The 130,674-nt window shown below is 40.1% G+C and overlaps 1 protein-coding gene and 1 long non-coding RNA gene across 4 annotated transcripts; one reads left to right on the forward strand and one right to left on the reverse strand.

Annotated features, from left to right (window-relative positions):
* The first annotated feature begins 10,983 nt into the window (after positions 1-10,983).
* epha3 (eph receptor A3) lies at positions 10,984-96,912 on the forward strand. Of its 3 annotated transcripts, XM_086122940.1 has the most exons (18): positions 10,984-11,148; positions 17,370-17,434; positions 26,330-26,990; positions 57,936-58,091; positions 59,769-60,128; positions 68,197-68,321; positions 73,840-74,002; positions 74,174-74,279; positions 75,022-75,086; positions 76,567-76,692; positions 78,794-78,979; positions 82,436-82,497; positions 84,498-84,707; positions 86,329-86,478; positions 86,591-86,784; positions 91,113-91,268; positions 93,902-94,023; positions 95,659-96,912. In XM_086122940.1, the coding sequence occupies exons 1-17, from the start codon at positions 11,055-11,057 to the stop codon at positions 93,981-93,983; spliced, it is 2,961 nt and encodes a 986-aa protein (XP_085979066.1). In that variant the 5' UTR covers positions 10,984-11,054; the 3' UTR covers positions 93,984-94,023; positions 95,659-96,912. The 3 variants fall into 3 exon arrangements, with proteins under 3 accessions (XP_085979066.1, XP_085979063.1, XP_085979065.1); XM_086122937.1 differs by lacking the exon at positions 93,902-94,023; XM_086122939.1 differs by lacking the exon at positions 93,902-94,023 and having other exon boundaries at positions 74,177-74,279.
* Positions 87,904-89,138, reverse strand: LOC147197993 (uncharacterized). Its single transcript, XR_015102178.1, has 2 exons — positions 88,898-89,138; positions 87,904-88,753 (listed from the first exon to the last, which is right to left on the reverse strand). It is a non-coding gene; the product is annotated as an uncharacterized LOC147197993 (long non-coding RNA).
* Positions 96,913-130,674: the final 33,762 nt, after the last annotated feature.

Raw genomic sequence — 130,674 nt, forward strand, 5'->3', positions numbered from 1 at the left:
TTTGTTTTTTTAATCAACGACTTTCCTCTAGTTAAATTACATACTGTATCATGTGTTCTTATAATATTCCTCGTTCTCGTTACATTTTATGCTTCACTTCATTTAATAGAATCTATGCACTCCAGCAATATTTTATGGTTCAAACACTTTTTATTGCACATTTAAACTTACTTAATAATCATTTTTCCCTAAATCATTATATATCACACACATTTTCAAAAAAGCGTTTTCCAGCAGACCAGATCCTAAATCGGTGTGGCACACCCATGACCTTGGCTTTTAACAGACATGCCAAACTATTCATAGTTACACAGGCGAGACCAGAGGGAAAGGTTTACAACTGAAGAAAAAGTATATTACCATCAAATGTTTATTTTAGTTCCTGCTCTGTTCCCGATATCCGTTTCTTAAGCAATCATCAGTATTACTTTTAAGGGGGAGGGTTGTTTTAACATGTTCTCACTTGTTTCACATCATCCGTCTGCACACATTAATCTTCGCGTAGTGTGTTTGCATCACATTCATACATTGCTCATTCATAAATAAATCAACTCAATACCCCTACTGAGAACTCAGTGTAGGTCCGCAGAGCACAATTACATGGGTAGGTGTTGAAATAATCAAATTAATAAAAAGCGCTGGGTATTTGCTCCTGAGTTTGGCGTTACTTGATGCCTCAGCTGCCTTTTCTTTGCATGACTGCTCAGCCGTATGTTGCTCAGGTAACAGCCATGATTAATGAATAAGGGACTGCCCATTAATAGCTTTGTCAGAGAGCAGGCAACAAGTGTGTGTTTGTGTGTGTTTTTCTACAACACAAAAATCCCAATCCATTTGCCATACTGAGTTTGCGAGCAGATTTTAATAAGCGTGTGAACGTGAGCATGCGGCAATAATAGTCTGTCACGCAAGGAAATATATTATAGTGTGAAGGTGCAATGTAATTGTAAGTGTAGGTGTAATGAACGTCTGCATCTGATGATAAAAAAGGGAAAGCAGCAGTATGGACAACATTGCTGTTCCCATGAGACTCATTTGGGAAGATTCTCACACACATGCACACAAAGACACTACTGTAGGGCCTACTCAACGTAATCTGTATAATTAAGGTGATTTTCTCCTGGATATTTTCCTTCAAAGTGTCAGCAGCAGTGAAGCAGTAGAGCCGAAAGAACTACAAAGAGCAAAAGCTCAGCTTTAAACATATATCTCGGCATGCACGCCGATCTTATCACACTGACTTAATGCCCAAATCATTTGCTGGGTATTTGCTCCTAATGTGTCCATATGCAATTATCCAATAATATTAAATTTGACTTTGACTGGTTGGGCGTAGCTTTGAAGTCAAATTGAATTAGGAGGCAGAAACGGAGAGGAGAGAGCCGACTGCGACTGCTCGTTTGCCTTGCTTGTGCAGCTCCACGAGACAAAACCAAACCATCAAAAAGACCAAATGTTTTTTTCCTCCTCTCCAATTAAACATTCTTGTGGTTTACTTTTTTGTTTAGTCACTCTCCACAAAATAAGCGTGTGGAAAGTTACTAAACTCTTATGACGGTTATGTTTGGGAGTATTGATGCCTTGCCACCTTATAGAGCCCCTTAAGTAATGGCAACATTCCCCCGAAAAAAGTGTAAAGGGACAATTTTCAGCATGTTTATGACATTACTTCTTCCTACTCCCTTGAACATCGTTCATTGTTCATTGTGTTGAACAATGACTGATTTCTCTTTCCTTTGTACTATTTTACTTAGCTTACTTTCTGTCAAATTATTACTGTATATGTTTTATGTTGAATAAACAAACGAAACGAAACATGGTAATTATTAAGCTACCGTATTTTCCGAAGTATAAGTCACAGTTTTTTTCTGAGTTTGGCCAGGGGTGCGATTTATACTCTGGAGCGATTTATGTGTGAAATGGTTAACGCATTGTACACATCACATGTCATTTTCACATTAAACCGCAAGAGGGTGCTCTCGGCCTGTGTTGATACTTTCTACGTTGGCGGTAACTGAGAAAAACAACTGACGATGACTGACGTAAGCGACATAGAAGAGGAAGTACTGCGTTTTCTACCTCCGGAGTTGGCGGAGTTGTTTAAAAGTGACACCAAGGATGAAGATTTCATTGGATTTCGTGATTTGGAGTGACGCTGATGGTTTGGTAAATTTGTTAGCATGTTCTTTGTGCTATAGTTGTCTAAATAACTCTTAATATGTGACATGAACATACCAGGCACATTCACAGTTCGTTTTTTAAGCTTCATGTAACGTTAGCATATCGTACATTTATTCAGCCTGTTGTTCTCTAGTTTTATTTTTATTTGAAATTGCCTTTCAAGATGACATGTATGTTTTTGGTGTTGGATTTCATCAAATAAATTTCCCCCAAAAATGCGATTTATACTCCAGTGTGATTTATACCTATGTTTTTTTCCTTCTTAATTATGCATTTTTTGGCTGGTGCGATTTATAATCCGGAGTGATGTAAAATCCGAAAAATACGGTACTCTCTTGTTCATGAAGAGTGAACACTTCAGTATTAAACAGATGCAATTCAATTCTTCTCATCACACAACAGTTCCATCCCCGACCAAAATGACAAAACTAGAAAAAGTCCTCGAAATTATTTTTTTAACACAAGATTTGTCACACTTAGCCAGAATTGATGACTTAATTCAGGGGTGTCAAACTCAGGTCCTGGAGGGCCGCTGTCCTGCCTGTTTTCCAAGTCTCCCTGTTGCAACACACCTGATTCAAATGAACAGGTTCAATGTCAGGCTTCCACAAAGCTTGCTGATGATCTGATCATTTGAATCAGGTGTGTTGCAACAGGGAGACTTGGAAAACATGCAGGACAGTGGCCCTCCAGGACCTGAATTTGACACCTATGGCCTAATTGCTAGGAATCAGGGAGGCGAGGTTGATCTGCACCCTAAAAGTATTTAATCCAAGAACATAAAACAAAGAAAATAAGGCATTCCAAACTAAATTAAAGAAAGCCCAAACAAATCTGAGTCATAGTACCAAAACATACACTAGGAAAAACACTCAGCGTGACTTGACTTGGACAAACAAACAATGAACCGACATGGACTGAAAAAGCAGTCAGCTAATTACAAGCCAACTGACAGGACAATGAAAAGACCTGACAATGGTCAATGACAATACACAAGTGGGTAAGAGAGCTGACTGGAACCCGCAAAGGACGGCGGCTGGCGAGAACAGGTGGACACAAAATCCGAACGAGAGACAAATCATAAGAAAACACACAGCATGAAATAAAAATTGAACATTCAAAACAAAACAAGAGTCCAAATACAGTTCAAAAACAAGATTTATGCCAACATTCTTTGAGATTTGACACTCCTAGTAACCAGTTATGTAATCCCGCGACATATGGTGAGGAGGCCAACTGGTAAGCACTTCGGCCTCACAGTGCAGAGGTGCCGGGTTCGATTCGTTTTCACATTCTTCCCTTGCCTGCGTGGGTTTCCTTCGGGTTCTCCGTTTTTTTTCCTCCCACATTCTAAAAACATCCATGACAGGTTAATGGGACACTCTAAATTATCCCTAGGCGTGAGTGTGAGTGCGAATGGCTGTTTGTGTGTGTGTGCCCTGCGATTGGCTGGCAACCGGTTCAGGGTGTCCCCCCGCCTAGTGCCCAAAGACGGCTGAGATCGGCTCCAGCATGCCCCGTGACCCTTGTGAGGATACGCAGATTAGAAAATGGATGGATGGATGGATGGACAATAAATGGTCAACCAAATGATACCCTTTCAGGGAAATGTGTTCTGCACTTCCCGTTGAAATTAAACTGTAAACTTTAAAAGAGTAACTGTTACACACAAGGAAGATTGTTAACCTTTCCCGTGATTTCAAATATTCCTCAAACAGCAAACCAACTTTCCCAGAAGAGTGCCTTCATATTGTTATTCTCACCAACCAACCACTTGCCACCGCTCCAGATGATTGACATGACGGTAACTGGATGTAGGAAGGCAGTGAATTGTTTGTCATGGGACCAAGGCCTGGCACTGTGTGTTGTGGCAGGTTCGTCCTCAAGCAGAATATGCCACATGAAGCATAAACCCATTAATCAATTCTACAACCAGAGGGGCTTTTGGTTCATTTGTGCAAATGGCAGTAAATTAAACATTCTCTTCCGAGATAAGAAAATTTACCTCATATGACTCAGAAATTCCCATGCCCTGCAGTAAAAGTTCTATTCAGAAGTAGCTACATCAATAACAGGCACCAACTTTCAATGCTTTGACACGTCATTATACTTTGGAACGTCTCATGGGAAATAAGTTATATTGTCTGTAATACACATGACAGCTTCCAAATGTATCTAAGTGGGGTTATTTTTTCTTCCTGCTTCAATGAAAAATCCAACATAGCCGTCTATGTTTTTGTGAGATGAGGATTACACAAATATTGACACATTTAATATCCTGAAGATTCGTATTCGCCTGAAGATCCATAATGATGCCGTGTATCGGGCCATGTCTTTCAATTAATTTTTAAGATTCTCCAAATGAATGGCTGTTTTCACTGAATGGCGAGGTAATCGGCAAATGTAATCTCGACTTGCAGTGGACTTCTGCAAGCAAATGAAAGGACAGAGTATGGGCAATCGTAAAAAGCCTTGAAAAGCACCACTCGTGAGATGTTTAGTATGGTGGGATTGTGTTCCACGCCAGCGGCCTGCTCGGCTCTCCTCCCTCAGTAGACTGGGAGTATGAAGGAATGCGCTGCCCAACAACCACAGGGAAGAAGGTACTGACAGCAAGCAGGAAACCCAGCCAGCCAGTCTTTGTTTGTTGGTGTGTTACTGTGTAACACTGTCAGGCCTTGGCAGCTTCAAAGCTGTTTGAAGCTCTCCCTATTGCCGCAGAAGATACATCGGTATTTACATTGCGGCTCCGAATCAATATTTGTTTCCATTTCATATGGGACCGTTTTAGTGGCAGAGGTTCAAGAATGGTCAGTATTTATCGAGAAAGGGTGGGGAAAATGGAATTCACCAGACCGAATGAAATGACAAATCATTGTGGTTGCCATTTTACTTCAGACTGGTGTGAGTCATCTCTTCAGTGAAAGTGAACATTAGGACTTATAAGTACACGCAGATAGTTGTCCAAGAAAATTTAGTCATCATCTTCCTTCTAGCCAGTTTATGCTTTACATATTGTTCTGGGTCGTGCTCCAGCTTATTGGAGGTAAAGGGGTGGAACGACAAAGATTTTTTTATAGTCAACACTAATGCGACGAAAGCCTTCAATGAGCCGGCCGGGCTTCATATTGTGCTACTTAGCATTGCCTTTTGTAGGACAGGACACCATAGCCAGGCAAAAATGCGAATTTCACTCGCTCTTCTTGTATTGCATTCGAGGAGATATATATATATATATATATATATATATATATATATATATATATATACAGTATATATATATATATTATTGCATTTACCCTTTACTTCTTTGTAGTTTTGACGTTTACTTGAATATATTCCATGTAACCCATGCACCCAATCTCATTATTGATCAAATATTTCCACTTACTTGTAGCATCGTACAAGACTAAATGGTAAGACACAAATTACACAGAATAATGACATAACAGTACATTTGACAATAAATTTTATCCAATCCAATCCAATAACATTAACATTTTGGAAGCAAAGATCCAACCTCACCACCAATCCGGTGGTCCCGCTGATATAAATATTTATAATTGAAATATCCGAACATTTGGATTTGGAACCAGAACATCTGAGTGTGAGGCCGAGGTGCTAACCACCTGAAGTGATATGCTGCCACACATCTTCCAGTAATGCTAAAATGAGTAATTTTCACAAATTAGGGCAAACGTGAGCCTTTAGGTTATCCAAGATGACTTTGGGTGGAGGCAAGGTAATGTTCACCCCAAACTGGACGCCAGACAATTGTCAGAATGAAACAAAACAGAAATACTGTAACTGGGGAAGAAAAAAACGAACAAGAAAGACATGTCTATATTAGAGTACAATAAATCACCACCTCTAAGGGCTTCAGCATGTGCTGTCCTTCTCGACCATCATTCCTAATGACTCAGTATCCTCCTCCACCTGTTTATCAGGAGGTCCCTGCTAAAGGAACAACTTAGAAAGACAAAAAAAATCCTCACAAAGAACTGCACAGACAGTGAAACATTCAAACATATTTCAGTGATGATGCAACAAAGTTCCAAAATCTTTGACATTATCACCAAAAGCAAAATACCCCATGCCTTATATAATCACGATAAATCCGTGGTTACATGTATTATAAAAAAGACTTTTGTTACTTTTCCCATTACTGGTTTGCAGGTTGTGGCTGAAAACTCCACATCAACATGCCTGTCCCTGTGAGGCAAAGGAAACCTTTTTTTTTGGTAATCCCATGGAGATATTAAAACATAGTTTGGACTAAACAGTTAGTTGACGTTGCACTCCTGAGCATAGACCAGTCAGCGTTGCCTTGTCCTAGCACATGATTTAGCTTAGCACAAGCTCAGCAGGCATGGAGCGACCCCGTGACATGACCCCATGTCGGTGAGTTTTAATCCAAAAACCAAACCCCAGTTGAGTTGAATTGGATGAAAGCAAAAGGGCATTTCTTTATTAATGTCATTTAAAGTTTAAGAAGTTAATTACCAGGATGCTGAAGTCGAAGATGATATCCGATATACAGATTCAAATTTGCTATACAATGAAAAAACAATGTGGCAAGAAACCTCTTCACGTTGATCCTTATTATTTCAATTGGCAGGCCAGAACTCATAATTACCTTTATGGAGCCCAGTATACTGCACTACTATTTCGATATTAAAAATAAATATTACAACCCAACAGCTCATATAAGTGGTTCATATGACCTGCAAGTATGGTAGGCTGAGCCTCCTGTTGAGGGCAGGAGATATATGAACAAGATAGAGAGAGAGAGAAGAACAATGCTAAATGGAAAACACTCGATTTGAAGGAAGCTTCACTCACTATTCCGAAGTGGAAATGAACAGTGTCCCATCTGTCTTAATTACGTGACTCAAAATCGGTCTTGACATGCTGATGAAAACAGGGATTGAACTGTAGACGCATCCAAGCCCACTGTTAGCAGAGTCACACCATCAGGAGAGGCAAACCAGGGCATTTCTGAAAAAGAAATGAAATGTGAGGAGCCCCTATAATAGCACACATATGCACGGACAGAAAATGGCATATACAAAAGACCGTGTAAGAAGAACAAAAATATGAAATTAAAAATCTGACAAAAACTTCTACATCCCATTTATATACAAGGCATTCCAGCCCATGCCAGAAATGTCAAGAATTTAGTTGACATACACATGCAATCATCATAACTTCAACGAGTACCTCTTGTGTGAAAAATCCCAATCACAAGATAATGTGGAGCATGTTTGTAACGATTTAAACCAAGTTCCTGTCAGTTGCTGCCTTTGTGACCACTCATGAGTTCCAGCTAAAGAAATAAGGCCATTTAAATTCAGACGCTGTTTCCAAGAATCTGGGCGAGTAACTGTGTTGTTAGTTGCTGTCTCCTCTAACTTTGTCCATACGTCAAATGCCTTTGCAGCCGTCAACCCCCCACCACAACAGCTGGTGTCCCTGCACGGACCCTGACGTTACACTGTCCGTGCAGGCTTTTGCTGCGGATCAAGTCGAGTGGTGTCGGGGGCCCCTAATGGCCCTCGCAGAAACATGCACACAGTAGGATATCATATCCCTCAGTGCCAAAAGATTTCGCCTGCACGGTTGTGTAGATTGGATGTATCCTCTTCAAACCACCATCGTTTGGTCCTATCCTCTACATTTGATTTACAATACAGTATATTATAACCGTAGAAATGCTTAAATATCCCCGTCAGTCCCAAAGGTCTTTCTATAGAGTGCCTTTTTGAAACACAAGAACATTTTGTTAGGCCAAAGGAAGACTTAAAACGAAGACAAATTGCACGATACCGCAACATCGAAAATTTACAGGGATTTTCCTGAATCATTTTGGTATGTTTTGTTTATTGCTTCAAGTCCAAATCACTCAAGGTCAATGCTTAGTGTACTCATTTTACACCCAATCAAGCTTAATTCTGAACATTTGAACTTCAAAAAGAAAGCTGTCAAATACAGGAGTTTTCATGTACTGTAGAAGAGAAGGTGGGTACTTTTTCTTTTAGCTTCATATGTTCATTGATAAACCAGTTTAATTTTGGATTGTTGTTGATTATTTGCTAATCTTTCCACCTAGCCACTCTAAATATTTCTTAAGTAACTCTTACTTTCCTTGTCTTTACTTGTACTTTTAATGGCAATGATTATTGTGCTTTTATTTATTTTATTTATTTATTTTTTGCTCCTAGTTAGATTGGAGTGCATGATGTATGCACCGCCATCTGTTTTGTCACACATTTAGTATTTACTCATGAAACCAGCGTGTTAAGCCATTTTCACAAAAATGTATTTTCCTTTTCCATGTTTTTTTTTTCTCTGTGGTTTGTTCCACTGTCGACAAGTAACTTTGGTCACTGAAAGTGTCAGGCAATAAAACACACTTTTGGGAAAACTCCAGCCAGACTGAAAACTTCAGACCTTGACTTTAGGACTGAGGGAAAAATTGGGGATTTTCATAGTGAGTGGAATGCCTGTACACACACACACAAACACACGCACACACACATACACACACACTGCATTAAAGTGGGTTTTATGTGTATACTCTTGCTGATGCTCTTGTAGAAGGACTCAGAGATAATTTGAAACCTGACAAATTTAATAAAAACTCTTTAGAAATACAGTAAATTAACAAATGAACACCAGAACCGTTTTTTGGTCTCATAGATTTGTTAAAAAACAAACAAAAAAAAGAAACAACAACAACGACTAAAAAACAATGACAACATATAAACCCAGACTGGAACAACATTTTCGTTAACTTCATATTTTGTTTTGAGGCGATCACAGCAACTCAATCACACTTATGCACTTGCATTCTCCCACTTTTTCAGACTTCTCCAAACTGTATGTTTCGCCTCCTTCCACAGATGTTTAGTAGGCTTTAGATCAAGGCTTATCGAAGGCCACTTTTGGTTGTTTTAAGATATTGATGGGCGCATGGGCTTTTTGACACTGGGCAGCACATTTAGCTCCAGGATTCCTTGATGGTCTAGACATTTTATTGTACCATGCACAGATTCAAGATCCTCTGTATCAGATGCAACAAAGCAGCCCCAGAATGTATCCAAGCCTCCTCCACGTATTCACTGGACTTTCAGTCTTATTTTCTTTGTATGCTTAATTTTGTCGCCGGTAAATGAAGAGCTTGTGTGACTTGCAAAAAAAGATCAGCTGTTGTCTCATTTGTCCAAAGGACATTCTTACAGTTGCCTTCGACAAATTCCACTCTTGTTAATTACAAGCAACTTCATTGACCATTGTTGGGTTTTCTTCAGTGCAAGGGTTTCAATTTAGAGTGTTCCATTAACCAGCAATGCATGTTTTTGGAATGTGGGAGAAAATCACAGTATCCGGTGAAAACCCACATAGGCACGGGGAGACCATGGAAACTCCACACAGGAAAGGCCAGAGCCGGAATACCATCACTTTGTCAAGTTTAAAAAACAAACAAACAAACAAACCAAAAAAAAAACAGTCATCCTTGGTGGATGCAAAGAAGTCTTAGGCCCTCAACGGCACTCCCTGCACCGAAGGAGGAGCCGCAGGATCAGAGACACCGGTGCCTGCCCGTGAATGTTAGCCGCCCAAAGAGAGGTGAAAGTCTGTCAATATGATAGTGTTAGCAGAGCTTCCTGGTCCAATGTTTCACTGTAAAAATCCCCTCCCCTTTCTTACATTTTAAGCCACCTTTTCAGTGTGCATCTACACAACTTTTTTTTCCATTTATCATGGATGCCATTCGACCAAAATGGCCATTAGACCCCGTATTGCATCACTATTGCCCAAGCATACAATGCCATGTGTGAAAAGGCTCAGACTTGGCACAATTATTTGTGCCAAGTCTGTGAACCAAAATACACAATGTTTTTTCTTCAACAAAGTGTGTTTTAACTTATTTTTATATACAATATTTATTTTTCGCAACACACAGACAAATGCAAGGTGAATACAACTTATTTATAGGGATGGAACCAATTAATTGCATTTCCTTTCATTTCAATGGGAACCATTACATCGATTCACAAACCATTTGGTTCGTGAACAGAGTCAAGAAACGAGTTACATTTTTGAATCGGGGTGCCACACTGTATTGTAGTTCCGAGCCCTGGAGGGGTGGCTGGAACTTCCTCAGCTTTTTTGGGTTTCTGTTGAACTCTGTGAAAAGAAATTTAGAAACGTGCATTACTGCCATTTGTGGGACTTGTGGAATAGGACCAGTGCTTGAGCGGCAGCAGTCAAGACAATCCAATTAATTTGTGCAGAGTAAATTAGAAATGAACAAAAAAACAACACTTGTAAAATTGTGGTGCACCATAGGGAGGCTAAACCTCGAAAACAGGAATAGCGTTGAAGGACAATGGTTAATTCTGTCTGTCCATAAATTTTCCTTTGCTTTCACTGCATACCGTATCATCATATGGAGTGGTGTAAATGTATTTTTTTCCTTCTGTTTGTTTCAGAAACTGTCAAATTCATCCTTTGCAATAAAATGCCAACAATTGTATTTATTACAGTTTAATGGTTTCATGAATGCAAACTGCAATTTTAATTACCTTAATTTGTAAGTCAAACACAGATTTGCCAATTTTTTTTATTCAGTCAACACTTGTGCATGTTGCAGTCACCTGATCTAGACTGACCGGTACGTTGAAATTGACCAGTATCTGCTGCTCTCTCTCTCTCCCTCTCTTTTTCTACTGCGTTCTCTTGCCGACTCTGTAGGACCCTGCGGAAAAGCGTCGGCATGGGTTTGTAGAGTGGGAGAGAGCCGCGCGTGTACTCGAAGCTCTCAGACCAGTCAGTGGCTTCATGGAGTTATGCACCTCTGATGCACCGCCATGGATTGCAATTCGCGATCGCAGTTTTTCATGTTACCTCTTTTACTGTCTCTCGTGCTTCCAGCTTTCACCATCGTTTACCCTCCAAATGAAGGTAAGCAAAAAGTCTGCCTTCTTTTTCTTTGTCCATGTGCTCTTTAGTGTGCGTGCGTGCGTGCGTGCTTCACTTCTTTGCTTGGTGTTTTGCGCTGGTGTCCCGATTTGTCCAAATGGTTGTCATTCCAACCAAAAACACAACAATGTAATAGGTGATGTACTTACTGTCTGTCATATGAAATGTTTAGTATAAATCCATCTGTATTTCTCGCTGAACGCTGTGCACACTGAAACGTGACAATAGACACAAACACGACAAACAAGAGTTCCGTAATTTCAGATTATCGCTCCAATAAGGATTAAGTGCTTGAATGGGGGAGAATGTACGGATTGCCGACCAGACACGTCGCCAAGACATCGCAGTTATACCGCGGCGGTGGAGAAAAAAAAACTCAAAAGAAACTACATGGTTCGCTGATCTGTTCTGTTCAACCAGCCACGTAAAATTTGCAGTCTGGGCGCTCCTATTTTTAAGAAGTCAACAATATGAAAGCCACATTGGTATAAATACTCGCAAATCGCTGTCCTTTTTGTTTTGACACACATCGCTCAAATTATCTGCCATTTATGTTTGGTGCTTTTGTAACGCGCGTCTGAAGTTTGTAGCCTATAAATCCCAAAGCGTTCTAACTCATCACACGAAAACAAATAACGGTACATATGACTCGAAATGAGTCATTCCTATTTCCCCTCCCATCTTTGCCACTAGTCCACAGTATGTGGGGGCTGTGTAAAAGGCGACAGAAGGAGAAGTATGCGGTCCACTGGACGTAGTCACCTGTTTAAACACTGGATATTGCTCTGCAAACAAGTGAAAGTCGCACATGTTCTCCTTTGTATACTAACTTTTTTAAAAAAGGTTGTTGGGTTTCATCGTTAACGCATGCACTTATTATTTGGAACTGTATTTTGCAGAGAGATCAAAACAACAAGCAGACGAGTGCGCGCTTGCTGGATAAATTGCGAGTGTTGCCGTGCATAAATTAACGTGCAACCGTTTCATATTGTCAATTCTACAATGATTACATTTAATATATTTACTTCGAGCAACCACAATAATCTTACTTTATGTCTGTGTACGCACTTTTAAAAAATATATATTGGAAATATATTGGAACCCATTTGGTTGGGAAAGATAGTGACAGGTGTGAGGCCGTCAATGTAATCTCTGAATGTGGTTTCGAACACCGCAAAACATGTTTTAAAAATGGACCTGAAGAGTTTTGATCATCAGGCTAAACTGACTTACTTGGAGTTTTAAAAAAAGTTTGACATATAATTAATGGTGTCCCTTATTCACGTGGGACATCAACAATCAGGAAAAAAAAAACAGACCTAAACCTTGTGTGATGAGTTTGCATCGCGACTGAGACAGCAAATCTTGTCACCGCGAGAATCGTTTACACCCTTAATTTTATTGCCAGTACACAGAATTAAGCGAAGGAGTTGAACTCTTGTTAACTTTTTTGGAGGTGCAAAAACTTTTACTTTGATTTACTATTTAGGCCTGAATGTTTTTATCTTAGTTTTAAAATAAAACTAACATACAGTGTGAGTTTACCAAACAAACCAAAAAAAGTTTAAATAAATAAATAATTACATCTGGGGGGGGGGGGGGGGGTCGGGGAACTCTCAAAATGATGTTTTATAGATTTTTTTTTATGCCACAAGATCGAGTTGAATTAAAATCACTCCACGAAGAACACATTCTAAAGCAAATTTCTCCATTAGTGTATTCTTGTACGTATATTCAACGTGTGCGTGTGTGTGCTTGTGTGTGCGCGTGTGTTGCTGTGCGGGCGTGTGAGTGCGCCCGTGCGAGCGTGCATGTTTTCAAATGAGCTGAAAATAATTAATGGAGGAATCGAAAAGAGGGAGTACCCTGTTTCACGATTGTCACATTCTCTATTTTTGTTTGTTTATCACTCAACATTGCAAGTACTGAGTGTGCGCGTGTGTTGTGTGTGTGTGTGTTTATGTGTTGTGTGTGTGTGTGTTTGTACGGCTTTTAAGTTGCAGAAAAAAGTTTGCAGTGACTTTATTAAAAAATTGCAACAGCCAGTTTAACCTACGTTTTTTTCAGTCATGTAATGATTGTATCATTATGAAGATTGATTGAAGGCAATGTGAATTTGCAACTGTCCCATGCTTAATGTGTTGAACTTCTCATTTTAATGTCAACAAATACTTTTACATGACTTTGTAAATTTGAGCTTGCCATCGTTATGCATTTAACCTATTTATACATTAGAATTGTGATACCTAATTATGTCCTCAAATATTGATTAAATTTGATCTTCTTTAATAATATCACATGATCCACACTTTTAAAACATAATCTGTAATGCAGGTCTTGTTTTATTCCTGATTAAAATGTATTGTAATTGAGGGTAATTTAGAGGATATCACCTTGAATTGCCTGAACGTCAAGAAACTATGACCCCGCCCCCCCCCCCCCCCCCCCACCCCCACATACACGCACCCTCCTCCCTTGAACATTGAGTTTTACTGTTGAGTCCGAGTGTATCGGCTGGTGTGAATTTGGCCCTTGCTGCTGGATGTCGCGAGGCCTGAGACCAGCTATTTTTAGGCGGCCGATGGGCAGCTTTGGTCCCGCAAGTTCATCATTTATCAGCTATGGTACCTTTTTTTTTTTGGAGGGATGCTAAAAAACAGACACCTTCAAAAATATCCATTCACCTAAAACGCGCAATCTCACGTGTTACAACCAATCACGAGTGACGCTGACACGAAACCGTGTTGAACATTGGACGTGCTGTAGATAACAGACAGGTCCTTTTGTGGGTAACCACAGTTATGTAGTGCATGTGCTCCATATATTTCTATTTCATTATTATTGTGAACGTATAGGTGTATGACAAGTATAGGGGCTTGGGACGATAAAAGAAAAAGAAAGAAAGAAGAATGGGGCCAGAGGGGTTGGGCACGCGGCAGTAACATCAGACAGAGCAACTCTGCATTTGAATTATTCATAATGGGAGGTGAACATTTCATCCTTTAACACAGACACAAGTCGCCTTGCTTTGCCTGCACCGCAGCCTGCCAACCTGCACATGCACGCCGCCATAGCAAGACAAAGCTCTTTGCGGGAGCCTATAGCGCATCTATTCGAGCATCTGTCGATTCTATTCTATTCTATATTATTACTCAGGTCTTTTGAGCTGAGTCCACCAATAGTTCCTGTTATTATTTTGTTATTTTGTGCCACATAATGAGAGGAAATTCCATGACGAATACATCAATGCTAAGATCATTAACTTGACAATGCACCCATAGCGAAGTGCATATTACAAATATTTCACTAGGCGTCAACAAGTGGTGTCCATGATTGCTGTTTTTCTGACTTACTGTAGAAGAAAAAATTAAAACAAAGGGGGGAAAAAAAGATATTTTTGATTGCTAAAATAGCTGTTTGACCAACACACGGGTCATTTTATGATCACAGCCAAGGCGTGTACGATATATCAATACCTGTTTCAACCTCTGAAAATTTTCACATCCAGTCTGTCTCAGTTTTCTAAAAATGCTCCCGTTTCCCGATTTGAGGCACTCCCTCACACGGATGGGTATGGGCTAGCTGCGTAATGCTAACATGCTAACATGCTAAGTGTGCCTACATGAATGAGGGGCCTGCCTCTGTCTGCTCGTGGGCACGTCCGGGTCTTTGTTTGTCTTTTTAGAATGTTTAGTATGTTTTGTACTGTATGTGGACTATATGCATATACTATAAACAAACATGTTTTCAAGAGGGCATACTTTGATGAGTATTTTGATGTGAATGTGTGTATTTTTATGGAACTGTGCTCCAATTGAGTGTTTATATTCGAACCACTATTGGTGCTGAATTCTCGGCCGGGTGCAGCTGGATGGAGCGTTTTTTTTTTTCCTCTCCGCATGCGATATAAGAGCTGTTTAATTTTCTGCTCTCAAATTCCCCCCGCTTGGCTCAATTTGAGTGGTGGGTTCGCCTCATTGAGAAATGTAAATTGGAAGCGATGGCCCTGGATGCTGAGCTGCTATTATCTGACATGAACAGATAGCTTCATTAGACTCCAATAAGAATGCGTCTGCTGCCACTCAACTGGCGGAGCGGCCCAAAGAGGCGACAGTTCAGGTGGATCCAAATTCAGTTTTGTACACCACGAGATACATGGAGCTTTCTTCTAGTGTGAAACCACAAGGTGAACTCATCGAGAGTGGAGAGTCGTCGTTCATAATACTGCTTGTGTGGGCTAAATCTTGTTTGACAAACCAGAGTGTGGACTGTGACAAAACTGTACCATCTTCAGCATCAGTATATTCTGCATTTGCATACAGAAGGTTGGTATCGTTTGGGTCTGGCTTCACTTACTGATACATTTGTGCACAGATAGCATTTGCTTGTGTGTGATGAAATAAATTGAGATCGTCTCATTGTAATGTAATATGAAACTGTAGGTAAGCAAATTCAATGTTACATTCAAATTGGACAATTTTCCTGTAACGTGAGAAACTTGTTCACGTGCCAATGTGAGCTCCATGAATTTGGACAAAAACCTACAAGACACCGACAAAAAATCGTCAAATTTGGCAGCAACTTCACCAACACGGTATAGACGTGGTGGGCTGAAAATATAGCTTGGAGCAAAAATAATTCACATTTTGCCATATTTTTGAAAGGCTTGCAGTTAGGGAATAATGGTAAGATATTCATAAGAAAATGTTTAGTCTGTATTTAAATCTCATTAGGGACATTTCCGTTCACTTTTATGTTTGGACTTACTGAGGGCAATCCAAGATTTTACTTGCTCATACATTATTTCCTTGCTTTATTTCCCATATCGTTATCAATTATTTTCTTTTATTTAAGAAAAAACTCAGAGAGGAGGCCAATGTGAATCCCGCAACAGTGCAGAATAGTCTCATAACTTTTTTTTGGGGGGGGGGACATCAGAAAGGAACTAATAAATGTATCTCATATATACAAGGTTCAACTAAATAGTTATTTGTGGATGTCGCTAAGATCCCAGGCGCAGTGTGTGGATATTCCTGACACAGTATGCACGGCTTTTTCCTGCATCTCAGCAATCCTGAGATGGAAATTACATGGCACGCTACGTTGACAGCTTGTGTATAGTACGTGTGTCAGGTTTGTCGGGATGCCTCTTGCCAACACATTTTAAAATGCAGACCCCTGAAACGGCATTTAGATCAGATGGTCTCCTTTATTCAAGTCATGTCTGAGAAACTTGAAAAAAAAACACACACAGACAGAGTCAATGCAAATTTCTTTCCTTGGCTCACTTGAACATATTTCCATTTGTGTAAATACAAATTAGAAATAAAATGCTTGCTACATAATCATTGCAAATGAAAATTGGTCTGCAGTCAAGTTTGATCCCCCCCACTTTGCCAATAGTGCTGACAGAACGGAGTGTTTTCCAGCCAAGAAACTGCTCGTCACATCTCACCGTCAACCTGGGATGAATAATCAGAACCCAAATTCTGGAACTGTAACTCAGCCACACTAGTTTTCTCACATATGTTTTGTAGTGTCCTTCTGGGAAAAGAATACTGAATGCCGACTTTTTCACTTTGGGAAAATGTGTCTTTTTGTTTTGTTTTGAAAACAGAATCTTGCTGAATTCAAGCACCTCTGTCCTTCCTAAGCATTCTTTTCTTCAATTGGTGTGGGTGGGGATGCCAGTTCATTTAAATTTCCACCACATTTATGTTATTCAAGATTGAGCTTTCCGTATATTGTGCATCTGAACATGAATTAGGAAGACGGTGTCTCTTGACCTGTTTTCTCAATCGAATCTTTTCCGAAACTAACGATTGCAGAGTAACTCCAAATTGCTGCCCCCCCCCCCAAATGTATAAAATGGTGTTGGGGGTTGACAACGGGCACAATGGGGTCAGAAACTCACATGAGCATAAATGACCCTTTTTTTTTCCCCCCATTGGCGCATGTTTTCTTTTCTGATATCTGTGCCTAGCAACTTCTGCTTGTATGCTTGCGTGACACTAGGAACTCTGCCTTTACTGTTGCCAAGCACAGAATATGTGTATTGTGTCGCAGCTGAGTAAACAGTGGCATGATCAGCGCTAGAGTGCTTGAGGTCGGGGATCTGTCCTGCGGGATTAGATAAGGGCTAATTGGGGCTAACAAGGACTAGACACTCATATGTTCTTTGTTTTCTCTCTTCACCCCGACAGTGAACCTGTTAGATTCTAAAGCAAGCCAAGGAGAGTTAGGATGGATTTCCTACCCGTCACACGGGGTGAGTATCCTCTGTCTCCAGTGAACTTAGACATGTGATCCTCCTGACATTGACGAGCTACTGTTATTTCCACTATTACGATATTTCGTGTGGGATATGTCGGCATGCAGACTAGGATTCTTTTCTTGATGTCCACAGGCTCTCTCTCTCTCTCTCTCTCTCTCTCTCTCTCTCTCTCTCTCTCTCTCTCTCTCTCTCTCTTTGTTGTGTCAGACGAATAAGACAAGTGTAGATTAACCCACTTTTGTTTCGACGTTTTGGTCCATTCTTCATCTCACAGGTTGAAGGGTATAAACATTCAGCACTCGCCATATGGTCGAGATGCTTAAGAGAATATGTTTGTATTGGTGTTTATTGTAATAATGTGTGTGTGTATGTGTGTATGTGTGTGTGTGTGTGTGTGCGTGCGTGTGTGTGTTCATTAAAAGAAAGATTATGGTATTAAGAGATTTTGGATTGTTTGGACAAAAGCATCTTTGCTGGAATTTGCAATATGCTTAACCTCTTTCTGGCACGATATGCATTCAAAACTGACCTGGTATTTTACCACCCTTTATTTATTTATTTATTTATTTTAATGAAAACACTGCAATTGAAGTGTTATATTGAATACACCAATATTTGATATTAGAGGATATTCCACAATGACTTCTGGTAGGGGACCTATTTTTGTTGCGGTGTGGTTTAAAAAAAATCAACCTCAGTTAAATTTAAAATCATTAGTGTCATAATAGAATATAGTCATATACCTACATAGTATTCAGAATTAAAAGAAAAGGTACCATTAAAATATTTTCCCTGTTAATAATAAAATAATGCCCTTCAACACATTTTCTATGTGAAAAAAATATTTCAGAATGTGATAAATGTTACTGAATCTTGCTTAGCCGATAAGGTGTTGACAGAAAGGCTTGGATTGTAAGAAACAAAACTGATATACTGTAGCTTTGCTAGGATACTAAACAATAATCAGTGCATGCATCCACAGAAAAGTTTTTTTTTTTTTCCAAACCACAGCAAAAATGTTGGTATTGCATTATGCAAATTTCACACAAAGTGTGCTTTTAAAAATGAATTTGCACCACTATTTTTGGGGTTTAAAAAAAAAAACATTTGCAGGCTCATCTGTCAGCCTCTCTCCACTACAAAGCCTCGGCACTGGGTTCTCGCTCAGTTTATTTGTCTAACTGGTTAGACTACTGTGCCTCAGGGTTGGCCCGCGCACTCGCATAATCACGCGCACACACACACACATGCGCACGCGCACACACACACACACACACACACACACACACGCACACACACACACTTAGGAGCACATTTTCTTATTTTTCCTTGATTAAGTGTTTTTGGCTGTGACTTAAAATAATTCTCATTTGCTCAGAGGAGCTGCCAGAAGTTTTTCCTCAGTCACATATGGGACTGGCACCCTGTAAAAGGCTCTAATTTGATTATTTTTTTAAAGTTTATATTGAAAATATATTAATTGTCTGAACAGTGAAAAAGCTTGAAAGGTGTCGGCCAAAACGAGGTATGTAACACTGGTTTAAGTGAGAAAAGTAAAGAACATTACACAATTATATGCATGCAAAAATAAAACATATATTTTAGAATAGGATTAAAATTGTTACGTCAGAAATTTTGAAAATAATCTTAAATAACAACCAAAAATATTTGAGGTCATATTGCAACATGCATGATGTCCACAATTTTTGTTTTACCTCAATTCACTGAAGATCAAAGATTTGCTCCTGTGTTTTGCTTTTTTTGGATTGTATGTAGAGCAGAAGTTTTGTGGACGCATCTCGCGGCACTCTGCATGTTTTAAGGCAGAGCAACGTGCGAGAGGGTACAATTGTTGCTGTTTGACATTTGAGCATCTGTAGGACCGTGTTCTTCAATGTCATGCCAGCTGGAGATGATGTGAAACTAAAGTACTACGTTAATTTTAATATATTCGATGATGGTAATAGTTTGGCCCTGACTTTGGTAGTTTATGTTAAAAATAATTTGTCCTATTCTTGGACAACTATCGGAAGTGAAAACATTTCGAAGAGTGAACGGTTAGAATATTGATTGTTTTTATCCATCCATCCATCCATCCATCCATTTTCCAATCCGCTTATCCTCACTAGGGTGCTGGAGCCTATCCCAGCCATCTTCGAGCAGTAGGCAGGGGACACCCTGAATCGGTTGCCAGTCAATCGTAGGGCACACACAGACGAACAACCATTTGCGCTCACACTCACACCTCGGGACAATTTAGAGCAGGGGTGGGCAATTATTTTCCCGGGGGGGCCAAATGAGAAGCAGAAAATATTGTGGAGGGCCGGGCCAAAAGTTAGAAATAGAAATAGAAAATAAAGAAGATAGCACAATGTCTTTGTTTACCAGTAATAATGTAACATTCTCCTCCACCATCACACTCAGCACCGGTTCTCCTCAAGGATGTGTACTGAGCCCCCTGTTGTTCACGCTCTACACATTTGACTGCTCTCCAACTCTTATTAGCGGTCCAGTTTGCGGAAAGTTTTTAACATGATAACAATCAAACCATTCTAGGAAATGTTCATTTACTCGAGCCACAAGCAATTCACTCTGAGCATGGAAATTGCCAGAATCGGACTGAGTAAGAATCGCTTCCTTGTTTTTCAAAGTCTCGTAGATTTGAGTCTTTCGTACTTTGTTACCCGCTTCGTTTAATCAGATATATATCACTTTCCCTTCCATGGTCATTACTCTCTCCCTCTTTCTTCGTCTTCCCCTCCCTCCCTGTGCTCTGCAACTTGAAGTAACTGCACCACCTGGTGTTGAAATACCTGTCATTACAAGTCCAAACGAAATGAATGCAATCAAACCTTAATTGTGCACCAATCTTCGGCGGGCCGGATTAAAAAGACCAACGGGCCGTAGTTTGCACACCCCTGATTTAGAGTGTTCAATCAGTCTGCCATGCATGTTTCTGGTATGTGGGAGGAAACCGGAGTACCCGCAGAAAACCCACGCAGGCCGGGGAGAACATGCAAACTCCACACAGGGAGGCCGGAGGTGGAATTGAACCCGGTACTTCTGCACTGTGAGGTAGACGCGCTAACCACTGGAACACCGGGCTGCCTTAATTTTTTTAAAATTCTTATGTTGTTAAATTTTGAACGTGTTTGGTTTTCGTCAGTGGTGCAGCTTTGCATGCTGGTAAATGAGCTAGCACAGGTTAGTTAGCCTGGCAATCACCGTAATTGTATGATATTAAAAAAGACAACACCGCAAAAATGGTACTGTAAAGTGCTAATGTGCTCAACAACAAAGAATTATTGACTATAATGGATACTATGTGTCCATTATATATGTATATATAATGTCAGCGACGTTATGTGAAAATTCTACTTAAATACCGTAATGTCATATTTGTACTCTGTTACATTGCAAGACTCACTGGGAGTGAGAAGTATTAGAAAATAAATAATGTGGGCAGGGGTACCACTGCTGCAATGTCCTTATTGAATGTGAGTTTTATCGAAAAGGCAAGGATTGATCGATATGAGGGACAAAAAAGATAAGAGAAGAGACAGAGAAAGTCAGGATGAAAGACAGACAGGGAGGGAAAGAATGCTGATGATGAAGTCCTCAAGGTGAATCATCTGTAATTACTCACGTCATCTAGTGACTTGCTCCGATAAGCAGCCTGCCCTGGGACACTGCTGCGCACAAATGATTTCTCATAATGTGGCACCGAGCCCTGACACACACGCACACTCCTTCACATTGGCGGTGAGGCAGTGGCTATTGGTCCACTGAGACACAACATGCTCCGGTCAGAGCAAATTAAAGAGTTCAGCCTCCCAGGATGTTCACAGTGTAGACAGGCTGAAGTGATGAGGGTCTGTGTGTTAGTATATGCCAATGTGTGTGATCCAGATATACTCTTATCTGTTTGGGAGGCAGGCTGATGGCGGAGCGGTGTCCTGGGATCTTAGCCGTCCACAAGACTAAAGAGAGTTACAGATTACATTCTTGAGTGCTCTGAAAGCATTCTTCAGCAACAAACCAACACCCCAGACACTCTCTGGACATGCAAATAGAATTAATGGGTACACACAGTGTGAAGTCTGTGTTTTGTGGAAAGCAGCGGAGAATACAACTACGTTGTGGCCAACAACTTTGCATATCCCGTGATCATAAACCTGAGCAAAAGTTGAAGTTTATGAATGGAATTGAAATTCATGCCATTAAACTGCAAACGGCGAACATGCTGGTACACATGGTTGACTTTTGTGCACCCAGCGTGAGATAAATTCCCACTTTGAGTGAAGGCTAGATTGAATTGTATGTCTCTTGATGTGCGATTGAAAACAATCCTGGATGTATTCTGTATTAAGTTCGCAGTCAAGCTGGGTTGGGCTGGAGATTCCCCGTGACATGGAACAGGATAAGTGGACGGATCAGACACATTTTACTTGAAAAATATGACTTTAAAAAAAATACTTAAATAAAGGGTAGCCGTTACAAAGTATATAACATCAACATTTTCTCTACTTCTACTTTTCTACTTTTACTGCTTCAGCCCAACAAAATCAGCACTTGGAAAGTTGTTCAGTTCAGATGAAAATGATTAAAAGATTTCATGAAAAATAAAACAGTGTTCTCTTACGATATGATGTTCCATTTCAACCCACACTATTTCATTTTTTTCCCCAATGCTCATGCGGCAAAGATGAACCACATTCGCCGATGCACTTTTAAGTCATCTGTTAAAGGCCGGGTAAACAGTAAAACAAATGATGACAATGAACACCACCAAACAATCGGACGCACACTCGGATCACGTGTCACTTCACCGGGCTCCGCTCCTAAAAGGCACTTGCATGGACACAGACATTTGTTTGCAATTTGTAATGTTTGCATTCAAATATGTTTTCAAAATTGATTCAAATGTGTTGGGGAGATAAAACTATTAAAAAAAAATAATTGATTCTCTACAATGCGGATTTCACCTATTGCAGGAAAAAAATTATAAACGGTCTCATCAAAGTTTTCCTCAATATTTTGCCTCCTTTGCAAGCCATTTGGTATATTGGCATCAGTAAAAAGGAGTGTCGAGTCAATCTGACTGCTAATTACAAGACATCCTTGTAATTGTTTCTGTAGCTCCACAAGACTGCCTAAAACGGTCTTTTCCCATCACATCATAGAAGTCTCATACGGTAATAATCACAATTTGTACACAATCTTGCCTGAACGGACACTAGCATGGCTTTATTTACACCACCTCATCTGTGTTGCGAACATGACACACATTCACATCTTTCCTCATTTAAAATTCACCCCAAATCAGATTGGCAGCAAAGTCAAATAGAGGAAGCATGCAATGTGTGCTCCTTTTGGAAAACATAAGCTGAAGAAATGTCCTTTGACTGATATGCAGCAGTTGTCGTGTCTGTGACCCCCGTGTCCCCTACAGAGGCTAGAGTTTAAGATGGCTCCACACTTGTTGTGGACAGCCCTGTCCTACCGTGGAGGACAAAAAAAAAACATTCCATGATCAAACCATTAACTGCTCAGGAATCACCATTAGTCCAAAGCATGCTTTATACAAGCATTCTTTTATTTATAGGGTGAAGTTTAAAGTATAGGCTTCACATACAAATATGCTGACAAACATCACAAGGTTTATCGTCACTACCCAATTTCATCAATGATTCTTGTTGAATTCATTCAGGATGCTTAATGTCCATCTTGTTTCCTCAAGTCTTGGCCTAAAAGCATTGTTACCCTATAGTGGCCCCCATACTGGCCCGTTAACTCGCATTGACCTTTCTTTGAAGCGGGTGAACTGGTGAACTGCTGAGACGTGCCTGTTGCCGTACTTGTAATTTCTTTTAACAGCTCATGTTACTGCACTCTCGTTTTACTGTCCCTTAAGTTGCTTCACCTACAGCAAAGATCAGAGAAATCTAGGCCAAGATCACACCAAACAGTGGCCCAGCTGTGACCATGGGGGGCAGGGGGCAGAGGTCACAAGGACCGGCGTAGGGTCCTCATGTTGTTGTATGTCAATTAGAAGCCAAAGGGAGGGGGAGTTTCACACACCAGGTGATAAACAAAAGACGTGTCCGCTTGTTGCTTTTAATTATTGAGACAAGTTTGGGAAGAGAGCATCTCCGTATCCACGGTTGGAGATTCCTCAGCTGTTGGATGAGCTTCTTATTGACCTTCTAAACCTTCATTTTTACCAATTCAGTTGATGAACAGGTAATACCTACGTACATGTCATTTAGCTGTAAATGAGAAGACTCTGGACACCGAATTAAATAATCTTTATGTGTTTTACAGCCATTTAAACACTAAATTAGCAATAGTGTTCTCCTACATCACTTCTTAAATAGTGTGGCGCGGTGCGATACTTGACACGTGACCTCAGGGATTCCTGATAGCGTACCCATTTCTTATAATGAATGAAGAAAAAAATAGACATGGCAAGCAATTTAGTTTTTATTTGTCTGTTTTGATTTAATTGTGTTAGGGTGATATAGGCACAAGTCCTACACGCTTGGCTTTGTATCAGCTGCCCATTTACGTGTAAATCGGTTTTATAGATATTTTCCAGGAATTGACAAATCATGCTTAAACTAAACTGGAAATTATCTCAATGAGCAGAAAGTCTTTAAATGAGACTGAGAGGGCATCTGTCACGATGGAAGCAGCACCAAGCAAAATGAAATAAACTTTCTCATCCATAAACAACAACAGTAACAGCCCAACTCGGGAACGATCTCCAAGCGGTGTTGGGCTACGAACGGTTCCCAGTCAACGGCCGACAACTGTGTCTGCAGGTACCCGGGTCGCTACGGCTTTAGTAGCCGCTTTGGGACCCAGTTGGAGGTTGCTCAACAGCAACAACATTAACAAAGGCAGGGAATGGCGCCACAAAACATCAATGATCCAAACCCACTGAATTACAAATGGGGCACAAAATAGACTTAATTAGTTACCATACAGAAAAGACACCTCTGGGAACAACACTGCGGGAGGCTGGTAACTGATTGGCTGAAACAGAACGAGCGAGGCGGGACAGATGAGGCAGTAAAACTAATAACACCGATACTTGGATGTAAACATTCACGCTTCCATTTTCTGCGCCACTCACCTTCATTAGTTAAAAAACAAAAAACAAAACGGAAAAAGAAAGACCTCTGATTGAAAAAAAATAAATCCACATGACCAAAAACTAGCTGTAGTCCCACGTATCCATTTACGACGTCTTATCCTCTTCATAGTCACAAATGAGTTGAAGCCTGTCCGAGCTGACTTCGGGCGAGTGTCTGACGACATCTCAAAAAATACTGTTTTACTTAAAGTTTTGCTGAAGTTAAAAAAAACAACAACAACAATGAAATGTTTGCTTTATTTAGCCAGATCACTCAAGTATGCCTCCTTCTGCCTGTTTTTGTTCGACCTATAGAGCACTTAGACTACACTGATGAATGAGGTGATGCTGTGAAAATGCGACAGTGGAGGATAAACACCAGTGGAATTTCAAGGGCCATTATTTGTAGCTTGTGGTGCTCTCTCCTTCATCCATCGCTCTGCTCTTTGGTGCAATCTCTACTTGAGCTTGCGTCCCCTCACCAGCTCTCCAGACTTTCACTTGAGGTCTTTTACTAAGAGATGAAAAGAAAGTGGCTATACTTCAGCATGAGAGGTCCTTGAATACTCGAAAGATATGATTGGCACACACGGTGGCAACAAACGGAAGCATTCAAACCTTGCCATACCGTGTCCATGCGTGGACCTCAGCATGCCACATGAACTATATGTGAATGCGTGAAGGGTTTAAGTTTAAGTAACACTTGTCCAAAAGTGGTAGTTTTGTCTCCACTTATCAAGTGTGTCTCTCTCTTTGTTTCTCAAAAGTACTGCCCATCCAGGCTCCCATCCATTCTTTACTCCGCCAGAAGAGAACAAAGCCCCCCTTTAGACCCAATCATTCCAATGACTGTCCATGTAACCACAATGAACCCAGTGTTTCAGGTGTTTTCTCGTTCGTCGTCTCTCTGATTCACTTTTGGTTTTCCTGAACTGTGAAGCCAAAGCGTATGATCAATGAGTCTTCCCACTGTGCTGAATTCAAAAGGAATGACCCCGCTTTCTTGTCTCCTTTCCTCTCTCATCGCTTTCTTCCAGTGGAGGGAAAATGTAAGATAGCCATGAACGTTCCTGGTATACACTGAAATCTCTCCATACTTTCTAGCTTCTTTATTTTCGTAGTAGTTACCGCACGTTTCTATTAGTGGCATTACTGTTACGTAGATAGCCAAAAACTGCAGTCCTCACTTGTAGATCACCTGTTAGTAAAAGGGGCGGAAAAAAAACATTACAAGATTTTTTTTAAAAATGATGATCCCATAACTTAAATTTTAATCATGTTTTTTTCATCTCTAGAACAATTAACCAATTTGTTTACAATTCACTGTTCTATAATAGATCTGGTAGTGGTATTTTTCCGCCCTTAAGTGTTTAGATTTCAGCATGGATGTGTCTGAATCTAAATAACGTAACTGTGAATCTTTCAGAATGGCAATAACGTTCTTTTTTCTCTCTATTATCCTTCCCTATTTTTCCTTATTTCTACTTCTCTGATGCTTTCCTTCTTTCTTCTTCTGCTCACCCCAAATACTTTTCTGGCACTTTCTCATTCTTTAACTTCTGCCTGCTTCTCTTTCCTGATCTTTTACTTCAATGGTTTCTATCTTTAAATACTTTCTTCTCCGTACTTTCTCTTTCCCTCCTGCAAATTTTCCCCTGCATTTACCTCTGCGACTTTTCTATCTTTTGCTTCTCTTCGTCTTTCCCTACTTTTGTCCCTTGTCCCTTTCCATCCATTTCCTTTTTTTACAGTGGGAGGAAATCAGTGGGGTGGATGAGCATTATACACCCATCCGGACTTTCCAGGTGTGCAACGTAATGGAGTACAGCCAGAACAACTGGCTTCGCACCAACTGGATCCCTCGTCAGTCAGCCCAGAAGATCTACGTTGAACTGAAGTTCACACTGAGGGACTGCAACTCCATCCCATTAGTTCTGGGCACATGCAAGGAGACCTTCAACCTTCTCTACTTGGAAACCGATGACGACCAAGGTAGTCACTTCCGAGAACACCAATTCTCCAAGATTGACACCATAGCTGCGGATGAAAGTTTCACTCAAATGGACCTTGGCGACCGCATCCTCAAACTCAACACTGAAGTGCGTGAAGTGGGCCCCCTGACCAAGAAGGGCTTCTACCTGGCATTCCAGGACGTGGGTGCCTGCGTCGCTTTAGTCTCTGTGAGGGTTTACTTTAAAAAGTGCCCAAACACAGTGAAGAATCTGGCCTCCTTCCCTGACACGGTGCCAGTGGACTCCCAGTCACTGGTTGAGGTGAAAGGTTTATGCGTCAATAACTCAAAAGAGGAGGAACCTCCGCGAATGTACTGTAGCACAGAGGGCGAGTGGCTCGTGCCCATTGGAAAGTGTCTGTGCAACGCAGGCTATGAAGAAAGGAGCAGCACCTGCCAAAGTAAGACATTTTTTTCCCTCTTGCGCTCATTCATCATTTGCTGTTTTATTGTGTCTTTCACTTTACCATGTACCATTTATTTTCTTTTATGCATTCTTGAACCGGCCTCCCTGAATCACACATTGCCTTTTGTCATTGAAATATTGGATGTCTTAAAATGCACATTTACCAAACATACTTTCGCACCCCATATCTGTCAACCCAGAACCTTTATAACATAAAATGTCCAATCTTTGTTTTAAGTTGATGCGTGTGTGTTCTGTGTGTGTAGTTCAAAAGAACCAAAGAAAACCATAGTGGGGGTGGATGAATCAGCAGTCACACATTTATTTTTCCATTCATGCATAATGTGTTATCCAGGTCTTGGCTGTGGTGTTCAGCACACGGTAGTTTGAGAGTAAGCCGCTCTGTGTCACATCATTAACTTGGGGGGGATCAGAACCAGAAGAGCAAGAATGGAAGTGATAACATAGAAGAAAGAAGAGGGTTGGAGAACGGATGCTAAAATACAAAATAACTGTGGTGGTGGTTGTGGGTGTTGGAGGAGACATGAGTGAGTCGGCATTAAATCAAGTCTGGAGATACTCAATTTCACCCTGAATGTGTATTGATACCCTGGAGGTGGTTTCCAGCTATCCTGGTCTAATTTTGGTCTATGGTCTGCTTACGACATTATCAAGCATGATATGCAGAAGACTGATGTGAGTTGTCAGTCGGTTGCAGGAGCAAAAGTACGCAATGAGTGGATGGGCTGATTTTCTTCTACTTGACCTCAAATTGAGTTTTTACCGATGTGAGAAAAAAGAATAAGTTCTCCACAGTACTTGTATTTTTTTTTTTACTTGTTCTTGCATTTTATTTTACGTGTCGTTTTCAAATATACTGTGTTGTTAAATATCCATCCATCCATTATCCGAACTGCTTATCCTCACAGTTGTCTTGGAGCCTCTCCCAACTGTCTTCAGGCAGTAGGCGGGTTACACCTTGAACACGTTGCCAGCCAGTTGCAGGGGGACACATAGACAAACAACTCTTCACGCTCACATTCACACCAAGGGACAATTTAGAGTGTGCTATTAATCCGCAATGCATGTTTTTGGAATGTGGGAGAAAACCAGAGTACCCAGAGAAAACCCACGCAGGCACAGGCAGAAAATAAAAATCCCACACCGGAAGGCCGGAGCCATAATCGAACCCTGCACCTCCATGGTACTGTGAGGCGGACATGCTAACCAGTTCAACACCATGTCGCCCACTGTTTGATATATTGGTTTGAATTATCCATCAATTTTAGATGGCCATTTGGCTTCATTATGGCCTCAGGTGAGATAGAGCCACTTGTAATAGGGGTAAGAACTCATCAATCAATTCGGGGGCACACAGAAAAAAAAATATCAAAAAACATTCACCTTCATTCACGCGGATGTGAGAGGAAGCTGAAGTGATTCTAAAAACCCACTTCAGCTTGGGGAAATGCTTGAGATTCAAGACTAGAGTCTCTTTACTATGAAGGAGATGTGCCAACCATGATTTCATTTATTTCTTAATTTATTTTGAATGCATTATTGGAAATCTGTCTATGATTTTTGATTGTGATATTGCCAATGGGACCAAGCGACTAAGTGGGTTCAGAGGATTTGTGATGTAACCGTGATGATTTTGCATCAAGTGATTATTCGGCACTACAAAACTTTAACATTTAAAATACAGAATTCAGGTACACGGGTTCAAAAAACAATGAATTCTGAAAAACATCGTCATAAACCACATGACCTAGGTTACCTACAGAAAGTTTCTGTTTCATAATGTTCCAACTAGCTCCCACAATGCATGCATTTCTTATTATTCCGAGTCAAATGCATAATTTAAAAATCAGATACAGCATACTGTGACACCCTGAAACAAAATTGGAGCGTCATTGCAATCGATAGCAATCATTTTCCAGAGCTAACACAGAGTCTTTGAACAGAACTCAAACATCATGCTGCCCCCATTCTTCGCCATTGCCTCTTTTCTCACTATCCCGTATATAAACATGACAACCTCTGCTTTTTCTAAAATTGTTATGGAAACTCTAAGATTACACATATCAGTGGTTTCTGGCAACTTCCTGTTTAATTCATGCTCTTCTGGTTTATGCATGTGTTTACATTTTTTTTTTTTCAAATCAAAGCCAAAAGTGCTTGCAGACACAGCATGTGCTATAAAACCCCAAGCTGTCTTCAATGTGGCTGGCAGCAGTGGTTTATGTCATTCTATATGTTCTGCTCCGGAATATGAAAATATGTTCCAAGCGGACATTTCTTCCCTCGCTGTCCACAATGACTGTAATGTTCTTCTTGTGCAATATAGGAGACCAATATCTACATTTTTATTTTTATTATCATATGTGGTTGCAAATGCTGCCATGTTGATGCACTTTCCAGACCTCGGCTCAATGTGAATTAAAGATCAAAGAGAGTGTCATGGGTTAAAACCCCTGCTGGTGGGGCCAAGGGAACATCTTTTCTGGGATGGTGGACTTCTGGTAGACTCACTGTCCTCATGCTTTGTTATTATGCAGGCATCCTGTCCTAACAAAACGTCAAATGATAGAGGAAACAAATGAATACTTGTTTTGCACTGATAAACGAGGATTATCATGAGTTTTGGGTGTTCTGATAATGCTTAGAAACAGACATTGACCAGACGAAGACATCCACCTCTGACCGAGGTCATGACCTGCGATGGCTGAAATATCGTTAGAATCATTCGAAAAGCATGTCCGCGATAATGACGCAAATAGCTGTCATGTCAAATATCCATAGTACGACATTGATGTCGTGTTAAGAATGCTTCAACTTTTATTGTGTCTATGCGAATGCATAATGTTAGCAAACAGCACCTTGTAGCCAACGGCAAGCCCTTTAGCCAATCAACCTTTTTTCCCTTCCTAACGCCATGTGAATTGTGCGAATGTTTGGATGTACTGGACAATCTCTTATTGAATTCAAAGTGCTCTAATGGACTCTAATAAGGTCTTATGTTACTTTGGAGTGGGACAGCTGCATCAACAGGCCCCTGCATCCCCCACATGCAGCCACCACGGGCCCCAGAGCATAGCTCGCTGCCCAGGCCGTCTGTGTTAACAGACGGATGAGTGTATGCAGTTAGGTCACCTTACAGACCGATAGCAGGGAAGCTGAACATTTATTTACAATGCAGTACACGGCTAAAATGGATAAATAATGGCATGTGTGACCCATATCGTCTCCACAGACAGTATCAGTGGCAGTATCAAAAACAAAGGCACGGACACCCAAAAACAAGAAGCAACTGAGGGTAACTGCTCTTCAGTACTGGCAACGCATCTGATTAGGGTGATGATTGACCAGGCACGATTTTTTTAAATCCAAGTCCAGTAATTATAATTAGTTGACACTTATATTTGCATCACTTTTTCTAACTTTGAGAAATTGATATTTTCTGTCAAATGTGTCATTTTTAATGAGTAAATGGCATCGTTTTCTGGAGCTTCTTAAATCAAAGCTGAAAGTCCATAATTTACTAAAACATCTTGATTAGAATATTTTAAATCCACCGTGATGTTTTATAAAGTTATAATTCTAATCAATGTCATCGCTAAATTACTTCTGCAACTATTTACTGTTATGTACATAAAAGTTAATCTCAGATCACAGTAATCAGGTCATTCCTGAGTTGAAGAGAATTTTGCCATGGAATGTGATCAGCTAGCCGTTGGTGTTTTTGTGTGTTAGTGATTCAAACTGCTCTTTGTTGAATATTTCATGTTTTGTTTTTCATCACGGCCGTTGCATTAATGCAGGATCTTCCATTAACCGACACCTCTGGCGTGATGAGAGAGGGGCCAAGAGAGAACATTAGAGCAGTTTTCTGTTTATACAGACACAAAGTGTGTTTAAAGGGCCTCTACAGAGTACACTACGTTATAATCGGGTATGTGTGTCTGTGTGTGTAGTGTCCCATCCATACTGTGAACTGTTTATATAAACAAGGTTGTTGTTTTTTTCAGTGGTACCATCAAAAGTAAGCATGTCTGTTGTTCGAAATGGAACACCACGGGCAATTTGTAATGATCCGAAGGTGTGTGCCGAGTGGCACCGAATGGACGCTGAATGCTGTGAGCGCATTTGGATATTTCATCATCTGTGTCGCAGCGGACGGCGTGAGGTCTTAGTGTGTGAGCGGTTGTGACCATGGTGGCCGAGATTACTCTATGCTTTGAGAGTAGCCTTTGTGCAGAGAATGTGGGGCCAGATCTAATCAAGCTAAGTCAGTCTTTCATCTGTCATTAGAACAAACTGCAGCAGGTGAAGCGACTCCTGTCTACCATCAGTGTGAAATTCCTCCGACCTTAATTTGATCCTAAAACAGCAAACGGATGTCTGTAAGGAGAGTATGTATGTGTGTGTGTGTGTGTGTGTATAAATGTGTTTGTGTGCGTATGTGTGTGCCCCTGTATGTGGATTTTGCAAATGCAGGCAGCTGTCCAGTCGCATTTTGATGAGAGGCCAAAGTTTACCTTCTCACTTGATGTATCAAGACACCCAATCCCTTAACCGGCCAGCCCTGTTGTTAATGCTTTAAACGATAACACATTTATACAGTAAATTAAAAAAAAAAAAAGGATTTTCCCCGAAACGCAATTTTCTTGTCGCATCTGTTTGACTAGTGTAAAATTATTATTTTTGGTAAATATTGTGCCACCAAATATAAATGACCACAATCACCTTGATTAATGTATCCCCCCACCTCCATCCACCCCACTTTGTAATTCTAAGGAAAACCAAGACTTCTCAGTCTTCACATTGTGCTGTTTTGTGAAGCATAAGTGATTTGCTCATGTTGAAGTGGCATTATGGAACGTGCTCCATATCTACAGTCAGTAATTTTATTCCACTAGGTTATTGCAATAATATTGCTGTCTTTATGAATTCAATGTTGAGAATTGCTGAGAGCAATGATGTAATACAATTGAATTGATTAAATTAAGCCAAATATGATGCACATTTGGGGGCATGTGAGTAGCAATGACATCAGAGCAATCTACATTAAACTTGATAAAATGGATTTTGTGTTCAGGACTGAGATCCAAAATAATGGGAGCAAAATTACGTGTTGACTCTGACAGAGAGGTGGTTGCTGGTAGTGAGCCCGTTGGCACACTATTCACTACGATTGCAATGTTGAAGGAAGATCTGAAATGTTTATTCACGCCAATGTAAAAGTGACATACTGTCTGCGATGTAAATAAAATGATATGTTGTAACAATTTTCGCTTCTCGCATTTCAAAAATGGGAAACTATTTTGACCCAATGGATATGTTCTTTTTCTTACGCTGAAAAAAAAAATGGGTGTGTTTGTTTGTTTGTTTTTTTAACACTGAAAAAAAATGGTATGCTGAATTTACTTAATTTTATTTGGTCAAGGGATTGCCCCTCCCTTTTGTTGTGTTACCTTTTGGGCGTCTCCCTAATCAGTACACCTGTCTCCCCTACTCACCTGTCAATCTTCATCTCGTCAGCCACTAGCAGCATAAAAGCCAGTTTGAAGGGCCACCCGTTGCCAGTGTGTCAGCAATCTTTCCTGCCGTACACACTTCTGCTGGGCCAATCATCTGCATACAGATACATTTTTTGAATAATTGTACAGTCCTGTTTTTTTTCCTGTGTCTCCTCATAATGCTTCTGCATAGATGCTAAATCATATACTGTTGTACATTTTAAAAATCATTTTGTTTGACCCAGATTATTCCATTTGCATATAGTACTTCCAAAATATGCAACCTGAAATCATTGGCATTTTTGCACTTTTGCCAGAAACAACCCTGCATGTGCCCAGTTAGCAGATAAGCTTTTGTTTATGTAATAATCATAATAATATGAAAAATAATAAGAAGAAGAACAAATGGAAACATATTTCTGCGATTTTCCCAAACAGCTTCCTCGTGAGACATTTTCGGCTGGGTTCTATAAAATCACATTTATTGGCTCCACTTTGCTCCCCCAGAAACTCTGGCTTTGTTTGTGTTGACCGTTATATAACCACTGGCCTCTCGAGAACATGTCATCTCTGCTTACCCATGAGTGTGCATCTGTATAATATACTGTACGTCTCTGTGTTGTAAGCCTTTATATTTTTATCTTCCCCGAGTAAACTGAGCGATTGTTCTCCATTCCAGCAGCACTCAGCTACACATGATAGTTTTACCCAAGATAATGTCTTTTACTGTTTGCTGACCAGATTCAGGCTATATTGCTCTTTGTGGTTGAGTGTGGAGTTATTTAATACTACGCAGAGACATCCAGCAGAATGGACGCATATTTTAAATACAGCCATTTATATCAAATTGCATTGTCCGGTGTATGGATGCAATTTTCTTTTTTTGTTTGTTTTTGGTATATGAAGTGTTATACTGTATATGGCTAAGTGTTGTAGGCTAGTGTTCCATTGCATCCATCCTCTCCTCCCCTGTCACTTTAGTTTAGCGTGAAGGTTTTCTCTGCTCTAGTCTTTTGGCTGGGTGCACCCTGGAATCTAGCCATTTAAAAGCGAAGAAAGAAAAAGAGAAGACGAGGCAAGAAAAAAAAGGACATGGTTTGGATTTAGGGCTCCAGTTAGAGTGGTCTCGTGTGGTGGTCTTAGGAACTTATTACTAATCATTATTATTCTTTTTTTTAACTCAAACACATTGGGCCTGTGAGAAGTAGCTATGGAATAGATTGTGGGTTATTTTTCACAAACGCAAAGCAAAATATGGTAACGTAAATTCTTACTAACACATCATAGCCACTCCAAAAGATGAGAACCCATCCTGTAGCGTTTGACTTTTTGGGGCACCCTCCATAGCCTTGATGTGTACACAAAGCTAATTAAAAAGCTTAGTGAGGGGCCTGCAGTAATCATACCACTCCACTACACAGCAGCCTGGAGGAAAGTCTGATTGGGGAAGGGGAGCAAAAAAAAAAAGAAGGGAGTGTGGAAAAAGTGAAAAGAGAGAGGCAAGAGGATGAGCGTGTAGTTAATTAGAGGCAGCATTAATTCAACGACTAGAATTGACAATGCAAGGCAACTCAGCAATAATTCTGACCGCTGGAGCATATACTGATCCCTGCGTGCGTGCGTGTGTGTGTGTGTGTGTGTATGCATGCCTGCGTGTTTGTGTGTGGAAAAGAAAGAGAGAGCCAGACAGTTAAAATAAAACACACACTCACATGGTCATCCTTTGCAAAGTTACACATTGCAGGGTTATAAGTGTTCTTATAATCCTGCATGTGAAATGCACCCAGGCAATGTTTAACGTTCGGCTATATCGTCACCGTTGTTTCCCACAGAGCAGCGAGAATATTTGTCTGTGAGTAATGTTGTATACTTTCTTTGTGTGTGTGTTGCTGCTCCGTGTTAAAGTAACAAGAGTGTAACAGTTCACATATACTGCAAAGTCTGTGCTACATTCTGTGAGGCTGTCTCTGGCATTTCACATAATACAGTGATCCCTCGCTATTTCGCGGTTCGTTTATCGCGGCTTCAGTGCATCGCGGATTTTTTCAAACGCATTCATAAGTTTTATTTATTCATTTGTTTTTAAGTCCACAAAAAGTCAGCAAAAGGTCCGTGAGAAGCAGCGACAGTCAGCAAAGCAACAGCGAGTCACATAGAGCAACATATACAGTACGACATGTATATGTTTACTGTATTTTGTTATTCATAAACTAACCTAACTTATACATCCTCTTGTTTTATGTTGAGACGGAAGAAATTTCATCTCTGCTGTATTTTATACATACAGCACATTTGACAAAGTTGTGTCCAATCCAATGTTTAAATCTATTAGTATACACCATTAAGTCATGTTAATTACTTCAAAATTTACTTCTACATGCATGTATCCCATTAAATTTGGGCTTATAAATATTATGTACATGTACTTTATGGAGGGGGGGCCGCTATTTCGCGGATTTTCGTTTATCACGGGTGGTTTTGGTCCTCATTAACCGCGATAAACGAGGGATTACCGTACTGCATGATCACATTAAGTAGCAGACTTTGAAATTGTATTATTTGGTTTGGTTTGATTCTTTTGTTTTATGTGTCAGTTTTACGGCTCACTTCAATTGAAAACACACACTCAGGAATAGTGTATTCCTAATAGGTTTATGTGTGTTTTAATAAGATTTAATGTCTCTAGTGTGTGTGTGTGTGTGTGTGTGTGTGTGTGAGTGATGGAATAAAAACACAAAAAATACAGTTTATTTGGCTTATCAATATTGTGGATTTTCACCGATTGCAGGTGTATCCCACAGGGAAAAAAAAACAAAACAAAAAACCTTGTGTTCAAAATGACCAATGAACCGAATTTTTGAGTTTAGCGTTGTAGTCGGCAAATGAGCAGACCGTAGCAAAGGATGCAAGCGGGGTTTGTTAATTGTGGCATCATTGCCTGTTGTGCTCCTCTTTATGGGCCTTCCACTGCAAGCTGGGGGATGGCGTGTAAGCCTGTCACTCTGGGGCCCTAGTAATGTTGGAACTTCAAAGCTGTTGGTAACCACAGGCTCAGGAATTCAACTTAACACACAGAAACAAGCACACCCCAAATGGACACACACACACACGCTCACAGACATTCATTGAATGGATAGATAGATAGGGTGTTTATTTGTTAAAGAGGCCTGGCTAGTTGACAGCACCACTTCCCAGTGGTCAGTCTTTGTGTGTGAGCGTGTGCGCACAAGGACTCCGTGCGTGTGATTGTGTGTCTTTCCACAGGAAGGAAAAGATACAAATACAGAGCAATATTTTCTATGTGCATGTTTGCATGCAAGCCACATTCGCAATTGATGGGTGTGGAACTTTCCCTGAGATGGATTTTATGGTGTGTGTGTTTGTGAATTCATGTCTTGTGTGTGAGTGTGTGTGTGTGTGTGCGTGCGTGTGTGTGAGTGGCCTTACAGTGACAGCAGGATGGACATTGTGGGAAATGCTGTGTTTACTGACACTGGGGATGTTTGGAAACACATGGAATGTAACAGGGAGGTCAAGCCATCACTGCTTGATTGGCACGTAAAAGTGAACTGAAAAGGAACAACAAATCAGGGAGATACGGTACACCTGAGAGGGTATCACACATAACGTGCTGTCAGTGGTTTCAAGACTGCTACTGAAACTCTCAAATTAATATTCGAAGATGTCTGTTATTAGCTCAGCAGATAGCGCCTTGCAGTACGATTGTTCAGTGGTTGTTCCCAGCATATATTGCTTTTAGATGTATTGGTAATAAAATACAATAAAATAAAGGCCCAGCATATTTGCCCCACTAGATCAGAACAGATAGCCCGCGGATCTAGTTCCACTGTACATTGCTTTTGGATGTATACAAAAGATAAAATTAAATATAGCGTTGCCTGAAGAGATATACGGTTAGATGAGATTGGCCACTTGTTAGATTAAAAATAAATTAGTTTTTTTTTTAATCTAGATTGCCATTGCATGAATCCAAAAAATGATATCATGTTGCCATGTTTGTTCACTTGATAAACGGATAACATGCACTTCATTTGGTACCCAGTCAACACAGGGGCTGCATAACAAATATTACCTTTGCAACATTAGCAATATGTCATTTATACCGTTTTGTACTATGATTTACGTTTCACACTATAAATGTTTTCGTGGCGATATTTTACACCATTCAGTTAAATATTTTGGGCTGATGTATTCGAAAAAGCTTTCTGTGCGATACAGTGCGACCACAATAATAAAACTACTTTTTTTATTTCAAATAATAGCATTCTGACGATGTCAAATCCGAGCAATGTCTTGCTCAGAGCACATTTCTTTGTACTAGATTTTATTAAATTGCAGGTGTATCCGATGCAGTGGCAAATGTGTTGAAAAGGCCGATGACTAACACCCCGTCATGCGTGAAGCGTGCTTGTCCTTCAGACTCATTTGGGTGCTGCATCTGTCAAGTGTCTCACTTATCTAAACAGCTCCTGTAGGCATATATGGCAACATTTTGAGTCGTTGTCAGGCGCATCATGTCACTGTACAGCTGCAATTTTGTTAAAGAAGCTTCCAGCCACATAAATGTCTGTCTTGCAGCAGCCGTCTAATCTCAGTGCACTGCTTTGTCACAGACTCAAGCGTGACAAGAATTTCCACCAACTCTCCAATGACGGCGAAACAACATCTGTTTTCACTGGAAATAATTGCTATTGCTCAGCTTCGTCTCATTCTCTTTTCCCCCCCCATATTAAAGAGAAGCAAATGACAACGGCTCTCTTCATCTGCCCAGACTAAAATTTTATGCTCCATGAATCACACAAACATTTTGAATATAATTCTTTATGATATCACATGTTGTAACACACCCTCTTGCTATCACACTGCCACAGCATGTCACTTGTCTGGCCCAAGTAAGAGATTTTCATTCTGCGATGCTGAGAGGAGCGGAAGAGTGTTTGGTCTGGTTGGCTTTTTGTTTGACAATTTTTGGACATATGTTCAGTTCATTGAATATTCTAAACCAGTAGTTCTTAACCTTGTTAGAGGTACCGAACCCAACCAGTTCATAGGCACATTAATAGAACCCTTCATTAGTGAAAGACAAAAATATGACTTTTTACAAATTCAAGACATAAAAAAACACATTTCTTAAAAACAGAAAAGAAGTACGTAAAATTTCAAGACATAAGTATCATTTTTTAAAATTTTACGATGTACTATCACGACAGTCACACATTGACTACTGAGCGAATGAAATTTCCCGCAGCACTGATTGGACAAGCAATGTCATGTGATCATCTGCAGCCAATGATGGCCAAGCGGGCGTGTCATAACTAAATGACATGTTGAGTCAGGTGTGTCTTAACCTTCATGGCAGAGGCTCCGTCGAACCCCTGAGACTCATTCACCGAACCCCTGTGGTTCAATCGAACCCAGGTTAAGAACCACTGCTCTAAACTATCCTCAGGTGTGAATGTGAGTGTGAATCGTTGTTTGTGCCCTGCAATTTTTTTTTTTCAAAATCTTCCTCGTTGATGAAATTCAAGTCTCAATTTGGTATATCTTAGAAGTTTACGATCTTAAAATATAATAATAAATAAATAATGCTTCAGCACGGTTATTCCTAAACTGGACCGTATACAGTAATCCCACGTTTATCGCGGTTAATGGGGACCAAAACCACCCGCGATAAACGAAAATCCGCGAAGTAGCGACCAATTAACATATATATATATATATATATATAAATTGCCCCACGTGGTCCTTTGCGCTTGAGCAGAGCGCACTAACGCACACACACACACACACACACACACACACACACACACACACACACACACAGGCCAGCGATCCCTCGCTACAGCAGACTGTTTATGATTAGTCAATTAAGGTTGTTTAGACAATTAAGGATGGAGAGACCTACTTTTGTTCTTATAAGTCTCTCTCTCTCTCTCAGCAACACACACTCACCTGCGCGCCCATGCGTGCACGTGCCCCACGTGGACCTTTCGATCTTGAGCAGAGTGGCACACACTAGCACGCAGAGTAAACAACACTTAGACACTGATTTTTGCGGACTTCAAAAAAAAAAAAAAAAAATTATGAATGTTTGAAAAAAATCCGCGATGCACCAAAGCCGCGATAAACGAACCGCGAAATAGCGAGGGATCACTTTAATTTGTTCTGTTTCATGTTTCCTTTTTTTCACTTCTGAAAAGACAAAATAGAACTGCTAGTAGCAAAATGTTCCATCACTGTTGTGTGTGATAAAGCCAAGGAATGAGAAAGAGAGGGAGAGAAAATAAATGCACAATTTAAGTGGGAAAGACACATCTGTCAATATGCTGCATACAAGTCATTAGTAAAGTAGTGGTGGTGAGGACAAGAAGACAATGTGCTTACCACTGCACAAAAGCATTCTCAACACCCACGTACGCACACACTCTCACACATTCTGCTGTTGTGCGGTATACAAATCAGGGGGTTGTGCACGTTGCCCTTCCGATTTATGATATTTGCTAGTTATTGATTGAAAACAGAGCTACACTCGACTTTACAAACTGATGGAATGATATGTGCAGGTTTGAAATGGGATTCGAAGTTTGAAGTTAAATACCGCTTAGTTAAAGTTGACTGAAAAGTGACACTCTGGAGATGAGTCATCATCAGTTCTCTTTAGACTGTGTCGGAGAAATTTCTCAGTGACGGGAGAAGATTTGGGCTCAGTTAAGCTGTCTGGTTTGGCATCACTGACTGGCAACTGACCCGAGTGGATCCTGCGGCTCGCAATGTCTCCAAAAATACAAACAGTGATTCAGAAAACTGATGCTCCCTAAATCTTCAAGATGGTGGGCAAGATAAATAGATCGTTAGCAATTATGTTAATCTCATTTCATGTTTTTCTTCTTTTTTTTCCAAGATACATATCAAATAGTCTTCTATTGGAGAGAAGCACCACCCGAGCAACAACACATATCACCATGCTGTTTTTTTAATCTTGTTAAACACATTTAAAAAAAAGACTAAAATTTGCTGCAAGTAAAATAAAGCTAAAAAACTAAAACAAAGCTGCCCTGAAAACGAATGAAAACGAACTAAATTAACATTAATTTTAAAAAATCCAACTCAAAATAAAATAAAAGCTAAGTTAAATTCCCAAACCATAATAACCCTGGTGTACACACAGGGAACGTCTACTCAAGCCGACAAGTGTCCAAGTGGTCCATATGTTCACTTTCCATGCACCCACGAGTCTGCTAGCTAATCGAGATAAACGAAAAGCTCCCTGCACGCTCATTTATTGCACAGTCCACACTTCTCTGTCCACTTGCAAGAGGCAGAACGGTGACATTTACCCTCAGCCGTAGCGCTTGACTTAGAAATGATCTCAGACAAAGTGACGTGCGTGAGTGTGTGCAGTGGGTCATTTGCGTGCAAGCTACATCATGCTCTGTATGCATATAAGTACATGTGAGTTTGTGTGTGCTGATTAAAAGCGGTCAGGCCTCAGTGATCAGGCCTTTAACTGCCCTGCACTCTGAATGCCAAACACAACTGAGCATGCTCAGTGCAGCCAAGCATGGTGACTGGAACACGGACGACCTTAAAGGCCTGCAGCTGTGTGGATGTTTGGGTGTGTGCCTTTCCTCATCTCTGGCTTGGCCTTTACCCTATGACCAAGCACCAGTCTTGAGCAGCCGTATTCCTGTTTGAATTCCTCATTACTGATTACCTAATGCACGTACGCAATCCTTAATAAATAAGATAAGATAAGATATCCTTTATTTGTCCCACACTGGGGAAATGTACAGCCTCCAGCAGCAAGAATGTAGTCAGAAAGAAGAAAGAAGAAAAACCAAACAAACACCGTTCAATTAAGTGCAATATAAATACAAAATGGATAAATCACAGTGCTATTTACAGTTGTTTTTCACATCATTGAATTATTATTAATATTATTGTTGCTATTTTTATTCAGCAGCCTGACAGCAGTCGGTAGGAACGAGCGGCGGTATCTCTCCTTCTTGCAGCGCGGGTGTAACAGTCTCTGGCTGAAGGAGCTACCCAGTGCTGTCAGGGCGGGCTGGAGAGGGTGGGAGGGACTGTCCATCATAGCTTTTAGCTTAGTTAGCATCCTTCTGTTGCCCACCTCCTCCAGTCTAACCTTGGATGTATTTGCTGCAAAACCTCCCAACGTTTTGTGTTTTTATTCAACATACAGTACAGTACTTTCATGCTAAAGACTTTATGGACAGAAGATCTATCTATTGTGTGTGTGTGTGTGTGTGTACTTGTTTATGGGTGGTTCTCAGAAAGTGTGGTCTAGGGGAAAGACATAAGAGCCCAAAAATAAACTTTTTCAAAACCAACTCAACTGTATTTATAGAGCAGTTTAAAACAACCATCGACAACACAATAACAAAGACAGTAGAAAGCATCGTACAGTAAAACTAAGATCAAGTCTGAGTCATGCCATGTCAAATGCCATAGAATACAAATTAGGTCAACTTGATATATGGTTGAAATCAAACTTTCCGACAGTGTGCTCTGAATAAATAAAGATAGTTCGCAAGAGACTGTCATCGGACTCCATTATTTCACATTGGAGGACTCGGTCAGCGGAAAAAAATAAAATAAAGAATTCATTATAAATAATTAATGCCCTTTTGCATGAACACATTGATCATGTTAATTGCTTCTCACAAGGAAATATAAACATGCAACTCTATGGATTTACTCAGTTAATTTTATTTTGTGCAACCGCTTGACGAAATAAAATGTTTTTTTTTTCCAGTGTATATAGGGAAGCTACAAACAACGTTCTGTAGTCTTCTGAATTGCTCTTCCTGGAAGGATATTAATGCGTTACTTAAAGCAGGACAAAAGATCTAACCTTTAAAGGTTCTGGGACACAGTGCAGATGAGCACTGACCTTTCTTAGAAATTACATACAACTCATGCACATATTTCTCTCTCTCTCTGTCTCTCTCTCACGCACACACACACGGGGGCAGTCTGGAGAGAAAAGAAAAAAAAAGAGGCAGACAGCAACGTCCAACAAAATTACTATACTCATCATCCACAGATGTCCCACCTCCAATTCATTTCCCGTCGTCTCCGCTTGTTCAGATACATGGCAGCAGGTATTTGTCATGGTGAAGGTAGCATGACCCACACCTGCGATACACGTGACCAGTTTTTCCATTCCTTCCACTTGGCTAGGCTTTTTTTTCCCGTTAAATGTCCTATTTCAGCACAGGAAGGTTTTGCCAAAGTGCAAATTCTAACCGGATTTAAGAGTAACGTCTTTGATTAATAAATGAAAGAACACCTTAAGGACTTGTGTGTTCCTGACTTGCCTTTTGTTAGAAAACATACTGATTTGTTTATCACCTTTTATGGGCAACCTTTATTGGCATTTGTACTCTTGAGCTGTATTTATTTATTTATTTGTAGCCTTGTAGGTTGCCAGTCAAGATCTGTTTTGGATTAAAGCATTTAAAGACATTTACTAAAACGATGATGATCATCATGAGTTCCAGGTCTCTGATGTAACTGATTTGCGTTATTGATGAGATCCCACCGCTAATGAGCTCTGGACAATTAATACATCGATTTACATGTAAATGGTTCCTAAAAGGTTACTCTCTGACTGCCATCTGCATGAATTTACCAATGCTAATGCTGTGCGTAGTGACACATGCACTCACACATGCATGCGTGCACACACACACGCGCACACACGCACACACACCCGCAGGTGATTTAGAGTTTGACAGATGAGGTGTATGTGAGATGAAGGAAGACATGGCTGCTTGGTGCCTTGTAAATTGCACTGCATCCAATTATCAGCAAAATAAGGTGTTAATTACGACGCCCACCTACGAACAGAGAATGCACAAATTTTGATGATCAGGTTAACTTCTTGCATCTCCGTCAATCACGCTTGCAGTGTGTTAAATCCTTTCTGTGTAGGTGCACCCAAAACCCAGTTTCTCAAGAAACTGGTTGCAACCATTATCCTGTTGCTTCTGGGCATCATGGAGTCTGTTAACTAGGAAAATGCAACATTACAGGATTCTACGATTGGCCCGTTAAATTACTAAGGTTCAGTGTTAATTACTAACATGCTTGAGTTTTTTTCACGGGGAAATTGTCCCCAGGTGGGGGAAAGAATCAGCTTCAACACATTTTTGTGTGACTCAACTAATACTTTGTGTGTGTTGTTGGAGAGGATATGCATTTGTTGTGCAGTTGGTTGCATTCTCTTGGAGTTCTGAATGTGACTTATTGGTGTGCATTGTGTTAATGTAGTATAGGTCCAAAAATCTCATGGTATGTTTCCATCTCTGTTTTGTTTCGCTTGTGCACAAGTAAGCTAAAACATTCAAATTGTAACTTGGCCAGAAGTTCATTTAAGCAAGATGTGCCACTCTATAATAATGCCATCAATCATAGCCTCCCGTGTCTTCATTCCGTTCCATTTCTGTGGCCTCGTTAATTTAGCTTTACCATATAAGAGCCTAAAAAAACAGTGAGGGGGAAAAAAAAAGACGATGAAGAAGGCACAGCAGACGCTCGCAGTGCATGGGAATGATGAGGTCTGTTAAGTTCCATGCAGCACACCACATCGCTTTGAATTAATTGCACTCGATTTTGAACATCTGCTTAACATTGGAATATGTTTTCATATACGCAGTGTGTTTGTGGACATATCACAGCTCGTCCGTTCGGTAATTAAGATCAGAGGAGAAATTAAGCCCAGTCATGCTTCCTGGTAATTAGGAATGAAGGAAACAAAATACAGAATGTCTGTTTTCTCAAATACGGACTGATTCAAACGTATGGTTTATTTCTACATCAGGAGGCAGTGACTTACCTCTCGTCATCAAACTATCTAAATGAAACACTATAATTCATGTTTTTTATCTTTTAAATTGTTTGTAAAAATACTAAATATGATATATGTCTCATAGCTTTATATTACCTGCTTTATATTGCATTCAATTAACAAGACCATTAAGATGTGTCCGCTGACGAAAAGCTATTGTTTCAATTCAATTTGTGGTATGTGAATTACAAATGATAAGATATATTCCACAAGTTCTGCAAATGGCCGATGTAATATTTTTTTCCACAAAGAAATATCTGGTTAACTTTCAGGGGAAAAAATCATGGTTTGGCTTGAAATGTTTGTTGTCGTGGTTTATAAAATAAACTGTCAACTTGGAAAAATGAAATTCGGTGGTTCCACACAGGAAATATTGCTAAACGTCTCCCACTGCAGTCCATCAAACCAGAATTCACCCGTTGAATATATTTTGTGGGAAAGATCACTGCTTTTATTCACCCACTTTTGCTTTACATCAATACTTAGGTCTTTATATGATCGCGTATATCTTAAGCTGATCGGTGATTCTAGGAGACATATGGAATACGATAAGAAAGACGCTATGGAGCAGATGCTGATAATCTATCTGAACTCTTAAGAGATGCGGGACCAATTGAACATTACCTACGTTTAAAAAAGGAAAAAAAACAACAACAACAGGAAACAGTCCGTGTGGTTCGTCGCTATCTGAACCTTGCAAGCATATCCAGTACTGTATGTCAATCACAGCAATCTGGCTGTCAGTGAAGGGAAATGCAATTTGATATAAATCACAATCGCAGACAGGAAATTAAGTTGCGGTTACCTTTGCTCTCAGGGTGCTAATTGTGATTGTGGCTTGACTAAAAGAAGGGAAAAAAAACATCTGAGTGTGTAACAGCCACAAGCATTTTACTTGGATCTTGCTTTGAGTTCTAATACTCGCATTTGCCGAGCACTGAGTTTCTTATGACAACAGACTCTCTGCCGTAAAAGGTGCGCTTAATGTGCCGTTGCGGAAAGCAGGATGGAGTAAGTAACACACGACTGGATAATCTCCATGAGGCTGTAACGTGCCTTTTGCCTCCCTGTGTGGCTTGAAAAGGAGGCTGCGTGGAGTTTAAAGTGGTAGTCAAGTGCACTGGGGGATACGACTGTGTGTTTTTCAGCAGCTTGAGATGATCCTTTTTGCAGTAGAAAATGGCATACGGAGATTCACCGAACATAATCCTTGGCTAGTTTTAGAGTTGAGCATTTTTGAAAACATCCATCCAATTCATTCCCTGAGATTGGGTTTGCTGGAGTCTAAATGATATTATATTGGTCGCTACAATAGCTGAACGATATTTTACAGTATAAAAACTTTGATCTCGGCAGCACCGTTTGTTGCAGATGCAGTTAAAAATGTGGGCGTGTTCATTGTCTAAGGCTCTGTAAAAGTTACTAAAATAAAAAAAAAAAGATCCTTTGGATTTACTTAATTCGAACAAGTACATTTACTTTTCCCATCTTTTCCTTCAAAAGAAATAAATGATACGTATTAGTTTAACACATTTGAAACATGTGCAACAGATTTTTTATTTTTTTTCTTCATTGTACAGTGTGCCAAGATGGTTCGATGTCGTACTCCTTACCGGATTGCAGCTTTAAATCGTAGTGTGGAGAGTTTAGCGGAACTGCAGCGCTCATTGGAAATGTGGCTAAAGATCATAAACTGGAGCATCTCTTCCGTTTGCCAACATGATGTATTCGTCTGTAATCAGAACTGTTTGCCAGATTTGTTTTTAATGACAGACTGTTCTGGGTGGAGGTTATCACCCTTCCGCAAAGCGAAATACCATGTGTGCGCCCAGCGGGGGGACATTCCTGCTAGCCCCATGATTTCCTCTGGTCATTCATGCGGTCTTCATCCCCACTGTAACGGTATTGTCTTGGGGCTCAGCCGCCCTGACAGGCCCCCCACACTTCAGTCTTTGGCCACCCTGACAGCACTGCTTTTCGGCTTCGTGTCAACCACGTTGACGCTGAAACGCGTGATGGGACAGTGAGCGCTGACGGAGATGAGCCCTTTCTTGGGGCTAATCCTATGACTTGGTGGCCCCCCAAAAAATTATAATTTCACTGGTTTTATTTGTTTTTCCTCAATAGCTTTTTTTTGTTTGTTTGTTTGAAAGTAATAAACGGGAAATTTTATTATGTATTATGAAGTGCTCTTATTTGATTTCTGAAATAAAATGCATATGTTTTCTGATATTTGAAAGTACAGACGGTATCTTTTCGCATCGCAGGCTCAGAGAATGCCCTAAAAGGTGTCCATGAAATGTCGACAGTGACGTGACAGTCACACAACATACACCTAGCCTAAAAACAAAAACAAAAGACAACAAAAAAAATCTCGCGCTTACAAACTGTTAATAGAGTTCTACCCTTCTTTCACTCTTGGCCATTGATAAAGAAACATGTGAATGCGGCTGTGTGAACCAAGAACAAAGTGCTTTCTGTAAGTAAGTCAGCTCCACCAACAAAATGGAGGTATGCAATGAAAGCAGAAAGCAGGACAGAGGGCATCTGCCTCTACTTATTAACGCCACAAAGGGCATTCAGCTTTTCTTTCTTGGACCCTCACTCTTTCCTTTCCTTGCTCTTACCGCATTCTGCCAGCGTAAAAGGCGGCTGTATGACATTATTTAAGGAAGAAGCTGATTAAAGGTGATTAAGCCCTGCCCATCCATCACTCCCGCTTTTCAGCCTGTCACAGGTCCTGAATTAAGGAGGAAACTATTGTTTTGATGTTGATGTTTATGTTGTGTGTGTGTTCACTACAGAATGAATGACTGTTTAGACAACTATGTCGTTTAAAATTGCACTATGACTTCAACTTGAATGTTTTTTTTTTCCAACAGAAAGCCACATAAACTAGAGCTGCATAATATTAACATAATACACAAGGGGATTGGAATTACCCAAATGGGCCGTAGCGGCCCATTGTTGTAAGACATTGTAACGCTTTCGCAAATCAAATGATTGATGTTCCCATTCTGCAAGTGAAAGGGTTCCCCCCTCCCCCCACCCCGCCTTACTTTTCATTAGAAGGCCTTTATTAGGTAGAAACCATATTTGGTTCCTCACAATGCGAACCAATAGGTGTGTTATCCTAAGGGTTTAGATGAGGAAGTGGACAAAATAGACACAACATACAATGAACCATCATTATGATTAAAAAAATGGGCACACAGTTAGTAAAATATATTTCTAGTCATTGATTTAATGTACTTTCCAGATATAGCTCAACATGTCTAACACACAGCTAACTAACTAACTAATATTTAAACTATAAGACTGATTATACTTGCATAACACTCTGGTTTGAAACTAAACGATGATGTCAACAGAAAGCACAAGACCCGTCTGATGATTTTACTGACACCTTTCCATTAGTTGCGTTCTTCCCACCCTGAAACCACATTTCAACCATCAGGAGACGTTGAAACACATGAATGAATTTCATTGCAGGTTTTATACTGTGTTGAGTTACAGCTCACTAACTTGGGTGTGCAGGGGGAAACTGTATGACAGACAGACCACTGTCTGATTTCAATTGATTTCAAACCGATTCCATAACATGAGTCAACCTTGGTTTTTGCAGCCCAAAGACAGAATAGTGGGTTGGGCTTTTGTCCATACAGGCGTGAGTTGTGTATCATTATGGTTTAGTACCAAACAGTCGCCGGCCAACTTTCTGCTTAGAAATATCATAGCAATACGAGTGTAAGATAATACAGCGATTCTGGTGACACTGTTTAGGCATTATAACAAATTCACTTTGGGCTCCGTAGAGGCGCTACTGGTTACACTGCAGGGTGCTGTACTGGTGTAAAGTGTAAAGTCTTTCCTGCTGAACTTGCTCTTTTCCCGAGCGTCATAATCCTGCTGCCACAAACCACACGCTGCACCACAGTCCTTTGGAAACAGACATACAAAGATAAAAGTTTAGAAGTTAGGAACCGTGCAAATGTAATTGATGAATGTGATTAACTAAGATTAGTACAAATGGCTGTCTCCTGAAATGAAACCATTCAGAATGTAATGCAGAAATGTTGTCAATGAAAAGCACCATGAAACAACAATGTTGAACTCAACTTTAGTGGAACTGACAGCCAGCACATTGGTATCAACCGATCACCAGGGAAGAAGTAGTCAGTAGTCAGTCTCTCTAAATTTAACACCAACCATTTCTCTGGAGAAATTGATTCTTCTTTTAGGCACACTCACAATATTTCATAAAATAGCTGTAACTAGGCTTCCTTCATGTGTAATTTTTACACTGACAATAGTTTGATCGCGCCCACTGAAAGTTAGCTTTATATGAGTCTTCAATGTGTCCTGGAACCAATGCTGAAAAGTGCAACACGCAATGGCAAAGTCATATGATATCCAAAGCATATGGAACCCGAATGTTGCAACCATCCTTCCGTCCAATCAAATTGCTCTTTCGGGAGGCTGCAATCTCAAATGACATCACACAAGAGGCGGGGCACCTGTGGACAGGTCACCAGTAGATCACATGGCTTTCATGTACAGATACACAATCCATTCCCACTCAAAATTACACTTAGAAGGAAGTTTAAGTAAGTGTTGCCCGATCTTCTCTGAATGTGTTCCTTTTATGAGAGGAAACAAGAGCACCTGGAGGAAACCTATGCCAGCACGGGGAGAGCGCCAGAAAGACAGGCACCGGCAATATTTCCTGCCTTGCTTTCTTTCATCTGTATATTATGCTCAGGAGTGTCCATCATGGTGGAGAAGTCTTAGGATCTTAATTGGGCCCTGGAGAGTTGTTTCACTGAGCTCTAATGAATCACGACAGGATTCTTTGACAGTGTGATTTGTGTTTATGTGCGATCCAAGTTTAGTCCATGGATAGTGTTTGGAGAAGACCCTTGCAAATGCTCATCATTCTTGTGTCCGTCAGCGTTGGCAAGATTGTGGGCCTTTGCATGTGTGCGCCCGGGTTTGCACGTGTGTTTGATTTACTTATGGCAGGTGTGCATTTTTGCGAGCGTATGCGCAAAAACAACAAAAATTCAGCGTGAAACTCAAATTTGTTCTGTAATATAAAACACTCAAATGATATTTATGATTTTCATCAACTTTGGTGTGTGCGTGCATGTCAATGATGATGTCTGGGTGCATGAAATATGCTGCGTGAAGTGGAACTAAATGTACAGGTGATGAGCCGCAGGAGCAGGGATAAGAGGAGAATCTTGATGCGGGCTGGGATTGTGCCAAGATGTCACTCAGCTGCTGCGATCTGTCACTCGCACACCGTATGAGTGTATTGCACCATACTGTATTTTGCTCCCCTTATCACAATGCTGTGATTGTGCGATCTTTGGCACAGGGCAAGAAAGCTGCCATCAGCACATCACAGTATTAGCGGATGAAGTACCTCCATAGGCAGCCAAAATTCCATTTTTACTTGACAAAAAAAAAAATTAAAAATACATAAACAAAAAATCATTAATGTTACCATGGGTCTGTTTTGTACACAGAGATACAAGTTTGTGTTGGAACAGAATGGCTACTTGTGATTTTTTAAAATGTTTTTAAACTTAAAAAAAATCAATAATTTGCTAGGAGGGCTGAACAGAAGCTAGAGGGATTTCTGTTGAGGCTATTGTACCACTGGTCATCAGCAAATTTTAATCGGGGATGGCTTTGTGTCTATGTAAATGTATTTACCGGTACTTTTTTGTAACATCAGATTGTTTAGATAATTTCCTTTTTTTGTTTGTTTCTAAGGTTGACCAATAAAAGAAACAGTTGACCATTTCAGACTGTTTCATGACCGTTACAGAAAAAATAAAATCCACCTGTTGCTGAACACAGCCCTTAATGGATAAATATTACTAAATATGTTATTATATTACATATTATTTTCTTGATCTATTATTATTATTATTATTATTATTGTTATTATTCAAACCTGATCTGCTAGAGAGAAAACGAGAGCAAATTGGGATTCACCATGAATAATACTATTAAAAAAGTTTACTTTCATCTCTTACTAAAAAAACAAAAAAACAATTACCATCTACAATACGTTTACAGTTCCTAATTTGACGCACTGCAAAGAATTGGAATAGAATGGAGGAATTCCTTTTGAGTGCAGGCGGTTATTAAAAATTGGAATTGATAGGGCATCACAGGGGAGACTAAATACATTAGCCATGCCATTGTAAAGACTGAGTCCACATGTGCAGAAAGAACACACACTCAAGGGCAATGTGCTAGTCACTGTCTGTGTTTCTGTCTCTCTCTCTCTCTCTCTCCCTCCCTCCCCACCCTCACACATGAGTGTGTAAGACCCACTCGGACCACAAGATGTTGATTTTTAGAAAGGCTTATCCTTCTCTCCGTGACCCAATAACCGCTGCCCCTGGGTCTTTCCCTCGCTGTCTGTGTGCACCAACACATGGCGGTGCACCCTGTGGTGAGGTGTGTCAGTGGAGCAGTGATTTAGCGTTAGTCTGCCCAAACCAGCTGACACACCTGCCTCCGTGCATTCCAACTGGACACACACACACACACACATGCGCATTTATTTTATGGATAAACAGACATCAGTTTGAATGTGTAAAAAGGATACACACTTAGCATAATTTAGACGAGCACAGTACATGCAAACCCATTAAGTATGTCTGCTCCGTGTCCATATCTCATGTGTCATTGGAATTCGTAAAAGTGTACAGCGTGCCTTGAATTTTGTGACACCAAATGCAACAACAGACAATAAATATACTGTAGTTAAACATTTTTTTTAAGTGAATTCTTAAAGACATGTAATAAAACAAGTACTTGATTTCAGATAGTGCACATATGTTTATGTAAAATGTGAGATGGGCATATATTTCATTCAACAGATGTGCCTTAAAATCGTTAAATGATAAATTCCGAAACAAAAACAAACAAAAAAGTGATTTTTTTTTGTTTGTTTTTGAGGGTGTGAAGTTGAGTGATTTTTTTTTTTGTCAAGTCCAGGTTTTCTTGTAATTGTAATGATTAACAAATGTAGTATTCCATCCATCCACCCATCCATTTTCCGATCCGCTTATCCTTATAAGTCTCGCGGGGGGTGCTGGAGCCTATCCCAGCCTTCTTCGAGCAGCAGGCGGGGTACACCTTGAACTGGTTGCCAGCCAATTGCAGGGCACACACAGATGAACAACCACCCACGCTCACATTCACACCTAGGGACAATTGTGTGTTCTCAATCAGCCTGTCACACATGTTTTTGGAATGTGGGAAGAAACTGGACTACCCGGAGAAAACCCAGACAGGCACGGGGAGAATATGCAAAGTCCACACAGGGAGGCCAGAGCCGGAATCGAACCGTGCCCCTTTGCACTGTTAGGCCGACGTGCTAACCCAGTTGAGCACCATGCCGCCAAATGTAGTATTCCATCAAAGATAATGAGTACAGCACAGACCTAGGGCTATATCATTTCATGATAGCCCCATTGGGTGTGTGGTCTTGTTTCAATTCAGTCTTTTTTTTTTGGTCTGTGTTCAGTTTTGACAGCATTAGTGGTGAACATTAGGAACTCACTGGAATGGGATTCATTCGAACAAAAAACAGACAGAAAAGGAGGAGGGCCACAAAATCGACATGACAGTCTTATTTTTAACAGAACATTTTTACACCCTGTTGAGTGTTTCCGATATTATTTGCCTCTCAAAACTGAAGACATGTTGGAAATATGAAGCTTAGATTAGAGCTAATGAACCTTATACATTATATTTAGTCTGAAGTAAATTAATATTTTACTTCCACAATGCCCTCTTCTGTATACAACATGGCATCATCTGCATATTGTAAAGCATCTGCAGTGAATAGAATTACGTTGAAGAGACAAACAACATGAAATGGGGCAGCGGGGGGAGGGGGGGTGGACCTGGATAAAGTTAATATGGATTGAATTGCTGTTTTTGTTATTTCCCAATAACAGATGCAAACCAGATGGTGAAATATTAGACCTGTTGTGTTGGAGCTTTTAAAAATGTACATTCAGGACAAGAGAGGATCAAGCAATATATATATATATACTGTATATATATATTTTTTAACAATCTAAACAAAAAAAAATGAATGAAAGCCATTAAAGATCTGTAAAGCACAGTAAGTAGTTTCAGTCTTTTATATAGCAAAAACCGTAGCGACAAATCAGAAGCCTAGAAGGAATGAGGGAAGCAGTTATGTTTTCAAAGAGTAGTCACCAAGTGTTTACACACATAATATATATCGGCTACCGTACTGTATGATATAGCCGGAAAATCAAAACATTGGGGCTTCATAAACTTGGAAAAACATTTTCATATTTTGTGACATGACTATATGTGCACCATGGTGACAAACTGCTTAGTTTCTTTCATTGGTCCTGACATCCATTCTTAAGACCGGTTTGTGCAGAGTACCACTGTGGGGAATACTGTCAGGTTGTCTGAAGTAAGGTGAGTCGAGGGGCTCTTTAGCATATGGCGTTGGCCCCTTACTGAGGACTGTGTGTCGACGTCTGTCAGTGTGTCTTTTTGCATACACGTGAGTGTGTGTGTGTGTGTGTGTCCTTCACTTGTCCTCAGGTGCTCCAGAAGTGAAAGTGGTATTCCCCATTGGAATTTTCTAAAGTTGGTGTCGGCAGAGGAGCTTCTCCCTCTCTGGGACTTAATGTCAGCAGCCAGCTGGACCTCTATTTATCTGAAGTATGATAATGACTGTGGAGGTGTTTAACTCTAAAAATTGTAGTCCTGGACGTGAATTCCATTCAATGATGCGTTAAGGAGAGCGTTATAAGCATATTGGTAAAATGTTAACCACATAAAATCATCATCTGTAAGCGAACCTTTTTCATGTATGCAATGACTTGAATCATGTTGATTGTCCATGAATGTCTAAGGTTCAGTTTTGCAGACGAATAGATCCCGTCGTTGGCATTCATACACTGGGAAGTTTAAATCTCGTACGAGACTGGAAATTGTGACGTGGTTGCTATTGGATAGCGTTGCAATCCTTGTGAAGTTTAGTGTCGCTCTGACTCACCGAGATGACGGCAGCCAGTGTGTTTGTGTGACTTTGTTGTACAAGGACGGTTATCGCTGTTCAAAGCGATACAAAAGTTGTATAAAGGATGAATGAAGGCAAATGGCTTTCAATGTTTGGTTGGGAGACATCCGTTTCCAGGGAATGGAACGCGGAATGCGTGAGTGTGCGTGTGGGCAAGTGTGAGGGCATTAAAGGTTCAGTGTCACACTACAAAATTCACACATAAACCACGCTGGGACTCAATGTGTGTGTTTTTGGGTATGGGTTTACAAGCGTTGACTTACTCCTCTGTGCTGGTTGTCCTGGGTTTCCTCACTGACCCGGTTAATCTCCGGAGTGTGGACTGCGTATGAAACGGTTATTGCGTCCTTGATGGATACAGCGGGGAGTTGATCCATGCCTCGCTGTGTGTGTGTGTGTGTGCGTGTGTGTCATTTATAGGACTCGCTCCCTTGTTTTGGCCCACTTTATTGTCCTTCAAACAACAGTAGTAGTTTACACGAGCACACACACACACACAGTTGAGAAGATTTAATACAAGAGCAGAGATGTTTTTGGAACCGAGGAGGAAACGAGAGTAACCGGAGTGAACATGTGGAATTCACAGAGAAAGGCACCCAGATTTGAGCAAAGAATTTTTCACTGTGCAACTGGGTCACTTGCCACCCAACATTTTTGTCTTTGCAAAAATGTATTCAAAATGCGGTTACTTTGGTTCACTTCCCACTCGGTGACGGTGTGACTGTGAATGCTTGTCGATTGTTATTTTCTGTGTTCCGAGGTGAAAACTGAAAAAGAAAAAAACCCAAACTTTTGTCTCTTATTTTGATTTTGATTCATTTACATTTCAAAGTTACATTCGTCAAATTAATGTGAGAGTAGACGGAGACAAAAACAACAAAGAAGGGTAATTTAATTGCAGAATGATCTTTGGTCATAAGTATCATAGTATGCAGTCAAAAATTGTCTTCTATTATCATAATTAGGACGTATGCTTTGGTTGTATTTAATAGCATCTATCAACAGTGTGAGCATCATCAACTGAAAATAGGTTGCAAAGGAAATTAGTCTGATCACACGCATGCATACAAGCACAGAAACACATGCATGCACACACTCGTGCACAGTGCGAAAAAGCCACATTCAATTACTCTAAATGCTAAAATTATACTCCAATGTGACAAAAATTCCAAATGTTAAAAAATCACTTATGCCCATCATCCATCCACCCCTCCATCTAATTTCATGCTACGTATGCTCTCACAGCAAAGATAGATCTGACGATGGGGCAAAATCAGACTAGTCCGTGGATTAGCTGATGGTCAATCACAGGGCATGTAGAAATACACGCTCACATCCAATGTTGTTGAGCAGGAATATATTCCAAGGGAGCTGCATGAAAAGTCAACCTGTTACCATGATTCATTTTATCATGCAGTGGGCACACAAGACTCTGATATTTGAGTCATGATAATGAAAACAGCAATGGTGATTTACCTGGACTTACTTGAGCTTTCATTTTTATTTGGCACATCCAAATAATAATGCGAAACTCATTTGTGTAGTTGTCATAGGTATGACAGCATAATAGCATTGAAAATTTAAAAAAAAATAGTGTCGCAAAGCTTCAATTGAAACATTGACAAGAAATAATTACATTCAAAACAATATTGTATGACCTGACAGTGATTTACATTTTAAATAAATCTATTCGTAATATCAACACATTATGACCAATTCATTCAGGACAAACGATTAACATTTTGTCAGATATCTGCTAAGGTGTATTTTTTTTTTACCAGACTTTTCAATCGCGGACTTCAACGGACCCCCTTCCATAGGCCATGTTAATTATTGATGAGGGTGACCCGTGACCTAGGTTATTGATTGAGTAATTGGCAACCTTAGTTATTCATACAACCGACATATCGCATGGCAGCTGCCCTTCTACGTGCACGTGTGCTCGTATGTCTCTGATGCTCCTCACAAGTGAATGAAGGGATTGTGTTTCAGGCGGCATTTTGTCGAGACCGGTGAGGCACAGTGATATACCCATGTGAGGGGTGGTAATTCCATTGGTTTCACTGTGAAAACACACCGTTATTGATTTGATGATTCATCTGTTGCTGTATGTCGTATTTTATACATGGGAGACACTTAAGACTTTTACAAGAAATGCTCTGAAAAGAGTCAGTCACTCCCAACACGTTTTTTCAAGACTTTGGGTAAAAAAAGGTCTGAAAATGGCTGGTACTGAATGAGTATAATTAAGAAGCCCTGCTCTGAATCTCGGACTGAGCATAATAAAGACAATCAAACTGTTTTTACAATGACGTGTTGGTCCAGACTGTGTTGCTAGCCATGCTCACCAAGCTGTAACCATGCACACTCATAAATCTTTTGGCTCTGTGGCCATTCCAGTGGTCAGCATAATAGTGGAACAACTTTTGCCTCGTCTTTCAGAGTTGGTACATACTATTTAGAATGGAGTCTGCTGGGAGTTGAAGAGCTCCTGGGTTTCTGTCTAACTACACATATGCTATCACACTCTCTGTGCACGCCCCTGCACACACTGCTGGTGAATGTCAGTGGAACACATGTTGGTTCTATTCTCAATGAGGAGTTAGCTCTTTTGAGTGGAATCTGATTTTGCCATTGCCCTGTTTTGGAATCCACCCCCATTTACTTTCTTGCCAGACCCACTAAAAAACAGGACTTTTACTATCCGATTCCAGCTGTTAGTTAAATATTTCTCCGGTTGTGGTGAGGAAAACACAACAAATCATCACCGTCGTATGAAAACTTCTTAAGTGTATGTGGAGATATGAATTCTCACACTGAAAAAATGTTATGGGAGCCTCACTGTTGTACAAAGTTCTCATGGTAATCTCTCAAGTATACTTTTGCGATGACGTGTTTTAGATGAGGAGTGCTGAAAGTCCAGGGATTTTTTTTAATAACAAAATCTCAATTTTAATAATAGTGTTCAATACATCTTTATTTTTATACCACTTTCATAACAGCTGCTGCTGTCACTAAGCACTTTCCAGAACATTTAACATGAAATAACAACAGAACACATTGTACAACATAAACCTCAACAATAATACAATTGTAATAACTTTTCCTCCTACATGTGTCTTATTGTTAGAAGTGGTTATAGATGAAAGAGGAGAGAATTCAAGTCTCCTTTCACTAGTGATTCAGAGATGTCCTGATCACAGCATGTATGACGTGACACATGTCTGCTACAAGCTAAGTTTCAAAGCAAACAAGCAGATGCAGCGTCCATTGACAAATACAGAGATCGGTTCTGTTCTTCTGCCCCACCGAGATCCACTTCATTTCCAAGCGCCGGCACTCAGTTCCAAATATACATCCATGTTCTGTGCAATCCTCTCTCCTCACCCTCAGCTCCACCAGCCATCCATCCAGCCACACCAATGCAGACTGTCCAACGGCATTGACATCTGAACGGCTGAACAAAACAAAGATGCCCACCACAGGCGCAAAAAAAACCTCACAAGCAGCATAATATTCACCATAGTATGTTAAAATATTACAATATGACAGATACCACTAGCATAACATAATGAGTTGATCTGTTTTCAATATGTCTGGGAGACAATTTCTCTTTTATGGTTCCAAAATGAGAATTTTCATTTCTAATCCAATGCTGGAATATACAAATCAGTGATTCCCAATCACCAGCGGTGCCAGGTAAAATGATCCCATTTCATTTTATTCGTCAAATTATTAATTACAAATCTACAAATACACTATTGGAAGTGTAATTCTGTCAATGCCAGCAACTTAGAGTTGAGAGCAACAATTAAATGCCCTTCCATTATATGCCAGAAGGCACAATAAACGTGTGTGTCAACCTGTTGCCATTCTTACAACAGAACGAGGCTTGGCTTGCCGCAAGTATAGCAGTTTTATGTTCCATTATAAGCGGCCCAGATTTCTCACTGAGGAAGTCAGTGTTTGGAAATTGAGACAAAATCATCATTATTGCAGTATATTCCTTTGGTGGGTACAAAATGGGTCCCTTGGCTCAATAAATGATGGGGAACCCTTGTATAAAGGTTTTGATGACTTTTGCTCGAGGATACAATATGTACACTTCCACGTGGTTCTCATCCCGACTGATAGCATTTTGCTACAAGTTTGTATGTGCACTAATGGCAACTGATCCAACTGGACTCAAGCCAAGTGTTCAACTTGGACTCAAGCCAAGTGTTCAACTGCCCAATGAATGTAATAAAATAATCTTGCCTTTGGTGTCGAGAGATTAAGTGTGTGGAGCGTAGGTGCTCTGTCAAAGGTCAATTTATTGATAACAGGATCAGATCAAGGGTCATTGGCACCATGGTGAGATTAATTCATTTTACCTCTGGTCTACATTTCTGGTTAGTGTTCCTTGCAGGTTTCTGCTGACCCAGCAATTATACTGTTGCTTCTTTTGTGTGAATGGTTGGTGGTTCTGGCTGTCAAGTTTAATTTCCTGCCATATCATCCTGGAGGGGATGGGAAGGGTCTGTTTTCTGGGTGCGTCAGCAAGAATTGTGGTTGTCATTCTAGGGGTAGGATCATATTTGGTCATTCCAACCTGCATTCAACACACAGACCTAAACACACACACAGAATTACACACCCGGCTGGATGTAGTGGAGTGTTTACTGGAGCATTGGGACCTTGGCGTGCCAGTGTCAGTGATGGATAAGGTAGTCGTGGTATGGGCAGTGTCACTGGCTTTTGCAGGAGGGTGTTGTTCTGCTGAGCCAACATATTCTGTTCCCTTTCCTGCGGTTGCTGGTACTGTTGTATTTTTGACTAGGTGTTTGGACATGTTCAGCCGTGTCAGTTTCAATCTCTTTTAATTTGTTTTAAAATTGTTTGCGGGTCTCCAATTTTTCTTTTCTTTTTTATTTTTATTTTTTGCATAGTATGGCATGGGATTTTGGCAGCATTTGAAAGTATAGCATGAATGCACTTTTAACTCAATTTGGTATTTATTTGTATATATGTGTAGCTTTAAACACACTAGATCACTCGGACAAAAACAAGCAGTAGTTCGTACCCAAGTTGCATTGTCACATATAGCATTTGTGATGATCTTTACAAAAACATGAATACAAACAGCATTCTTGTAATGTGGACAATTTGCCTACTTGATGCAATGTTTTCTAAAAAGCAAAGATGGAATTGATTGAGACAATTTGGTGAAGTATTTCATAGGCGATATAGGGTAATTGCTACATCGAAGGATATTATACATTGTGCTGTAATGGGCATGCTTCTATTTGCATGTGCGTGTTTTAGAGACCACCCAAGTTTCATTCCTTATACTTCGGGTGCTGTGAAGGAGAGCTTATCTCTGACTTTGGTGCTGATGGGCTCCTTCTGCATGACAGTAATGTCTCTGTCTCTTTGTTTTCTCCCCAGTGTGCAGGGGTGGCTTTTACAAGTCCACACTGGGAAACGTGGAGTGCTCCAAGTGTCCGCCTCATAGTTATACTCACCATGAAGGGTCATTGCATTGCGGATGTGAGAAAAACTACTTCCGTGCCGAGGGAGACCCAGCCTCCATGGCCTGTACACGTAAGTAGGAACGTTTGCACATCAAACCGATGGGATGCAGGTTGTGATCATTTCATTATCAACCGGTGCCTCTCAATGTCTCACAGTAGAAAAATTACGATATGGGTGGGAGGATTTTTTTTTCAGCAGCAATAAAAACATTCAATAAAACACATCTTCACCCTGACTTGAGGAGTTAATTCCCTGTTATTTTGAATGTCAATACACATTAGTGTTCTTTGATGAACTGAATGCTTTCAGATGTTTCTCACTCTGAGTTATCGTGCATACTTTTTCTACATCAAATTGTACAAAGAAGGGAATGGGAAATTTGGGAAAATAAAGCATTTGACAAAACTATAACTATCTATGGACATATTTAAGAATATCAGTTAGGGCCATAATTATTACGTTATCTTATTGAAGATGTTAGTGTGTAAACACTTTGTGATTTGCAATGTTAACTTCGAATTACTGTTCAATTTGCAGATCTTCTGAACCTTTTTGTTTTAAACTGTGATTCTGCAAAAATTACACTTTACTGTATTCAAATTAGATTTTTTTTAGCCCAGTTTGGGGGGGGGGTTGTTTCAATTATGTGTAAATTGTCTCCAAATTTATTGAGACCATATCTTGGAAAATATTGACCTATAATAAAAACGAAAACCCAAGTTGACTGGTTCAAAGCTGTTGACAGGAAACCACATCAATTCAACATCGAAGGCAGCGGTAATGAATTCATGGGTCATTCAAGTTGCAAATGCTTATTGGTCTGAATCACCCTTTCTCCTGCCGACATGATTCTGTTTGTCCTCCTCTGATGCACATTGATTGCAGATTCATCTTACAAGCGTTCCAAAAGCCGTTCCCCAAGAAACTATAAATCAGCCCATTCTCTGATGTCTGATTACGTATTAATTTATGACCAAAGGACTAAGAGAGAAAAGTAATTTATCATGTTTCACCAATCGCAGGAACACAGTTGAACATATAAAAGGACGCTCTCGGTAATGGACAGAATTCTAATTAGAGGACCTGTCATGACAGGCTGTTATTATTTAAACACCATCTGGTCAGCTGGCCAGCTTTTCTCTCTTTTGGGCAGACAGAGTGGTACAAGGGCTGCAACTAAAAATGATTAATCATTTAAGAGGTGCGGATGAGGATCTTTAGAGTTGGCCTTGACATTTAAAAGCATCATCAGCCAAAACAGAAAAGCAATTGGTGCCTGTGACATTTAACCGTACGCCACATTGTTGTTTTTAGTGATCATGAACCTGAACGGATTAATTACAGTGCAAAGCTGAAATACAATAATTGACAATTGCATACTATCAGTCAGAATAATCATTTTGTACATAACACTGCTTTACAATCCACGGTCTACTTTTACACCAGGAATACAGATTACAGATTATGATCTTTTCAGTTGTTGCCAACACAAACTGTAAAAAGCCAGGCCTTGTAAAAGTGGAATTCAGAACTGCGGAGCTGATGTATTGGCTTACATCGCACTCATAAAATGGCGGTTAGTGGATTTGCCATTTGCCATTAAATGACATTTTCTTTGTGCTGCCCCCCCCCCCCCATCTCATGACTTCACTTTCCTTCTGCTTTTGCTTCCTTTTCTCATCCTGTGTATCCAATGACCTCCTGGTCTTCTCACTTCCACTTCATGTCCTCTCCTCTGACCACCAGGCCCTCCCTCCGCTCCTCGTAACGTTATCTCCTCCATCAACGAGACCTCCGTTATCCTAGACTGGAGCTGGCCAGAGGACACAGGTGGCCGCAGGGACCTCACCTTTACTGTCCTCTGCAAACGATGCCGGGCCGGAGCCGCAAATGGAAGCAATGGTGGCAGCCTGCGATGTGAGCCCTGCCGAAGCAACGTCCGCTTTCTTCCAAGGGCCACGGGCCTCCAAAACACAACTGTGACAGTAGGAGACCTACTAGCTCACACTAATTACACGTTTGAGATTGAGGCACAGAATGGAGTCTCGTCACTGGCGCCCAAGATGAGGCAGTATGCCGCTGTCACCATTACCACCAATCAAGCCGGTGAGATGTTACAACAGATGGTAGATAATACAAGTCAAATATTCTGCTTCCACGTTAGCAATGTGTGCTGGGGTGCATTTCACAAGCATGCCAAAATGTATTTGTCTATCAATCTTAAACTAGGTTATTGTTTTTTCCAAAACACATCGCAAAGCTTTATTGTTTTTCAAAACCCCAAAAGTAGTAACATATGAAACTTGTGACTACTTAATTTTTGAGTGTTTATGTACTGACAGTTTTGCACGCACTCCATCCATCCACCAATTTTTTGATCCACTTATCCTCATGAAGGGTCGTGTGCGTGCTGGAGCCTATCCCAGGTGTCTTTGGGCAGTTGACGGGGGACACCCTGAAACGGTTGCCAGCCAATCGCAGAGCACACATAGACAAACAACCATTCGCGCCTAAGGAAAATTTTGAGCGTTCAATGCATTTTTTTAGAATGTGGGAGGAAACCAGAGTACCCGGAAAAAAACCTATGCAGGCACAGGGAGAACATGCAAACTTCACACAGGAAGGCCAAAGCTGGAATCGAACCCTGCACCTCTAGGTTGTGAGGTGGACGTGCTCACCAGTCGCCCACTGTACTATTTTGCACGCATTTGACTGTTAAAAATTATTTCTCTTATAATGTACGTTAACAGATATAGTACAGTAAGGCGAACAACAAAATTCACCTTTGCTTACAGTCACATTCCAAATACGGCTATGATCAAAGACCTTAAAACAAAAATAAAAGCAATGAAGGAAACTGCTGGTGTAAAGAAAGCAATCCACTGCGAACACTAAGAACACCAAATAAAATAACTGAAAGAAATGACAAAAGTCATCCTTTCAGAAAAGAGAAACATAACCACCAATGAAAACAATGACAAAGCAAACATTTGTACAAGTTTTCAGAGGATTCACAATTTGGCAGTTATTCTTGAAGGCTTGTCTGGAATGAAAGGTTGGGGCAAGAGAAGCTGCGTTTTGCCAAAACAATTGTTTTAACATACTCATTGGGAGCATAAAGTTTTTTTTTTTTTTCTCAGTGGTCAAAACAATCAAATGTCTGTATTTCAATTACATCCAGCCAAGACCCTCGGTCAGGAATGTGACTTATCCCTCAACTCACCTAAAACACCCACATCAACTCCACTGTTGCAGGTGGTGCACTGTATGTGCTGTATGCCTTCTGGCTGTCATGTATAAGCACATATAAGGACGTGAGTTTGAATGATTTGGGAGGAAATGGGTTGCAAACCTCCCATTGATGCGTGTAGGAAGTACCCACTTGGAACAATTGAGACAACCATTAAGACTCATTCACCATTGAATCGAGAAAGCAATTCAGTGGTTGCAGGATACAAGACAAACAATGCACGGGTGGAACAACTTACCGGGTCTCTAACTGAAATATAGTATGCACTCAGAATACACTGTATTAAGTGTTTTAAAGTTGTGTGACATCCATCTATATCAAATGGGACATGTCAAAGAAGAGAAGATGCATGTTTATTTATTTATTTATTTGTTTCTCAAACGTGGAAGCTTTTTTAGTCCAATGCTTATAAGGGGCAGAAACAGGAAAGCAATACGTCATTGAAGTTATTTTGGTAAAATCATGGTCTTAAAGAATGAATAGCAATAAAATACCTGCTGTGTTTGGTGGGGCATGTGGCCCACACATAATATTTGTAATTGTGGCTGCAACTACTGAAGAGGTAATATTGCTTAGACATTACAGGCCCAGTTTAATTTATTTTGCAAGACCTTACTTACTTTTTGCTGTGGTTGTTATCGCAGATATGGGAAGGCGTCTGTAGCTTTTCTTATTTATTGTTGGTATTGCCATTTTTTTGTTATTGTTTCAATTCTGAGACCAAGCAGCCTCAGGGGCTCCAGGATGTCCTGTCTAAACAAGTACTGTATTGTATATTTACAGCTGTGCGGCACGCCTCTTACAAATATCACAGGTGCCAAAAAGTATATACCTTTCTATCGTCCTCCAGCAATTGTCTCCTACTTGTACTTTGTGATGACACACTAGGATAGATATCTGGGTCACAAGCAGCAGGACAGAGGAGGGAGACGGCACGGAGTCACGAGACACAAAGGAGCCTTAACAAACTGCACGCTATCTAAATAGCGTGAGGACTGAACACTGTCTCGACTCAACCCTTCTGGATATAGCATGACCTGGATGACATTTGAAGTGATAACTCTTAGAAGAGGCTGAAAGAAAAATACCCAAAAATATTATCATCACTACTCTTCCATAAGATAATATTTCTCTCCCCTTTTATATTTAATGCTTTAGCCTTCAATTTAATGTTCATGTTCAAATGTACTTACACCAATCATAAATGCTTGATATTTAGAAGTCCAACCTGGGCTGCAGCGTAATCATGGTCAATGACTGGAGCCTGACATCTCAGAAATGAAAATGTCATCCATTTTATAGGCAACCTTAGAGTAACCATGGGCTCTTAAAACTGCCATACTTTAAAAAAAAAAAAAAAGACATTTAACCTAAGATCTGCAGCGGCAAACAGAAGTTGTGCTTCCACATTATAGCTGTAAAATGTACTAAAGTAAATGCAAAAGCTTAATTTTGCTTTTCATTTACATAGTTGGTGCTTGTTTTAATCAGGTGTCATTAGATTATTTCATACTTTGTCTTTTTCTGATAGCTGCTATTTTTTTTTCCATTTAATTTATCTCCCAAAGCTATTGTGTCTCAATTATGTTAAGAAAGTGGCTACTCACGATATTTTTCGTATGCACTCTATGTTTACAAAAGGGTTGGGACACTTGGCCATTTCACCTACGGGAAATACAGATTGAATGACATATACTGTAGAGTTGGTTTTCCTTGGGTTAAGAATAATGTTTCAATGCTCAACCCAAGATTTCAGAATGTATCCATTGGAATTTTTGTGTGGTCAGAGGTCACTGGTGTTGAAAATTGGAGCCTGGCTCACAATCTCAGTTCCAGTTCATCCTAAATGTGTTTTCAAGGGGTGAGGTTAGCGCTCTCTAATTCTTCCACACCAAAGTCATCCAGTCATACTTCTGTGGAGTTGGAATCTTTTCCATGACAGCATGACCGTAAACGAGAGTTGTGGAAGACCCTTGACTGGTGACCAAGAAATCAGAAGGCACACACAAAAAACAATTTGAAGTCTTAGGTAAAATGAACGCACATGTTTTTGGAAAGTTTCTAAATAAAATACACAGTTAATTGACTACTCTGTGTAACACATTGTTGGAAGAGTCCGCATTAGACTGAAGGGTTTATACCATCCAAACAGACCAGAAGACACATATCTAGAATTGATTATTGTAACAGTCTTCTTCCTGGGCTCCCTCAAATGAGCATCAAATAGCTGCAGCTGACCACAGCAAAGAGATCAGAACATATAACTCCAGTCCCTAGGGCTGAACCCTGGCACCAATTTGCCTGTAGAATAGATTTTAAAGTCCTGCTACTATACTAGTATAAATCACTCAATGGTTTGGGTCCTGAATACTTTAAAGAAATGCTGATTGAATATAAACCCAGTAGATCTGCCAACTTGGGTCAGTTAGTGGACCCCAGAGTTCAAAGTAAATATAGTGAAGCTGCATTTAGCCGTTATGCTGCACATAAATGGAATAAGTTGCCAACAGAAGTGAAGTTAGCCCCGAGGCTAAATGTTTTTAAGTCCAGGTTAAAAACTGTGCTTTTTTCTCATATCTTTGATTAAGGTACTCTGAACAATTTTAAATCTTTTTTTTTCCTTTTAGTTATTTTAGAAACCCACTTTTCTTTCTTTTTTTGCCAATGTGTTTGAATAGTATCAATGTTGTAATTTTTGTCTCTTCTTTTTGTTTGTCTCTTCTTTTGTTGTAAATCTTGTAATTTTTTTTTTGTGTTGTCTTTTTTTTCTGTGAAGAACATTGAGTTGCCTACTATATGAAATGTGCGATACAGATAAAATGGCCTTGCCCTGCCTTCAGCGACCCACATGCGGCAAACACATGGGAAGACTATGGTCTATTGAATTGTGTGGCAACAGTCAGATCGTGTGAACTCATAAAGTTGCAAAGCATTTATGATGAATGTTGGCTGTAATTACATTGCATGGTCCCAGACTCACAGTTTGCTTATATAGATGATAAGAACCAGACCTACTTTAAGTGACAGGACATGGATTCGTGGCACATAAATATTCTGTTTTTGTTTATGTGTATTCATGAATGTGTGACTTGACTGAAGTGGAGAGGGCCACCGAATTTTGCAACAACATAATTATGTCTGTGTGTTTGAGCAGAACTTTTTGGGGGGGATTATCGTAAATATAATCTGCAGGGATAGTCAAGGGGAGTTTTTTTTTTCTGAACATATACAGCATATGACTTGGAGTGCACTTATCAATGATGAGGGCTATGTGTGCACTGAATACTAACAACTGTCTTTGTTTGAGTAATCGTCAGAAGAGATGGATCTTAGCTTTTTACATTGTTGATAATCACACAAAGATGCAGGCAGACACACCCGCTTTGAAGCTGAAAGACACTACGCACTCCACCTGACATACTGTATTAGCATGTCTCAGTCCAAAGAATATCTCCCCCTGCAGCTGTACACTCTCCTTTGGCCCTGGGAGTTTACAAGGATTAAGTATGTCGGTGTGCCAGCCCTACCTGATCTGCTCACACGTAGAGATGCCAAAGCAGTTAAAAGATGGATTAAGTGTTTCCCTGGGTAGTAGCAGTGTGTCCGGGCAGTTATGTCAGATACAATTCCTCCTCTCATCTCTTTGCCCTCCAACTCATGGTCATGTTGACTAAGTTTGTGTTGTGTATCTATATTTAAAGCAGTTTATTCCAACACTAACCCTTTGAACTGCTCCTGAGTCTAATAGAGGGAAAAACACTTGTGCATACAATGCTGCACTGATCCTAAATACAGTGGCCACTCGCCATTTTCACCCATTTTACCTGGACATACATTTAAGTCGGACATAATATGTATAAGTGACTTTAGTCACATGCTAATCTCTTGATTTGATAAGGGAATTAGCCTTTATAGAAATTTTAATATTGCATCGAGTTAGTGCTAATGTGTGAGGATGAGAGGTAATGTGGATTTGCTTGCATCGTAGAATGATTACACAAAAAACTATAAACTGATTTCCTTTGTGAGTGGTGACACATGGTGCTGAGTGAGAACCCATTACGGTTTGATAAGGACCCAAATAATGTTCAGGATACAATCATGTGTTTTCACTTTTCATTGCGCAGTCCACTGGAGTTGAGGCCAAGTAGGGCAGCAGCCACCAATCAGATCCAATTGATAGAGCTGTACAAGTAGGGCTTTATTGGAACAGTGCAGCTTGTCACCTTGGGATTTGTCTATCAAAAAAGTCAAGTTTTGATTTAAATGGACTGTATGCATGCAGCACTTCCACTTTTGTCGTCGCAAGGTACCAAAGCTTCCATTTTGGGGGAGGCGCATCATCAAAGTCTGTTGTGAGTATCTTATAATGTAGATTTTGTAATGTAGCTCCTCTCCCGAGACCACCAGAGTTCACTTAATACCGTCCTTCCCGCTTTCAAGTAAATGGGTGCAAGCAAGGAGGTGGAGCTCCTTACAGAGCCTGTTGTCTCCTCTCCCACATCTAATGATCAATATTTTACTATTAGATAATAATCCTTGAACTCTGTACTGTCCTCTCTTCTTCTTTCTTCTGATGAATAGACGCAACCACACACATACAAACAATCTTGAAAAAAGTGTCCTAAAATGTTGACAAGTGATAGAAATTCAAACTTGAACCTACGCCACCTTATAAAATTTTAGCGGAAATACATCCCACCACTGTTATTATTATTCATTATATAATGGTTAGATAATTACAGAAATAATTATACTAATACTTGAATTATTGTGTCAATTTTCTTGCAAGGCTTGAATTTATTTTTTAGTAATTACTTCAGCGCATTAAGTCTCTTAGTTATGTGCTCCCTGACCAATTGTCCTTACGTATTCCTATAAGTGCCATTTAAAACACTTAATGGCACCACAGACCAGTCTGACCCTCTGTGGCACCTAAGTCATAAAGTTACATCTTAGAAAAAAACAAGAGACAACAAATTAAGCATTTTGCAGTAGACAAGCTGAAAGAGATAAAGAAAGGAAACCTAAAACGAAGATGCGAGGAACTTGAAGTTGCCCTTAAGATACTTAGACACACACAATCATTACCACCATAAACCACAGTGCCAATAAAAAGCACCGCCTTGCCCCACTATCACAACCAAGGGGAGAGGAATGGTTGGCGGTATGGAAACAGATTCTTCCCATCTGGATTCGTTATAGAAAAAAAAATCCCAACAGAATTACACTTGGGTATATGCATGGGAAGACAAAAAAACACCCATACCCACAAAGGCACACTCTGTGGCTTTACAATAGCAATCAACCAAAGCTTGAACATTTCAAAGACAAACATGTTTTTTCCTGTGGTCTAATAAAATTAAAAGTCAATGCCTCAGATGGAGAGCAAACCCCAGAGCTCCCTGGCAATTAGAGAGCAGTTAAAAAAAAGGGAAATGAGAATCCGAGTGAAGAAAGACCAAAAAGAACATGTGGGGCGCAGAAAATTACTCGAGTGGGACCATGTGAACATCTTGAAGTGAATGATTGCTGAGGAAAACTGGAGAGTAAGGAGCAAACCTCAGAAAATGGAAGGGTCAGCTACCCAGAAAGTTAGCTGACCCATTGTCTTTTTGTCAGGTATATTGCAGCCTTTGGAAACCCAGTTGTTGCGTGTGTTACGGGAGATGCAGGGGATGTCGCCCCATGGCCAAACATGCTGTTCTCTGTAGCTAGCCGCTAGAAGCTTTCGGCCATTGCCAGGAATGATGGGAGCTGGTAGTCAAACAAGCAACAGAGAGATGGGGGTGGTGCGGCCAAGTTGGCTGCATTTATGGCACTCGTTCCCTATGCTCATTAAACTCAACTTGAGCTACTTATTTTCATCCTGCTATATACTTTAAACTTTATATATAAACAGCAGTGAACCACTATGCACAAACACTTCGACATTTCTGTGGACTGTTTCATTTTTCCACTGTGACATGTTTGGTAATTTCATTGATAAGCGGGGATGATACTTTGGGTAAATATATTGAGGGCTTGAAGCTAGTCAGTAAAACCTCATAGATAAACCACGTCACATTAAAAGCCACGGGGTTCGGATCGCGGGGAAAAAAGTGGTGGTTTATAATCTGAGAAATCCGGTAACTCTACAACATTTTATATGATCCGTCTCTGTGTTGTCCAGGTGCCTCGAATAGATTTTTCCATGTTGTGTTTGACAGAGAGTCCTTCAACACCAAGTCGGCTGTATTTGCTCATGTTTTAGTGCTAAGAATATTTTTTTCCAATATGGTCTTATACATTGGACTCAAATAAGAGATGTCATATTTGTATAGACTGAAGAAACGCAGAAGTGCAAGTGGAGTCTCAGAGGACTATGATTTAAAAGGAGCCCTTCAGGAATATGAATGAATGCCTGTTTGCTATTCTGTTTTTGTAAGTCTTGGAATATTAACCATAGTAATAAAAATCATGAGGGCCACTGCCAACTTCTATTCGCAGCTATGAGATGCTTCAAAAGTTGTAATCCTTCTCTAACCCATGGTCCTCTTGTGTGATGAGGACACAGGAATTATTCTTTGGGGATTGGAGGAGACATCATGTATTTACATGGGTGGATATGTTAGTTATATGGACACGTTAGACTGAATTACAATATCTAAACACTTTCCTCAAGTGACTACCTATCCGCCCTTACATGAGAACTGTGTGTGTGTGTGTGTTGTTTGCACTTGCTACTTTATGTAAATCATCTGTTTACAACCCCCAATCTAAGCCTATATCCTTAAATGTGGCCCCACTGGACACAAAACTGAATTAGCCTAATAGGAAGGCTAGACAATTGCCAGGATGCAACTGAACTTCCACTGAACCTCCATATAGGATCACTCACTGTCTCACATGCTCTATTTTTCTCTCTCTGGTTTTCCTACCCAGCTCCCTCTCCAGTTATAGTGATCAAAAAGGAGAAGACATCACGGAATAGTGTTTCCTTGTCTTGGCTGGAGCCAGAGAGGCCGAACGGCATTATTCTTGACTACGAGATCAAATACTATGAAAAGGTTGGTACTTACTGGATTCCATCACACCTTTCCTCATTAGCACTATGTGCTCTCCTTATTTTAGTTGTGAGTTTATACATAAATTCACACTAACAGTGTAACATTAAATGTCAAAGATAATTTGTTCCCTCATGATGGTCGACTTGTAATTTCTTCTAAAGCTCAAAACTCCTTTTGCTTGTTCTCCCTCTAGAATACGTGTAAAAAAGCCACAGAAAAAGGGCAATGCATGAACAGAGTTAATCCTTTGTTTTTGGCTAAACTGAGCTCTGCTTTTTGCTGGCGTGATGCAAGGTTATTGAACTTGATGAAAACTAACAAAATAACTCAGACAAAAACAAAAAAACATTTTCATTAACGAAATACAATAAGAATGAAAATGCTTTTAGAGAAGTGAAAGCTAATAGAAACTACAATTTAAGTTCATTTTAAATGTATTCATTTTGGCCTTGCTGTATATTCATCGCTTATATACGCTTAGAAGAAGGAAGTTCAGTTGTTTAAGAATTGTAGTTTATTTCTCAATATTTTTTTAAAATTATGTTGCACTCAACAAATATTCAATATACTGTATTAAAAAAAAAGAAAACCACAATCCAAAATGAAGTAGTTTCAAAATTATTACACCAAAAAAAAAAAAAAAAAACTCACACAATTGTTTTACAAACTCATCAAACACAAGTACATTTAAAAAATAAAACTACCGGTAACCGAAGTGAAAAATCCACACCTGCGATCTCTCTGGTTCGATACCACACACAGTGACAATTCAACCTTCAAGATTTAATGTGACTTTAAAGGTAGAATTATGGTGTGTATTTCACAATCATGATCTGTTTTGACCACCGTTGTTCAACATTTCGGACAGTTTGAATTGACATGATATTTAGAAAATGATATAAGCTTTAAAATATCATATGACCCACAACCCTTGTGAAGATAAGGAGGTTCGGATAATGGCTGGATGGATGGACATATTCTACGAGGGTTGTAGGAAGATAGAACCTACTGTAAGTCAGCCTGAAAGTGGCGAAGAGGCAGGGTCATCCTGGACGGATTGCCAATAAATCCGATTCAGAAAGCATGTCTTAAAGTTCAGGAAAAGGGAACGGGCAGGTCTTTGGGTTGTTGACAGCACAGTTGAGGATAGCTGTTTGTCTCTGTGACTGACAGTGACTCCCCTCTTTTCTCTCCCTTGACAACATGAGACGCACAACATGAACTAAATAGTTTAATCTCTTCAAATGATCTTAGGCAAAATGTATTGTGTTTGACAGAACCCTCTCAGTATTCTGATCCATAACAAACAGTACTTAGTTACGACACTTAAACACCTGTGCAATACAAATGAAAAACAAATTCAGTTTCTTGGGTATGCTAGACAGCAGTTATGAAGGTTAAATGTGATATGGAAATATAGTGAAGTACGATGATATCTTAATGTAAACCATGAATACAAATTTAAACGATTCTTGTGTTTCAGCAGATTGCATGATGTTATCAAGGGTATCCAATTAAAATCAGCCCCAAACTTACTCAACTTCCCCACCTGCTTTTGTCACCCCCGAACCCTTCGAATCAACTTCTCATTCCTCGTCTTGTCATCTTTATCATGTTTTCTTTGCCTTTTCTCTTTCTTATTCTCACCTTTTTTCCCCCCATGTTTCATGTTCTGCCTTTCATCTTGTCCTCCCCTCTCCTTCATGGAGTTTTATGTTTTATGGCAGACAGTAAACGGGGTCGTTCATTCTTCTGTGAGGGGAAATTAGCACCGAACGAATTACACTGCCTTTCAGCACCAATGCTACTGGAGCTGATATTTGATGGTGAAATTAGTCGTTGATGCAAGTTTAGTCACTCGAGCAGATTCACTGTGTCTGCATGTGCTGTGTGTGTGTGTGTGTGTGTGTGTGTGTGAATGAGAAATGAGAGATTGTGCGTTTGTGCATGTGAGAGCAAGAGAGAGGGGGAGAGAAGAAAGTACATGTGTGTCCCCAGATCACAGTTTGCTTCAATGCCAGCCCTGGCCCCTAATCTCTTGATTAGTAGGCAGACAGAAGCAGTCTCCTCTCTAAACTCGGTTCCCTGCTCAGCCACCCTTACCTAAGATGCTAATACATGGCTGGAAAACAGCAAGGGGAAAAGTTAATGACTGATACAGCGCTTTCTCATTCACACACACTTGCACACACTCAACCACAAGATGCAAATTCATTACAGAACGATGAAGAAATGAAAAGGTGGTGTTTAAAATGGCGTAAAGCACAGGGGCGTTGCATAAATCCTTGTTAGTCACATCCAGGGACACATGAGGACATGCGCACAAACTCTAACACACTTTTCACAGGATTCTCCACAGCGGCCACTTTTTAAACTTCAGACAAAAGGGTTCTTCCATGCAGATGGGTGAACAAGGACACCAGTGGGAGATCCCCTTAAAAACGGTGTATTCTGGAAGGCCGCTTGAGGTGAAATCGTACGCCAAGGCTGAAGTCCGCATTGCAGCACACAAAGTGTTTCAAGACAGAATCACAAAGACACACAAAGAGACACATTGAAGAGAAGAGTTGCGTTAAAGTCACTCAATTTTGTTTTGTCAAGTGGTTGCCCAAAATAAAATCTCCTGGATCCATAATTTTTTTTAGGTCGACTATACCTATACTGTACTTAAAATGTATTCAAAATTGTGTAAAATCAACACAAAGTTTTCTTCCGTACCGACATGCAAGCTGCCTGTGATGAGAACAAAGCGCATGCAGTAAGATGATGAGCTGCGCTGTCTTAAAACACGGGTTCCTCTTTTGTTGTGCTTTTCTCTATAGTATTGTCTTTCTAATACAATGATTGCACCGATATATATTCTACATGTGGACAAATCAAATTTGAGTTAACAGATACAATTCCCAATCCGATAAAATGCTAATATATTTTAGGATCTTTTTAATCAATAACTAACCACCTAAACATCTATTTCAATATTGTTTGACCGTAGTTTCACACAGGATAATTGTGCCATCTAATTTTAGGAGGAACTAAACAGCAGTAGAGTAAGTGTGTTTGCGACTTTGAATGAGCAAGGATGGCAATAAAAAGGCGTTGTCTGGGAAACCTGGAAGTGCTTTTCAGCGTTCATGGTACTTTCACAGATGTGCAAGTTACCCAAGATGCCACGAGCACTAAGACACTCGCTGCATCATCAAAGATTTTCAGCTTCAAGCCGGTCAAAATCTGGATGTCCTTTTCCTCTTAGCCTGGAGGACACAATTGTCCATGATGTTCAAAGGCAGTGTGGAAAGAAGACTCATTACACATCAGCACATTTAATGATAGTTTCTACTACTTTGGCGGATCACTCTTGAAATAGTATTGTCTAAGCAGATGCGCTTTATCAGAGATAAACTTTCTGTAGATTTATGAATGCAATAATCCCAAAGATATAACTTGTATGGCATGCATGAGCTTTGAAACAGACCATTGATCATGTCTGACAGGGTTTCATATCGGCCCAAATGGTTGTTGCACTTTTGATTTTAAGATTTTTTAGCTACTGGTCCCTCGAAACAATATTAGTTGCGCCGGAAAATTAAAATGCAACTAGCTTTGTTGAACCACAAGTTATCACTTAGCTCCAGATGTATGAAGGTGGGAGGTGACTTTGCCTCTATTTGTGTTACGTTCGGTTTAAATATAAAATATATCATATATTTTATGCAATGTCATTATTGTTTCAAACAAAGAGAGCCTCTAATGGGCGTGAAACATCTCCACATTCAGTAAAGGAAAAAAATCTGTTGTGTGGTCGTGGGCAAACTACATTTCTTGCACATGTTATCAATGCGATCTCTCTCATGAGCACAGAGACCTTCACATGCAGAAATTTGGTGTGTTTATTTGGTCTTACGTGGAAGGAATCCTGTTTTGCATTTTTGTGTGCATGTTTATACAAGCAATAATTTTCTTCAGCTTTGTTTAGATTGTCAAAGCGGCATTACAGCTATGGTGGTGATCTGTAGTGCTCCGGCGAGACACACATGGTCAGCCCTTAATCACAGGATGCCATTGCTATGCTTTGCTTCCTCACACACACACACATGCGCACACACGGACATAGGTCGTTTTACCACACCTGTGTGTGATTTTAAAAGGGATCCCATGCTGTCCTTGCCATTGAATGGTGACAAGCCGTGAGTGGATTTATAGTTGCGATGAAGAGTTATCCTGATGTCGGCCTGTTGTATCAGTTACCTCCACACACCCATACCAGTTTAAAAAGCTTTGTGCTCTATAAAACCCTAATCCCCCCATTACTGGCCGTGAAGTCTTTTCATATTGCCCTGTGTGTGCCCAATGAGGGCTTGTAAATAACCCGGTTGGTAGAATGAGGATTCAACTCCTTCCTTGACGTGGGTTTGTTTTTTTTCGCTTGCCTTATTTGAGAAACCAAAGGCTCATTTTGTTAAATGAATGCCATTTAGGTTGTTGAACCTTATTTTATCTCCCCTGTTTATCTTTAATGGCTTATTTTGTTGTTGTGGATTGGTGGAGCACTCCTAGATTAATGGGTTGGTAGTCATTCCTTTAAATGGCAGTTTACCCAGGCTGGGTGGAGGAACAAAGTAGGGTGCATGCAGTCCAACTTCAAATCTCAAATTAATGATGAAATTCAGATCAGATCATATTCGTCACTGGCTGACCAAATTACAATATGGCTGTGTGTGTAGAGAGAAATTTGTAATTTCACTCTAGTCTCCTAGTAGAATCCTTCTCGTGGTATGCAAAAAAAACATCACCGTCTAAGTACAGTTCAGTTTTATTTAACTTTTGGAGTGAAGTACCTGTGTCTTTAATGTTTAAGAAGTGTTTGTTTTTAAATAGCTATGTGTGTGCAATTTGTATTGAACTTTAATGTTCAATATATTTTAATGTAATCATAATTCAAGTACAGTCCCCACCCCCTCCATATTTAAGCAGTACTGTAATGTCCAAAATGTGCATCACATCAAAGCGACTGATAATAATCTGTTTTATCTTTGGTAAACTGTTGTGCGCTACTGTATTTTAAAATGGGTTCTTGAAGAGCTAACGTAGCCCTGTAAAAAAGTTTGACAACCATTCTCCTAAACGACTGTGTCACAACACAAACAATTTTAAAAAGCCTCTCCCGTCAACTTAATAAACATGTCAATCGAGTCAATCAATTCTATCATCTGAAAGACCTAAAATTAAAATGAGATTTTTCGTCTCTCATCCAAGAATTCCACATCTGGTCGCAAGGTGAAGACTCCCTGTTCTTGCTTTGCTTTATCAGCATAGATCAGCAGGAGAGAAGTCGTAAAATAGGGAGGCCATAATTCATCAGATAAAGGGAAACCTGTCAAACTGTCGGCATTGTTTGGGTGTGTGTGCTTATGATGGCCCACACTCTCAGATGAGACACCGCGCATGTTGTATTCATTAATATTTCGGCCCAAGGCGATGTATTTAATTTCCCTGTCTGTATTTCTGCCTCGTCTGTTAGGAGGAGCAAGAGACCAGCTACACAATCCTTCGGGCCCGGGGTTGTAACGTGACTCTGAATGGTCTTAAGCCCAACACTGCCTACCTACTGCAGATCAGAGCCCGCACAGCTGCTGGCTACGGAGCCAGCAGCCCCAGTTTTCAGTTTGAGACCAGTCCTGACTGTAAGTGGTGGCTGCCATGCATAAAATATGGAGTTCGGTTTCCAGAATGCCTGTTTTAAACCAAGGATTCCAACATACATTTTGTCCGTTCTTTTTAAATAACGTGTGCGTGTGTCGAATATATTGCTGGCGACAACGTGTAACTCACTACTGTGTTGCTCTGTCTTTCAGCAGCCTTTTCCATCTCCAGTGAGAGTAGCCAGGTTGTTCTAATTGCGATTTCCTCAGCAGTGGCCATCATCCTGCTCACTGTGCTGCTCTACGTCTTGATTGGCAGGTCTGTCCACATGTCACCTCGGAATTATGCGGCACAATCCTTTTGCTCTCTCCTAACAACCTGATTGCATAGATTAGGCATGGACATCACCAAAAAAAAATAAAAAAATCTATTTAGTAATTCCTAATTAGTCGATGGGTAATTCAAATACATTTTCCAAAGATTGTCTTCAAAAACATTACAGTCCAAAACAATGCTCTTCTCTCATCAATTTTATAAGAACAACCTTATAAATAAATCTGCATCTCATGGAATCTCGTTGAGAAATATGAGCATGCCTCGGGGGTTGTTGCAGATGCACAAATATTCGTATGCTAATGATGGTAGCCTTTGTTATTGATCTATAATTTTGACAAGCACAGTGTTGGTCCCAAACAGAAAAGTATCTTTGCTATCTTTAGGTCAAATTAAACATAATTAACATAATGTGTTATCTCCATACCTAACTTCCATGCTATCCTAACAATAACTGTATGAACAATTATAACTCATGTGTCTGTCTGTGTGTTGATTGGAAGACATTAATAGTATGTCACTGATTTGGGCATTCTGGGAAAAAAAGTTGATAGATTCCCCCGCGGTTCGTAAGAGCTGGGATTTTGCACTTGTATACACTCTCCTACGCTCACGCACGCACGCACACGCACTCACACACACATACACACATCAACTAAAATGGGCCAATGGGTGAAACCTTATTAGACGTGGCACAGCTTCTAACCTTCTCTATTTGGATTGGCAGGTTTTGTTGCCACAGCAAATCCAAACATCCTGATGAGAAAAGACTGCACTTTGGCAACGGCCACCGTAAGTACCGGACTGTTTTTCTTCTTCAATCTTTCCTGTCTCCACTTTACAGTTCACTGAACTCCAATTAGCTGGTTGCATTCGAAATTGCTTGAATGTTTTGTTCTTGTCGATGTTTCTTTCTCACAGTATTTTCACACTTCTAAACAAACAGAGGCCGGATGGGAAATGTTGCTCAAGCTTGACAATGTTGTATTCTCCAAGTCCCGTGTTAAATGTTGTATTCTCCAAATCCATGATCACGCACATGCTTTATATTTGAAAAATCTCATGGCACAACACCAAACAAAAAGTGTCACAAAAAGTTCACAAGACACAGAAACTGAAATAAGAATGATGTGTGGTGCAGTGTAATGTCTTTATTGTATGGTCCATCGGCGTACATATACAGTACATTGTATTTATTGTCAATCGATACTCATTGCCAGGCCAATTAATTGAAATTGGACGATAAATATAAAGTAGAATAGAGTAATAGAAACCTCAATTCCATTTGTACTTGTCTCACCAGTCATTACCTTTTCAGTGTAAACGGAGAGATTGATGATGTTAAAACTTTGATGATGTTAAAACTTTTAACATCATCAATCTCAGCTAAAACGAAAGTCGAGCAAAATAACAGACGTCCTAACAGAAAGGAAGGAAATGAGTACAGTACTGCATATGGCAGGCATTCAGAATTAGGATCGTTAAAGTACTCGAAATGTTTTTGATTTTAGTCTTTGCCTTTTCCTTTATTGACTGTAGCCGCTAAGCTTGATAGGTTTAAACCACAAATCTCCCCAAGACAGTAACATGTTTTTTCACTCATGAATAATTTAGGAGGATCAAAATGTGACCATAAACTACTAGGGAAGTCCAATTTTTAAAAATATATATTTTTTCTTTCCTGACATTTTGTCCTGTCTTAAAGTGGCAGTGAAAAGCCTTTAATTAGCTCTACTAAACTCGAGCAAAGTTGAAAATTTCATCGGACTGGGAATCACTGAACGCTGAAGTAACGCTCGGTCGAATCAGATTTTGCAACGCGAAAAACATGCAATTCTCTGTCATCTCATTCCTTTTTCTCCACACTGAAGCCAAGCTGACACGATGTAACAGCAGCAAAGTATTATTTTCATCTGGTCATGATTGGGCTGGAATTTTCCCTAAACCGATCAACCTAGTTTTCCTTTTTTATTTGGATATATGCCGTTCTCATCATTTAGAAACATCTGTAAGGCTGTTGTAACATGTGTTAGTGTGATATTAATTGGCTTCTGCAGAGTATCCTCATGTATCCTGACATGTTCGAAACTCAGTGAGGCAAAGGAGATTACATCATCTTAAACGTTGGAAGCGACTAATCTGATTTTTATTTTTATTTTTTGTTTTGATTAAATCACGGCACTCCGAGGATTTAATGTTGAAACCTCCTGAGTATTTCTTGACAAAGTGGCAGTTCTTGAGTGACCATGTGAGCTTCTCTTTCCTGTTTCAGTGCGTCTGCCAGGTATTAAGACCTACGTAGACCCCCACACATATGAGGACCCAAGCCAAGCCGTGCATGAGTTTGCAAAGGAGCTGGATGCCTCCTGCATAGCCATTGATAAAGTGGTGGGAGCAGGTAAGAATCAACTATACTCATATTGTCAAGATAAAATCATACATGAACATACTGCACATTAAAATATATTTTTGTCTAGCCAACATCCTTCCTCGGTTTCACTTTCTTTTCCCTCTCGCTTCATTCAAAGAATGCACTGCGAAACAAAAAAAAGAAAAAAAAATGGAGTACCGGTACATGCAAGGCTCCTGGGTTTAAGTGCATTGGCAGGTTATGTTAAGTGTAGGCCATAAAGTGTCCTGCGGGGAATGCTAATTCATTTTAACGCCCCAATCTCCTTAAAGCTCTTTGATGGAGGAAAACAAATGATAAATGACAGCAGGTTTGCTGTTGTTGATTCATGTAACCTGTTTTCCTTTTTCTGTATCTTAATTTCCCCTTCAAGCGTCCTGTTCCATCCGGCACATAATCTCTTTTGGTACTTAGCACCAGGTACAAGGTATTCGGGCTCAAACCTCACGTTTTACAAACAGTTTTTATCTTCAGACAGTTAGAATGTTAAATAGCAGGCCTAACTTTTGAACTTGATACACTGTATATATTATATATGTTGGGTATGGTTTTTGGCATTACGGTCATTCGTATTGTGGATTGTGAGAGCACCAGGGCAAACCATATTTGATTTCATTGCACTGTACATTGCAATTTTTAAATGAATATGACAATAAACCGAAATTATCCTACTCTGCATTTTTAAAATTTAACAACTGCAGTATATGCCAAAGAATTGAACAGTGAACATCTCAATATACTCAACTGTTTGTGAGTAATGAAGACACGCAATAAGAAAATATAACTTATAAACTGCTAGTTCTGGTTCCGCATGTCTTTAAACATTGTGAAGAATTTGTTAAATCTTGAGAACTCATTTACTTTACATTATGGAATAATGGTGCTCTCCGCTTTTCCTTGTTGCCATAAATGCCAGTAGCTCATTCATGATAGTTAATTTTATGTTTACAATGATTTAGTAACCAATTAATATGCTATTTAAAGGGATAAGCCTATTGCATCCTCTATGCAATACATGAATTCACATACAGCACTCCGTATGAGAATCTGCACTCAGTAGCTTAACCAGACTTTGATCTTTTTGCAAATTGGTGATTTCGTGTTAAAAGACAAAAACACTTTTTTTTTTTAAATGGGTCTTTCCCATCAAAGTAAGATACCCGGCTCCACTTAGAACAGGAAGTGAATGAGTATCCCTAATCAAGCCTTATTAAAATGAGATCTCCACTCTCTGGGGGTGACCACAAAAAGAGCTCCTTTACCCTGTCTGCTCTGCTCACTGCTGGACGGAGCAGAGCAGGAAAGAACAGGCATGATGTTGGTATTTAGACAGGTTGTAATTATTCTGGCCTAAATTCTTCCAGACCCCGTCGCTTCACGTCTAGATTTTGACCCATGCTCTGTGTTCCACAGTTACACTGGGAAATTATAGTGTGGGCCAGAGGAAGCGCGAGATCTCCAAATGTCTTAGCTCTGACATCACTGAGCGCTCCCAACGCATATACGTTGTTTAGTATGCATTCTTGATCCGCTTGTCTAAAGCGGGGCCAAATCCCTGCAGCCAGCTGCAGCATTGATGGCTGCATTTGAAGCATGCAGTCTTCCTGCACCACTTACTGTACATTGTGCAAAACACACACACTGGGATGAAGTAAACACGCACACGTCCCGTCACCAGTGAGGAATTCTAATCAGAGCATATTGAGTCACCTTGCATCCACTTGTACTAACAGACAATAAGGCTGTGTCAACAGGCGGGGAATTTTCTCCATTAGGCTTTTTTATTTGTGTAAATCAACAAATACACTTATCACGTAAGTTTAGCGTTAGATCACTATCCAAGCAGTGAGTCACAGTTTCCATCTTTCGTATTTTTAACCTTTTTAAGCGAACCTTAAGCATAACATTGCTTTTGTCTGTTATCTGAGAAGCACACATTCATCTTCCAATGGGTCATAAGTACTGTTCCCGTACAACAATATGATCAAGCAAAGTGGAATATGTGGTCTCCGTAAAGGAGATACTGATGAGAAACTCTCCCTCAAAAGAGTAATTGACCTTTTGTAAAACATTCCTGTTTGACGTGCAGGTGAGTTTGGTGAGGTGTGTAGCGGTCGTCTGAAGCTACCCAGCAAGAAGGAGATCTGTGTGGCCATCAAGACTCTAAAAGGAGGATATACGGACAAGCAGAGGCGGGACTTTCTTGCTGAAGCGTCAATCATGGGACAGTTTGACCACCCCAACATCATCAGGCTGGAGGGTGTGGTGACACGCAGTAAGTAATGTAAATTCTTCATTGCACAAAGCCATTTGAAGGATCTGTTTACCGTCACACGAAACATCTCGTCACCGGTGAATGTGTATAAATGTATGATTCAAACTAAAGTAGAACACCTGCGCTTGCACACCCGGTCAAGATACTGAAACTGAAAGAGAAGTGGGAATGGTGTGGTGTCCTATTTGTAGATGACACTGGGGCGGAAATTTAACCCTGTTGAAAAAAATCAGAATTTCATGTAACACTGTACAAGAATACATGAGGACAGGTTGTTATGTGATTTGTATCCACATTCCATGCCACATCCATTCTCTCTGGAGTGTTTTTACTAATTCTGATCTGAAAATGTCTTTGACAAATGGCCCTAAAGTGGCCGACGCTTTAGAGAAAATCGCAGCGTTTTTATCGAGTTGCCGTGGTGTAAATCTCTGCAGATCAATGTACTCTGATCAAAGCTGTGTCCTTAGTGGGCATGAATCCATATCTCTTGCTTGCTCCCCTTTGGGTCTCTTTAAAGGACTATCATCAGCGCACAGAAGGAGTCTGTGAAAAGGAATGAGTGCAAAAAAACAAAATAATGAGTCTGAACTTTGTCGCTGCGAAACATGCCTGGCCTCTATCTTTCCCTGAGGCGCCAGCCTTGTTAAGAAGCACTGCTACTTAGTGACTAAAACACCAAGAGCCTCTCCTCACTTAATTGTTCTCAATTTTTTCTTTCCCTTGTTTAATCTCCCTCAGTCTAATTCTCTTATTCTCCTGTGTGATCTCAGTGTCTAAATTGCTCCATGCCCCTTTTTTAATTCAGTTCAGATGGATGGTTTGTCTTTGCAGAAATTACTATTTTACCCCAAGAAGTCAATGCCAGACCAAAACCGAAAAACAAAACAAAACCAATCCACAAATTCTTCATTTTTTATTTGTATTTTATTTTTTACTCTATGCTCAGCCATCTCGTTACCTCTGCGTCCCGCGTCCTTGGCGCATAATTTTCCTGCCAGACGCACAGTTCCAAATAATGTGCGTTTTTGGGATGCAATGAAATTTCTCAGTCAACCCCCCCCCCCCCCCCCCAAAAAAACTACGGTAAATCATTATTTTTTTCCAGCAACGAACACAGTTTGACAATCGCGCCATTGTTGTTTTGATCTTGCGTTAAGTTATCTCCCATGACGAGATTTCCGTCGTCACGAGACGAGATTGGCGAAAATCGGCCTTCACCTCTTGGAAAGCAGACGATTGCCAAGTTGTGTAACGTTAAAACAAGTGTTGCCAACAAGTGCTGTGAAAGTTCTTTGCGGAGATATGAACTCAAAGACTGAACCATGGGATGAAATAAGAACCTATTTCTCAGCAAATCTTGCCTGAATTATTTAAACTTTTGCATCATTTGTTTATAAGAAATAAACCTATTATCAATGTAGATTGTTGTTGTTTGTGTTATTATCATATGCAATTGAATAAGTAGACCATTTCAGAATTCGAAATTTGGGACTCTCTAAATGCATAATGGCTCATAATTTTCTGATCAGAGTCCCTGGGACTCGCAGGGCTCAAACTGGAAGATTATCACTGTATGCTTGACCGTTTTTCACATTTGATGTACATAGATTTAAATTGTAGATGAAAGTGTCCGACACTAAACTCACGATAAAGCACCAATTGTTTACTGGAGAAACGTGTCCATAAAACAGAAAATATATGAATTATCTTAACACATCGGTCCTTCTGCATGTGTGTGTGTGTGTGTGTGTGTGTGTGTGTGTGTGTGTGTGTGTGTGTGCGCGCGCTCACGTGCGTGTATATGCATGCTCATGTGCGTGTAAGTGAGTGAACATTTGGAGCGATACCCTCAACATATGTGCATGAGTTGGAGCAGCCCAGAAGCATGGCTCGATTTTATGTTCATTTGCTTTGCACACACACACGTTGATTTATTGAGATGCCCCTGTTAATTCTTAATCCTAAGACTTTCACACCCCATTTACCTTGCTGCTTTCGGGTGATCCATAGGCTGCATATTTTCAGAGACACACACATGCATGTTTGATGCTCACACACACACACACACACACACACACACACTCAGTCATCCACATGAATAGAGCGACACAACAAAGGAGTTGCAGGGCCTTTATCTTTGCTGGAGAAAAGGATGGAAGTGGAGAGGCTTGAAGACACGAGGGAGGAACTTGTGTGTGGGTTCCACTCTCTATAAAATGGTCCTCTAATAAACGCAGGCATCCATCACCATTTTGTAAGAGTTTAAGCACAGATGTATAAATGAGGATTGTAAAAGTAAGCTTTGTGAGTTTATTGAGACAAACGATGTTAAATTAGACTCTTTTGAGTTCAACATAGAATGAATCAAGCGAAAGGAAAAGAAAACATCCATCCATCCATTTTGTGATCCGCTTTATCCTCACAAGGGTCGCGGGCGTGCTGGAGACTGTCCCAGCTGTCTTTGGGCAGTAGGCAGGGGACACCCTGAACCGGTTGCCAGTCAATCACGGGGCACACATAGACAAACAACCATTCACTCTCACAATCACACCTCTTGACGATTTGGAGTGTCCAATCAGCCTGCCATGCTTGTTTTTGGAATGTGGGAGGGAACCGAAGTACCCGGAGAAAACCCACGCAGGCACGGGGAGAAAATGCAAACTCCACACAGGAAGGCCGGAGCTGGAATTGAACCCGGTCGAGAAAAAGAAAACTTTAACTTTAAATTTAAAGTCCCATGTCTTGATGCCTTCACCTAATTATTCTGTTGCTATGTAAAATGGCAATGCCAATCAATATACTGCACATTGATTTGTAAAATAACACGGCATAAAATTTAAACCAGCCTACTATATGGTTTATATGGTTTAAGTTGAAATACGAGATGGTGCGCTGCTCAACCAGTAATTGATATCATCTATTTGGTTGCAGCCTGCTTTGATTTAATTAAAGTGATCCATCACGACCGGGACGAGAATGTTATTTCTTTCATCGAGGCTGATAGATTTGTTGCATTTAACACGCAGTTCCATCACTTGTCCCGCATCTGATCCAGATGTGAGGACAGTTGACACACGATGTGGAAAGAAGAGGAGGGGCGAATTCATCAGGATGAAATGGAGATGGAGCATATGGCTGGTGGCAAGTCAAGAGTGAAGCAGTGACAACAAAGCCATCTGGGACACAACAAGTCTTGACGCTAGGCCTGTTGATTTAACAATGGATGCTTTAGAAGATGCAAAAGTGATTTTTTTTTCCCCCTACCTCGTAATAAACCTCATGCTGGCTGTAGTTCGAAACAAAGATGTCACTCTTGATTACTGACCTTCTGGCGCCACTAAACAAAGTTTTGAGAAGTGAAAACTTTAATGGATTGCAGTTCGGTTCGCATTATAGCAGATAGCCGATAGATCAGATGATGAATTGAAGTCCTGAATGTCATTCTCTTTGCAGGTAAGCCTGTCATGATTGTCACAGAGTACATGGAGAATGGTTCACTGGACAGCTTTTTAAGGGTGAGTACACTCATACAATGACACAAAAATATGCACTCATGTATGAAATTATTCACCACCAAAGGTTAATGTCATAATTCTTCCGAAACTGGGAAATACTCTACCGCTTCACAACTGAAGCATTAAATTATCTAAACTTTCGCTGTGTTATGACTCAACAGCGTGGTGTTTTAATGGAATGAGTTTGCTACCGGTTTGAGTGCGCAAGTACTCTCTACAACCATAAATATTTTTGAGGTGTTTGGATTGTGAATATGCAATCATCTTTCAACACATATCAGGGTCAACGTCAAATGGTCCATATGCAATGAAGAATTGCTGTCATGGTGTCACAGCAAAGCATAACGACAATAACCGTATCACAATCACAGCCTCCCCAGACAGCAGTGACTTTGCTTCCTGCACGGCTCATTAGCCAGCTACCTTTTCCAATACAGTAAGCATGCACAAACAGTGATTCTGACATTATTATGCCCTTCCTGACCTAAAAACAAGACAAAAAAGATGGGCCACTCTCATCCAGTGACGTAAACTGACCTCAGAAATATTATGTTTGGCATTATTGTCAATGAATTTCTTCAGTTCTGGTTCAGATTGAGTTCTCTGAAGATTGTGTACCCATTTCAGGCAGACATTCATCATGCAGGGAGGGACATTTTCACTTCTTTTTTTTTTTTAACCATGTCTCTGCTTCTTAAAATGTAGTGACCCGCCTCACTGAAATTAGTCAAAGCAGGAGCGCCAAGTCATAACACTGACATCAAAGCTTGCAGACTCATGTTTTAGCCCTTTACCACGTCTGCACTGCATCATAGTTCATCCTGGAGGAGTAGCTGTTTGTTGGCATGTTGCCCGAGGGCCTGCACTTCATCTCTGTAGATGTGTCATATGCGCACACACAAACACACGCGCAAACTCATAGCAAATGCATTATAGCATATGTTTGATTCTGGAAGGCTTTGAAGTGACAATTCCAGGTGGTCTGGCCACTAACTGCTGCTGTCCAAATGCGATGGTCCGGTCGAGTTCATCAGCAAACTAAAACAACGAAAATGAGTCATTGTATTCTCGTCGCGAAAATGATGCGATGAGAAGACACCGCATTTCATTGGACGTAATCTTGCACTTTTGTCACTCATATGCCAAAATTGACTCACAGACTGCTTTACATGCTGCATTTGTATTCATGGGAGCAAATGAAAAGCAAATATGAAAGTGCTCATCAAATACTTTACACACTTCTCAATGAAAGTGTATTTATTTTGTCAATTTAGTGTGCTACACCCTTTTGGAAAACATGTGTAGACTGATAAATAACTTGGCACACTCAATAAATTATTCTATTGGGGATTGGTTTAAATCCCCAGTCTTCCACCTGACTCTAATGAGAGGACACAAAGGAATTCTGGACAAAAACGGCTTCCTGGAAACAGTTTGGTGACTGACTAATTTTTGTTCAAGCTTGGCTGTGACTCAGTACACAAAGAAAGGTTCATGAAAGGATGGTTGGATAAGTTAAATGTCGAAAAACCCAAGAGGTTTCTTCAAACACACTTGGGGTGAACAAGAACAAAGCCAGTCCAACCCTACTCACCTCACAAATCAAAATTCTCTCCATGCGTCCATACAATGTTGTACAATGTCTTCAGTTTCCTTTTTTATGCTTGACTTAGTATAGGTAGCAAACAATACGAATTATTGAACCAGTTTTATTTTGTACACAAAAAGGACTCTCGTGGAACATAGAGAATTCTCCATTCCAGTGGTTTTCTGACTTCCTATTTCTGTTTGAAGTGCTGTGGGACTTGCTGGATGTCACCTCTTACCACAATGTGGAACAAAATGTCAAAAGTGCTTCTTAAAACATTAATTACAAGGTAGCGGTCATTTTTTTTGCGGAGTTGCGTTTCATGCAAATCATCTGCAACGTCATACTTGTGGTCCGTGTGAGAACAAATTCAAAGACTGACATTAACTTGTGCTCACGTTAAATTTTGCAGAAACACGACGCCCAGTTCACTGGAATTCAGTTGGTCGGCATGCTGCGTGGCATCGCCTCAGGCATGAAGTATCTGTCAGACATGGGCTACGTTCACAGAGACCTCGCCGCACGAAACATCTTAGTCAACAGTAACCTGGTGTGTAAAGTGTCAGACTTCGGCTTGTCGAGGGTCCTGGAGGACGACCCCGAGGCTGCTTACACCACACGGGTGAGCTCAAAAAAACAACCCGACAGTGCAGTGATTCACTCGGCAATAAAAATACCCCTATATGTAATCCAATATACAAAATGAATGAAGGTCCCTATGGTGTTGTTGTGCATGATTTTTAACACCTATTCTGTAATATTACCGTACTCTGAGACTAAGAGGAAAAAAATAAAGTTTGTTGAATAAAGTCAATCTTTATATTTATACTGGAACGCAAAACTATTCTCTGCCAACATTTGACTGGCATTCCGCTTACAGTACCAGCCGGCCTGGCATGCTGCAGACTCACAGCTGTGTTATTTTGCAGCATGTGTGTGGTCATTTTCATCACAGGGATAATATAGTCTAGACTACACACGCAGCCCCTTTAGGCATGCTGCAATTTGCTGACCAATGATTGCTTGTCAAATAAACAGCCAGGGTGCCATTTGCCTTCCTGGAAATACGATATGAAATGTCTAATGATAAAACACAATAAGAAACAGACTTAGTGTTACAGTAACTGACAATGCTTCGCAAAGGAATTTTTGTCCGACCCGATCTATGAGACAAAATACACAGTAGTCCATAATAAGTTGTTTTTGTGTAATTTATCCATGCATTTGAACAAGAGAAGTAGATTGTCACAAATGACGTTGCGATGCCTGTGTTCCATGTCTGTTTGCGTTGCAATTCTGTCTGCACCTCAGTCATACATCAAGTATTATAATACACACGTGCATGCAATATTTTTTTCCCCTCATCTCACTGTGCCTTCTTGGAGATGTGAGAGCGGGTGTTGTTTTAGAGGAGTGTGTATGACTGCACACCACCATGCATGAACAGAATAGTCTTGGCCGATGACTTTTGTTAGTTCTGGCTGCCATTAGCCTCCCTCCCTCAGCTCCATGTCCCTCATTTATCCTGTCTCTCAGCTAAAATGACAAATGAAGCAGGCGCTACAATAAGAAATGCTGCAGGAAATTTGGGATTAGATTTGAAAGATATGTTATTTTTGGAAAAAGATTTCATTTATGTTTGTAATGAATACATGCCAGTGTGGAGAAAAGCCAATCAATCCATAATGGCCTTTTAAAGTTGAACACATGTGACTCAGCAGCTTCTTGGGGCCCACTGTGGTTTTTCAGCAAGTCTGACCTCTCCCATATGTCTGCATGGACCATAGTGTGAATTGGCTTGACCCATCACTTAACAAGACAATCAGTGGTGTCTAGGGAACCCTGAGTTCTTCAATCTTTGTGAATCATCTTATCAAGAGATGTGGACATCTCTGCGAGTTCAAGTTTTTGGGAGAGGTTTCGGAAAGGGCAAGGTGCATAAGTCTCATGCGGGACAGCTTGATGCAGAGCCTTAGTACCCCTGTTTGGACGGTCCAACTTTCTTGAATTTTCAGCTCCCGTAGGATGCTTCAAGGCCAAGCAGAACATTTTGTATGATCGTGGTAGAGCCAATCCATCCAGACATAATTCAACTGTAAAGCATGTATGTCCTCAAGAACGTCATTGTACTAGCTTCCCATTTTAAGTTGAGTTGACGTTGATATTTCAAAGGTCTTGGCTAAAAGTCAGTTGACAAACCCCTGTCTGTCTGATTTATTTTTCCCCTACTACTGGTCTCACAGGGAGGTAAGATCCCTATCCGGTGGACAGCTCCAGAGGCAATTGCATACAGGAAGTTTACATCATCGAGCGATGCTTGGAGTTATGGCATTGTGCTCTGGGAAGTCATGTCGTATGGGGAACGGCCTTACTGGGAGATGTCCAATCAAGACGTGAGTACACAAATGGCCCATTGTAGGTGAAATAGCACCGAATTGGCAGCAGACATCTACTGCAGCAATGTCAAGCTGAAATCAATCATTTCATTTTCCTTGCTATATCAAGGTTATAAAGGCTGTCGATGAGGGCTACCGCCTTCCCCCGCCCATGGACTGCCCCGCTACACTTTATCAGCTGATGCTTGACTGCTGGCAGAAGGAAAGGAACAACCGGCCAAAGTTTGAACAGATAGTCAGCATCCTGGACAAACTCATACGCAACCCTGGTAGTCTGAAAATTACAGCCAACACCACATCAAGGTATGGATAGAATCTGGGTTTTAACAACTTCATGTTTTTTGTTGTTGTTGTTGTTTTGTTTTTTTACTGGACGTTACATTGCCATAATTGTACACCTTTAAAAAAAAGTATACTGTATGTCTCAAAATAAATGTGACCTCTCGTGTTATAGAATTATGTTTTGCTCGCTAGTGATTTCACATCTCTATGAGACGACGAATGACTGGTGTGATTTATGATAAGCAATCCATATAATGTCTCTGTTTGAGATGGCAAACTAAATTTTGGACAGGCCTCGTTATTGTGTTTCAGAGTCAGCTTGTTTTTGCTCTATTTACTTGATAAAATGCTGTTACTCTCTTTATAGCCACCAAAAGTGTTGGTTATTCTATTTTTGCATTTCTATTTTTCGTTTCATGGGTCCACCATTCCGTCCCAGAGAGGCATGATAAGGGCGGGCAGTACTTGTACAATTGTCAGCTTAGGCAGGAAGCAGGACAGGCAATAGGGTCTGCAGCAGCCGCATGTGGTATTATAGAGACGTCAAAGCTCATAACATTGACTAATGATTTCTTAAGAAAGTGAAAATAGGTCCCTTGGAGTTTGCATGTAATTTTCCTGATTGGCTTTTAACACTGGGTGAGCACCGGCTGGCCGACACAGTCTCGCGTGCTGATTTATGGGAAGTTTGTGTGTCTGTGTGTGTGCGTGCAGCAGCAGTTGCGCAGTGGGAGCAGCTGCACTCAACTCTGCACACCTCGTTTGTCACAGAACTGTCCTAGCTGGCTAATGGAGCACCCCCTCTTCCCCGCACCCAGACAAGAGCCTGGGACCAGAGTAGAGCATCTGGAGGGTTCAGGGGTGGGACCCAGTCAGAGTTTACTGTCTCTGCATGGAGAGGTTCTGGGTTCAGTGGGTCAAGGTTGGCTGTCAGAGACTAATTATAGGCCAACAACAGTCCAAACAGGGCCGGAGGGCACTGCCTATCATGCCGGCTGTACAGTGCAGAGATTCCAGAATGCCATCAATGAATAATGCATGTGTGTGCTCTCCAAATTGTTAATTTGGCAGACAAACTACTTTGTCGATGAGTGTTCGCCTTCAAGACCCTTTACTGTTCCAGTCAAATAAATGTCAATGTGAATGACAAATCTGATTACATTTATTTCATTGCTTATATTGATACTTCATTCAAATGAACAAAAAAACATTCAGACTAAATACGAATGTGATATCCCAAACTCTGATGGAGCACAGAAACATTCACATAATTAAATACACAGTAATTGACGGAAAAATACCATTTAGGCAAAACGTTGCTCACTTCTGGTCATGTTACTGTTCAGTGGCTCAACGAAGATTACAATGTCACTTCTTCCTGTCAGGCTAAAACTCTCACATTTGCATTATTCGCTTTGTGACCCTGAAGCTCTTCATTATCGTTAAACAATGCCAAACACATACAGTATATATAGGTGATCACATGACAATGTGGACTTGCTTCTGTGATGATAGAATTTTGACAGCGCGCATGAAAAAAAAATAAGGTCAAACAGCTAATGTCATCTGCCGAACCATTCCACTTAGCAATAAATGACATTCAAAAGCCCATCATGAGAGAAATCTTTTTTTTTTAAAGTAAAACTACCATATGCATCCATTTCAATTATGGCACCTCAAATTCATCAAATATTTCGAGTAACAATCTTGCATGCACGAGTGAGATAAAATCATAACGACACACCTGAAGTATTTCAGGTTAATAGCTTCCCTCGGACCACCTGAGTGGTACTGATTAAGGCGACGCAACATCCATCATATCCAACGGAGGCAGATCAGAAATTCAATTTAAAGGGCCAACGCTGGCTCTTTGTAGCTGGCTCTCCTCTCCGATGGACTCCGTGGGAATTGCCCCGGTGGCACAGCCAGAGATGAATTGCTCTCCCGCTGTCCTGTCTGCACAAGTTCTTCTTCTTGCCTCCTCTCCTCCCTTAAGATCCATAAAACAAAAAAAACAAGAGTTAAAACAGCTATGGTTATCTAGAGGTCAAAAGAAGGACAAATAGGGTGAAAGGGAGGGAAATAAAAAAATGAAGGGGGCATCATGTTTAGTGTTTGATAATGGCACTCTTACTTCTGCCTTGTGTTTTCTGTACTCTGATGGTGGTAAGGTCGGCAACGGGCTTTAAAATTCCCTTTGCTCAGATCTCCTTGTTTCTTGACTAGTGATCCTGCCTCGGTTTTCTGTGCGATGCTGCCGGAAATGCAACAACAGAGCAAACAAACAGAATGATGAGGCAAAGAAAACAAGGTCGTTTGCAGTTTACATCTCAGAGGAAAGTCAAGGAGAGAGCAGATGATAAAGGGGAAAAGAGATCAGAGGCGAACGAATGAAACAGAGCAAATACCCAGACATGATCAATACTCCTTTAAACAAACATGTCAGGGCAGACGTTTTAATTAGTTGACATGTTTTACTTTTTTGTTAATAACATCTGGTTTTAAAGTGACCGTACGTTGCTTACAAATATACATGCCGTCTTTTTCACAAATCAGTCTTTCTCAGTTGCTCCTGTGGGCCATTCGTTATTTTGACGTGCCTCTGATCTGGCAGGAAAAGATTCTGTCAGTGTGCCACCCACTCACGTTTTCCTCTTTTCCTTTCTCTTTTCAAGATGTCTTTTTACTTGTCCTCTAACTTCAATTCAGATTCATTCAGATTCAGAAAATTTTATTTATCCCCGTGGGGCAATTCAATGTCCTTTCTTGGCTCTTTTGTGAAAATATTTAGCTGCCGTTTGGTTAACCTCTTTAACAAATAACAGAACAGCCAGCATTTTACAGAATGATGTACAAATTGAGAATTCAGTCCGTAATGGCACCTAATCAATCACCAACAAGAGTCTGATTTGAAATAACATAACACCAACATCAATAGCAATCAATAACACATCGCTGTGGCTGTGTGAATGTCAAAACCCTCTCAGACAAGCTCAAAGTCAGACCGGCAGACCCATGTGCTACAGAAAATGGCTGCTATGGACCAAACTGAAAACATGGACTTTATTTTGACAGAAAACGTTTTTTTTATTATTACTATTTTGGAACAATACGGATATTCTCCACCATTTTAAAAATCACTGTTAGATTTGCGTAAATGATGCCGATCCTTCTTTTCCATTGTTGGATCTATCCTTTTAGTTATATTTTTATGCAAACATTTTATATTCAGATATGTATTTGAATTTAACAATAGTTTTTTTTTTTTTTTTTACACAGACTGAAAGAGGGAATTCAGTGTTTGACAAACAGGCTTTCATTCTTCCTGCATATCCCCCCCGCCCCCACACCTGTGTTCTCAGCATGCCAATAATTCTGTTCCATCCTCTTCAGCAGCTAAAAAGCAAGACTTTTCAAAAAGTTCAACTATAAGACATTGTGCAAAATATATTTTAAATGGTTTCCGAACACTAGCGAAAGCTCTCGAGACAGCAAACTCTTCTCAATGTTTGCTATTCTCACTGCGTTCTTTTCCTTTTTTTTCTTCTGGAAAAAAGGGAATTATACTTGTTAAGTGCTGTTAGATAAGAGCCGAATATCGAATATCAATACTGGGCATGAATACGGCTGAAAAAGCAGCCATTCCCCAAAGCATTTGGACGCTGCACTCATGAGTAAAGCAAAAGGAAAGTTTTGATGGACAAAAGAAACAAAGCTCTCCCCTGATTTGATAGATGTGAAATGTCAAATCAGTGAAATGTCCTTTTCACTGATTGTTACATAGTAATGGAGGTGAGGCTACATAACAGTAGCCAAGTGCTTAAATGATTTTCATAAAATGTTGCCAAACAGTTTGTGCCTTGGCACAGGAAGTACCCATGTAATAGCAGCTGGGTATCTATCCAGAAATGGATATCCTGTATCACAAAATACGGCAACATTTTGCCCGTAACATCACTCACTTAATATTGCACCCTGCTTGAAATAATCAGGCATTTCCATTTGCAGACATTTATGACTGGAAAATGTGATTTTGATCCATGATTTTTGCTTTGGCAGGGGTCTGTGCCCTATGTAGTGCCATTCTATTTTTGACCCCACCAGTGTATGCTTGGAGGTTTAATCGGTGATGGTCGGTGAAAGAGGCAAGCTTCATTCCAGCATTGGCCCTTTGCTGTGCTTCCTTCTCCGCTCCCACGAAAAGTCCCTGTCTTTCTCTCTGCATTTTGTCAAGATGCAATGGGGGTGGGTGGGGGGGGGGCACATCTGTTGCACTTATTTATTTGTCCATATAAAGTTCCTCAAGCACATTTTCCTGTCTGCTTTTTTTGCTTCTGTCTCCCACATAGGCCAGCCAACTTGTTGCTGGATAGAAGTAGTTCAGAGGTTCCCTCAGTGGGGACGATGGGTGACTGGATGGATGGAATGAGGACCTTGCCCTGTAATGAGGCCTTCTCTGGGGTCAGCTACAGCTCCTGCGATACCCTGGCCAAGACTTCCACAGAGTAAGACACAAACACACAAGGCTCCGCTGCCTATTCATGTCAACAGCCTTTACAAGGGCCCAAATTGTGAGGCAAGCGTTACTGGGAATTTATAGAGCCCTTTGATAAAGAACTCACAATCGTTCTCTCTTGTTCATCAGAAGATAAAAAAGCTATGGAGCCATTCCTAAAGGTCTCACGGTAACTCGTCTTGACAGGTGTTTCGCCATGCTCTCAATATGACTATGAAGGTAGAAGGTAAGGATGTGAAAAAAATGATAAAGAGAGAAACAAAAATCGAGATTGAGGGAGATGTATTTTTTAGGGAATTGTGAGTTCCACCAAGGGGATTGGAGAGGAGAGAAACTATTCACGGATGGAATGAGAGGGTAAATTTGACAAGTGAAAAGAGCAGCCAGGGAGGCCTTTGCAAGACAAAATGTAGACATGGCTGTCCCATTGGTATGCAAGAATGCCACATGTACATTGTGAAAACAATGCAAATCAAACGCCGAGCAACATTTTTTGAAAAGTTATGTGGCGACTAAACAAGAGCAGATGTTTTAGTCATGTACCACTGAGAAAGTGTAATTGAATGTCACAGCCTCCTTCTGTGTTTAAGTATTGTCTCAATGGCCAAAAAGTTCATTGAAAAAAGAAACCAACAAATAAATAGAAAGGTGCAGTTTGGTTAAAAGACAGTCCTCACTCCCATAATAATCTGATAGATATTGCACACAAAAAAAACAACAATATATTTTGTACATGTTTCATCCTGACATGTCTCATGCCTTTTCTATCAATAGCTAAGTTTAATCAATGAGAAGTTATCTCCAGTCAACAACCCGCAAAAGAGCTTACTCTGCAGACTCACGGATGACAAAACACACCACACGAGACAAATCTTACACGAAAGAAATCCCATTGCCCTACACTTTTTTTCCCCCTGTGGCCAGATGCTAAATTGGATCATTTCAGTATTAATCCTCTGAACGATGAGGCTGTAGCAACCAAGGCCAACACTGCCGCCGCTGCAAGACTCGCAGCCTTGACTGGGACTATGCATTGCTCTATATAGATTACTCTATTGATTCCTACAGACTTAATCTAGTCCTTGATAGTCAGCACAAGTGTTGGCAGTGCTCCGACCTCCTACGAGCAGTAATCATACTTGGTTGCAACGTGCTGACTCATCGGTTGGTGTAATTTCAGTCCAGATTGGGAGATGGGTTTGTTTCATTTTTTTAATTAGATTTTTTAAAACTTTTTTTTGGGGGGGGGGGGGGTGATACACAATTCATAACAAATCCTACAAAGTTAACGTACCGTTTTTTTAAGTTTACTGTCAAAAAAATAATAATAATAAACAACGAACACTTGGAAAATTGGTGCCCAAGCAGACCGCACGGACATTGTACTTGGTTTGGTGTCTTGCTCAAGGGCACACCTCGATCAATATTTCTTTATTCTTATCTGTTGTACAAAGTGAAATGGGAAATTTTAGCCAATGGCCACATCCACATCAAAATGAGTATTTTGGAAAACAGGTTCCTTTTTTTTTTTTTGGGGGGGGGGGCCTTCACTTATATTTTGACCACTTTTTAAATTCTTTGAACTGTCCTAGAAATTGTTGACAGTCCGAGAGTGAATCACATTTCTCATGTCTTCAGTTCCATGTATGTGGACAGACATATTTTTGGACAATGGAGTGGGAAAACCACCTGAGTACATGTGGACATAATCTTATCTCTCAGTTTCCTGCCACACATGCTTTGTACTCTTGCGCAAATCTGGAAAAGCCTTCAAAGTTCAAACCCTCCAAGGACATAGCAAGTGATCATAGCAGTTATCCAGCATCCGCTTCAGATCACATCCTGAATTTTGCTCAAGGATGATCTTCCCTTCCCTTTATATAAAAACTGGCCCCCTCATGCACAGTTTAGCCTTCATATCTGAAAGGGGCAATCGGGTTAATCGACAGCAGTCCAGAGAGTACACACTGTGCTGTTGTCACATTTAATTATTCTAAATACAAATACCCTGCAGAGGTATTATACTGGGGTCATGGGAATGTCTGCACAAACACTGCAGAAAGAAACGTTTTGACAGCTTTTTTTTTTTTGGAGATACCTATCTCTGGCCGTAGTGTAATCCAACCTCTCAGGTTCATACATACAGTATAGAAAATCTTCGTATTGTTTTGGCAACGCTGCTCGTTTTTGAGTTCATTGCTTTTGGCTATTCTGATGAGAAAATAACAAACAGGCCTGCTTCATTAAGATTTTGGGGAAAGGTAACACATGGCTCATGAGATCATTCAAAAGGTTTTGGATTGAAAGAAAATATGACAACATGAACTCATAGGGCAACAGATGAGCTTTACTGGTAGATTTTACCGTTTTATATTATTCTGAATGTATGTTTGAATTCCTTGTGTGACTTCATCTTTTCTGTTATTGCAGCCAGACAATGTTGCACCTTTTTGCTTTGTATGTACATGCAATTGAGACATGTCAATGTGTTAAATTACCCTTAAGGGAAAAAAAAAACAGTATGCAAAATAAATAAAACAGTATGCACAAATACTAACCAGGACATGACAAATAGTAATGGGATTCCATTTGTTAACATTGCCGGGCGTGGCTGTGTCTCAGTAGAGTGATTCTGACAGAGGTCCACGTCACACCAGCAACTTGCCCAGAATGGGAGCCGTCCATGGGGATCACCACTCTCTAACACGCAGTTCCTCTCCTTTCGATTCCTCGGACTCTGGATGGTGGGTGGTGCAGCACAGCCGAGGCCCTCCTCAGGAGCAGAACGTGATCTGTAGAACTTCTGATTGGCCTTCACGTCTGGGTTTTAAGGGGATTGTTAGTGATAACTTGATGGCTATGTTTCCATCCCACAATGCATAATTAAACGTGCATAAAATAATGTGTTTAAAAAAAAACAAACATGTATGTCCGCTTCATGAAATTTTTATTACCACCACTTGACCACGAGACATTTTCCATTATTTTTAGCATGCCAACTGAGGTGCACATTTTCTGAATTGTCTCACCGATGTGCACATATATCGGTCCCAAATTGGTGGTGCATTTGCCATGAGCCTACACACGCAATTTCAATTAAAAATAGCAATGCAATGCTTGAATCACAACATGGAAATTGGATGAAGAACATAAATGGGGGATTGGTTCATAGCCGTTGTTTGATTTGAAGAAAAAAGAAAAATCATTCTAAGTGTACTTTAAATGATTACTGACACAACATCTGCTTAATAACATAAATTTAAGAAGGATTTGGACATGCATGTTTTTGTTTTCCACTGTCAATTGAAATATTTCAAAGTGACAAGCAAACTAGTGGCGAGCAATAGACTTTGAATACCAGTCAACTGATATGCTTGTTTTAGAAAAGTATTACTATAGTATGGATGGAAACCAAGCTATCTTCCTTTTTGCTAACTAATGCTGCTTGTTCCTGCAACTCCTTTATTTGTAGTGTTTGTTTGTTTGTTTGTTTTTTTACTGCAAACCTGATACATCCCATTATATGTAACCTGTCCTTTTGTGTTCAAGCACGGATTGAAGCAATGTCTTTCTTAAAGTCTGCTGCTTTGCAAAACAAGTGTCCTGCTTCCATAACGAACTATTTCTCATTACACGTAACCGACAACAACAACAAAAAATAGGCAGAAAATAGGTTCTTGTAATGCCATCACTTGGACTGCGACTCCTCTGCTTCTACTAATACTGTATTTAAGTGTACTCACCAGATTAGTAAGTTCATGAATGTGTTTTCCAAATGCACAGGCTACGCTGTCTTTCAGTTGCTGATCCAAACCTACGATCGAAGTGAAGCGGTAGCTCTTAACGAGCAACTTTTCTTCCTAAATGAATAGTGTTGGTTTAATTGCATGTTTGATTATATTTCATGTACCAGTGGTGCTCCTTTCCCCCATATTCCCACCTGCCTGATAGATCAAATCCAATTCATTTCAGTGCAGGAAACCAGACCGTTGCATGTGATTGTTTCTTCCACTGACAGGTCATAACTGCAACTGTCAGTGTATCGCCACAGGCCTATATTGTTGATTATTAGGGATGGAGAGTCGAGGATATGCTCATTCAGAGCGGTGGCAGCTCGCTGGCCTTGTGGGAAATGCAGTCCGTGTGAATGGCAGATGCATGGGAAAGCGAAGGGAGCCGTGCTGGGAGCATGTCATTAAATGTCACGAGGATGTCACATCCTTCATCACTAACGCACACTTTCTATCTCTTTTTCTCCCAATCTTCCCCTCTGTCATGTCCCGCTCTGTCACTCTGTCTGGTAAATGACCTCCCCATCCGTCCTTCTTTTCTCTCTCTTCCTTGCTTCTCTTCTTTGTACTGCATTTCCTTCTCACTAGGGATTTGAAAAAGGTTGGAGTGACAATTGCAGGACCTCAGAAGAAGATCGTGAGCAGCCTCAAAGCCCTCGAATCTCACACCAAGAACGGTCCAGTACCTGTTTAAAAAGAAGAGGCCAACAGAGGAAAACCACCCCGTTGGTGCATCAGCAGATTGTTGGAGCTAATTGCTTGCTATGACACACTGTGCATCCATAGTGACGATGGCAGATGACTCATAGGGAATTCAAGAAATAAGGGGCTTTTATTTGACGCATAAAGTCTTGGCAGAGAAATGGGAAGAGCCCAGAATAGCAAACCAGTCAACTGGCTGACTGCTGAACTCCCCGTTGTCCCGTGATACAGCTGAGATGCCTTACAGACACAAAGTGTGGCTCAGGGTTGGGTTTTAACGATGCATATGAGAACTAAAACAGCCGAGCAGAACTGGTCAGGGATAGAGACAAGTTGGCTGGACTGGGATAAAAGGGTGAACAAATGTCAAAGCAGCAGCTCCAGGTAGCAGTCCAGGTGGGCGGAGCTTCGGTCCATATCCTGCCGGCCTGGGGTGCTTGGTGGCTCCTCCCAACAGAGCTGTCGGCCACCTGTGCAGAGCACGACAACGGTGTGGCTCAACTGCCCTGTGTGACACTTCATGGAAGACAGCAGCAGCATCTGATCCAGTGTGGACCCTTCCTGGACTGATGAAGTCTTGAGATTCTTTTGCAACTACCCACGGATGAAAGCAAATCTGTTGTGATCTTTTGGATTCCCTAGACCTGTCACATAAAAGCAATAATTATGATAGTCAGAGATGAGCGTGCATCGTTCAAAAGCCATAACCATGCTACACTCCCAGTGGATTGAACAGTAAGCTTTGAAGGCGCAGGAGCAATAACATACTTCACACTCTTTATATGACAAACGTAAATTCAATATGATACAAGCAGATATTGTAACGCTATAGCGCTGTTCCTGCAACCCGGCAACCTTGTGTGTGAAATCTCAGGATGCGCACGTTATTTGATCTATATTTTCTCTAACACGCGGAAACAGAACAGAGCGAACAGAGCGAACCCAAGCAGGAAAAATTGAGAGTGCACGGTAAGACAGACGAGAGTGAGAAATTGTTAAGTTGGAAATGAGACGTAAAAGACGAAGCTGTGTTTTTCCTTAACTCTCCTTCAGATAATATTATTGCTTAATGGAGGTTTTGCACTCTATGTGTAATTGTACTTGAGTTTATTTTTCTGGGAAATAAAAGTTTCATTCACAGCTCACATTCATGAGTGCGTAAAGATGTGCATGCAGTGAAAACAGTGAAAATGTAAGCATTTTGTTGAGCCGATTCTGAGTCGGGCAATGTAGGAATATAGCGCCGTTTCTAGTCAGGTGGGGCCTCATCGCACGATAATCTGATGAATTGAAATTTGCTATGCCGTGACTGTTTTCCTCGAGACTGTTACAATTTGATCTTGCAAAAGGTAGATGAACAGTAGGCTATGTACAAACCGCGTCAAAACCAAATGACATGGGAAGCATAATTATTGTTAGCTTTGCTTTTAGCATCAATATTTCTGCGAATGAAAAGACAACACTTTCCCTTGGTTTGTTTTGACAGTCTGCTACGCTTTAAAATGCACTCTCCTTACACCTACAGGACCGAAATAGAACAACAATGACCCCAAAAATGTGCAAGTTGTGGCCTTTCATCTAAGGCAATGTGCTCACAGAGCGCACGTTAAAATTCAGCACCGACAATAAATCCAACAGAGTATGCCCGTCTTAAATGGAGAGCAACACAGAAGCTCTGATTGTGATATGAGAATGCATAATGGTCTCTTGTCTTTAGTCTGACAACACGTTTAACAGAAGCCAAGGGAATACTTTACAGCATTTCTCTTGAACAAGCTGTCGATCCGGGGGGAGGTGGGTGGGGGATGTTGAGTGCCTCATGTGGTTGGGTCACGCTGGGATCACCTTGCAAACACTCCTGTTTTGGTTTAAACCCAATAGGATTTTGCACCACCATCATATACAAAGTGGGAAGTTTTCCTTCAAACTGCTAATATGAGATCCAAATACTTATGTCCAGAAAGGGATTCCCTGAATGCACCCTAGATTTGGATGGTCCACAGTATCGAGGTACATCTGCATGGATTCTGGTCTGTGACTCGTGACCAATATTATGAACTGCTACTACTCGATACTTTTGGATGACAAACGTTCAACTACAAGGGTGCACTCGAAATGCACTTAGTACACAATGTGTCAGCACTTTCCTTGACCTAGGAATTTTTATTGGCTTGGCTGGAGATTAAATTGAACCAATGAACAGAAGAAGACGTTTGTGCTTTTTGGGAAAAGCCAGATCTGTTCATGGTATCGGTATAGCCAGTGTTCGACCTGTGGATGCTGCTGTTGCTGCTATGTGATCTGTACATAATGTAAACCATCATAACGATATAGCAACTAGCCCGACAGATTCTGCAATATGTACATGCCATCCTTCTTTGTACAAATTTTTGTATGTATAAAACAAAAAGGTTACAAATTGTGCAGCAATTTTAATGAAAAAAAAATCAAAAAGCATCTGTATTATACTTTATCTTGTTTTGAATTGTATTTGTCTGCCTGTTTTTATTTTCTACAATAAAAACGCAATTGTTATTACATAATTATTTATTTGTTAACATTACACAGCACAGTATTTTTTGTCGTCATTTTTTTTTGGTTTGGTTTTTTTAAGCTTACAGTAAATTATATGTCAGTGTTACCTGAGTTTTGTTTTTTGACTTATTTTATCAACCTGGGACATCTGAGAGAGCAATACTGTTATACACCCCATATCCAGAATCCTTCTTTTCTGTCTCAAGACTGACCTGCGTGTTTTTGTGAGTTTACGTGTTCGAACGTAGATGGCCTTGTCAACTAATGTAAAAGGATTTGTAGTGGAAACATTTATATTTTTATAATAAATATTCTCAAAATATTTTCCAAAAAAATAGCGATGTTACACCTGGTTCTGTGTTTTATTCTGAATGTTTATTTTCCCACATAAATTACACACAGATATGACAAACATTATACATGTTGCAATTTAAGTTGGTGGCACAAGATGATTGTTCCTGCTGTCAATAAACACTGCACGGCCCACGATGATCATAGAAACGATGAAATAATCCGTAATTTGGTATTCCAGTAAAAGATGTAGTTCCCATCCTTGGAACTGACCCTGTGCACACCTTTTCAACTGCAAAGAGACTGAGATTTAAAACAATGATAAAGACTGGCATTAGAATCCGCAACAAGATCATGAAAATGTTAAATTAATCCAGCGAAAGGATTTTGTTGGTGGTCAATAGCTACATCTCAAATTAGTGTGCCTCTTGCTTTTTTTTTTTTAGGCTTTTGTGAGTTATGGATTAAATACGCAAAGAAAGGTTTGAAAGCAATAGCTTTTGCTCTATAATATCTGGACGTGGAATTTAATTTATTTTCACTAAAAACACTTAGTATGATGTCCTTTACCTACTAATTGAATTAAATTACACGATGTGAAGAGAGATTTAAAAAAAAAAATAATCAGGAAACCCAAAACATTGTCAGGCTAATCTCACGGTACTGTATTCAGAGGTACAGTATATGTCAGAATACATACGAAGTCAAGATGGCGCCAGAGTAGGCAGCCGTCAGCAAGTGCTGTCATGAGCCTTGCTTTTTTTGTCGTTTTTGTAGGGTTTTTTTGTCACTTTGTGTTTGTTGTTACGTCGTGTGGACCTGATGTGGACTTTTTTCAGCATTTTTTGGCCACGACATGCATCAAGGAGGAGACTGTGCTTGGTGGTTGCAACTTCTCGGCAGCATGGGTATACCAGCACTGTTTTTGACTGGGAGGAATGTCGGCGCCATTTGACTGTCGTTGCTGGACAGTCCCGGGGCGCTTGTGTCTTGCGCCTGGAATGGGCAGCATTTTTCACAGCCCCGCTTTGTTCAGCCGAGTGATCGGTGCTGTGTAACGGTCTGCGGCTGGATGGATGAAAGTCTTGAGGAGCCGACGATGAGAAGAAAGGAGCGTTAGTGCGGAGCGCCGATGCGGATTTGGAACTGGGAGTCGCGGCTTGGAGTTTGAAGCGGATTACGTGGGACAGGAGAAGTGAACTAATCTATTTTTGGCAATGGACGCTACAGCTTCGTGTTTGCTTTCAAAACTTAGCTTGTAGCAGACGTGTGCATATTTTCAGCATGACGTCTCCGATCCACTGGTGAAAGGACACTTTGATCCTCTCCTCTTTCATCTATAACTGCTTCAGACAACAAAGTGTATGCAGAAAAGTGGTGAAGATTGCACGACTGCCTGTGTCCTATGTGTTGTGTTGTGTTATTTTTGTTATTTTGACTTCAAAATGGCGCCGCAAGAGTGGCTGCCTTTCCAGCAGCTCCTATATTTTGTTGTTCTACTTCTTCCTTTCATAACTTTGCTGCTGTTAATTGGGAATTTCTCCATTGCGAGACTAATAAAGGTTTTCTTATCTTATACTTTGTAATGCTCAAATGAAGATACAATATAATATACAGTTGATCAAGGTATAATTACAGTCTCAGTGTGTAAAAACAATTATTTGGACAGAATTAGTGCACCACACCACTTCAGTGAACACTCAACGGGACTATTGTGTTCAGAATCATTAGTTATGTGACTGCCGTGCACCTGAGATCACACAATTGTCCTGAGAACTTTGCTGTTTTGTTAATGAGTTTCCCAATTGAGCAGTTCTCCCTACACCCGACAACCCTGCTGCCATGTCCAATAACTCAATCCCAAAGAAGCATTTTGTCTCCTTTCATCCTGGCCCCTCTAGGGTAAAATATGTTAATAAAGATGATTTGTTTTTGTTTTCTTTTTTATAACTGCTTAAAGGGCGAGAAGAGAAGAGTAATGGTCGCTCTGCTCAATGTTGTAAGGTTGACTCTGTCCAGATGTTTCTAGGCAGATGTGCAAGGAGAGAAAACAGGATCCTGCGCTCCCAATGTCAAGAAACAATGAAGACAGTGTGTCTGACATCGCCACCAATTTCATCCTGTTTTTAACCCAGAAAGGCTCCATGGGACTCAAACCATCAGGGTCATGTTGTGAGGGGATAAACAAACAAACAAACAAACAAACAAACAAAAAAAACTGAGCCAGGGTGGAAATGGGAGTGGCAGGAAGAATATTCAAGAAAAGATAAGGCAGGTGTGCTCTGTGTCACTTGTGTCCAGGTCTAGAGAACCATCATCATTCCTCATCTAACCTGGCCCATTTTTAATGCATTCTCTCTGCAGTTGCACATCCGTGTTATACTTGGACAACAGTGATAATGACAAAAAAACATCACGAAGAGGAGAATCCATCCTCCCCAAATGAATAGAGGTAATATGCATGTCAGGGGTACAGTTCTGTTAAAAGGCCTTTTTTCCAGACCCTTTACAACCATCAACAGTCTTTGTGAGCGTGACTGAAACTATGGCAGAATATCCAAAAAAGGCTCACGGTTAAGTTTCTGTCTTGTTACGTTTGGTTTTGTTTCCTCATGTGCCCTTTTTGTCGCCACCTGTTCTCATCATTAGTGTCCCTTGTGTTTAACCAATCAGCTCCCTCAACCCTTTGGGTCCTGTCCAGGTGTTTCTCGTTGTCTCGTCACTTTGCTTGTATTTAGTTCCCTGAGTTCTGTCAGTCTTTGTTGGGTCATTGTGAGTTGTTAGTATGTGAGTGTCTGTGTGCCCCGCTCCTGTCATGTTTTGTTTTCTGTCACGGCTTTCCTTTGTTACGTTGGCTTCCCTGTGATTTCCAGGACTTTGTTTGAGTACTTCGAGTTAGTGTTTTTCCAGTATACTCCTGTTTGCATTTTTGTTAAATACATCTTGGTCACTCCACTCTGGTCCTCCCTGCTTTTTGGGGTCCTCCAACTGCATTACCACCACGCAAAACGTGACACTCACTCCCCAAACAAAATCAAAGATACCATTAAGTGTAGTCGTAACTCCCCATGATGAATATATCACGCTACCATAATAGCAGCCTCAGAAAACATTTGCTTGCTAGTAATTTGATATACTTTTGAGGGTGGTCAAAAAACCCTAAATTGAATCCCAGCTCCTCTAAAATGTCAAATATGTTTTTATTTGTCTGTCCTTTTAAAACAAGCTACCAAAGTGGATGCTATACTTCGCTGAAATGTAACATTGTAACAAGAAAAAATTCAGCATCCGACACCTTACCTCAAAAACAGCCTGTTTCACACAATGTTTCCTCTCCTTTGACACAAAGCAACATGCATTCCAGTGATATACAAAATCTTTCAGGTCGTCAGAGAGTGCCATTGTTCTTCTGTTTGATATGGATTGAGGGAAGCTAGCTAGCTGTTGTGGCATGTGCACGTCTTGGTTCTAAAGCCAATGTGCTACAGACAAGCGATGCATGACTGGTGAGCTATGATTAGGACACACAGAGAGACATAGGTACATTTGCGTTAAAATGTACTAAACTGTAAAAACCTCTGATCCTTGAATCGCCCGGCGCACATTAGTGATGGATGCGACTGTGGTCAGAGACCTAAGGGCCATTGCTGAAGTTTGGCTACGTTCAAACCTTGCCCCTCTGAGAAAAAATGTTCCAACTTTAACCTACTCTGTGGAGTTGATAGAATTCTGAACTGAATCAAGTTCATTTTAAGATCGGTCACAAAAGTCTTTTTGTGGGCCCATGCTGGATCCCTGCAGTCTTCCCTTCAGTTCTTCTTGAAGTTTGAGTCTCCAGCTGCGTGCAGCTGCCTGACACCACGTTAAAAACGCATAACACTCCACTGAGCTCCCTGCCAGGCCACAGTTGGATCTAACTTTGGAAGTCCACTCCAAGTGGGCTTAAAGCACACCACCGCAATGTCATATTTCTATGATCTTTCTTAAGCAACTTGTTTATCTGTTTAGTGGCATTGTTGCACAAAACATGAACACAAACACACAGAGAATCTTGTATGTTCTCATGTACAGCATGTTGCAAGGATGCTCCCTGTGGTGCACTGGTCCCCTAAGCTGTCAAAAGTCTGTCTCAATCACACGCACACAGACACGGACGCACACAGAAAGATGAATGTTAGCTTTGTACTGTCTGTGGTCTCGAAGGAACCTAAGCACACATTGGCTCCTCGATCATTTTATCGCTAAAGTAACACCAAGTGCTGCCCTTACAGCTCACACCACTACAGAGGTCCCAGGACTGCCGTGCTCACACCGCCTTCTGTCAACGTAACAAATGATGGTAGCACAAAAATAAGTGGAAATATAATCGCGATGAATTCCTCTGCATCCTTGGTGGTACAAGGAGGAGAAACACGTTTGTTCTTGAAATGTAAAGCACAGGTCATCGACTTAAAGGCGACCTACACTCGCGGCTCTGTATTCGTTGACAGCGGCATATAAAAAGTGGCATATCCTGATATCCATGCCGAAGCAAGCCTTGATGTGCAGGTTTGGCAATTTGTTTAATCTCTTAGCATCAAACTGGGCGTCGTAGCGTACTGAGGATGATACATATGACACACACCAATTTGGTGGCTGAACGGGAAGTAAAACTTTACGGCTGCTGGAACTATGTCTAACTTTTGCCGCAGGTGGTGTAATGTGTGTGTGTGTGTGTGTGTATCCATACCGTATTTTCTGGAGTATAAGTCGCAGTTTTTTTCATAGTTTGGCCGGTGGTGCGACTTATACTCTGAAGCGACTTATGTGTGAAATGGTAAACACATTGTACACATCACATGTTATTTTCACATTAAACCGCAATAGAGTGCTCTCTGCCTGTGTTGATACTTTCCACGTTGGCAGGAACTGAGAAAAACAACTGACGATGACTCTGTCGTAAGCGATGTAGAAGAGGAAGCGCTGCATCTTCTACCTCCGGAGTTGGCGCAGATGTGAAAAAGTGACAACGTGCATGAAGATTTCATTGTATTTTGTGATTTGGAGTGACGCTGATGGTTTGGTAAATTTGTTAGCATGTTCTTTGTGCTATAGTTGTCTTAATATGTTACGTGAACATTCAGAGTTCGTTGTTTAAGCGTCATGTAACGTTAGCATGTCGTACACTTATTCAGCATGTTGTTCTCTAGTTTTATTTTTATTTTAACTTGCCTTTCAAGATGACATGTATGTTTTTGGTGTTGGATTTTAATCATATAAATTCCCCCCAAAAATGTGACTTCATATGTTTTTTCCTTCTTAATTTTGCATTTTTTGGCTGGTGCGATTTATAATCCGGAGCAACGTATAATCCAAAAAATACGGTATATATATGCAAAAAAAAATCTCAATTGACCTGCACTGTGCACATAGCTTATGTCCACAAAATGTTGCCGTTACATCATCAGTTGAATAGACCAGTCCAGAAAAGATGTTATCAGCTAAGTTGAAGATCAAGGTGAATATCTGTCTTTGTGCAGCAATTACCGCTCTGTCTGCTAATGTTAATGGCAATGGAAGCAAAATTGAGAGCCGGGCAGACAGCTGTTAACACCAGTGTGCCTTTCAGAAAGAATCGATTTTCAGTGAAAGCTGAATGATATGTCGCTCTGACATCAGCACTTTGCCACCCATGATGTTTTCGCACTTCATCCCTTCCAATCTTACCCCACAGCACCTCTTCCCAATGTCTATTGTTAATTTGCAGCTAAACCCCTGCACACACACGTCCACCTCACGATTGCTCTCTAGCTGTTGCCTTGCTTGTCTCTTTTCTCTTTAGTAGTAGCAAGACGATTGATTACAAGGTTGTGATCTTCAATACCCGCACATTTTGTATTCGCTCAAGTCGAATGGCTGGGTTGAGAATAATGCAGTCCTTCATTCGCAGTCACCTACATGTTAATTGCGTGCTACATGTTCTTCCTCTTGTTTTCCATCACATCCCTCTATTTTTCTCACTCCATATTTCTTTCTCATTCCTCAGTTTCTCCATCCTTTCATGCACATATTAAAGTCGTACATCACCAAGATCAAACCCCACATGTGAGAACCCGTGACAGGCTGATTTACTACTGGGTTTCCTCTGTGTCTCTGAGTTTTTTGATTAGGGTCAAGTGCCAGGGATTCAGGGACACACTTTCTTACAAGGCCTTTCTGTGGCCACCAGTGGCTCGAAGACCTTTTCGCCGCCTCCATCGGCTTGACCTCTGAGAATTGCAAGGCCACCTGTTAATGTTACTTTTGACTCAAGCGGCTGAGTTGTAGAGTGGCCCGTAAACAGCTTACCAGATGCTGTGTGGTTCACGAATGAGTTTGGACGATGTTTGAAATTGGCGGCAAAAAAATACAACCAGACATTAAAACGTATTGCACTCTCTCTAATATTTGGACCGATGGGCAGTTGATTTAGAGGCAACGTAAAGTCAAATGTGCACAATCCATGCATTTGTTTTCTGTACCACTTATTGTCAATTGAGTCGTGATGAAACACATTTTGAAGAGTGATAACACTGCAGTACACTGTCAGGTTGTCAAACATTTCATGGGAAATTTTATGAGGCATTTGGGAAATAACAAAATAAATAAATGTGGTATAGAATAAGTAAACATTCATAATGATTTTGTATGCAGTGGGATTGCATCAATCTCCTTCCACTAACTTGTGTGTTGTGTACAAAGTACTGAGTGATGCATAGCAGTGTTGAAACTCGCCTGAACTTAAGAAATGGTTCTTATCAACAAATCACATGTGGCACTACGCTGTGATTTACAACATTTCCAGTTTATTCCCGTTAGTTCCTGTAAAATCCCATTCATGCCAGATCCTTTGAAAATGTTTCATCCAAAATTAATTTGAAACATCTCGACATTTTTCTGCTCCGTATTTTGTACTTTATACACTCATTGATTTTTATTATGATGCCAATCCCCAGAATTTTGCATGCACGTATGCGGTTTTCAAATCTTATATGTAACATTTATTTAAAAAGGGCCCTTTATTCTGACTACAAAAGCATTGTGAGTGTAAACAAGGGAGTTCTCCCAAAATTAGTCACGGAGCTGTTGTGTAGCCTTTTTCAGAAGAACCATGAAGTAATCCACATCCCATGTTCACAGAACCAGGGCCAGGAAACATGACCCAATCCCCAAAAATGAACACAACACCGGATGAGAGCACCGGGCAACTAAAACAACGGAGAAAACAACAAATGACACAATCCCGCATGCTGTTGAGGCTCCAAGGTCTGCATGCATGAATGCCTGCACATAGTGCATGAAGCAAGATTTCTATCTCTTCTTTCCCCTCTACACACCACACCCCTTCGTCTCTCCTCCCTCATGTGTTTTCATGTCGGCAAAGGAGACATGACAGGCTCTTTCCGGCCTTTCCCCAAAGTGAGCCAGTTCATTTACCACAGTCCCTCTGTCAGCCAGCCAATCAGTCAATCAGCTGTACCGCACTAGTCCGACAAGAATGTCGGGGATGAGTCCAGCCCCCAATTAGAACCTCGCTCCTTTCATTTGCAATGCAATCCTGCTGAGTTGGAGAATGTGGATGAATCGAGGAGTACAGTATTTCAGGAGGAGAGTTACAGTGTTGTTTATGCGTAACATTAGTCAAGATTCAAGATGTACAGTATGTGAACACAAGAGGGCTCAATCTGCTTTTACAGTACCTCCATTGCAAATGAGATTACTTTTTTATGGGTCATCTTACCTTCAAAACAAAATGGATTAAAAAAAAAATTAACTGTGTATATCTAGTTGAGGATGTTGTCTGTAGGCCTGGGTTTGTGGGCTCTCCTGTTCCCTCTAATGCACTGTAAATATGTACACAAGGAGAAATAAAGCTATTTACTTTCATGCTAATTCTGCCTGACATGTACAATTACCACTGTGTTTGGTTACAGCAGGGCCAGCTTTTACGGTCCTGTTGACTGTCAAATTTGGTTAAGTCTATTTTTTATTTTTTATTTTTTAAGCCTCGGCTTTCCTTTCATGGGAACCGTCTTGTTTGGTTATTCCTGTGCATGTGTGTGCGCGTGTGTGTTTGTGTGTGTGCATGCATGTGTACGGAAGGAACATCCCCACTCTAATTTAACATAAGATCAAAAAGTGATCAGATACTGTATGTTGTAACAAAAATAAATGTTTGACCAGTGTGATACACGGTAATCTTCTGCTACATTTAAACAACATATTAAATGTACTTTTCCTTTTTCATTAGTTGGGAGGAAGCACAAGGTACTAAGCACCCATCCATTTTCTTTACCGCTTGTCATGTTGTGGCTAAGCTAAAGCTTAGCTCATCTTCCCTTGGGATTGGCAAACAATCCTTCACATTTGTATTCAACCTATGGGCAAGACGTGTCAATTCAGATAACATGCACATTTTTCGAATGATGGAGGAAGCCAGAGTATCTTGTGGAAACCCCTGCAAACATGCTCAACACAGGAGGGCCTAAATTGAGATTTGAAACCAAAATCTCTCCCACTGTGAGGCAGACTTGCGAACGACTACCCCATCGTGTCACCCACATGGTTCTAATGAGCTCAAGATCTGTGGGAAGTTCTGTTGTGTGTTTGTTACCAAAAAACACAAAAAAGCAGCTGGTGGTTAAATGCTCATTCAATTGTTTTATATGGTTTAAGAGAAAACATGACAGCATTCTGGAGGGAACATAATGGATGTATGTTGTGATGCTGCACGACTTGATAGCTCTAACATGGATATGGGAATTAAAACAGAATGCTTAAAAAAATGGTTGTTTTTGAAATAAAGTTCGCATTAGAGTCAAGGGTGGAAAAACAACGTCGAAAGGGGGTTACTGTGATCATGGGAAGACCATAAAGTCTTCAATTTGATAAGGTCGGAGAACGTTGTGACATGGGTCAGAGTTACAGCAACATAAACGTTCAACTTTTTGGCTCTGAGTGATGCGACTCAACCAAGCAACCTCCCCCTGCCCGTGTTGGTCGAAATTGATTTATTTAAGTTTGAGCACATCTGTCATTTGAACATAAAAACAACTGCATTTACGACACCAGTCGGCTTTTCTCTGATGTGAATGATTTTACGACAATATTTTTTTTCTCCCAAAAATGTACTTTCAACCACTTTTCCTTAAGATTATGTGTGTGTACAGTCATACAACCAATAAACAGTAGTATAATGTCTGCCTTTGAAATGATCAATCAGTTCACATGGAGGTTCAACAGCAATATGAGGATACAGTGTGTGTGGAAATGTACAGTTTTCAGCAATTTATAGGGCTGGTGAGCCTTACAGAAAGAGGATGGGTCATTTTGCTGCAGTCACAAATGGTTGAGTCGTTCCCACTCAGATATTATCATAAAGGGGGAAATGACATTAACAAGCCAAGCAATATCATCTGGCTTTTTATGCATTCTGAATCCCACATGCTCTCCAATTACAGGCAGCCAAACGGTTCAGGGAAGTGGCTGCTGAAATCCACTAATGGCATGAAGAGTATGCAGGGGACACACTGGATAGACAGACAGATAAAGTCATGAGGACTGTCAGACACGTCACTATTGATTTTGTAAGAGGACGCTATTTCCTAATGGAGGCCTTATGTTGATAATTGCGAATTATCGCAGGCTGTTGTATAATGAAAGGTAACATTTCGGTAGTATGAACTAATGTTAGCCATAGTGATTGCATTCATTGAGTATATTCTGGTATATAGTAGAGGAGATGAATGTATATGGAATCATCCACCCATGAGAAGGGAACCTATCCCAGCTGTTCTCGGGCAGTAGGCGGGGGACATCCTGAAATGGTTGCCAGCCAATCGCAGGGCACACACAGACGAACAGCCATTCACGCTCACACTCACACCTATGGGCAATTTTGAATGTTTCATTAACCTGCCGTGCGTATTTTTGTCGACCACTGCCCTACACGGATTCAAATCATATACTATACATTTAGATCTGTTTGGTTTGATTTTTAAGGGAGTGTGTTTTATAAGAAAATGAATTCGGAAAACTTAAACTTAATCATAAATATATCAAAGTGGATAAATTAACTGACAATGTCCAAAGGAAAATCCCACCATTTGCAATACAATGTGCACTAAACCAATGCAATTAACACTGGTTGAATTCACATTATAGGTTGCTGTATTTGTGATGCGCCTTCAAAAAAAAAAAAAAAAAAAAAAAAAAATTTAACAGTTTGATCAAAGTTGCAATGGAAACATCATTGATTGAAACAAGAAATTGTGCAATATGTTTATTATTGAAAGTAAACAAGTCATGAAATTAAGTTCATGGTAAGAGATCGTGAAGACAAACGATAAAACTAATAAGAATAAAACGGTATGTAAAGATTTTAGAAGATTTAATATAAGGCATATGCACGGATACAATAGTGCCCGTGTTATATGTTTTCTATTATTTCATTTTATGTTAACTGTTCTGTGAAGCGCTTTGCTACAACTGCAGCTGTTGTGAAAGCACTCTAGAAATAAAGATGTATTGTCTTTTGTTGTATTCCAATATAGGACGAGTGGTTTGCACAGCCGCCTCACATGTCTGTATACCCTGCCTCTCGCTCAAAATCAGCCTGGATAAGCGGTAGAAAAAGGACGGCTGGATAATTTTCCAATAACTAAGCAGTGCATTTAAGTATCAAAAGAAAAGTGCAACAGTGCAAAACCTAAACATATCACATATGTAAATCAATTTGAAATTTACAAAATTACAACCCATAAAGCCCGCGGGATAAAAGGCTTTGCGTCTCATGGTCGGCTGAACAAAAGACAAGTGTTCGGAGGAAGAGGGAACTGAGGGGCCATACGCTGTGTGTTGATGTTACATTCCTGCTTGGAGCAAATCTTGGCACACTCATATGGCACATTGCCAACTTTCTCGTACTGGAGAGGTATAGCTATCAAAGGCCTGATAATGATGTGATGGTCTGCTAGCGCTTCAGCGTCGATGGATGGAAAATGTGAGGAGAGATCAGAGTAAAGGTTGAGTGTGATCAAACGCAATCCTCCCAAATACTCCAAATCCTCCTCCTTTCCCCTTCCGTCCGCAGAAGGTGGAGAGATCAGGAGGATTATTTATTTATTTATTTATTTTAACAGCTTCATTTGGATCCCTTGGTTATTGTCAAACGTATAAGTTATAGGAAGTGAATACCAAAAGAGATGAGCATTTCATCCTACTCGGAAAGTCTCCACCACATGCTTTGAGAATACCCATCTCTCCTAACTGACATCATAAATTGGAACAAAATTTGTCAACATATGAGGAACGTATTCTAGGTGGTGTGAAGGTCAAGGGCGCTGCCGGTTGTTAATCGTGCAATGTCTTGCATTGTGGTTGGACACCACCCTCCAAAATGCATGTGCATTAAGTTCAAAATAAAATAAAAGGACCAATGTGTGGGAACACGCCTGCTTTGACATTTGATTTCTATGTTCATGCTGAGTGCATTTTTACACTGTAAATTTTACTGCACAAAACAGAGTGTGAGCACAAGTCATCCGGGTGTGTTTTTTGAATAATGGTTTATTTTATAAATTACCCTCAGGTGCCCTTTGATTATACATTTGCTTTGAAATGAAAGAGAGAAAATGGTCTTCCTCGACGTTTCCTTTTCACTAATCCACTGGTGACTATCGTGGGAGGGAAAATCGATCTTGTGTGACGATGTTGATGATTAAGGTTTGCAAAATAGAACCATAAAATCTGATAAAAAGTCATATATGAACTATTTTTGATTTGGGTGCATGAATGTGGCGTTTACATCTGGACCAAGGACCCTGGAAAAACTGAATAAATTGCAAGGCGGGAAAGATTTTTCTCTGCCGTATAGTATGTCTATAATCAGACCTTATGATCATGGAAATTAGTTATAGCCATGCGTCATGCTCTTACGTCAATCCAAATAATTTTCCAATGCTGTAGCCAACAACAAGTAACAAGCAAAAGCCTAATTTCAGACACATTTTACAATGTTGAAATGACATTACTGTTCAAATCATGATAATTCAAATCATCAAACTGTACATCAACATTCTAAATAGTTGTCATTTTATGTAAATCCCAAAAAAGAGTCAGTTCTTAAAACCAACATGTGCATACTATTTGTCCTATTAATGTAACAATACATTTTTGTCCTTTCACATTTAGCAGCCTAATTTGTAATTTCATGTTTATAGCTCTGTTCCTAATGTTATGTTCCAACCAATAATGGTGTGTTCTTTTTTTTTTCTGGGTCTATATTTTAGAACGTATAGAGATTGGCACAACAATAACATATTTGACTTAAAAAGAACAGATGCCGACATCCAAATACAACTCCTTGCAGGACGTCTGACTTGGGCTTAAATTAACGCTTCTCATATTTCAAACCGTTTCGGTCATTTCATTTCTGTCGGGTATGAAAATCTCAACTGACAGTCAAAATCACAATCTGGATGAGATCAGCAAGTCCTCATTAGAGTCATGACCATCTGTTTACAGCTAGTCAGGGCCACCCAACACCGACATCCGGTCAGAAAGAGTGTTATCATAGGCAGATCTGAAATCAGTGTTTTGCAAACCTTTGGAAATGTCACGATGCAATGAATGAATTGCACTTTAAGTCATAGTAATCAATTGTATATGTTCCCAAGTGTTGATGAATGTGAAGACCATCCTATCTACTGGAAAAGGTCGAAGCACTAATGGCTTTGCAAGTTTTGCTCAGTTTCCAGTCAAGCCCTGAGAGTGTCTCACATCGAAAGAATGATTGTTCTCTTTCTTGTTGGGTCGCAACCGTTGCTGCTGTGGGATATTCTGCAAATCAAGTTAACGTAACTTATAAAGAAAGATGTTCCTTGCGGGTATTCCTCAAAAAGAAAGCAGTAGACGGTATTGTTGTTCTGTTTCCAATAACAGTTGCTACTTTGACCACATTATTTTGTTCAGAACAACGTCACCAACAGATGAAACCTTGTTTTTGAAGTTTCATGATTTAATTGATCAAATACATACAAACAAGCAACAAAAAGGATGACTGTGTTTGTCGATTAGATATGGAGGTCTTTTATTTGAATTTTGATTCGACTATACATCCTCAACTGTGTAGGTAGAATCAGTATGACACATGCCAGTCAAGCTGTTACTCTCCCACAAAACTCACAAGACTCCAAATGGCAAATGGAATTATGGCCTTCATATGACGAATCAAGATTTACCAGAGCCTGCCCGAATATAGTCTTATTTCCAGTGTGTCAGCCAAATACAGCGGACATTAAGCAGGCAGTTGTCTCATTCCCTTACTGCATTATTCCCAAAACACAGTTAATTCCCCCTTAGGCGTAATTGCATGTAAAATCCATTATCATCAGAGTCCATGCTAATCATATTGCGAGACTGGGCTAACGGGTAATTGTTGAACTTTCTGGTCAATATGTGGAGATGCAATCCTGGCACTGCCCTGGCTGCAGCTGCTTCCCCTTCGCCTGTGTGACCCCCCCAGCCCCCTCTCCCCTCACAGATTGCTTTTCACTCAGCCCCGGAGTGGAATATAGAGGAGAGTTAAGTTCCTTCAGATGACATAGAATTTTATTCTTGGTACCGTACCTTGAGAGTTGGCAGTTCTCTCTTCGAGATGAAAAATTGACTTCGGCATGCCTCGAACAGAGAGAAAAAGAGAGGGGAATGCAAGCAAGTGGATTCAGGGGAGTGGGAGGGGAAGAAGAAAGTGGAGTGAGAGTGGGATGTAGAGTTTTGTGTTTAAGAGCCAGTGTAGAGACAGCTGTCATGGAGCAGCTTGCACTTTGGAAACAGACTCATCAGTCAAACAGAGCTGCACCTGCATCAATGTTTGTGCTGTGCGTGTGCAAATGCAAGCAAGTGTCACTTGAGTGTGTATCGGCACATTTTTGTAAGATAAATGAAAGCACGGAGTGGACTTTATTTATCTTACTAAGTGTTCCATTAAAATCAGTTTCATGTCCCTTATTGTACTTAAAATTTCCAGGCACTCCAATTTTGTTTCCGAAATGATTTAGCTGATTTATTGACTCATACAAACAATACAGTGATGGAGAAAATCTAACGGACAGAAAGTAGTCGGAATGGCAAGACAAGGGCTCTTGGTAGAACCCAATTCTAACAAATCCAACAATGCTTAAAAATCATTCACCACTTGTGGAATAACAATTATCAATATAGATCGCTGGTATACACAGATGAACATAGCTGTATTTGCAATTCATGTACAATCATTTATTGAAAATTCTGTGAAATTGGATAATTTACTGAGGCACCGTGATGATCCCCATAGCACAGTAGCGTACCACACCACTCATTTAGGGAATCATTTGTTTAACCTAGTAAGATTTGGCTTGATTAATAATTACATTATAAATATGAGCCTAGCTGCGGACAAAAAAAGAAATAACAACTCGTTCCTTGACAACTGACAAGGTGTCCCTGAGCAAGGGACCAAACGCGCCCAGGAGCAACTGAAGAATGCAACATTACTGTGGTGTGGCCCACGACTGTAACATCTCTCCATCCATGCCTGCTTGAAGTCTGGTTCCCTGGCTGGCTTCATGCATGCAACGCAACACGCAAGAAGCAGAGTGGAAATGAAAATTCTCCCCAGGGATTTCAATTAATTAGAAATTGCTATGTAGTCAAACTGTGTAAAGGCAAACAATCTAGTGTTCCTTTGTAAGTGTTGACTTGGCGTGATTGTACTATTATTCAAATTACACGTGGAATTTCTGACCCAATAACTATGAGACATCCCAACAAAGAAAAAGCACAAAGATGAAAAAATAAATAAATTAAAAGCACACAATAAATGCCGATAAATGTCAAATAGCCCACAAACCACAAAGTGAACATCCAGGCTTCAAGTCCAGCAAATTTTGATGTTTTTATCTGTATTTTACAGTCATTCAAAAAAACAATTTGGAAGCTTTTAAATAAAAGTTAAAACGCATAAACTCTGCCATCTGCTCCTGATTAGAGTAGCGTAACCTGCTTTTATTAATACCAGAGTTGAACTACTAACCACTAAATACTGTGATGTAATTCCTTGCTTAAACCAGGCCTGAAACGTCCATGTGCAGTTGCATTCACCCAGGATAAAATGTTGAATGTTACAAGAAGACCATCACCACTTAACTCCAGGAATTATAGCTTGGTTTAAAAAATAGGGGCTATGCGTTGAACTTCTTGTCTTGTAATTCCACACAGAATTGAAAGTCATTGCCTCCAGTGTGGTGTATATATAAAATGCATAAAATTTCATCCATTCATCCATCCGTTTTCTATACCACTTTGCTTGCTCAGGGTCATAGGAAGTGAGAGACAAGCTATTCCAGCAGACGCTGACAGTGTACATATCGAGACAGACAGACATTCACATTCACACTATCCCTGAGGATAACTGAACCAACTCTGCCAGGAGACAAATTGACAACTGCACAATCATTGACCCCCTTTCATAAATATAACATGTTATATTTTGCAAATATAGTAGTAGATCAAAAATATTATACTAAAGAAAAAAAAGTCATCCAAAAGCTAAATAATTTGTCCATGGACATTAATAGATGATTATTTGATTGACTCATAAAAAGTCTCATGGCATAAATGGTAAAATATTGACTGATCGAGTGACACATATATAGAAGATATGGCCCGCTGAGTTCCCTTTTCATAGTTTACAATGTGATTTAGCTAATTTGAGCAGTTGCTAAGCCACAACGACAAGTTTACACATTGAGCAAACTATTTGTGGTTTACGATTGTATGCCTTCTGCTCTCGTGTAGTTAGACGGTCTGTAAAACCTTTTTTATGCGATCGTTGATCAAGTGTGGAAAAATCGGTGGAGGCCAGAGCCGCTTGTTGAAGCGGTAACATGAAAACAAACCCTGGTATGACTTTTGAGACCAAGTACCGTACTCCCAACAGCACGGATCAGGAAATGCTGATACAAGTGGTTTGACCTTCACTGACTCAATCAACTTTTCTTTGCTGTGAAAAAAATTATATATATATATATATATATATATACAGTATATATATAAATATATGAGATGCAACCATATATAATTAAAAGAAATGATGGTGGAGTGTAGAGGAAATATCTTAAATTAGATTTTGAGTTATTGCATGAACATAATAATTGTGCTTTCAGAGTTGGAAAATAAGACTAACAAAAGCCTCTGAAAGCCAATCATAAGGGTACCACTTGATTTTTAACAGCAAAAAAAGATAGCGTCACAAGTGAATGGATGGTCTCATCATTGAAACTGCGTAGGATGCATTTTTATTGGAAAAGAAACAAAACTTTGTATTGTTAAGGACTGCGTCAAGGCTGGATGAATTGTCCCCTTGGCTCTCATGAAGGGATCGCGCGCTGGATTAAGGGGCTCTATAGACCCGGTGTTAATGTTTAATGCATGCCACAGGGCTGACTATGCTTATTACAGATGGGCCAAGGCAACTGTTGTGTTTCAGAAAGGGGTACTCTTTGAATGGGTCTCATACTGTACTTACTGATGTAAACTTATACGACTTATACACACTGGTGTCTGATGCGGCTGGCATGATGTCTTATGTGTGAAGAGTTGGCCCGCTATGGTCATTTAGAGGATTTGCTGATATGCGTTTGATGTTGAAGGCACACTACGTTTGCGCCCTTGTAGATTTGTGAGACAGAGATGAGGTTGCTGGTGTGTGGCGTGACCGGAACACATGGTAAACCAAGATTTTTCATAACATGCAATGCATTCACTCACACACTAAAATACTTTTTGTATTTTGGATGCACTGCAATAAGTGAATATAAGCCAATGTTTTATTTCCCTACCCAATGAACACTGATGGAGCCGAAAGAATGAAGACACACAGAGAATATTTATTTTAAAACCTAGACATTTTTAAGAGTGTGCTTGTAAAGAAGAAAGCATGCATCAATGTTGAGCGAATCAGAATTAACAAAATTACATGTTGGAACAATTGCGTTATGCATTAGGTGTGCTCAGGTTGGCCAGCAGAGCAATTTTCAAGATCATTTTCAAGATTCAGGATAGTCTTAAACTCCCTCATAGTCATTCATTCCGCCAGTCTCCTTTATGTGTCCATTTTTCAGAGAGACACGGTCAGAGGCATTCTAAAATAATATGCTACAAATAATTTCTTAAAGGTTAAAATGTTACATTTCCTCACCAGAAATTACAAGATAGATGTGTCCCCCGCCCCCAAAAAAAGAAAACAATACGGCTCGAGTTAGAATTTTTGAAATAAAAGGGCCCACACTGCAGCTTGAAAAGTAGTCTGATCAATACATGTCAAATGTTAAAACTGATATTTTGCAACCATTTCAAATGTCAATTCATCAAGCAGCAGTTGTTTGGTCAGTAAATGATGGAGGTGTTCATGTTGACTGTGACAATCTCATTATTGTTAGAGTGTGTGATTCTTAGAATGTTAGACACTACACATTACATGACTATGTGGGATGTTCCGACCTTGATTCATGTTCAGGGAATGGGTTATTATTAAAACAGCTACATATCCTTTGCAGCTATACAATGTTATAATTCTACAGATATGTATCACAAAACGGTGACATGATATGACACAGTGGCATCACAGTTTTTACAGTGGAGAATTGTTTCTCTGTTACAATTACAACACTGCTGTGTTGGATTTTTTAAAATTATCATTATTACACAAAAACAATTGACCCAAAAATCACATATGTGCATCGTAGCAAACATACATTCAATAAATTCCTCGCCGTTAGGCTTATATTGATCCCCTCTGCAGTATCATATAAACCTGCTGTTTGATCAATCATCAAAAACAATCTTTGGTTTGAGTGTGTTCTTGTTTTACTTGTGAAGCAGCGTTTCTTAATACCACAGCTAAACTATGAGTATATTTGCCGAAATACAGAAGGCAAATGGTTTTCTTCCAAAGTCATCACCCAGACATTTTCAAGTATGCATTCATGAAACTATTCTCCCCGGAAAAGCAACACATTAGTCGACTGATATTAATGATGTTTGTTACAGCAAAGCTAAAACATGAACACAATTGAAAACATTCCCTCCACTGAGCTGTATGTTTGGTGCGAACTGCCATTAGGTGATGTGATGTTGTTTCCAAATATGTCAGAAATGGCGTGTGTTTGTTTTGGGACAGATCTTTGGCTCAATAAATGAGTGCCGCATGATTAATAGGTGTGATAAAGAAAGGACCACCGGGATAGGAATGAGTAACAAGCTCCCTATATACAGTTCATACAGTGTATACACCAAACCTTAGTCTAGAGAAGGAAAGTGAGAAATTACAATTACTTGTTACTATATTTGGAACTCTTGCAAAGCACGTATCTTGTTTTGGACAAAGAAGCGGATGCAGCATATACTGTATGTGCAGTCATACAGAGGTATGGTATATAAGCACTTAGGAATAGATAGGAGAGAGACATTTGTGAGGGGGGTTTGGGCAAGGGGCTCTACAAATAAAGTTGAGTCGAGCTCAGTTGAATTGGGTCCACCTGTAATGTAATGAGATAGATCCAATGCAAGAGCTACCGTATTTTCCAGACTATAAGTCACAGTTTTTCCGAGGGTGCGACTTATACTCTGGAACGACTTATGTGTGAAATTATTAACACATGCTTATGTCATTTCACATGTTATTTTCACAAGAGTGCGCTCTCAGGCTGTGTTGATAAATCGACGATGAGTCTGACGTAAGCAATGCAGAAGAGGAAGCAGCGCATCGTCTACCTCCCGAGTTGGGGTAGTTGTTTAAAAGTGACACAGAGGATGAAGATTTCATTGGATTTAGTGATTTGGAGTGAAACTGATAGTTTGATAAACTTGTGAGCATTTTCTTTATGCTAGAGTTATCTGAATAACTCTTAATATGTTACGTCGTTACTGACATTACCAGGCATGTCAATCATGTAACATTAGTATACCGTACACTTATTCAGCCTGTTGTTCTCTTATTTTATTTTTAAATTGCCTTTCAAGATGACATGTATGTTTTTGGTGTTGGATTTTATCAAATAAATTTCCCACAAAAATGCAACTTATACTCCAGTGCGACTTATATATGTTTTTTCCTTCTTAATTATGCATTTTTTTGGCTGGTGCGACTTATAACCGGAGTGACGTATCATCTGAAAAATACGGTACATCCCAAATTCCATCTTCACAAAGCTAATAATACTTGATTTGGCTTACAATGTCAAAGATGTTGTAATTAATGTTTATGTTGCTGTTGTAGGAGCATTCCAAACTGCTTTTGCAGTCATTTAATGAAATGGCCTAACAATTAGGAACAGCCTTCGGTAAAATGCACTGTATGCAGTTTTGACGCACTGCACACTGCAGTCTTGCATGGCTTTTTTTTTCTGATTTTCAATATATTATTTGGCATTTACCAAGTAGAATAGACTATGTTTATATTTGATAACTTTTATCATATTTCCAAATATAGTTAAATAACAGGACTTCAGTGAATAATTTTGCTCGCTTTCAACCTCTGCCTTATTCAGTGGGTAAACACCATCATGGGAAACAAACTAGAATGATGCCCAACAACAAACCTCAAATGATTGAAAAAGGAACCAAAATACACAAACTAATCACCAGACAAGAAACGGCTGAAAAGGAGCGAATAGGCTGATTTGTGCTCATGACAAACAACACCAGGTGAAACAGACAATTGGCATAAAGCACAAGGAAAGCGGGGAGCAGAATCCAAACAGAAACAAAAGATAGCAAACCAAGAATAGTCCAACACAAATCAACATTTAATCCTGTTGGTCAGATAAACATGATAAACACACCATCAGACACCTGCTGTTTGATAATGTAAAAGAGGAATGCTGAATGTCAAGTTAATCCTTTTAGCTTGGACTGTAAATCCACCAACACTGCTGTCTGTTCCATTCTGAGTATTACTGTCCACGTGGCTTCTTTAGGCACAAGCCAAGTTAGGACGGTTGGCACTGGCTCATCTCACCCTCGCCTCCATTTTTTCCACACACCTTTGTTCCTTCACATAAACGTGACAGGTATTGACCTATCCTGTCATATATAATGATGTGCACATAAATACCTTAAGCCTGAATGTATTTCTATCTCGGTATTCTATGAAGGAATCCTAAGGCATAAGGATAAGAGCTTGTTACATGGGAAAACGCGGTGTTGTTGTAACATTCCATTTGACCTTTTTTTAATCATTGTTATTTTTATTAATTTTTTTTGAGCAATCTTCTCAAAATATATTGGTAAGAATTTGGGTCACTAAAGTACAAACTTGCCCACATTTTCCAACTCCAGTGGTGTCGACCCTTGCCCCTAATATGGGTTGTTGAATTTGAAAAGAAATATATAGGAGGAGGCCCGGTGGACGAGTGTTTAGCACGTTGACCTCACAGTGCTCTGACTCTGATTCCAGCTCTGGCCTTCCTGTGTGGAGTTTGCATGTTCTCCACGTGCCTGCGTGGGTTTTCTACGGGTACTCCGGTTTCCTCCCACATTCCAAAAACATGCATTGCAGGCTTACTGAACACTCAAAATTGTCCCTAACACTCAAAATTGTCCCTAGGTGTGAGTGTGAGCGCGGAGAAGTGTTCGTCTCTGTGTGCCCTGCGATTGGCTGGCAACCGGTTCAGGGTGTCCCCCGCCTACTGCCCAAAGATAGCTGGGTTAGGCTCCATCACCCCCGCGACCCTCGTGAGGATAAGCGAATCGGAAAATTAATGGAAGAATGGATTATATATACATTATATATATATATATATATCGGGTATATTTATTCAGCACTGCAAATCTTCTGTCATCTGGCACTACTTGAAGGAGAAAGCAAAACATTGTTTTTTTTTTGTTAACCATTTAAAAGATGCATCAAGAACATGATCTTTGATGACGTCAGTGACATAGGTCCCCGGAAATACATATTTTTTTTCCCCCGCTCACATGCCTCCCACAATGTCCTCTAACATTGCTCCTCAGATCCCGAACACCCTATCACTAAATCATGACTAATCCAAAGTACAGGGCTCGTTGGTGGGATAGTGAGGCAACGTGAGGCCCCCGCTGACCTCTTTGGAGCTCCACTATCCTGTGTATCAGTAAATCAGTCCGCCAACGCTTTCCCAAAGCTGCTCTGACGCTGAAGGTCAGGAACGGGAGGATGTGACCTAAGAGGTTATATAGGCCACGGGGAAAGTAGTTTAGGGTCCAGAAACCCACCGAGGGAGAAAGAGAGTGAGACAAATACAAGAAAGAGATATCACGACTGACATATGAGCCAAGGACAAAGATGACACATGAATGAACTTATGGAAAAAAAATAAAAGACATCCTACTTTGGGTCCGGTACATCAATACACATGAACATGAAGGTGGGATTTATTTTTGGGGGGGGGGGGGGGGGGTTCCATTTTACAATGCACAGGCCATGTCTACACCATTGTAGATGTCTTTTGGCCGAGTGTTCACATGTGAACTCTGTTGTAGATTAATCAAAATTGAAGTTGGAATCAATTGTATCATTTTTATAACATCACAGAATATGCTGATCTCCTGAATTGAGCTACCTTATTTTGTTGATATTGTGTTGAAACGTTAATATTCCAGTATTTCCACTGACATTTTTTCTTGACTTGTCATCGTTGGTAATGTGTCATGATCTTTATTTTTTTGGGTGACTTTGTTCAGATTTAGCGTTGCTTCATGGTGTCCTTTGTTCAAGCATTGTCAGCTTGTTGGTTATTCATTGACACCTGCTCTCGTCAGCACTGTTTCTCGTGCCAACCAATCATATCCCTCCAGCTACCCGTTTCTTCTCCAGCTGTGCCTTGTTGTCTCGTCAGTTTGCTTGTATTTACATCCCCGCTTTCAGTCAGTTGGTTTCGGTTCCTTGTGGCTGCCGTATGTCACATACCCTTTGTTGTTGTGCTACAGTGTTGAGTGTGTTGTTTCTCCGGGGTGTGTCTTTCTTTGATATGTATTCATCATTTTTACATTTTTTTCATTTTTTTTTTCCTTTATTTTGAATGTAGCACTTTGTTTTCCTCATGTGAATCCTTTGAGTACATCTGCACTTCAACCTTTCCTCCTTGCTTCACTGCACTTGCGTCATCCACCAACTCCACCATGCATGCAAACATGCACCTCTGACCAATTGTGCCTTATCCAGAAATTAACTCTTGCTTCTGATTGGTTAAAATGGCTTTAGGCTCATGAGTTTCACAGTGTCGGCTTGGCATGATGTGTACAATTTTCCTCTTGAACAAAGCTTTTCTTTTCTGATTTTTTGGTTTTCACTTTTGATTAAAAAGTAAATTATTTTGAGAAAAGAACAAAATGCTAAGTTTTAAAGAAGAATGTGGCTCACCTCTCCTCTATTCCCACTTGAAAATCGTTTGCAAAACAAACCCAAAAAAATATCCCTTTAAAAAACGGAATATTAGTAATATTTCGAATGCATAAAGCCATGTAAAAACTTGAATATTCTCATTCTGGCTTTTAAAACATGTTTTAAAATAACTGTCGTGAGCATGTAACCATTCAAACACATTTTGAATACGGTACTTTGGCTTCATGGATGCTTTCGAAACCGAAAGGATTTGTCAATGGCAAAATGTGGTCTTCTGCCAAGGTTAGTGTCAATTCAATTCAAACTCTACCCTTCAGAAGTTTCCAACAACCTTTCCAGTTGTGCATCTCCTCTATTTATTTCTAAAGCAAGTTCGGCAGTGGAGCAGTTAAAGCAGCTCAACCCGCCCGGCACCAGCAAAGAGAACAGATGTGTTCCCAAATCTCAGAGCCATGTCTCATACGAAATAAATCATCTCCCGAATTGTCCGCCTGCCATTTCACTGTCAGCATTTCCCGAAGATACGCAGCCGAAGATCCTGTCCTGGTTGAGTATTTATTTCCACTTCTACCATGGAACTGTGTCTGAATGAATAAAAAAATTCCTCCGAACATTTTTGACTCACCAAAGACAAAAAAGCCCTTCCATGAGGATTGGAGGGGTCTATATGAAATTGTTTTATCATTAAGTCGCATAAACTTCAAAATATTGATGTAAGCCATAAAAGTTAAATTGGCATTCTCTTCACTGTGTTTATAATTTCACTGTCGTTTTCAACATGCTGCTTCAAGATCATTATTCGCTACGTGTACAGGATTCATTCAAAAGTTTCATTTTAATGATAGTATAGCCTAAATCATGTTTCGGGATAAGATCCAAACCTTCAATGTAGACCACCAAAATGAATCCTTCCTGAAGTCAAGTGCATGCCAACGCCAGATGTAACAAAGTTCCCCTCAGGCATTCCTGAGATATCAAGTTTCTATGAACCAGGCAGGCAACCTATGGCCCAACAAGATGATTTTTAAAAAAAAAATAACCCACTTCTGGCAGTAGTCGTTGGTGGCAAGGATGCATAAGCACTTCATTTAACGATTGTTTGCTACAGGTTACTTCACACAAAAATACCAGAAGTTGTCCTCTGAAGATTATGATAAATAACACTAAATGGACAATAACATACAGTATAACCTAAAACCAATACATAAAAGAAAATCAGCTGTGTCTGTAATTTGTTTTTGAATTGATCGGTAAATTGTGATATTTATTCACATTATTTCATGGTGAAAAACATTGTATTTTAGTGTATACAAATTATATGAATAGTTTATGAATTCCTGAATTACTATGTTCTCAGAGAAAAGTAGTCAAAATAGAACACACAAAAACACTCATAATTCACAGTGAGGACACTTCTGGCTCAAGAGTGAGGTGAAAATAGCATTTTCGTCTCATCTGAGATTTCATCCAAGGTTAGCGGAGTGAGAAAGATTTTACCACATGACGTGTTATAAGTCGGCCCCACAGTTACGCGCCTCTGAAAAAGGTGGAATATTGACTTCTCTACCTTTCTTTTTTTAACGAGGAGTTCTGAAACCTTTGTAATAACCAACCCCGTGGTGTTAAGTGGAATGTGATAATTGAATCAATTCCTGGTAGTGTATGTGGAGTCTTCATTGTGAGACTTTTCATTTTGCGTCTTTTAATTCTTTTAAATGACACCTTTCTAGTTCAGTTTCAACATTACAATTAATTACACTGCACAGAATATGAGACAATCGTGAATCTTTAAATTCAATTCACTCATAATTAAACATTTAGAAGGAGTGTGTAAAATATATGGATCATTGGAGGTATGTGTAGAATGCCTGAAGCCTGCTAAGGGAATGCAGTACTCCTAAGAACAGTAACCTTGTTGACACCATGGAGATCAAGCAGGCAAGTTTCTATTTTTAAGAAAAGAATATCCTAGTGTGCCAATTACCTGTAGGGAGAACAGATGGAAACAGGTAGTAAGTGAAGTGTATAAAATCAATGAACGCTCAACCCAATGCCAAGTGGGATCAAATGGGAAGTAGGAGTGGAGAAATGTTTTTTTGAGAAAAATGTCTGGCAATATTTTGTTCAATGTTTAAAAGTGGGACAAAACAACGTGTAGATGTTTGTTTGTTTTTTCGTATCAACAGACAACATTGTCATGAAGGTTCCCCGTACTGTGCATAGACTGAAAACCTATGTACAGTATGGGGAACCTTATATGCATGCCAAGCCATGCCAGACGCTGACTCAAGAAATGCACCAACTGCTTGTTCTTTACAAAACCGTCCCAAAACCCTTTGCCAGTGTACTATTGATGTTATACAAAGTACAATAGGTGTAAAAGAGACAAGAAATGTAACAACACAAGGCTACATAATCAATACGACTGTACACTACCCCGTACTTACTTCAAAAAAAGGGCATGCCTTAACAGCCGGTGAGACAAGAATATACACAGTCACCTTAAATCAGCAGATTCAGGAGCAAAAAAGTATCTCCGGGTCAGATGAGAAGCCCAAGGCATCTGCGATAAAAATCACCTTCATATTATTCTTTAATCTTTCCTCATTAAATTTAAGATGTTGGTCTCTATTTTTGTAGACGGTGCATCTGCGGTGCACGCAAATGCCAGCAGATTCAAATGTGTGTGCCAGGCTTGCAGTTCTTGCCAATTTGGCAAACGGGCTACTCTCAAACTGGGCGTGCCGATGCAGCAGAGACAATGTAGTGGGAGATGCGCCTGGTGGAGTGACAAAATGGTGGTTGGAAGTCAATCTAAACTTGGGCCTTCTCACGACCGCGTGTAATTGTTGTGGTTGATTTTGGTTCGTGTTTTGTTATGTTTCTGTCCATCCTTCCTCATACCTGTCAACTCATACGGTTTAGCCATAGTTCATACGGATTTTGTGGTGAATCTTACGTATATGGCCGTATCGCACAAATCATACGGATTCTGAACATTTCCGTTTTTTTTTTTCACCAACTCCAAATGATTTGGAGTTGGTGAAAAAAGTAACGCAGGAATACAAATCTGAACGCAGTAATGCCACTAAGTAGAATGATGATTAGACATTAACCAGACATTGTATTATGGAGATCTACAATAAATATCATTGAAAATTTCGTGGGTTTTTTTCTGCCGTTATTTTGACATATAAAATGCTTTGGTATGTTATAAGGATTTTTTTGGTAGTTTATACAGGTTGGCACTCCAAAAAGTTGACAGGTATGCTTCCTGGTTCATTGTTTGCTGTCTCTGTCCTAGTCCCTGTCCGAGTCAAGTAATGCAGTGCAATGCTATCCTGAGTGTTTTTTCGAGTGTTTGTTTTGGTGCTGTGAACCTTGTTTTCGATTTGTTTATTGAGTAAGTTAGATGAATCCAAGTACCTTGTTTGCCTTTTTGTCCTTTTGAAATTAAATTACGGTATTTTTCGGGGAGTGCACACTGCCTCGCCTCCCTGCTTCCCTGCAATTGGGTCCTCAAAACTACTAAACCGGAACAGGTGCAGTTAGACAGATACTGAGCTCCACGGACGTGTGGTGGAAGTCAGCCGTATTTTATCCATGATTATATTCATAAGGCATTTAGCCTTATGAACCATTATATAAATCAATTGATTGAATGCAATTATTAGGATTATAAATGATTGGGGTCGGGGGTCAGTGTCCACGAGTGCAGTGATTTTTTTTTTTTGTTGAATTTAATCACTTTTACTTGTATTTCATCTAGCATTTGCAGAAAATTAAATCATTTGGATCCGGGTCCATTTTTTTAACCACTATAATACATATAGATAACTAACTATAGTGTATGTCGACTTAAAAATGCTGATGGATCCAGATAATTTTATTTTTGGAAACAATGATTGGATGAAGTTGAGTAAATTACACTTTTTTTTTGTTGCTGTGGCCACTTCTCGGCGCAGATGTTATGCACCCCATGTGCAGAGAGCAATGTCAATCCACAACTGGTGTGACACGTTTAAAGGTAATGAGATGAGTTGTTCATCGGTTTTACTTTTAACAGTGGTCAACGTTTTACATTAGTTTGAATATTACAAAATATTAAAAGATGCAATGTCATATATATATAAAGGTATGGTGCTGGAATATTATATTTCCTGTGGGATTTTCTTTTTTTTTTTAATGAAAATCCAAACAGATAAAATGACCTCAGTGTTCAACCACAGAAGTTTCACTTGATTTTGGTCTTTTCAGTGGAGTACAAATAGGAGTTCAGTTATTGTTCCACTGCCACAAGTCTACTTAAAATGAAATATCTTGAAAATTGCAGTGGTTTATTTTGTTTCTTTCTGATCACATACTCGCTGCCGTTGGATTTAAGAGCCCGCACTTTTTTTTTCTCACCATCACGCCCATCATCTCTTTGATAGTCTTCTCACCAACTAATTACATAATTATTCTGGAATCCTAAAATTATAACTGATTATAACAGTGCTGCAGCCAGTCAGTCAAACATTTTTAGCGGACAACGTATCCCATCAATCTTCAGCAATTTGTTGTCCCTCAGCAGTTCTTGATGGCCTTTATTCCTTTATCGGTGTGTGTATTTTAGTGCATCTGCACACACCAGATGGGTCTCTGTAGGGGGAGAAAGGTGTGTTGAATACATTGATCTAGCTGTTTCCCATCAGTCTCATAAAACGTGGATAACAAAGAGGCTAATTAGTCCATACACAAATGCACGTGCACTGTATATACACAACTGCTTTAACGTTTAGCCTTCCATGAAAGTTGTATTTATTGTGTTGTGTTTACACACGGACAGCCTTGGTCCTCCATTGACTATATTAATTGGTAGTCCTTTGAAAACATTGCAAATTGATGCCGACTCTAATTTGTCGTCTTTTATGAAACCGTCTGAATTAAAAAGCTTGCTAAATCTTGTAAAAAGTACTGTATAAGCCAAACATGTCTCAGAAAGATTTTAGTTGCTTTATTTTTTTTTTTTTTTTTTTAGCATTAAAATTGAATTCATAATGGGTTGTTGTATGACAGTAAATGTAAATTCTCATAGTTGGAGTGCATTTCCTCTTTTTGTTGTGACAAATGCTCAGCCGGTGCATTTCATTTATCAGATCCATGGCTGCCTGATAGGAGGCGTACTTATTCAAGCATAACCAAAATGATTCAAACATGTCAAGATGAGGCACTGCAGCATGGATGCTGACAAATACTGAGCAAGAGAAGCCACGCTTGTTGTTTGTTGACCATGTTACAGTGCTACGCGTTACATTCGGGATGTGTGAATGTTGAACAGTGATGTGATACGTTGAATTCAGCAAGTTTGGCCTAAATTTGTATTTGTATTATTTCATCCCCATATGAAAATAGCATTACAGTACTATAAAGTCAATTAAATATTTTAAATAGTATAAAGTTCCATGCATTGCACTTCTGTTTGGAACCATGCAGAACACGACATTGCTTCTCTGTTCTATGTAGAAGATCAATGTATAGGTATTTTACATTTTGTCTGAGATTTCAAATGAATGGACACTGTAGTTGACCTATTTGTGTTCTCCATCTGAAGTAGTTACGGTTTCTCTTGACACACTTTCATAAAAGTGATATTCCATGAAACATGTCCACCCAACTGTTTTATGGGTCGGACCCTTTGGAGATGTTAATATATCCACTGTCAAGTGTGTCATTTGAAACCAAATGATAACCTATAACGTCATGAGAGGATAGAAGACATATGTACTGTATTTATTTTATTTTTTTACATTTCAATCAATCACCATGAGTCAAAAATTTTGAAATGGATCCCTCTCTTTGGGATTTTTTTGCCAGAATAATGCTCTCTCCTGGATGTCTAAATGGTTCCAAAATATGGATTTCAAATGAGAGCTACATCCTTGAATACATGTTGAGTTTTATGTGTTATTCTTTTAGATGTCATACAAATGAGGTGAAATGCACGACTGGAATTTGTCAGTGTTCATGTCGCAATGTTCACCATTCAAATGAAGCTACAAGAGTTCACTTTGACTTTTATTTGGGTCTTTTGACTGGTTTTTAAAAAGCAGGAGAATGTGTGATGATGCACAATTAAGTGTAACATCTTTGTCTGTACATTTAATATAGGTTTAAGGATGCAACTGATCCAGCAGCCCCCCCCCCCCCTCCTCCGCGACACTTGTCAGGGTAAAGCGGATCGGAAAATGGATGGATGGATGATGCAACTGTTTGGCACAAATTTGAAAGTGATCTCAATTTCAATGCTGCTTAAAAAGTCAAACAAATCCCAAATTATCCTGATCATTTTAAACAACATACATGGGAAAGTGAAACAGAAATACTCAACTGTATTTATTCAAAGTGCTGTACACGGAGCAACTAACATACCTTATATTCAATAATAAAGCAATAATCAGTAACAAAGATGGTAGTAGGCACCAAACAGTAAAACTAAGATCAAATCTAAGTCATGCTGAGTCGAATGCCAAAGAATACAAGTGAGTTTTGAGGCGGATTTTAAAGATGGGCAGCGAGGGGGCTTGCCGAATGTTCAGTGGGAGGTCATTCCAGAGAGAGGGATCAGAAACGGAAAAGGCTCGATCCCCTCTGAGCCTCCGTTTAGTTCTTGGTACTTCTAATAATGTCTGGGCCACAAACCTGAGGCGCCGGCCAGGTGTGTTGGGGCGAATGAGCTCAGAGAGGTAAGGTGGCGCGAGGTCATTTAAAGATTTGGAAACAAATAATAGGATCTTGAAAGGAACTCTAATATGTATAGGGAGCCAGTGAAGGGATGCCAGAGTGGGAGTTACGTACTCCCTCTTACGAGTACCAGTCAAGAGGCGAGCAGCAGCATTCTGGACCAGCTGGAGACGCTTAATGGAGGATTGGCTGACTCCAAAGTAAAGGGCATTAATCGAGCCGGGATGTGACGAAGGCGTGAATTACTGTCTCAAGGTGCTCATGAGAAAGGAGAGGCTTTACTTTAGCCATCTTAGATGTCTAAGAAATACAAATGTCCTATATGTGAATGAGCTAGGAAGAACCACAAAGTATCATTGAGGCTACCTTTCTCGGATACGAGCATTATTCAACAGATATTACCATTTAGAATTACTGATGGAAGAGATGAAGTTTAATGAGTTTTTTTCTAATTAAAGTAAAGAATTGGAATGGCACTCTCAGTGGTATACTCTGGCTACCCCACCCCGACCCCCCCACACTTATCTCTGCCCTCTTCTATTCTCCTCTCACACAATGGCAGAGCACAGTGTGAGTGGCAGGGCAGGAGGTCTCAAAGGCTTAATTTTGCCACTTGCAAGGTACAGTCATAAAACTGACAGTCTAACTAATTATCCCTAAAATTACAACATCTTAATGTTCATGCTCACGGCAATGTCGCGTGTGTCTGTCTTGTATGTGTATGTGCGTGCATGTGTCATGAGGAGCTGTTCATTAAGCAAGCAGCTGGAGGTGGCCCCCTGCATGTATAGTTGAGAACAGCTGTGTTGCTGCTTGTTGTTTGGGTTCTTAGGCTTTGTCAATTTAAAAAAAGCAAAGAAACAGGTTCGAGTCCACTAAGTGTACCGGTACATAAAAAAAACAACAACATATTGTGAACATAAAAATATTATTCAATAATTTGGATCCCTAATTTTGTGTTCGTCTCAGGTGGTTTCCCAACCGTTCATGTTCACGCATCATTCCTGCCTTCCATTGTAGTGTCATTGCCTTGAATCGTGAGGTGTAGTTCAGCTTCAGGTTTCTATGACAGTGGGTAAGAAGGGATGTGATAAGAACTGTGAAAATACTATTTATTACTGATTCACATCTGTGCTGAGACTCAAATACCCTGTCGCAAATCAGACATAGGATTACTACAATAACATTAGGGATTTACTCTAATCTCATTCTGCTCCTGACAAAATACCCCAATGATGTGCTATGGCCGATGTGGTTGTGATCATTATTTAAAAACAACAACAACAAAAAAAAAAGTTTGACATTTTTCGGATGAAAGCCAGCACACCACAGGAGTACTAATGTGACTGTTCTCACAAGAATTCAATTCAATTCAAAGACTAATACACAAAATAATTCAGACACCCCGTGCCTTGCCCTTTTTGTGGAGTTATTGTTGATTCAACCCCTGATCAAAAATGCTGTTATACTTAATTTTTTTATTGCTTCACTGTTTTTTTTTTAAATGAACCAATATTTTTTTACAAAATATTGACTGTATCACCCACGATATGATAAATAACTAAATATATATATATATATATAAAGTTAAATTCATTCATCACTTGTGAATGTATGTGTGTGTATATATATATATATACACATATACATTCACAAGTGATGAATGAATTTAACTTTTTTTTTTTTGACTGAGCAAAGTAAGAAATGCAGGTCACACGATTTTATGAATGCCCCAAGGTCATTCGGTGTCCCAGTTTGTCGGTAATTTTCATTGGGTATATGAATACTGCATAGCAATCACATCACACAACAGTTTCAGGGCAGCCTTCTCTTGAATTTTCAACTCATTGACCAAGTATTTTTTCCCCCAGCAAAATAATGTGCCCGAAGACAAACATCTCCAACTGCCAACGTATGACTGGTTGACTTAAAGAAAAGAATACGTTGAGGGTCCAATCAAAGCTGAAAGTATATCGCAAGATTGACTATGTAGTTACATGTGAATCAGTAGGATGTAGTGATGGATTTCAGACCCTGGAATATGGTCCACCTTCAACAAAGTTATTGCTTTGAACATGTCGTTTCATTTTCTGGGAATATTGTTTTGAAACAAAACCAAAAAAAGCAAGTTAGATCATAAAATTCAAGAGAAATGCATGAGCTCAAGTGGGTCATTGTTCTTCACTCCGCTCTGTAGGTTTACCTGTTGTATGATAGTGAGACCAGGCCATTGTCACCTCTCCCCTCAAACAGCGCTTCTGACAAAGGCTTGAGGCTGAAATTGTGTCCGTGCGAGTTATGACAGCCTAAGCTAGGGAATGAATTCGAGAGCAGGTGCGAAGATGGTAAGCTGGGGACGATTTATTACAGGTGTGTGGACAAGTGCTTTGCCGTCATCGGATGGCATGGCACCATCTTTTGTTGACACGTCCTCGGACCACAGGAAAGGCCAAGGAGAGGGCACGAAAGAAATTGTGTGAAATAGAAAATTGGACATTATGTCACACTAGTCCTCAAAGTGTTGGGAGTGCAGGGGGGGAGTGCAGAGAGTAATTATATGTTGTTGTTTTTTTGCATACATCAAGAGCAAATTCCCCCACGTCTGAGGAATATTTGAATTCCCCCCTGACATTATCAGGGATTGATTCCTTCATTTGAAATGAAGTTATTTGTAGCTACATAAGCTTTACCGAACAATTACAAAAAAAAATCTTTCAGCAGAAGCCTTTCAATTGGGTGCCTATGCTCACTGCTATTTGGATCTGTTCAGAATTTCCCCCCACCTTTTTTAAGGCCCCAGTGCACCTGAAGAAAAACAGACCCCAATGCCTGATGCTGCCGGCACCATGCTTCACTGTAAATAAGGTGTTCTTTTGATAATGAACAATGATGCGTTTGAGCCGAACATACCG

The sequence above is a fragment of the Hippocampus guttulatus genome, chromosome 11, assembly GCF_054856545.1.
Source record: "Hippocampus guttulatus isolate MCC_2025c chromosome 11, RoL_Hgut_1.0, whole genome shotgun sequence".
NCBI lineage: Eukaryota > Metazoa > Chordata > Actinopteri > Syngnathiformes > Syngnathidae > Hippocampus > Hippocampus guttulatus.

Excerpts from the sequence above, each read along its gene's own strand:
- epha3 (XM_086122937.1), top strand. The coding sequence starts at position 11,055 with ATGGATTGCAATTCGCGATCGCAGTTTTTCATGTTACCTCTTTTACTG. Across the intron at positions 76,693-78,793 it reads TGATAAAGTGGTGGGAGCAG|GTGAGTTTGGTGAGGTGTGT; the intron begins GTAAGAATCAAC and ends TTTGACGTGCAG. Across the intron at positions 84,708-86,328 it reads AGGCTGCTTACACCACACGG|GGAGGTAAGATCCCTATCCG; the intron begins GTGAGCTCAAAA and ends CTGGTCTCACAG.